The sequence below is a fragment of the Protomyctophum bolini genome (genome assembly GCF_963924005.1).
Source record: "Protomyctophum bolini genome assembly, chromosome: 22".
Taxonomy (NCBI): domain Eukaryota; kingdom Metazoa; phylum Chordata; class Actinopteri; order Myctophiformes; family Myctophidae; genus Protomyctophum; species Protomyctophum bolini.
In genome coordinates, this window is record NC_137883.1 from 13,463,390 (window position 1) to 13,607,568 (window position 144,179).

The 144,179-nt window shown below is 42.3% G+C and overlaps 3 protein-coding genes across 4 annotated transcripts; all 3 read left to right on the forward strand.

The window, feature by feature from the left end:
• Positions 1-7,415: 7,415 nt before the first annotated feature.
• LOC308310226 (ephrin-A5b-like) lies at positions 7,416-98,638 on the forward strand. Of its 2 annotated transcripts, none has more exons than XM_080756443.1 (5): positions 7,416-8,520; positions 80,607-80,902; positions 91,147-91,212; positions 91,360-91,443; positions 93,600-98,638. In XM_080756443.1, the coding sequence occupies exons 1-5, from the start codon at positions 8,393-8,395 to the stop codon at positions 93,728-93,730; spliced, it is 705 nt and encodes a 234-aa protein (XP_080612569.1). In that variant the 5' UTR covers positions 7,416-8,392; the 3' UTR covers positions 93,731-98,638. The 2 variants fall into 2 exon arrangements, with proteins under 2 accessions (XP_080612569.1, XP_080612570.1); XM_080756444.1 differs by having other exon boundaries at positions 91,363-91,443.
• A 30,418-nt stretch (positions 98,639-129,056) lies between these two features.
• LOC308309634 (NAD-dependent protein deacetylase sirtuin-2-like) lies at positions 129,057-130,049 on the forward strand (the record flags this gene model as incomplete). The annotated part of the gene is made up of 1 exon (XM_080755544.1): positions 129,057-130,049. The coding sequence occupies exon 1, from the start codon at positions 129,108-129,110 to the stop codon at positions 130,047-130,049; it is 942 nt and encodes a 313-aa protein (XP_080611670.1). The 5' UTR covers positions 129,057-129,107.
• A 2,830-nt stretch (positions 130,050-132,879) lies between these two features.
• LOC308309635 (transforming protein RhoA-like) lies at positions 132,880-133,470 on the forward strand (the record flags this gene model as incomplete). The annotated part of the gene is made up of 1 exon (XM_080755545.1): positions 132,880-133,470. One exon carries the CDS (start codon positions 132,880-132,882, stop codon positions 133,468-133,470), a length of 591 nt encoding a protein of 196 aa, XP_080611671.1.
• Positions 133,471-144,179: the final 10,709 nt, after the last annotated feature.

Below are 144,179 nucleotides of genomic sequence, written 5' to 3' on the forward strand. Positions count from 1 at the left end.
ACTAGAAAAGCGCCATATAAATCGTATGTATATCATTATTATATATAGGCCTACTTTCTCATGGACCACCTGTAATTTGCCTCCCGCTCGCCAATGTCTCTGTGTTACAAATTACAATAGTGTCCCTGTCCCTGAGCAACACACTTAATCCAGCCATCAGATGGATGAAGCTTAAAACTGAATTTCCCTCCACGGGATTAACAAAGCTCTCTCTCCCCTGATCTGTGGACCGCTGGTTGAGAAACAGTGCACTGACGTTTCCTCCAAACACTGACTTCAGATCAGTTTGAGGCTTGATTTATATTTTGTTGTACAACACTGCTCAGAGTGGTGTTGTTTTATCAATGCAATTCTAAACTCTCCAACATCCTGTTATGAACAAGTGCTCACTTCAAGTTGAAACACCACGCACGGATCAAAGGACAATGAATAAAAGAGGGCCGAGCTCCTTGCCAGACTTTTATTTCAAAGGGTTTTTCGTGGATGTGGTTAAGTGCTGAGTGTATAATTAGTCAAATGATAGAGATTAACATGAGGAGGCTTTATTTGAGGGGTCACTTCTGGATCAGCAAATTCTTGCCCACTGGTTACAGGAACCACACACATTATTTTATCTCAAAGCTGCAATCCGAGACATATTTGAATGAATACCGGTAATACAATGTGATTTTTACCAATCTGAAAATTGGGCATTTATATAGTGCTTTTATCCAAAGCGCTTTACATAGATTGTGCATTACATTCACCCATTCACACACCCATTCTTACACTGAAGGCAGAGGAACCCAACCTGCACATTGGGAGCAATTAGGGGTTCAGCGTCTGCTCAAGGACATTTCGACACTAAAGGCCTATTCATAGTCTGGATTTTCGGTGGTGAGGTGACCACCGCTCTGGTTGTGAGGTGACCACCAGAGCTGTAATAACGTGGAGCGGTGGTGAGTAAAAACAGAGAAGGGCTGGGGAGGGCGGTGGTTTGCTCTTCTCCGCAGCTCAGTGACGTCATGTTGTAGTTCGGTGGTCACCTCACCACCGAAAATATTATACTATGAATAACACTTATCTCTGGGAACCCCGGATCGAACTGGGAGCCTCACGGTTCCGGCTGCTCTACCCCTGAGCCACTGATCCTCAAAGTAGTTCTAACTGAAGCTTATAAGTGCAACATCTCCAAGCAGGGATGTGACAGTGCGAGGTAGTAACCGAAGATTATGCCTCCCGGTTTTGAGGGGTAATGGAAGGCGGGGCTTTTCAGAGTAAAGTATTCCGGCGCATTCAAGTTGTTAAGACGCCTGCATTGTCACTGACCATGTCGATGACCAACACTGCTTTAATGTATGTAAATCTCTCCAGCAATTTTCCATTCCATCTTTATTTTCCCCCCAAATCTAATCTGGACTCCCATGGCCTCTGAAATAAGCTAATTTCAGGAGGCCGAAATTGTGTTATGAGAACGGGACAGAGAGAGTTGATTGAAAGGGCAATAAGATCGGATCAATGAGCGGATGCCTATTGGAGTCGACGCCGTAAAACCCCAAGCGTCAATTCAACCCCGGGGGTGTAAAAACGAGTAGATTTTCAAACCTGTCGGGTTAAACCGTCACTCAGCATTTTGCTGTGTTTATAGCCGGTCTGCAATTTGACTCCCGGAGGCTGAATTGGCTTCGATCCCAAACGACACCCTCTGATTTAGTCTCTGGGGCAGCTGTGACTCTTCAAACCCGTCCGTCATGGCTGTGGTCCGCTGATCCGCGGCACTGCATAAAAAAAGTTTTAAATCTGGTGAGAACGCTCCCCCCCCCCCCCCACACACACACACTACCACCACCACCCCACTGAAATAACTGGCATTCCAATGTCAGCGGCCCTCGCTTTCTTTAAAATGACTTTAAGCAGGGAAGCCGCCACGGGTCACGGGCATTACTTACCTATGTGCAGGGAAACATCACCTATGAAAACATGCATGGAGCCATGTTATCTTTCTGCACATAAACATGCATGCGTTATAGTGTGCAATTTGTGCGCATGTTCACGTGTGAGCTCTGCCTTACACGCAGGCCTGTGTGTGCATATGTGCAGGTCTGTGTATTTGTGTTCACAGAGGTCATGTATACACAAGAGTTCACCCAGGTGCCACACACACAGACCTACAAGTGCCTATTCGACAGAAATAACCCGGACCTCCCACGACTAACTCCATTTAAAGCTTGTGGTGTTAGCTTGTAGATCTGTTCTTCTTGGCAAGCGATAACGCTTGTGCGATGGATTTAGATTAAGTCTGTGGTCATATTGTGCAGAATGTGCACAATATACTCATTTATCTTTCAATTACTATGCAGCACTTTGTTTTTGATCTGCCATTTGTAACATGGTGTTGGGATCATAAAAATAAATCGTGCTTTATTGCTAACCAGTAGGCTATGCTAAAATTTCATATTTTATCAGAACATAGTTTGACTATTCTCACGCTTAGACTACTGTAACTCTCTGTATAACTGCCTCACTAAAAAATATATTCATCGTCTCCAACTAGTACAGAATGCTGCTGCTAACTGGCTCCAGGAAATTTGACCATATCACCCCCGTTCTAGCGTCCCTGCACTGGCTCCCAATCTCCTTCAGAATCAATTTCAAACTCCTTCTCACCATATTCAAGGCCAGGTCCGGTCTCGCTCCACCCTACATCGCCGATCTAATCTCCCCCCATGTCCCAACCCGCTCCCTGAGATCCTCATCCAAAGACTTTCTCAACCCTCAAATTTTCCGGCAGAAGTCCAAAGGAGACCAGGCTTTCAGCTCCCTAGCGCCAAAACTCTGGAACACACTGCCCTTACACATCAAGCGCGCTGAATCAGTGTCCTCTTTTAAATTCAATAGAATTAATTGATTAGCCTTCACTGCCAATCTAACATTTTAGTATATATTTTTTCCTGCTTTTGTTTTCTATTGAAATGTCTTTGCTGTATATTTTAGTTTGTTGTTGTTGTAAAGCACTTTGTAATGCAATTTGCTATATAAATAAAGTTTTATTATTATTATTATTATAGAGTTTTTACTTCTCAATGTTCAAATCAAATTCCCCCCAACACTATGTCCCGTCACCCCACCCTAGCCGTTTTCACTTGGAAATACGCCATATACCCCTCAGAGGTCAATCCTTGACCTTTCTCCCTATACACCGAAATGCCTATCTGCAAGCTTGTAGATCAGCTATTTTACCATATTTTTCACAAGATGTTCGCGTATAGTACGACATGCCCAGAATAGGAACGCTAGTGTTCATGTGGTTAAGACAGCTTGGACTGAAGTCGATTTAAAAAATCTAAATCCTGAAACAATTCTGAAAAACCCATGTTTCTATGTCAGTGGGGCTCAACCTTTTTCATGTCAAGGACCCCCAGAATTATCTCTTTTGGGCCCCATCTCAAAATATGTACCTGTAGTTATAGGGACCCCCCCAGAAGGAAATATTTCAGTTAAAAATGTTCCCTCTGAAATATATATTCAAAGATTTGTGCCACATTTTCACGATTTTCCAAAAATAGCAGACCTACAAGCTCGTAGCTTGTAGATCTGCTATTTTTCAATAGCTACATTTATAACATAATGTTTAAAACACCAAAATGGGTTCCCGCCCAAAATGGATTAAGACAGCTTGTGGCCTTTTGCGTCTCCTTCTCACCCTTCTCATCTGAACGCTTTATTTCTCCTTCGTTTGTGTATTCTCGGCCTCCGCAGAGCTTTTATTGGCGGCCATTCTTCTTCTGACCTCAGCCATCGTGTGCTATGTGGTCCAGCCCGGCGGCATGAAGGCCAGCTGGAAGGGTTCACGCTGGAGTTTTAGACAAAGCGACGGAGAGGGGCGAGACAGAGAAATAAACAACTGCCCTCGAGGGAGAGATAAACATTTACTTTTCCACGAGGTGTTAGCGCCATAGCATGACGAGCAACGAGGGTGAGCAGCAGAGAGAGAGAGAGAGAGAGAGACCTCCGCTCTGTGTCCTCACTGTCATGACAGGTGGATGGTGACAGAGACAACTAGTAGCCTTCACCCTCCAGCTCATCAATCAGTGCTGGATAATACTCTCTTTGCAGTGATCCTTAAGACATGAGATAATTACTACATTAACAGTGCCTAATTGGCATACATTTTTAACAGCCCTTTAACTACTTAAACCATACTTGGTTGACCGGAGTACCCCAGGGGTCTACGCTTGGTCCGCCCCTTTCCCCTCTACTGAATCTCTTTGCCTGAGAATAGGGATGCTAGCGAATAAGAAGCAGCAGAACATTATTTCAGGTGTTTGTTTAAGCACAGACAATTGGAGCCAACTGTCTTAAAGTGTTCATTGAACTCTGAAAGTCTACAAATAGATCATAATAATTTGTTCTATTGCACTCATTTTGCCCCATGAACCCATCGGACTGCCATATGCCTCTTTGTTATAACTTATATCAGGCAAGTTAAGGCATTCAGAAATAGTATTATTATTATAGTGTATTTAATGAACAACTATTTCCCCCTCTGCACCAAATATCTGTCATTAATAACATAACACAACAGGATATATGTGACATATTTTAGTCATAGTTTGTTTCTATAAACTTGTTGGAAGAAGCTCAATTGTTCTGAACTCAGCCAACCTCACTGGCAGATACATTTCACTTGTTGCAAGAAAAATATGTCTTTTTTTGTTTTAAGACTCATGCCAGATTTAATTTCTACTTAAATTTGATTTGTACAGTATGGAATCTGATCACTGTCTACTAATTTTCTACCATTTAGTGCCAATTGTGAGTCTTGGAAGTGTGTAACATAAACATACTGATATACTCATGAACTGTATACTCTCCTTACCCAACAAACTACAGGAAAAAACAACATTCCATACTGTACAGTACTGCTCTTCAATGTCTGTAGAGGTGCATTGTATTGCTTCATTTATACGTGGTGGGCCGAAAATACCACATACACTGCAGCTTACAATGCATCGCAGCGATCTGCTGGTACAGTAGATCTGCTATTTTTGGCATGCAACTCCAGGGTATAACAGCATAAAGTGAGGTCTTGACTTTCTGCGGTGCATGGCAAATCAAGTCTTTGGTATTGTGCACAGTAGTTGGAGTTTAGTTTAGTTAATTTGTGCGGCAAAGATGCGGATCTCATTCTCATACTGAAACAAGGCCATGAGAAAAAGACAAAGAACAATACACACACTGCTGTGGTTCACGCTGTAGCCATTACTGACCCTAATTTATAATGACTCCATTGTCGTGGGGAACATACTGTAGACATATATCATGCATAAATTAGGTGGGACAGCCACTTTAGCCCACGCGATGACGTGATTATAGCCCATGGATTAGTCTGCCTGGTTGAGGTATCATCCAAAAGTGCAACACACACACACACACACACACACACACACACACACACGACAGACAGGCGTGTGGACACACACAGCAACACAAGAATACATGAGGCACGTTTATGAACGTATACAGATTCACGCACGCACGTGCGCGCGCACCGCACACATTATGTGCTGTCACTCACTCAAGCCCAAACTAAAATCTACGCCAGGTTCCAATGTCGCCACTTTAGCTAAACACTGTGCATCAGATCAGTTACGTCAAATGTTCCATATTAGTTCATTTAAGAGTGTAATTACAATGAATTATATAACTATTTCAGAACCATATGAACTGTAGGAACATGAATTCACTTACTGAAATGTGCCTTTATAGCATACGAGGAACCATCAAGGTCTCATCTGTGAATAGATTTAAAAGCCATACAGCATAAAAGCTTTTTCATATCCGTCTATTGAAATGCTGTCTCTACATCTTATTCATGGAGAAAAGAAATCTGAGCTGTGTGTGACTGTGTGTGTGTGTGTGTGTGAACATGCACACGTATGTGCGCGCCTATGAGCCAAACATAAGGAGGAACCTTGAACCAGGTGAGGCGGAGGTCAACAAATCTATTCAGATGGAATCTGTTCTGTGTTGAGTACACTGCACAGAAAATTACTTATATTGTTCATTTGACTGCATGTGGACCCATTTGGGTTAAATTTTTTTGTTATAGCCTAACTTTTTTTTATTTCGATTTTTATGGGCATTAATTGCAGTGGTGGAAAAAGTACTCAAATGTTTTACTTTACCAAAAGTACTCATTCAGAATGTCTCATTTCACGTTTTCAAATCTTTTGAAAATAGCAGCGACGCATTGTGAGCTTGTAGATCGGCTATTTCCAAATGGCCAAAATGTATGGCTGAAGTGGTCTGAGATATAGTGGAGTAGAAAGTAAAAGTTTTGGAAATTGGAAATACTCAAGTGAAGTACAAATACCTAAATGTACTTGGTGAATTTCCACCACTGATGATTAAATGCAAAACCAATTAGATGTCTATCCACCCACTTCGATGGCTCTTCCACAAAAGACAGACCCAAACCCTGCACCCTCACACCAACCACCACAAAAACACCAACCACCACAAAAAGGATCAAATAAATAATAAACACAATACAAACACAATAATCACAATATTATAGAGTAATATAAGAGTTAACCAAAAGGGCCTATGGAAAATACTGTAATAATCAAGAAATGGGCATTTTATATAGGCACCATTATAACAGCTATTAATAATACTCAGATAGATAGATAGATAGATGCTTGATGTTAATGTTACAACTATGTAACTCAGGAATCAACAATGTGTTTATTTGTTTACTCACCAATGACCATAAAACAGCACATAGATGTCTGATAATTCCCCCCTGCCTCCACTGCGTGGCGCTAAAACCCATGTACGTAAACTTGAGCGCGTGTCTTTGACTGCAGCACTGAAATACAGAGATGATAGCAGATGAGCAAATGGGTTAAGTTGTACTAGCCCATTAATGTGATTTCAGCTAGAATACAAAATGTACACCATTATTAGACTATGAGACAATACAATAAACTAGGTAACTGGTCACCCATCATCATGGTCATGATAAAAGCAATGTTAAAAGCAAGTTAATTTTTCTTTTAATTGGGAGCCTAGGCTACAATAAATGATCACTTGGTTGCCATGTCGGCATGGCAGCATGGGGACCTCTCTCGACCTCTGTTCTCCAGGTAAGAAGAGGAGACTTGTCCTCGGGCCCCATGTTGTGTTGTGTAATGTTGTGTCGATCCTTCAGCCGAAACCACCTTTTTATGCCAATGAAATGAATGGGTCTGTCGCGGCCGAGGAAGCAGATATTACCCCCCGGGGGTGAAGGAGTAAGGGATGTTGTTTTTGTAAGCGAAACGCCCATCATTCAAAATTCAAACCAATGAGAGACAGGCAGTGTGCGTCCATGAAACTGGCACGGTGGTGGGGGGAGGGGGGATGGGAGCGGGAGCATGGCCGAGGAGAGAGAGGGTGCTTGTGTCATGACTGAGCGCTGACTTGGTTGGTTTCTCCAGACAGATTCACTACATTTCTTGCGCTCCCCTTCCCTTGAATCCATCCCCTCCTTTGCTTGTGTTGCCTGAGCATCAGCCTCAGCCTGGGCTGTCTGTCATATAGCTGTGCTGCTGTTGAACCAACTGTAGGTCTGTTCGGCAGCAGCGCTACATACATTGTTTAGTAGTTCCTTTCCTCCACAGCTGAGGAAGAAGGATCCACAGCTGAAGATCATCATCATCCACGCCACGCAGCCAGCGAGCTACTGGAGACGGGCTTTCAGTTCGTGCTCCGCCCCGGTGAATCACAGTCAGTCAGTCAGTCAGACACTACAGCGGGACACGGAGGACGGAGATCCCGAGAGGAGCAGGCTGTGTGCGGAGAGACCTCGCCTCCCTCACCGGCTGCTGTTACTGCATGGAGTTTATTCTACTGTGTCTGATCTGCATGATTTATGGACTGTACTCTCACTTCTTGTAGGATTTGTTTTGATGTTTTTACACTCCGACCTGCAGCAGGACAACAAGGCAGTTTGTTTGCGCACGGAGTCGGGGCTGAGTGAGATTGTTGTTGTTGCCCCGGCTCGGCGGGACAGTGTTCCCCCCCCGCAGACTTTTATTTTGGATTAGTTTTATCGTCCATATTTTTGAATTTAGCCTAAGAGGCTACTCCGTTAACAGTGACCGTTAACATATGCGTGTGTTGCAATGGACACGCGGTCCGATTAGAACAACGGCGGTCAGAAATAGTTCAGCTGTTTTAAAAGGACTAAATCTCGCTTCTTTAAATTAATAATATCCATCAAGAGACAACAGTCGACTGTGAGTGCGTGGTGAAGCAACCGTCTCCCCGGAGCGACATTCAGATGTGATTTCGCAGCCACAGCCAGACGCCGATTCACGCAGAGAGGGACTTTTGGCCAACAAGTTTGAGTTTGAGAGCAATAAATATGCCGCAGGTGGAAATGCTCCTTTTGCTCGTCGCCGTGGTCATTTGGACGTGCGTGTACGGCCAAGACCCGGCCTCCAAGGTGGTGTCGGACCGCTACGCAGTCTACTGGAACCGGACCAACCCCAGGTGAGTGAGTGAGTGGGACACGGACACGACGCACACGGTACGGCTAGTACTCCCGCAGCCGTGCGCAACTTGCGCCCGCGGAGCGCGGCTTGATAATGGGCTGCCGAATGCTCCGATGTCACGCAGTCAGACCCAGAGAGGCAATGTAGCCTATACTACTACCGTAACATGATGTGAACAGACGTATCGTACTATCGTTTGTATATGGGCTACACGTTCAGATCGAGGTAGAGATTGATTTAGAGACTGGAAATGTTTCTGTGCAGACATGTTTTATTTATTTATTGGGCGACAAGCACATTTGTTTTGTAGCCTATTCTTCACAATAGTGTTTCATTGGCCAAAAGCACCTCTTGTTCAGTTGTAGCTATATCTGATATACTTTCCCTTTTATCTTGTTATTCAGAAGTCCGATTTTAGTAATCCAAGGTTATGAAAAAACATGAGCATCACCATCAACCGTTTTAATTGTGTAATTAAGTTTCTAGCGAAAGAACAGCATTGATATTGACACCTTTGATTGACTCTCATATCTCCCATGGTGTTATGATGAGACCCGCGGGTCACCAATTTGACGCCCGGTGAACTTCACCCATGACATTGTCCAGTGACAGTCCAGTCATTATAAAATGCCAATATTTTAAATAGCCTATCATAATGAATTATAGGGCTAGCCATGAGATTTGCGTTACAATATGAGCTGATGAAATTAATAGATTATTTCAAACATCCCCCACAAGGCAAGGACAACTTTATTTGTAGGCCTACAACAAATTTCAAAAAGCTTTACATGTAATTGTAAGACATTTATAAACGGACATTTGGATATATTTAAAAATGGAACAAGTATGTGTTTCAACATTGATATTGCTTCAGAACACGCACACTGTTTAATATAGGCTATATGGTGTCCAGAATATTTGTACTGAAACGCTCAGAATAATTCACATTGATCGCTGCAGCGAGCGGTTATCTCAGAAGACCAAAGATACAGCCTCTCTCTGGCCGCTGTAGTTTCAGAATAATGCTGAGTAGCTCTTGAGAGTCTGCGGTCGTCCATCCATCCGTTGTCTATTAATATTGACAAAATGCTTGTTATCACAGTTGCATTTTTATTTAAAGTTACAGCATCTTTCAGTATCAAGTGTGGTTGATCGTTATTTGTGAAGCTATAGCAGTGTAATCCTCAGAGGGGCTCCTAAAAATGACCCAAACTACAGTGAGACATGTCTTGAATATCGTGCTTTGTCAGTTGGAAAGAAACCTCATATGTGAAACGGTTTATTTTCACGGCTCCAATTCAAAAACAGCTACAAGATCTGCCATTTTTGCTACTTTGGTGTGACACTAGTGTAGTATGATCAAGTCATATCATTTTTCGACTTTTTCACAATGCCATGCCAGACTTCCCGGTCCTTCATTGCCACCCCCAGTTCAGGCATGATCAAGTAGTAGGGCGCACACACACACACACACACACACACACACACACACACACACACACACACACACACACACACACACACACACACACACACACAGTTAAAATATGGATATACAAGGTTTCTGCATGACGATATGCTGCATGTTGACATCTCCTGTTTCTACTCTACTAGTTTTCTTTTTTGAAGTTGCAATTAATTGCAACCTCAGGGAAATTAATAATATCAGTTTGAAGAATTTGACCTATAATAACTTTGCTCTCTCTGCTCTACAAATGATAACTTCTTCTTTGTCACAGATGGCACTTTTTCTTTTTATTCTGAATGTGAACAAAAGGGTTAGGTCATCTTCCGGTGGCGTGACTCAATGATTTATAATAAATGTAAATGACCTCAGCAGCACATAGTGCTATGTCCTTGTTTGCATTGAACACAGATGTGTGTCATTGTTAGTGGACTTTTAGAGTTTTTGTTATTGTTTTTTTTAAGCTGATGAATTTCACTCTGCTCCATTTCAAATAGAAATATTGTACTTTGGACTCCGCCACATTTGTAGGAAGGGACACCGGACACAAACTTACAAAACCATTAAACCACACCAATAGCTGATCTACAAGCTCACAATGTGACGTGTTGCGAGTTTGTAGATCTGCTATTCTATTATTTTCTCCCGGAACATATCTTACTACCGGTATAACATAACCTCTCTGTGAGTTGGAGTCCATTTTCCGATCTGATCTTGCACACGGCCTTGAAGGGAATGACGAAGCCTGTTTATGTGTGTGCAGGCTATGGGACCGGTAGTTGCGTCCCATAGCCCGGATGGATGTGGGTGAAAATGGCGGGTATGGATGGACCAGTTTCAGGAAATGTCGGGAAAATGTCTGACAGTTTCTGGAAGTGTACTGAGTAATTTGCGCTTTTGAATACTTTAGTATACACTTTGTCTACCACCGCCTGGTCATTGTTAGTGCTGTATTTTTGGTAGAGAGGCTAAGTATACACACGGCAAAATCACAAGTGTTGTTTTTTACCATGGACCATATAAATGGACCACTGACCATTTTTACACTGTCAGAATTGACTCCATTAATCATAGCGGCATTACAGTATACTCACGTTGGGAGCTTGTTAGATCGCCTTGTTAGATTTGTTTTGGCTTTTGTGCCTTTATTGATAGTTACAGTGAAGACAGACAGGAAAGGGAGAGAGAGAGAGAAGGGGAGAGACATGCAGCAAAGGTCATCATGAACGGGACTCGAACACGCAACACGCTGTCAGGCAAGAGCCTATATATGTGCCTGGACCACTAGGCCAGCGGGCGCCCCCAGATCGCCTATTTTGACAAAGGGTGATTATAGAGGATAGGATTGGTTGGACTCTGGTCGCCTACTGTATGTATGTAGGGGTTTAGAAGTGTTTTAACAATTGGCAGAATTTCACTGTGCAGCTTTCAGATGAGTCAGAATCAAAATAAAGGTAATATTTGGTCTGAGATGGGAAAAGTGGTCACACACACACATGCAGAGACGGAGAAAGAGCAGTATTTGTCTTTACACTGTTAACCTTGAGGTGAAGTGTGTGTGTGTGTGTGTGTGTGCGCGCGCGCTCGCGCGCGCAACAACGTTTTTCGGGAAAAGTAGAGGAAGCTGCGAGATACTGATGTACAAATGCAAATCTTGCGGTGCCATCAAAGTGAGCTGACACACTTCCTGCTTGACTAACACTTATCTGACTGTAGGAGCAATATTAACATATTTTATACCTTCACTGTGTGTGTCCCATTGGTGGAAAAGTACTCAAATGTTTTCTTAAGTAAAAATATCAATACTGCAATGTAGAAATACTGTAAAAGTCCGTAATTAAAAACTTACTTGAGTAAAAGTACAGAAGTATCTGTATTCAAATGTACTTCAAGTACCAAAAGTAAAAGTACTCATTATGCCGAATGTCCTATGTATATGGGTAGTTGATGTATGTTTTGTAATAATAAACAAAATCTAGTAGTAGCTACTAGCTAATGTTTTTAAATAAATGTGGAGTAAAAGTACAATATTTGACTCTGAGATGTAGTGGAGTAGAAGTAATAAAAACAATCACACCCGTGTGAAGTGAGGGGCGCTAATATATTAAAGTCTAACTCATGTTGATTAGGTGATGTATGTAAAACAAACGGTGCCAACACAAACATTAAACGCCTTTATCAATAGAGCCAATATGACGTAAACGACTCATTATGACGTAAATTTTCCCTTCATTGTCAATGCATTTACTAAACAAACTTTGAACTAAAGACAAACATTAAACCTGTGTAGGTAGAACAAAACAAATTGAAATACTCCAGTAAAAACAAATTGTACTTAAGTAAATGTGTTTAGTTACTTTACACCACTGCTGACTGCGAGCAATAACATATTTTATACCGTCACTGTCTCGGTGTCCTCTTTACAACCTGCTACATGACGCTTGTTTTGTTTCTGTCCCGGGCCTACTACGACACGGCTTCTCAATGTGTGTTCCCTGGACCCGCAGGGGTCCCAGAGGGGGTTCCAGTGGGGGGGGGGGGGGGGGGGGGGGGGGGGGGTAAATAATTGAAAGTTAGGAACCAAATGGACCCTTTCAAGTCTGTAACTTTCGAGAGTATATACGAATGCGACGTAATGGACCGATAAGCCCGTAACGGTTCTGTTTGTACACTCTGGGAGTTAATTGAACAGCGATGATTTAAGGATTTTACAGCATAAGAGATAGGAATGGCATTGGGGGGGGGGGGGTTCTCCTTGAAATTAAATAAAACAAGAGATTGAGAATCACTGCCCTACAATGATTCCCAGTTTCTCAAGTCTCTCATTCCTTGGTTGCCATAAACCCCCCCCCCCCCCCCATTCCACCCACCCCCCACCACCACTCTTCCAAATGCTCCTTCAACCACCCCACCCCCCACGCCCCCAACCCACGCTGGGGCAGACAATGAGAGGAACACAGGGGTGTTTCAACAGCGGGCCAAGGGCTCAGCATGGTGCATGCTCCTCTGAGACACACACACACACACACACACACACACACACACACACACACATGCCGAGGTCACACGCTCGGTGGTAACCAGGCAGGCCCCTGGGTTAAGCATCAGGGAGCTTGCACAGAGGGGACTGTAGTCAGGGTCAAAACTGGGGCAGTACCGCCTGGCCCCAAGGGCCTCGGTCGGTGATGGGCCATTGCAAGGCACCCCGCCTGGACTTTGTCCCGGGCAGAATGGGGCTCTCTCGCTAAATAAATGAGTAACTCTAAATGGCCGTCTCCTTTTCTCATTCATGACTCTAATCTAAACCCGACCCGGGCTGTATAATATAACAGAGTGCCATGCTAGGACGTTCGGAGGCCCCATGACCCGTAGCAGAACCTGGCAGTGTTCCATACCAGACCCTGGGCCCCATGCAGCACCCTGCTGCTTAATGGAACTAGACGCAGTCTCCGGTGCCACTGGGGTCTATCGGCTGCAGCTTCTTCTGCTTGATCGTTGTCTTCTTCGTCTCCTCTGTCCTCCTTTACGTTTCATGGCTTTTTCCGACGACAAGTGAGCCATGTGGTGCCGTGTTGGCATATCTCACAGGCTCATTTGCGTCCACACACGCTACAGCTTGGGTTTCAGATAAGGTTCTTGGAACATAATTCGGCCTGTGCTTAGGAGGTGGTACTAACCCTGCGTTCTGGGCATTTAATTATATATAAAGTATTTAATTACTATGTTTTTGCAATTACGTCATATGTCAGCCAAGTCTTTCATGGACTTTTAATGTCTGTTTAGAGCACGTTTTAACAAAAATGTAATGGCAGCCAAGTCTATGGACTTTTAATGTTTGTTTAGAGCAGCAGTTAAACAAACATTGGGGACGTGAGACGTCATGTTGCCTATAATATTATATACAATAACACTGCATTCATGTCTCGTAATGTATATAGTGGTAGTGAATATGCAATGAATGTGGCAGTCAGAGTGGGCGCCTCACTTCACACAAGTGTGATGTTTTCTGTGAAGATTTGTATACATTTGAAAACTTTAAATGAGACCTTCTGCATAATGAGTGCTTTCTACTTTTGGTACTTTGAGTACATTTTGATGCCAATCTTTTTTGTACTTTTACTCAAGTACATTTTTAATTCCAGACTTTCACTTGTAATGGTGTAGTTCTACATTGCATTCTACATTATTGATACTTTTATTTAAGTAAAAAATTTGAGTACTTTTTTGCAACTAGACCAGACAGATGCACTCTGTCCTGCACAGTGTGAATGCAGTGTTGGAAAGTAATCAAGTATATATTTACTTCATTAAAATAAGGAGTGAAACTGCAGTGAGTAAGACAGAGGCCTTACTGTCAAATTCTGTATTTTCAAAATAAATGTGCTGTTTTGATATTTATTAGTCATATTAATTGGCCTGAGAGAGAAACTGCCTACGGCACACAATCAAATCTCTGGAGGGCCACGGAGCTAGTTTTACAGCCTGGCTCACATTAGCATGCACAGTACATATAATGGTGTGAATTCAGTGCTGCACATTGGGTTTCAATGGTGTTGAGGAGAACCCATTAACTCCACCCTGGCCAGCGCCAGGGGGCGATAGTTCAGCGACCGCCACTGTTCACCTCCATTCTATTTGGTTGAAGAAGAGCGTCTCCCCAAAACGGCAATGGCGAAGGTGGTCGCGCTGATCGGATTAATCACTGGCTAAGAGTCTTTAGAAGCATTCATATTTTAGATGCGCGGTCACTGGGAGTTGCTATTGAGCCACTAGTCGCTTTATTTATCCAGCATGATTTGAAATGGAATACTCATGAAAAGGCCTAGAAAGGCCTCATCCACCACCTTGCTCTTTAGTAGTCAGTAGTCAGTTGGTGTGTTCTGAACTAGCTTAGCATCATAATATTGCTAAACCACTATCGGTATGCGTGTCCTTGCATGCTTTTAATCCAGCCAGCGTTTTAACGGAAAATACTGTATCTGTAAACCCCTGTCTATAGTTGTGAGAGGAATTACTCACAGACGTTACATTTTGGTGTCCGTGTCTGGTTCCTTGCAAGTCAAGTAAATTACATCAGTGGTGTGTAGTTAGCGCAGCAGCCGCGGCAAGCAACAAGGAGCTATTAGAGAATTCCCCGCTGACTGTCTATTTAGCTGCTTCATTAAAATCCACCACGGGCCCACAGCACACAACCTTCACCGCGGCTTCTAGGTGTTTATTTGTTGCTGATAGGTGGGATCAGCCGAGAATCGGGGCTGAGTTCCGTCCCTAATCTCCCGAGCTGTTTGTGTCTCCTACGCCATGGAAACCGATACCTCCTCGTCATCAGGGGAACATCAATGGGTGGGACTAACGATCTGGCAGCTGGGGGGGGGGGGGGGGGGGATAGGGATTCCAGCATTCTACGAGAGCACTGTCACCTCAGGGAGAGTGGGGGTTCCTCTAATCCTGATAATGCCTGTCTAAAGCTTTCCACAACAGATGCAACATTATTTCCCCTCACAAGACAGCCGAGAGATTAAAAATCCAACAAACGCTAACATGTCTGGGTGAAATAAAAGGGGTCCCCAGCCCGTCCCCGTTTTTGCTAAGTGACCGCTAACTTCATAACATCCCCCTGTCAGAACCTTTTGATGACAATTGCATTCTTGTTCGTTGGGAAGGGAGATGAACATCCCCTTGATGGAATGCATGGGAGAATTAGGCCAGAAATGAGCAATGGCCGAAGAGCATGGCTCTTCTCTTTGCCTCGTAACCGCCGTCGAACGGCCAGTGACAGTGACACAGTACGTCTCTCGAGTAGAATGACCTCCACTGTTTGCTCTACACACTGCTTTCCTTTTTAATCTCCAATTAAAGAACAATGCTGCATTTTTTTCCTAGTCTGTGGCGAGCTGATGTTGTGATAGTTTCCCAGTGGTATTGTGAATAGCTCCGTTCACATTTGTTCCCAGTGTTTACTCTATTCTTTCCCCCCTCTCGGCCTGTTCCTGGCTCCCTGCTGCTCGGTTCCGCTCGAGGAAAACAAAAACACTTCCTCCCCCCCCCCCCCCCCCCCCCCCCCAAAATGCAGCGATGTCCAAATATTGACTGATTCTCGGGACAACGGGCCCTCTCCCCAGCCCTCGTCCAGACTGCGTTAATCAGTGTCCCGTAGCGTATCGCCGTATCCTAGATTTTTACGCCGAACGTTCTCTGAGAAGGACGGACATGATAAGTGTATCAATGGATCAATGTTTGTTCATGGTAGCAGAGAGACTCGATCTGTCGAAAACCTACGTACTATCAGCTATAACGACAAAACATTGCTGCAGTGCAACAAACTGACATAACAATTGATGGAAAACAAACCAATTAAACCTCCATTACATGTCATACAAGAAGCCACTCATCAATTTCCGCACAGCATGCTGGTTTCAGTTACTTGCTATACTTAAAGTAATTGTGACTTATATACACCTTGAAAAGACGGAGCATTGCCATCGGTTAACCACTTCAAACCATGTATCCGTCGTTGACCACAGTCCCACAGGGCATCCTTTCTTCCGTCTACACCAAATCTCTTTTCCGAAAATACCTGATCGACGAGCTCACAACTTGTCGCAGGATTGCTTGGGTTCATGTGGTTGTATCTAATTACACAGGTAAATTCAGCTGTGAGAGTAAGATTGGCACCGGCACTCTCGGAGCTTAGATGAACACTCTGGGAGTTGCTGTCAGTGGTATAAAGTAACTAAGTACATTTACTCATGTACTTAAGTACAATTTAGAGTTTTAACTTTACTTGAGTATTTCCAATTTTCAATACTTTTACTTCTACTCCACTACATCCCAGAGGCTATTATTGTACTTTTACTCCACTACAATTATTAGAAAACTAGTTACTAGTTCCTCCATTATTACAAAACATACAATAACCACATTAGCCATATATATGTCGGCCTTTTGAACATAGACGATCTACAAGCTACATGCTTATGATAAGATTTTTATACATTTGGAAACTTCAAATGGGATATTCTGCATAATTAGTTTAGTACTTTTAGTATTGTAAGTACATTTCGATGTCAAAACCTTTGCACTTTTACCGAGTATATTTTGAAATCCGGAAAACAGAGTAATTCCACATTGCAGTATTGATACTTCGGAGTAGTTTTTCTGTGTGGTTTTCTGCACTAGGAGGGAAGGGCTGTCCTGTGGAGCAGCCGGGCAGCTCTGTTGAACTTTGACCTCCTGCATGCAGGTTTCTGTCTCCGCTCAAACTAATAAGCCTCGGCTCCTTGCTCTGCCACGGCTTGAGTGACAGGAGCCAGAGATGAGTTCCCTTTTTGAAGTCTGGCTGCTTCATTGTCTTTTGTTTCATGTTGAAATTTCTATCTGCATTTATTCTCTACACTTGATTGTCAGTCGGACCACGGATTATTCCATTCCAGTTAACAGAACGTTAACAGTTGGAGCTCTTTATTCTTCTTTATGTTTTATGTACAAAGAAGACATTCTTTAGTCTAATGGTCGCAGGGATTCGTCTAATTGGTTAGTTTGTTTAATCATCAAATCTGCAAAAGTTGAGTTTGCTTAGTTCATACGTCATGCAGAGACTATTCTTTCAGGTAGATGATGTTGAGATCTGAATTCTGAACATTGTAATGAAGATCTCAGACTGGCTACATTCTATTTCAAGTTATAGACTGGCACAATAAAAGTTACATCTACAGTTTACAAGAGATTAAAAACAACAAATCAACGATCAAAATCTTGGTTGATTAAGAAACTAACCAAACTGCTACAGTAGCTTATGAGGAAAAATACCTATTTTCACGTTGCTAAATGTTTCCACTTTCCATAAGCTCCCCATCAACTAATTGGATTTTTATTTCATCTAGTTCTCAGATCCCAGCAGCTGTGTGATCTTGGGGTATACTCTTTTATTTGATATGGCCAACAGTCGATGGATTAGGAGGGACCCCATAGACCCTAATCTCAGTCTCACTCCAGTGCACAGAGGTTCACTTTTCTACTGTTTCTTTAAGGTTTTAATCTCGCCCAGCTATTGTGTGTGTGTGTGTGTGTGTGTGTGTGTGTGTGTGTGTGTGTGCGTGCTGTTTAAATGTGAGTGGTGAAATGGCATCCCCCGTGTCTTTTAAGGCACCGGTGAGGGGTATTAGCAAAGAGCCTCTAAGGGGCTTAAGAGGTCAGCCCTCCCTTTTGTGTGGAGACACAAAACACATCCTGTGGGACCCTTCACCTCTCCTCTGTTCTTCCCCCCAGAAAGCCAGGACTGGCCTGACCATTCACATTAATCAGCTTCGCTCTCTAATGACTGCAGTAAAGCTTCTGAAAACGGGCCTCTAAAAGGTTCTAAAGGACCACTAAGCCCTCCTAAACAGAACAGACCGACCGGGGCGAGACTGCTGCTCCGCTGTACGGAACACATCTCCGGACAGTAGGAGCGCACACGCACACACACACACCCTGTGTCAAAAGTTTGTAGAGTGGATGTACTAGTGACTATAATGTGGGATCCCCTTGCACACTTACAGGCTGAGGAAAATAAATAACAAATAATGAAACGCACGCCATGTGCCGAGAAGTGCTATAAATCGAACCCCATGATAAAGGAAGTGAAAGGCCCTTAGCAGCTATGTTAGAGGAGCCTTCTTGCGCCATATACTGTATGCCTTACCTCATTCCCAAGACTGGGAAAGCATGTGTCATTTTAGATTTTAAACACTAACCATTATTTTATACTTTGGCTACTTTTGAAAATACGTGAAAATGTGTTCATCTTTGAATGTATATATATTTTTTCAACGCGGACATTACTCATATCTTTGCTTCGGGGGGGAGGGGGTTAGTTCCTGGAACAAAATATTTGGAGATTGCGGTCAGTGGCCAAATACATAATGGGGCCATTATCAGAAAACTGTTAGGATTCAGAAGACATTTTTTTGAATTCCTCAGGTTATGGGTTATATTGTAGCAATATTTTGTTAAAACTGAGTGACACTAAAGGAACGTTTGCACTGCTTTCTTCCAATGAGCAGCAGAGTGCAGAGAGTGAGAGAGAGGATGTATTGCCTCAATGGAACCGGGGGGAGCTTGGCTGTGATCATCATAGAATGGAAGTGGGTGATAAAATAAGGACTATATAACGGCAGTAATGGGCTGGCCTCGTTCGTTCTTTCACTCAGCACTGTCTGCAGCAGCAGGAGTGCATGTGTGTATTTGGTTGTTTATCCAGCGAGCAGACCCGTGCTTCATGTGTAGGACAGTTGATATTAGTCTAAATGTCAGCAGGGTGTGGCTGGGTCTGGGGGTGTTGGTAGCTCAAACAGTGTTTGTTTTAAAAGGACTGTAAGGATAGACTAAAAGACACAGCTGTTTTTCATTAGGTTCGAAGGCGGGCGGAAAAGATGAGACAATTGAGACTATTCCAAATGAAATTGGCCAGAGAAATGCACGCTTAATGTGAAACAAATGCGATTAGTTCGATAACGGAACCAAATGTCCATTTTCTGCTACTGGAACTTGACTTGAGGGTACATTATGTGTGCATATATATTATACAAGTGCACGTACACACAGGCATTTTTGGTCACTGTTTTGCCATGTCCAGCGGTTGCTAACTTGTAGGTTATGAGGAAGGAATTTAAGTTAATTGTTCTGCACTTTTACAGTCAAGGTTGTTTGTCAGTCACTGTGGCTTGCGCAATGTTTTTCTGCTTTGCAATAACAGCACTGCATATAATTGAACTAACCCATATAGCCATACAGTTAATCCAAAAGTCTGGACAAACTGTTTTTCCCCCCCTTTTTTTGTAGAATCACTGTTTCTGTTAAAAAAATGAAAACGTACGATGAAAACATGTGTGTCCTTTTTGTGATTAATCTTTTTTTTATGTATTGCAGAGTAGACCAATGTTTAGCATAGCAAAGTCACAGGCTGGCTTTCATGTCAAATCAAGACAAATGTTGTTCAATCAGCTATAAGCAAAGTAATTGTATAATTGTTAGTTTTGTAAAACTAGGTAAAGGACGTTAACGATCATTTAGATGGGAACAGAACATGGGGTGTTTAAATGCGAGTTAGTGAACATTAGATTTTCATTTATTTTCATGAACTTGGTGTGACTTTGTGGGAACTTTAGCGTACGTGGCTCACTGGCTCATGGAGACGAGAAGAGACTATTTCCTCTTGTGTTCGGACGTGGCCGGAGCTTCAGGACGCATTCAATATTAAAACGCTGTTTGCGATCTCACGTTAGAGAGCCTGGACAGCAGAGCTTCACACGCAACCCAGGGCGAAACCAGGTCAGCACCGTTGTGACTTTATTAAACACGGGTCGACGTTTTGTCCTCTCAGACTTTTTACCCCTCCTCACTCAGTGAGATTCTCTGAAGATGGACGACTTTGATAACATTAGTTTTTTTTTATCGTTCATTAATTTATTGTCCCATTTCGGGACGTTCAGGGTCGTAGACGGAACAATGACAGACTGACGAGATTTGTGGCAGAAAGTGTGTGTGTCGTCTCCTCGTCGTTACGTCCTGCAGCTTGGTGGAGCAGGGAACAGTCGGCCATTTGCGAATTCGACTCCATTTTGTTCGGCGAAACAAAAGTGGGTATCTTTCTTAGGAATTTGCCGCTCAATTTTAAATCGGAAATGAATTAACAACGTCCCGCGCTCATGATCTTTTGAAACCATTTGTAGATCTTACTTAATCATAATCTCGGCGGGGAATTCTCTCAAGCCGGAAGAGTAGAGTGTGTGATTTGGGGGGAGGAGGGGGGGGGGGGGGCGTTCTGTAGGAACAGTGGGGTTATCCAAGTGAGGCGAAAAGTGGGGGACTTTTTTCCCCACCAGCCCCAACTTCTTGCATCGTAACACAATGACCATTGTGCACGTTGTGATACATTCTATGTCACACAATGTTGCATTCATGCCTCAACCATGTTATATGAGTATATATGCCCCAGCCATCATCAATATCTGTGCCATTCCATTGACTACGAGGTCTTGTCTGAGCGTTGGCACTCGTATCACTGGCTGCAGCGTTACGGAGGGAACACTCGGGCAGACGCAGCGGAGTGGTCATGCCGATGATCCCTCTTTATGTCTTGGCTCCGCCAGGGACCCTTAGTTATTCTAGTGCATAATTGATGGAGGAGTTAGAATAGCAGAAGTAATGCGATGAGAGGGTGCAGCCAGGCGGAGCGAGGGATTGCGTGCGTGGGGCCGCAAACATTGCAGGGGACGAGGGCGAGGGCATCTGGAGTAACAGGTCCCCCGCCTCGACGCAGGATGTCACCGTCCCAGCCAATCAGAGCAGCTCCCCCGTCCTCTCCCACCAATCAGATGTTTCAGCTTGAGTAGTAGAGTACTACTATGTTCACCGTGTATCAGACAAGACTCTCTCAGTCATCCCTACTGCTTCTCTTTTAAGAGTTTCGTGTGGCTCTTGGCAGCTTTTTAAGTCTTAATTTGAGGCTGAGATTTTTTGTGACTTTGATCTTGATGGGGGAATGTAAATGGATCTCTCGGTCATTCCAATTTGACTGGTAAGAAGAGCCATTTTACATGACCTAGGGAGACATTTCTGCCTCAGAGGGCATTCCTTTCTCAGTTGTCTTTGTTGCCTTTTATCATGCAGTAGTTTTCTGTTGTTGCCTTTGGGCCATTATAAGCTCTATCCTGGGGTGTAGACCACACCTAGACAAGCCACTACAATAAAAGGCTAATGGTCAAACAGCCTTTGCATTGTCTTTTAAGTAAAGAGGCTACTGATAACATGCCCCGTGATACCCACTTCAAAGGAACCCTTCAAAGAAGGTGAAGGGATGGGTTTCCCCGTGAGCCTCACCCCAAACGGCATGGGTTTCCCTCTCAATATTCACCCAGACTAATTAACTAAGATGTTATCTATCCACACGAGCCTGACAACACAATTTGACTATCGTCACTATCGGTTGGAAACCACGTATGTTTCTAAATCAGTCAGTGGGCAGTTTACTGTTCAAGAAACTGAAAAAAGTAAATACAAATTACCTGTGTTCCGTTAGATGCAAAGTAGTTATTATTTAGTTACTTACTAATACTTTTCATTGGTTAATTATTCGTAAAACCCTCATTGTCCCTAATTTGGGCAGGTCAATATAGGCGAAGATATTTTCAAACTTTTCAAAGTAGGTCAATCTGCCATGCCACAACATGTCGTGATGTGATGCATTATGAACTTGTAGTTGTAGATTATTATTTTTTGCTACGTTTGTGCAACACTCATATTTAAATTATATATTTTATATTTATTAAAAAAATACATAAAGTTAAATATGGCCATACAAAGTTATAACATGCACTAAAGAATTACAATATGCAACAAAGTGCATAATTATATCTTTCCACACTGAGTGGAGAGAAAAAATATATATCAATGTGATCTAAAACGCGATCACATTTTCTGAGGAAATTAAAATGTAGTTTTGCTGAATTAAAACATCTTAACTTGAAAAGTTTTCAGACAGATTTATTTTTGATGATAGATTATGGTACCATTATTTGATCACATTAAAATGGTGTCAATTAATTAGAATGTGTGGCACCGTAGGCATTTTGTTAACGGAAAGTAGTCAAACTAATTGACCGTAGTTGCTGAATAAATGAATGGTCAAAAAATAAATCAAATAACCATAATGTCACATTGTACCAGTGGTAAGTTGTAACCCTGTGACCACTTCATATTACCCCTAAATGTCGAGCACCAAAGTGCATATGTTACCACTTTGGGGCAGGAGAAGAAAAAAAATGGCTTCCCTTGAATAGGCTCCTTCTAGCATATGAAAACAGTAACTTATGGTAAACATCTCCTGTGCCCGTTCTATGGCCAGCAGAGCCTGTGTTCTTCTTGGGTCTACGGCTTGCCCTAAAACAAAGCTGTCCAGGAGAGCACTTAGAGGCCATTGGACTGAGACTATGGCTATTAGGATCATAAAGTCTCTCTCATAAAGATGTTTTATTTGTTTCCCGAGTGTGCTGGCTGCTTAGGTTTCCATCGGAAGTCTTTACGGTGCTGTGGTAATATTCCTGTCTCCAGATGGAACCGACCACTGAGTTATAGTGGAATACTGTAAAAGTGGCGAAAAACCCCTAGGCAGGAGAAGTTCACTAGTTTTATTATTATTATTATTATTATTATTCTTTTCTTAGCTTTTACGTTTCAAAATGTCTCATATTGTAATCTAACAAAACTACCACAAACACAACAGAACAATTATGAATGTACAACTACAATTTGCTGGTTCAAAATGTAAAAACATTTTGTAAATTATTTGTACTATAATTAAATGGCAACTTTAGGATATATATATTTTTTGCTTTATAGTATGCCATTATTTAAATAGACATGTATTGATAACAAAATTAACATAACTTTCATTCTATTTTGCTCACAAAAAATACAGTAGGCCTATAGGCTTTCCAAAACTCTTTGCAAATGTAATTAAAATCATGTACTGTATTCATCTAAACATAACGGTGTAAACAACGTTCTTAGCATTATCTTATCTTTCAATGCTATATTTTTCGTATCGGTGTTTTTACAGTAAACGGTTTACAAAAATAGTATACTAAACGGTATATAACTATGTAGCCTACTTAAGCTTTAAAATTGACTTAAGCAAAAACTAAACTGGATTTTAATGCATTTATGTCCTTATTATAATTTTTATTCATTTTTTTGCTATAAAATGTTGGATTGGATTGTAAATATCAACTTTAATAACTTTGTTTAATAACTCAGTTTTGCGACTGGCACTTGATATTTTATTAGTCAATCTCGCCTGAAGAAGTGGGTTTCAGTGGGTGATTTACACGGAGGTGTGCGATATGGCGTGCAACCCAACGTATAAATCAGGGTGAAAAACGGACACGGACCGGCAGTTCCAGGACTGAACCATCCCTTTGATCCCAGTGTGTGTCGGTGCTGCGGCTCTAGATCTCTGTCAGGATTCTTCACTTTCGCTTATGAACATTTCTGATTTCTGAAGGGGGGGGAACGGGTATAATTGTATTTATTTATTTTTAAGTAGAAATAAAAGTCTAGTCTTGATAGTCCTAGTGAAGTCCTGTGACCCTTTCTTTGGATCACATGGTGTTCCCGTGAAGAAGTCGTGCTAGCGAGGTCTAGACACGCGATACACAGGGGGGGTTAAGAAAGAGAATGCGCCGGCTGAGACGTCACACGCGTTTACCATCCACCAAAGCCCAGCCACTCCTGTATGGCGGAGGCAGGGCCCATGCTACATTTTGCCCAGCAACCCAACAAGCGCAGTGGGAGGTGTGGCGCTATGGTGTTCTTCTGGTGTATAATAATACAACTGCTTGACACAGTTTCACTTGACTACTACTCAGCTACACACACCAGCCTCATACCCCCCTCTACCCGTCAACTTATAGTGCCAAAGGAGGAGACTTTGAACTTTGTTTGGAAATATAAACCAAAGCCCCCCCCAAAATTGTTAATTATTACAGCATAGCCTTGAGTTGGCAGAGAAGCGGGTTCCTGACAGCTGCTATATACCTTCCGTTCTGGGCCACAGATGTCTAAAACATTTTTTGGTTCTGCCATTGTCCAATGCCATTTGGATATCACGATTGTAACAAATCCCGGCAGACTGTAATGCGACGGGTAAAGAATTATGCAAATTCTGTCCTGGCACAAAGGCGCGCTGCTGGGGAGAAGAGCGCTCTGTCTGGGATGCTTACACCCAATCGCTGTCGACCCCAGAACCCGGCAGCAACCAATTGGCATTGGGCCCTTGAGCTTGAGGTTTTCATTGGCCATTTCAATGCGGATCACCAAAACTGTGCCGGATACAACCGGGGTAGAAAATAACCTAGTAAAAATCTACTCTGTATCCGCACACCCGTTTGCCTGAAGGGAGCATTCTTTAAATGCACTGTTGGATTTGTGATGCATGACAGCACCATGACAGATTTCTTCCACCATGGAACCAGTGGAAAGAAAAAAATCCACCAAACCCAACCATCGCTGCATCAGTCTCCCGTACACTGTCGAGGACGAATATGCACCATTAATAATCCTCGTTTTAATGTATCCGTTTGTAACTCACACTCGGAGAGTGTACAAAATGTAACCAACATGTTAATTTGGTTACATTTGCACCCTCTGAGAGTTGAATGAACAAGAATTTTCACACACACAACCGCAAATGACAAAAATCCTTGCACACATACTATTACACTTTAGGAGGCCTTTAGCAAACGGTCTTATGCACGGAGACAAACACCAGGGTAAATAAATGGTCACGTTAAGTAGAGTGCAAAGAAAACAAATTGGTGCTTCAAAGAAACTAGGAGGATACCAGGTACACATAGAACCTAGCATCCGTCTACACATGCATTTGCTTGAGCATACACGAGTGCATGCGCACAGACGCACGCACGCACACAAACAAACATTCAGGTTAGAACAGAGCTAATGTTCCTACCGTGGCCTCACTTTCTCCTTATCTTTTTAAGTGTTTCTCACTGGCCCTCTTTCTTTCCTCGACAATCCCCCCCCCCCTCCTCTCTCTCTCTCTCTCCCTGGTGACCAGACGTCTGTCATAGCTGCTGACTCCCACTCCTGGCCTGATATCAGATATGGGAAGGGGGGGGGATGCAACAAGACCTCTCAGACTTCTCTCTCTTCTCCCCCCCCCCCCTTTTTTTTGCACTCCCACCTTATGTGCCATTTTGAGATTCCTCGTAACGTCACTTCTTCTTCCAACCCCCTCCTCGGCCCTGACCCCGGGGTGCGGCGGGGGGCCGAGCCCCGACCCCTACGCGACCATATGGCCGCCTCCTGTAGGGCATTGTTCAACACCACGCTCCCCAAAAAAAACACAAGGAGATTATGTTCTCCGACTCGGCTGTATATCTGTCCGTCGATGGCGACCGGTGGCATGATTGTGCGGAAACCGCCTGAAAAGCTATTTGTTTTCGTTTACCCTCATCCAGACTGTTTAAAAAGATACCGTCGTGTGTGTATCTATCTGTTGGTGTTGTCGTGCGAACACGGACGTAAAGGAGACGCTGGGTTCAGATGATTGTAATTTTAGAGCCCGTCTCTTTTATGGACCAGACGGACAGAGATTCATTTAATCTGCTGTGGAAAATGAGTCTGCAGACTTTGGGGAGACAGTGAGATTGTATATGCAGAGACTTACTCTCTTTCTCACACACGCACGCACGCATGCACACACGTACACACACGCACACAAACGCACAGCCAAATGCCACATGTCATTTGTTTATCCAGTGAATCAGCTGTTTGATCATAATTTCTGGCTAATCAGCCATGAGAGCCGTTCGTTAAGTGCAGCTTTTTCCTGTCTGTGATGCAGCCTATAACCTGTCTGGCAGATACAGAGATTACAAGTCAGAGAGCTCAGAAACCCATGGAGAGGTGCTAGGTTCAATTGAGAAGCATGACCCGAGAGCAGTGATGGAAGAAGTACAAAAATGCCAAGTCAAAGTGTAGTTAAAGTACCAAAAGTAAACGTACTGTCATTATACCAAATGTATAATTCCAAAGCTCGAGCTTGTAGTTCGGCTATTTTCAAAAGGCCTAAATGTAACGACTAAGGTTTTGGAAACTAACGTTTTCATATAATTGTGGAGTAATGTATGTAGTGGAGTAGAATGCACTTAGTTACCTTTCACCACTGCGCTAGAGTAGTCTTCTTTCCTGTCCCGTTAACGCCACAGTGATAATGAACTTGAGCCGAGTGTCGTTAGCGTCACCAAAGTGGTAATTACAGCAAAGAACACCCTTGAGTGTAATATTGTGATTATGCAATCATTGTCAACAACAACACAAACAAGTTGACTCTTTATTTTATTGTAGAGGTTGTGGCCATAGCTGAGTGGGTAGATGGGCCACCTGGGAAATGGAAGGTTTGCATCCCGGCAAAGACACATAACCCCTGTAATAATAGTTGTAGAATGTTCAGGCCTGACGTCGAAATAAAACAAAAATAAATCTAAATCATGACAATTTTCTGAAAGATTTGAGGCACATTTTAACGATTTTAACAGGTTAAATATATGTGTCTACAACGCGTTGCACCGTGTGAGCTTGTGGATGTCCTGTTTTTGGCCCGGTATCCCGCTGTACACAGCCGTACAACTAATCAGCCTTTTGTTGATGACGATGATAGGGCATTTTATTACTCCTATTAACCACTTTTGATTTTCCTAATGCTAGTTCAGGGGGATCTAAATGGTGGAAAACATCTGGTCACAACGACGGGGCCTCTCTGACTTTGATGAGTCATCCCACCCCAGATATTATTTCATAATTCATCTGTAATCAAGCCACATAATCCATCAACGGGCCGGAGCACTGCAGCTAGCGGCCTGGCGGTTGGAGACTGAGCACTGCAGCTAGCGGCTTGGCGGTTGGAGACTGAGCACTGCAGCTAGCGGCCTGGCGGTTGGAGACGGAGACTTGTCCCGTAATAACTGCAAAGTCACATTGTGCTCCTTGCAGCAGTGCCTGTATCTGACATGCACTACATGCAGTCCTTGAGCAAGGCACCGATGTCACTGCTGCGCCAAAGGTCTGACTGCCTTTTTATGGAACGCATGCGCAGAGTCACAATGTACAGAAACGAATACCGTTTACACTGTATTTCTAGTAGATCTGCTATTTTATGCCTTGTGTTTAATTATTTATTCGTTAAAATGTTAAAGTTTTGCCTATAAGGACATGCGCAAAACATGGATGCCAGAAAAATCTTTAAAATATATATTTTTAGGGAATACAATTTGCAGGTGCATTGGGGAAATGAATGAGTAAAAATGTAATACATTAAAAAGATGATTCATAATCTTTTGTTGTGTGATTATCACAAACTCCACCTGGACTTGTCTCACGACACACCAGACCGGTGTGTCGGTCTGCGGTCAGCACACTGTTTGGTGATGAACACTGCCCTGAAGCAGATATGGCCAAGAAGAGGGAAAAACAACCTTGCAGTGCACAGCATGTAGTCTCAGTCCCGCCGTCGTCCCCTCCACACAAATGTTTCTCGTACTGCACCCTTTTGTTCCACTCCGGAATGGAACTGACGCGTGTGAAACCAAACGCCATACCCAGAAGCCCGAGGGTTCATTATATTCGCTGCTGTTCTCACGGGGTGAGTGAAAAATCACTCCTTTGTGCGAGGGAAAGAAAGCGTCTTCCTCTCTGTGACCTCATGGCCGTGTGGTGTAATGTCAAGAAGGCCTCCGAGGTTTGTGCGCTGGTGTAGCCACGCCCCACCACCACCACTCCTGTTGTGGAGCCGTGGAACCCGGCCAGAGGTTCCGGCGTTCCCCTGTCCCAACACCGCTTGAGACAGAGAGACAGAGAGAGAGAGAGGGGGAGGTGGGGGGGGGATAAGAGTGAGAGAATAAGAGTGCGCAGTGGACAGTCTCTGGCCTCGCTTGGAGAACCCTCCCCCTTGTAAACAAATGTTTTGGATCCCTGACAGTAGGCCACACACTGGCCTAAGCCACCTTGCTGCTTCTTGGAAGCGCCCTATTTCTCTTTGAATGGACATCTTGTGTATATTCCATATGCTCTATACAGCGCTCTGCAGTCTCAGTGTCTAAGTAGGACTATTTTCCTGTTCTATTCCATCTATTCCCTTCTTTTATTTAGATGGATAGACCTTTATCGATCCAAGGAGAGAAAATGCTGTTGTCACGGCAGTACATGAAACAAATGAACGCATAAATAGATACTTCTTGGACAGAAATGCGTGGTCAATGTTTTTCCCTCTCCTCTCTGAAGCTATGCTGCACAATCAGTGCACAGTATTATTATAGTATTGTCTTTCATCGCTCCACATGTCGTACTGTACGTACGTCTTCACGGGAGAAAATAAATAAACAAAAAAGAAGAGTTGACCGGGCTCAAACACACTTCTGCGTTCCGTCGACATCATAAATGAGATCTGTGTGAGGATGTGTTTTTTCATCTGCTGTGATCAGTCAGGGTGGTTGATATAGAGCCATATGGAATGCTTCAATTAGAGAGCTAACTGATGACATTTTAAGTGGCGAAGCCTGCTGTCCTTAAAGTGCTAATTGAAGCAGCGAGAAGGATGTGGCTATGCGGGTTACCGTATGTGTTTATGCGCATGAGTGCGCGCGCATGTGTGTGCGCGCATGTGTGTGCGCGTGTTTTGATCTGTTTTTGCCAGAAAATCCATCTTTAAATGCCTGCCCGCGAAGCCCTCGCCACCATCATCTTCCTACGCCGGCAATTCCGGACGTGGTGATCCATATCACGCCACACGTACAGTAATGGAGTTTTTAGAACAATTTTTGCTAACTGTGGGGATATCTGATCTGGTCATTTTAATCGGCTGTAATTATGACACCACCACTCGACTGAAGCAGCGAGCTCTCCCACAGGACTCTTGGCTGCGGCTCCTCCACTCCTCCTTTCTTTCTCCTGCTCATTCTCTCTTTCTCCCTCCCCTCCTTGTCCTCCATCCGTCCGTTCGTTCATCCTCCTCTCCTCTCCTCTCGCCCACCCTCCCCTGCTAAGACAGCCCTGTCTTGTTAGCCTGGAATGTGGGAAAAAAAAGCACTTTGCTCAACCAAACCTTCATGGGAAAGAAAAGTTGCCCCTCTTGTCTGCGCTAGGAAGCAACTGTGAATGGATTAAGTGGGCTGCCGGTTCCCACTGAGGAGGGGCGGAGCCTCGCCGTATACCCGTGCATTCAGCGCTCCGTCTGTATGGGTGGATGGAGGCTAATGGTTAATTTATGGTCTGTCGTACCGTGGTGTTGTTGGTGTGCCAAAAGCAGATCTAGATGGCATTGAGGGAGCTTGTTAGTTAGATCTGGTGTTTTTCTGCTATTTTTGACACTGTGGGGGAGGACAAAGAATAGAATGAACCAGGCTGTTTTGCACTTGGACCACGTCCTACAACAGAAAATGGCGTAATGTAAAAGTATAACAATTGTGGTGGAAAGCAGTCATTTTGAGGTATTCCTTTTAACTTGGCCGTAGTATTTCTAATATTCAATACCCACTACAGCGCAGTATTGTGCTTTAGCTACACTATTATTTGAAAACTTTAGTTACTAATAGTTACTTTTTACATTTTTATTATTATTTAATTTTTATTATTATTATAAAAAATTACTTCAATATACCTTTTTGTACTTTAACTAAAGTAAATTTACTTTTTCCCCACTTGTAACAGAGCACGTCTTCCACCAATGTAAATTAGCCTTCTCTAATAGGCAGGGCTTAGCGCGTCGCTGGGCTTTAGACCTCTGCTTCCTTGGCCCTAACCTACTTGGCTTTCCTGCCCCTGCTTCGCCCCATTCTAACCTACTTGGCTTTCCTGCCCCTGCTTCGCCCCATTCTTGTCGGGAGGTTTCTTAAGTATGTTCACTTTGGACGCCGATGAAAGGGGACCCGCGAACACGGGATCTTAAATCACTTAATGAAGGGAGACAGGCAGCACTTTTGTCTGCCTTGTTCTGGAGCTGTGTCCAGCCAAGGCCCTCTAACGGGCTCTGACACCACCTTGGTCGGGTGCCCTGCACACAGCTTGTCGTTGCGTGCGTGCGTGCGTGCCCTAGTACACTTCACCATTCACCAACCTATCTCTAATGTCACCATATGTATGTGACCTCTGCAGTTTCAGAAGTAGCAGTGGACAATAAGGTGTGTGTGTGTGTGTGTGTGCGCGCACTTTTATCACTACACTCACAAGGGCCAAGTGTCCCGGTAAGCTCAGTAGGTTTTCGAGAAATAGACGCTGTGAGGACCATTTTACTGTCCTTTACAAGAGAAATGGTTGTCTCATGGTTAAAAAGGAATTATGCATACAATTAAGGAACAGATGCAGGATGGGGTTAGTGGGGTTTGAGCATTTATAGGTTGGGTTTTGGGGTTGACGTGGTTGGAGTTTTGCCTTATTTTCACGTAGTAGTTGCGCACTGGTGTCATGCACCGAAAATTATGCGGATCTACAAGCTTGCGTCTAGTTGCTGTGCGTCATAGTGTGAGCTTGTAGATCAGTTATCTTTGGGTCATGACTCCAGCGAGTGTGCGGCTAAGTATAACCCATGATTTAGAGTTACGGTTAAAAATGCCGCAGCAATTATAAAATTGCTCTCCTAACGCGTGCATGTGAATACGTGTGTGTGGTGTGAGTAAGGGAGAGTAGGGACCCGCAGGATGAGCAAGCTAGCAGTAGTGGTGACAGGCTGCTCCTGTGTGTGTGTGTGTGTGTGTGTGTTTGGCCGTGGGGCTGTAGCAAACATCGGCTGGGATCAGAGCCCTCAGACAGCAGGCAGGCAGGCAGAAGCACTCTGGGGCAGAATAAATAAGCCAGCCCAGGCGGAGGCCTCCATTCTGGGTCAGCTGTTCAGGACGTGCACCATGCGGTATCACCAAGACGTAGGTCGTAGGGTTTGAATCCCACCCATGACCTGTTGTGTATGACATGTCCGTCTCTCTTTCTCTCTCCCTCCCTCCTTCCCATTCGCGCACACTCTCATTTCCTGTAACTCGCCTCTCTATATAATGTAATGGGGCCAAAATGCCTTGAATAGTAATCAAGCTGGTGCATTGTTTCTGGACAAAACATGGTTTAGATCAGTGGTTTGTCCAAAGAGCAAGTCAGAATCCTAAGTCACACTTGACTGCATCTGTATCTGTGCAAAATAGCCTCAACAAATCCTGTCATTTTGTAAATGTTATTTTTTTTTAAACTTTACTAAGTAAAAGGTTTTAAATAATATTTGTTTGCCTCTGTTTTGGGAAATGAGTGCTCGCAAATTGCTGATAAACTAAATTTAAAATGAAATCCCAACTTTCCGTATAGTGTATGTGTATACGATAATTTAGTCTATTGCAATAATAATAAAATGTGGCACACCTGAACTTGTTTCACGGCACACCAAGTATACCTCGGTAGGTACACCGTTTGAAAACGTACCTGTCAGAGAGGCTACATTTCGTCTGGTTTTGGCGCCGGGGATCGAACCGTTTCAGCTCCAAGAGGCCCGCTCCGCTCTACCTCCTGACCTACATAGTGTATTGTGGCTGTTGGGCCCGATTAGGATCAAGGGGGCATGTGAAGGTCTTGAGTGGGCCGACCGCGGCCAGAGGCCAGCGGCATAATGCACTGGAGGACCCCCGCCCTTATGTGATCGCCAGCCACTCGTAATAACACAGCCAGGAAATCCCCTCTCTCTGCCGGTTTCCTCAATCTTCACACCAGTAAAGAAGGGTTCTCTTCTCGGGCTCTCCGCTGAGCCATATTCCATCACCCCACTGGCAGCTCTCTCTAGCGCACTCTCTCCCTCTCTCCCTATCTCGCTCTCTCTCTCTCTCTCTCTGTGACCGTGTGATTATTTGACTCAGGCTCTTTTCATCATACACAGTGAAATCCTCAGTGTTCGTTTATCCATTTGTGACTCTGAACCTGTACAAATACTATAGTACAGAGTAATGTATTTGAACCAGTCTGTATAGTATGGGAATACATCCTCAGTGCTGGGTGGGCTCCCTACTACTACTACTTCATTTAGATCCTGCTGAGTCCCTTTTGGGATGTAGGGATTGTTGTACTAGAACAGACTTCAGGATTTTATTGCGTACTCCACTTTTTCGCGCTCTCTCTCTCTCTCTCTCTCTGTCTCTCTCTCTCTCTCTCTCTCTGTTTCACGTGGTCTTCACTCACCTTGTCCACCCCAGTCCCTCGTACCCCTTTATGCTGACGTTTTTGTGCCAACGGTGCATATAAGGACCTCCTAGATGCATACGTATGACACATGTGCTCAGCTGCCCCCGTCCCCGTCCCCCCTCCTCCAATCGCTCTGTCTCCCCCTCTCTCTTTATAACTCTCACTCTGTCTGTGCCCCTCTCTCTTCATTCAGCCCTCTCCCCTTTCGCACATTCTTCCCTTTCGCACACAATGTGCGAAGGGGAGAGGTACTGTACTGTATGGTCTCAAGTGTGCACACATGCACAGAGGTGTGTGTGTGTGTGTGTGTGTGTGTGTGTAATTGGCACAGTACACTTCAATTACACAATGCCATTCAGTTATTTTTGTGTCAGCTGCAGTCTGTGTCAGGGTCCAACCAACGTGTAAATGAGTTTGTGGGCGAGCTGGCCGTCCTCGTCATCAGGACACACGTGGAAGGAAGGCAGCGGGGCTTTTTAAAGACGGCCTGCAGGCACCAGGTGGATGGGGCGAAAAACTGGCACCAGATGACACGAACCATTAACATATAGGCTGTAAACAGTTGTCACTGCTCCTGTGCGCGTGTCTGTGTCTGTGTCTGTGTTTTCCTGTGTCTACCCTCTACAAAGACTGGTTCGGCATAGCACTCCCAAATTAACCTCACCCCCCTAGCCATCTTGTTCCATAAATGCCACTCTTGGCCGTTAGCGGTTTTTACAAAGCACACACAGGAACAGGAGCACAGGCTGGACCACAGTGTCCTTCACCAAAGGCTTCAGCCTTCAACCAGGCTCCATTCTCAGCCCATAGCGCCCCCATCCCCAAAGCAAGATTGGGAGAAAAAAAACATATTTGAATGCCACGCAAGCAGCTTACAAAGTAAGCATGGTTATACATTTGCATTTTTTATTATTTCATTTTCTATGATCCGGTGGGACTTACAGTGACAGCGGTAGGAGAATAAGCTTTAATCCGCCCGCCCCTACAATGTCACATGTGATGAAGATGCAAGCGTGATGCATCAGCGTCAAAGTCACCGCCACCGCCCTCAGACAGATATGGATTTGTCTGTAACCTCGGAGGGGAGTGGGCCACATGAGTGAGCAGTGTGTAGGTCTATTCTTCAACTGCTTTACATAGGGAGGGCTGGGCCATTATTTCAAACTTCTGCCTCGATACTTCTGATTAGTGAGCAATATCTTTTTTTTTATGGTGAATTTTAGCCGATCAACAAGCTGTCGTGCTAGATGGGCTATATTCACAATGTTTGCACGGCACTTGTTTTAGATTTAGTCGATTACACAAGAATTATTTTGTATCGATTCGGTGATTTTTTTTTGTTTGTTTCCTACATTTAGTTTTTTATAAACAAAAAAAAGAACAATTTCCCCCAGTAATTTCATGAAGAAATCGCGACGCATTGCGAGCATTGTAGATCTGCTATTTTCACTAGTTTGGGATCCCGGGGAGACGTCAAATTTATCTTTTGGGTCACGGGCTAAAAAAGTTTGGGAACCAGAGGCCCAGTAGACCATGAGAACCCCTGGACATGAAAGAGTTCGTCTTTACACCAAGGGAAATCCTGCTGACACCTAATCACACAACGAGAGACAATCCACCCACGGCTTTCTGCATGGGTTATCTTGAGGGAGCGTGACCTTTGTGACATTGATAGGATTTTGCACCTAAAAAGGGGGAGGGGGTGCTTTGCTCGCCCGACATGTATAGAGAGACGCGCACGCACACACTTCAAACACACACACACACACACACACACACACACACACACACACACACTTTATTTCATTAGTTGTGTGCAGTGGTGGAAAATAACTAAAAAAGTAGAAAGTACATTTAGTAATTGTACAATAGTACTGTACTTAAGTACAATTTTGAGTTATTTTTTTACTTTACTTGATAATGTCCATCTTAGAGGCAAATATTGTAATTTGTACGCCTCAATTTTTTTTTTATACCTTTCTATGCAGATTTCGATAATTTCGATATTATCATGAAACACACTTTTAAAGAATTAAATTGAATACTTTTACCTACTACTTTTGTATTTTAACTTTTACTGATAACAGAGTTTTTTTATGTTGTGTTATTGCTACTTTTACGTAAGTAATCTAAGTACTTCACGTGTGTGCGTACGCGTGCGTGCACCGTTGAAGCAGTGAGTGTGATGAAAGCTGGCTGCTTCTCTCTCTGTTCTCCTCAGCCTCGGCTTTTAATGAAGCTTTTTAGAAAAACCAAGCGAGTAACTGATGGCGGAAAACGAACTCCAAAAATAAAACACAAGGACCGCCGCTCTTTACTCCTGGCTCACCCGAACCACACAAGTTCCTTATCAACACCCAATATTTTACACACAATAAAAACCTCCTGTAAAATCTGTTTCTCTTTACCCCCAAGTATTTCGCCGGAGTGGTCAGGGCTAAGAAAGTCAAACTCGGCCTGGCAAGCACTTGAGCCTGGAACGGAACCAGTGAGACCAGTCAAGCCCCCTTTTCTCCCACACTCGTTCCCCAGTCCTCCAGTCTTTCTCTATCCCTGTGCTCTCCATTTTCTCATCCGACAGCCTTTTCTCATGTCAGGCCAAACATGTGCTTCCCCTTAACCGTTGGTCTGGCACAGCTGATAACCCAGAATTCTCCGCTGCTGGCTGGCCAGGCGGCATTCGATGGAGACAGATATTTTCCACGGACGGTAAATAAAATAAACATTCGTGTCACTATTTTCGGGGAGGTGTAAGGCCAGATGGATGAGATGCTTTAAATCAGAGCGAGGGAGAGCGCTCTGGCCCTACATGTGTGCAGAGACAGAGCACAATCTCATACATGTCCATTTTTACACTCCTCAGAGTTAAATTTACACTCATGATTTAGCTGTATACCAATCTCAGAACCCATCAGTAAAACATATGAATCACACTTGTGTGAAGTGAGGGGCACTCTTATCATCATACATCATCACATTCCGTATATTCCATGCTTATACAAGTATACACAAACTTGTGCATTCCGGGCCCATTCCCCACGCGCGCGCGCGTGCACACACACACACACACACACACACACACACACACACACCCTTAAGTATCAAGAACAATGTATCACCAGTTCCAGTTGTATACGTATATGCATATAAAATACAATACTAGGTTTGTAGTCAAGGCCTCCACCCTTGTGTAAAAGTGTTCACCAATATCTCATGCTATTATAGACGGCCAAGAAATCCCCCTCGTTCCATTTTAGAGACTGGGAGTTGGCCTTGTATCTCCTGATGGACCGCTAGTTGCTTCATCATTTGGCCGAGAGAATGAAAAAGATTTGAGGGCTAATTTATGCTTTGCAATAACTTTTCAACTGAAAACAACGTGTTGAGATGCGTTGGGTTTTCTTTAGTGTGATTAAGGATAAATTAGGGAGAGTTGATGATTCTGGGGGGGAGAGAAAAGGAGGAAGTGAGCGGACATGCAAGGGAGCGAGGAAAGGTAGCGAGGAGATGACAAAAAGATGAGATTCTGAGGAAGCAAGAAAGGGAGAAAGAGAGCGTGCGTAAGCTCAAAACCTGAACTTGAAGATAAATCCGTACTGGTGTCACAGATCTGTGTTGTGTAAGGACTAAACGGTGATTGTACAATGCTATATATCACAACATATTGCAGTACGCGACACATTATACATTTGTAGATCATCGATTCTCAGTGCACGATGCACGAATCTCGCCGCGCGTCTCTTTTTTTCCTCAAGCTAGCTCGTCGCTTTGTGTCTCGAAATAGCGTCTGGAATCGGATCGTTTGGACTGGAGAACGCTGAGTCACTTTCCGCCTTCCAAAAAGCGTCTGGAACTCTGGATGGGGCCCCGTGCGTGCAGGCGCGACCATGTGTACCAAATCATGACCTAATCTTAGATCTGTCTGCATTCTCACCCATGCTGCTCACTGTGTGTGTGTGTGTGTGTGTGTGTGTGTGTGTTCACGCGTGCGTGAGTTAGATCTGTATCTGTCTGCGATCTGATGCGTTTTCTTGATCCCAGCTCTCATTCATTACCTGTGGAGTGGATCAGTTCCCTGTGTTGTGCGTGCATGTTCACATGCATGGTTGTTTAGTTTCATACCTCCTTGCACGTTTGTGTAATTTAGTCTGTATACATTGGTAATGACATAGTGTGTGTTTATCACAATCATTAGCCGCCGGTTGAGTTCTACAGGATATAAACAATTAGCCTCTCAGCGTGAATAGCTGTGTATTTGCAATTTGCATATTTGTGCACACCTGCATGTGCCTTTGCCCCATGCTCATGCTGGCACGTGTGTTTGTGCAACCAGGAAATGTTTCCCAAATGTGTAGTACCACATTTACATTCAACATTAAACATTTAGCTGAGTGCTCGTGTGACCATGACTGCAATTAAGTATATATACAGTCGTAGGTCATCAATATTTCATCATGCAGCCAATAGTAAAGAGTAGGACACACAACGGATGTCAAAAAAATATATTAGTTTGTCAGTTTATATTTGTAAAAAAAGGAGGGTGTGTGTGTGGGTGCATCCGCAAATACATCACAAAGATGAAATATGATTTCAACCCCACAGCGGCGATATGCATAAATATATATATACAGTATATACTGTGTATACACAGCATTTCGTCTGTCGGGTGGAAATCTCCTATGTTCAATACTGTTTCCTTTTTGGATTAATATTTTAAGAAATAGAAAAAGCACTAGATCTACGATATAAAAACGCATCGCGTCACGCTTGTAGATCTGATACTTTGATGCTTTCGTGGTGTGACGCTGTAGTGTGATCAAGTAGGGCGTTAGATTACGGGGAAAAACACACAAAGTTAGAATATGGAGATAAGAGGTTTCTGCCCACGACAGACGATATGTACGCCTGGCAGCGGGCCAAATGATAAGGGCATTGAGTGAAGTTATAAAAGGCCACAAAGTAAACAACACGAGGGTGAACCCGACTCCTCCGTGCCATAAGGGGCAGCGTTGTACATCTGATCCCGGAGCCCGTGGCGTGGAGCCCGGCCTGCCTGCTGTAAATCAGCGGAGAGAAGAAGACGAGACCGAGACCAGACACGCAGGAATGCTGATCTGTGTCGCTGATAAACGGCACACACACAAACAGACCGCAGTGCAGAGGCAACGACTGGCACGCACACACGTACACGCACTCACACACCAGACCCGACCGGTGCACAGCAATGCACAGACACACGGCAGGTGTATGCAAATAGACGCAGACATGCAAAGAGACATGGACACGCACGCACGCACGCACCCACAAAGCAATAAAGCCCGGTTTATGCATTGCCGTGACAGCGGTGTTCGAAACACCCAAAACGGCCGACCAGACCTACAAGCTTCAAGTCATTTTATGTTTGGTTGCGCTCGGGTGTTGTCCTCTGAAAATAGCCAATCTACAAGATTGGCTATTTTCAGCATGCAACAAAATGTAAATTAAAATCACTGGTTACGACGCCATCAAGGCCTGCCAAAATACATTTTTGTCAAAAAACTAAATCAACTGTACATTTAACTAAAATCGTATCATATTTTGTCGACTAAAACTATACTAAAACTAAAACATTTCAGATGACTAAAATATGACTAAAACTAAGCGTTGTGAGCTTGTAGGTTGACTATTTTGGGACGTCGTACGACAGTGTAGAAATTAGGCATCACACACACACCCATACACCAACCAAGTGGCATGTTGTGCACATGCGTGCACGCTCACACACACACACACACACACACACACACACACACAGAAACGACAGCGTTCTGGCTCTAGCTTCACAATAGAGGCCCACAAACACTCCGAACAAGGGCAGATCAGACGAAGACTGACATAGTTTGTGTACACGCTAATTATCTGGCCAGCTACGCTGGCACCGCCACAATGGACTTTTCATAGGCTTGTATACATGGCACTCAACACGCAGAAACAGGCACACACACACACACACACACACACACACACACACACCGCATTACAGAGGATGAGTATCACAGTTGGGATCTCGGCCATGTTAACTATGACACCTCCTTTGATCAAGGTAGTTTTTTTTGCCCCTCCTCCCAACACACGCGCACACGCACGCACACAAAAGAGCACAGAAAGGGATAGAGTGAAAAGGAAAGAGAGAACGAAAGAAAGAAGAGGTGGCAAGTTTCTTTTTTTCCTTGCCGTTTTGTGTGAGAAGTTGACAGTTCCAGTGTGAATGGAAGATGCTGTGTTTTGTTCCGAGGCTGACAGCCGTGTCATGAACAGCCGTTTTGTTTGCCACATGACATTTAGACAATGGGAGGGGGGGCGGGGGGGCGTGGGCCAGCACCAACGGGGTTGGCCGGCTGGGCGGGCACTGGGCGGGGCCACTGGAATGAGTGACGTCTGAGACCTTTTTAGGAAGGTCTATACAAGCCAGAGGGGTCAGGAGGTCGAGACCAAGTGACCTATATATCGATGGCGGTCAGAAAGCTTGTATCTCCATATTTATTCATTTTTGTTTGCCCTATACTTCGTCATACCCCCAAGTGTCATGTACAAATGGCAAGCAAAATGGGCAATCTACAAGCTGTGAGCTATTTTAATTTGTTTACAAGGTTTCTTAGCGATATTGTAAACATAGAACATACTATGTTTTTATATTAAGCTCAATTTAATTTAATTGTAAGTCAGTGAGATAAAGTAGTCTACGCAACCAAGTCTATAAATTCACATGTACTTTAAGAATTGAACATTTTGCCCCTATCAGCTGGCAGGCTGCCAGTACTTTTCACATTCTGCTAATGTGCTTGAATTCCCCTGACGAAAGCTTTTTCGGCTAAAACACCATGCTTTTATTAACCTGTTTTTTTGTGCGCACGCCAAGCCCAGCGAAGTCCCTAATATATTGCAGTTGTAAGAGTATTTGTTCTTTCTTGGCACAGCCACGGTGTGCATGTAGTCATTTCAGGTGTAAACATGGAACACGGATCATTGTGATACTGCCATGGAGAGATTGGATAACGCAGACTTCTTGTTCCATTCAGGCTAGCACACGCAGAGCCGAGGTGATAGAATTTGCGGACGTGTTTGAGGGCAGATAAGAGATCTCTACGCCGTAATGGGAGCCGGGTTGTTTGTTTCTTGTTGTATGATTGTTTAGACATCATCGAGTCACGCATAGCTGTAATCCTGATATGTAGCAATCGGAATTACTTGGCCCTGTTTACACTGACGCAGGCAGGATGGATAACACCTGTTTACACACTGGCTCAGGCTGGCTGACACTTTCACAGGCTGTACACATAATGCATGCACTGTAAAGAAAATCCTCAGTATTAATTTATACATTTGTGAATTATTCGTAAATTCACAGAGTCGAATGAACACAGGCGGAGAGCATAGACGATAGCCTATGGCCTACATCAGTGGTGCCCAAACCAACAGAGATTAGACCTTTGCCCGGGGACCCAAACTAGTGAAAATAGCAGATCTACAAGCGCACAACACATCGCTTCATGCCGCATTTGCGAGCTTATAGATCGCCTATTTTCACTAAATTATCTTTTTAATTTGTGGAATTTCTTAGATTTGATTGTTTTTAAACTATAAAATTATATATAACATTATTTCAAAAATCTTTTGAAAATATATTTTTAAATGTAGGTTAAAGAATTATTAGATTTTTACTCGAGCCGCCCGTGACCCATAAAAATTGGTCCGCGACCCACAAATGGGTCTCGACCCACTGTTTTGGAACCACTGGCCTACATGACATACCACATAAAGAAATGTACATGCTGTATCACTGTGCACTTAAATTATAAACAAACAAAAAAAAGTACTCGTCCCGTTACCATTCTTTACAGGGATTAAATAAATCCCACGGGCATCCTTTTTGACATGACTAGTCAAAAACCGTTAAGACTGTTAGGAGATTAACTGATCAAGGGTTCTGTGTGTTCACCTGCTTTGTTGTTTCAGATAGAAGTGCTGAGTGAGTGATGGGCTTTTCTGCCGGAGTGGAGGATGATATGATAAGACTGTTGTCTGATCATGTACAGAGCCCCTATCAAGGTGCTTTGTTATGTTCATTCAACACTTTATCTTGTCTGTGGACTGCCCACGTGGTCAAAAGGAGGCTAGCCAATAAATACTCACTCATACTGAGCGTCTTGAGCTCTCTCCTTCCGTTGGCCGGCGGAGATCGTTTGGTCTACGGTGTTCACTTGATTTTCCGGCGACTGAAACTTTCTATGACGGAAAATGTTGGTCGACTACCTTTTTTCACTGACGAAAACTAAATGGAAAGTTTGAAAACTAAGCTATGATGACTAAAACTATGACTAAATATATTGACAATTTCACCAAGAAATAAAAACTAAAGATGCATGTTAGGGAGGGACTAGTGGAGAAGAGATCCAGTAGAACTACATTTTTCATTTTATGTTTGGTTGTGCTCGGGTGTTGCGCTCTGAAAATAGCAAATTGTGAGCTTGTAGATCGGCTAGTTGCAGCATGCAAAAAAGTGTAAAATCAGTCATTACGACGCCATCAAGGCCTAAGAACTAAACTAAAACATTTGTCTACAACATTTCAGATGACTAAAATATGACTAAATAAACTAAATCAAAATTCGCTTTTAAAATCAACATTGCTGGGCACCGCTGAAGTGTAAATTTCCCTTTTTAATTTTAATTGTATTACAATTTGTATTTGCAAAAGGCAGTATCATACAAAGTACCTACTGTATGTTTTCACCCTTTTTCTACATTAAATCCAATTCCAGCTTTTCCTTTTTTAAACATCCATTTCCACTTGCATATATGTTCAGTGAGACATATCTCCCTGTACCCTGGGAAACATAATATTTTGCCCAAGTGCTTTATAATTCCACACATGTAAGTGCATCACTGTACTGTATTTCCATAGGGCTGCTTTCATATCTTCATTTGAGAGTACCTCTCTTAGTATTTACTCATACTTGTATATCTATGTCCTTTCCATAACCTCTTAAAATACAACAATGTAGAAAAGTGTCTAGTACCAACATTGTATCCATTCGGGTTGGAACAGGGCTGGAAAATAATGAACGTTTTCACAACCACGTGTTGAGAAAACTGCTCACTATCCTTTAAAAGTGTATTTATTATATATTTTAGCCACATCTAGGTTGTGGCTGAACGAATGGTGAGGCTTGATTTATACTTGGTTGAGCGCCTGTGATGCGCCCTGAAAATAGCCATTCTACAAGCTCACAAAGCGCCATGTAGCGCCACTTTGTGAGCTTGCTATTTTCCATGCCTGACACCCACACGCAACCAAGTATATCCGTATATAAATCAGACAAGTCTGTCTGGCCTCATTGGTGTAAGCATGGCATGTACTGTAAGGGTCCCTAGTCTTGTTTATTTGCCTCCTAAGCTGTACTCCTGGGCGCTACTCTCCCTCTAGCAACCTGGGGACAGCCCCGAACAAAGCTCATGCTTCCTTCAATGCAAAGGAGTCCCTACTCGTCTAGTTTTAACAGGAACCATTGCTTGCTGTTGTCGTCTTGGAACAGAATTTCCTAATGCGCTTGATCTCGTATATATAAACACTTGGCTCTTCTCTTCCTCTCCGTGTGCGAGTGGCTGTTGTGCTGTAGCTGTGGACGAAACCATAGGCAGATAGGGTGAGATAACGCTGAGGTGTGCTATCTGCCTTTGATGCCTTGGTATGGCTCTTTGAGTGTGTGTGAGTGTGTGTATTCCTTTATCAGCGCACAAAGATGCAAGGGCTCTGACCTTATCATTGTTTCTGCCTCCTCATCCTCCTGGTTCCCTCCCTACACACATAACACACACTCCTGTCCTCCCCTTCTCCTCTTGAGAGTGCCAACACGCGTTTGTGAAATGCATGCTCGGTCATACACATTTATTTATACAGGCACACAGGGCATGATGTATGCGTGCCGGCACGCACATACAGACACAGGCATGCAAACAACCATGAGATTAAAATCTCCCACCCCAAAACAGGTCAATACATCAGCCAATGATGCACTTTGGAAGCACATGGATACCACAGGATATCTGGGCTGGCGGTATGTGGGGAAAATGGCCAGACGGCGGGTATCGATACAAGTTGGACATCAATATGGCTGTTGGAGTGGCACTGTCCACTCATTGACCTGTGGCCACTCAGTGAGTAGATAGATGGAGTGGCGGTGGGTTTGTGTGGTGAGGGAGTGAGGGAGTTAAGTCTGTGTTGCATGCTCGGTGTCGTCGCGCACCGAAAATAACCGATCTACAAGCTCAGAATGCTTCACACTGTGACTCGTTGTGAGCTTGTAGAGTGACTTTCTTTTTGCCGTGTGTGACACCACCATGTAACCAAGTATTATACGAGGCATTAAGTGTAGACTGTGGCCATTCTGTATAGCACAATGTTCAGAACATGACACTAACACATGCTGTATGTCGGGGATACGATTTCCGCAGGGCCCATTAAAAATGCTAAAAATGTTTGCACTAATGGAACTTTTAAGGCATTCAAGAAACTAAAAGTGCTATTTCTTTATATGCATTATTTGCTGTATGTGATGGGAGGGAATCGTGGTGTTGTCGTATCAAATACCGCAAAACACCGGCAAAAACATTCATTGAATTGTTACTTGCCCTCAGCGACTGTCTGGGAGATTTCACTGTTTTATTTCAGATTATAAAGACTAATTAAAGGGTCTCTGGGGGAATACTGGTTATCCTCTTCTATAGACTAAGTATCAGGGTCCACTGTCCAAGCATTTTACTGGTGATTATTGTCTATTATTAACATGTAAGAGCAATAGGTGTGGGAATAAAGTGCTTTACATCATAGCATAACGGGAAGTTAAGTGTGCAACGTGACAGCAGTAAGTTAAGTGTGTAACCTGATGTTGGAAAGTTAAGTGTGTCACATAATGGTGTGTAAGTTACAGTAAGTGTGTGTGACCTGAAGGCCACTTGATAAAATACCTTGAATACCTTGAACCTGAAATGTGTACAGATTTGTATGGAGAGAAGCGATGGTGGACAAAGTGGACAGATCTAGACACTTGTTTGTGTAATGGCATAAACCTAAAGTATATTTATGACCCCGAAGGTGAACAGTTTAAATCCCCACATTGGGTATAACGACCTAGTTGGAGAGAATGAAAGAGTATTATTGCTAGTGGTAAAGTGGACACATGTACAAGTAAGATAGCTTTATGAGCAGGATTCATGGGCAGAATTGAGTCTGTTTACCAGTGGTGGAAAAAGTACTCGCGTGTTTTACTTTTACTAAAAATATCAATACTCTGCAATATAGAATTACTCTGTTGCAAGTTAAAGTCCGGAATTCAAAACATACTTGAGTAAAAGTACAAAAGTATTTGCATCAAAATCGTAAAGTTTTGAAATGTCAAAAAAAAGAAAAACATTTTAAATTCTATATAGGGCTGAAGTGGTTACTGTATGTTTTGTAATATCAAAATGTAATCAAAATCTACAAAATAAATAGATTAACTCAAGATTTTTTTTATAGTGGAATAAAAAGTAGAATATTTGCCTCTGAGATGTAGTAGAAGTAGAAGTAAGGTGTTTATTGACATTTAAAAATACTTTAGTAAATTAAAAGTACCTCAAAATTATACATAAGTACAGTACTTACGTAAATGTACTTTCCACCACTGCTGACACAAGGAGGCTTATTTTTGCCAAGATCCTCTTCAGCTCCACTAGAATGCAGCTCTTGTTGTCACATGAGATGAGATGTCATGAACTGGCTGCTGCTGGTCATGAACTTCCAACCCCTGTCGTTGGTCGGTATGAGAGCGTCTCTGCCATTAGCCGGGGACCTTGAGGTCTGGTTTCCCAGAGACAGATGATGCCTAGTAGCGTATTGGATACAAGACCATTATTTTCTTCCCCCCCCCTGAAGGAGCCCTCCAGACGAACCAACCAGAGAAGAAGGCCCTAATTTATGTCCCGTTTCTTACTGTGTCTGTGCGGTCACAGTCCTCATCTGTTTCACAGCGAGAGGAAGCCATTTTCCCCATCGTGCACGTGCGACTCGTTAGCTTACATGGCTATTAGCCACAGTAAATTCCTCTGGTTTTTATTTTTTTGTGCAGTACACATACCGACACATTTCCGACACAAATATCCATAACTGGAAAATGAAATGCGTACAGCGGCACGTGACGCGAGTCACTCCCCGGCCACACCACAAGGTAGTTGGAGAGGTACTAGAGTAAGTACTTCTACTAGAGTAAGTACTTCTACACTGGTCATCTCAAAGTCCTTGGAATACCTCAAGGCTGCTGCAGTGGCGATAGGGATGTCCCCTGTTGTCATTTTAAGCTCGATGATCACCCTAAGATTTACTGTGACCTGACCCTAAGGGGGGGATCACGGGACGCACAGAATTATTCCGGGTCGATCCCCCACCCAGCGTAGGGCGACTGCCAGAGGTCAGGGTGAGGGATGCAAATTTAGGGCCGGCGCTTCCATGCAGTCGGTACATGCTCTTTCTCCATTTAGCTAATGGATCGGCTGTCATGATGATTGCACTTTCAGGGTTAGAGGAAGAGTTATGGCCCTGTTGTCTTACTGCAAGCAGTGGGCATATTTTAGTCCTGGAAAGCAGTCGGAGGCGCATCATGCAGGCTTTTGTTCAAACTTGGACGGACGTTGCTTGCTTGCATCCGGGGGCGATGGCATGGCCCTGTTGGTTGTCGGAGACGATGTCATGTCAATGGAAGGCCACACCGTGTGTGTCCATCTCCATTGAATTGTCCTTGGGCAAGACATTTAACACTAAGGCCTCATTTAGACTGCAGTCGCATCCATTCAAATCTGATTTATATCTCCAATATGCAGCAGTGATTATTTCACATCAAAACTATAAATTTGGCGATGCCTCATTTCATACAGGCTTCATACAGGATGCATGTATTTGCCATGAATAATCAAACCTTGTTTGGGAACAAAATAAATACACAACAGCTTGCTTTATCGCGGCATAATATTCACATGCACTCATTACACAAACAGTTTAATGTGAATTAATCAAACGAAATAAACGCCCCCACTAGTGTGTAAGGACTGTAAGTCCTCCGGAAATGTAATATAACAACAAGAAAAACTTTAAATATATCAGAATTGATCATAATGGCTATGGATGCGCAGCTGAATTTGCTAAATGTGCGCACGCACACACACACACACACACACACACACACACACACACACTGCCCAAGTACAAAGTTCACCAAGAACGTTGGTGATTAAAGTTTCACAGGAAACCTTTCTTAAATTCAACCAAGTGGACCCTTATGGGTCCATTTTGGACCCCTCCAAATGATTTGGCGACCCCCAGGTTGAGAACCACCGCCATAGTAGATTATATTTCTACAGACTATGCATCTAGATGTATTTCATTCACTCTACATAAGACTCCATGTTTCATCCAATGCCACTGTATCCCCACTCTTGTTAGTAGTACACTTGACAAGAAGCCTCAACCAAGACAAAGTACGGGGGGGGGGGGGGGGTTCTGCATCTACATCTATAGCTCCATATAGGCTAGCCAACATCTGTGCCACATTCCTCTCCCATTGACACATGTGTTGCATGGCTGCTGTAAAGACTCACGCGGTAGCCTCCAGCTAACCCTGAATGCTGCGGATTAGCGATGCCACGCCGGGCCCAGGCACAATGCAACGTGTTGAGAGGAACTAACAGGCCGTGTGCTTTGGTTGTATGTGTAGCAGGTGTGCCGGAAACATTACCCACCACCAGCGTACGCACATGCACGCGCATACACACATTAAACACACACACACACACACACACACACGCAGGCCTAGCTCACATACATGCACCTCCAGGCATACCACCATACAGTATGTACATAGTCAGTCACGCCATTCGGCACGGTCGGGTGGAAACTGCGTAGGTTCACAAGAACCGGTACTTCTGAGGAAATCAAATGTAATGAAAAAACAGAAATTGAGTTGGTCACAATCTCTTGTTAATGCTTTTCATTGGTTAGATCATTGTTAGATCATCTTTTTTTAAACACAGACATAAGCACTTTCAAAATCTTCCGATCTGCCCGCTTGTGAGCTTATAGATAGGTTTTTTTTTGCAGGAGACTCGCTTACTACAAAGTAGCACATTGATTTACAAAAATATATACATTGAAATATGGAGATGCAAGTTTTTCTCCTGATGGCAAGGAAGGAAATACTCAGGCATGCTTGCACGTATATGCACACACGTAAAGCACATGCGTGTGTGTGTGTGTGTGTGTGTGTGTGCGCGCGAGCGCACAGCACAGACAATGTTTTTTCAAGGTGGCAGATGGATGGTTGTAGACGGGTATGGCCGTGGGCCTGCAAACAGCACGGTTATTAAGGGGGATAGTGGAAGGGAAGGGACAGATAAAAGGGAAGAAGAGAGAGAGACAGAAGGGCTGGTAGAGAGAGTAAACTTCCCGGGGGCCATTCATCAACGTTGGAACCGGTTTACCGCAGCGGAACTCCACCCAACGAGATAGCCACCAAACTTTATATTGTCTTCAATGGGATTCTAACTTTGTCCATGCACAGCTGGGTTCCCCTCCTCTACAAGATGTGGGGTTATTGTCCCCTGAAGAAGTCACTGTGTTTCCCTCGAAAGCATTGCAACGGTAGGCCTATATTTGTAAATGTCGCCGATAGGCTCTGATGCCTGACGGCAAATCTCTGGTCCGATTCCCGGGCCGGGGCCAGACCTTTGCTGCATGTCACTCCCCGATCTCCCCGTTTCTCTACACTTAAACTATCCATAAAGGCAAGAAAAGTACTTAAAAATAAATAAAAGAATCTCTGTAGGAATAAGTACGAAACATTTAACACTTAACCCCTATATCGACCACTGTCTGGTTGACAATTGGTAGTTCCTGGAGCTCATAAGCTCTCCCCTGTTTTCAATACATGGGCTCAGTTCAGTGGTAGATAGTTTGTGTTCTGTGCGGGAGACCTTGGTTTGAATCCCGGGAAGGACATTAATTTGAATGATTGCGCCTCTAAATCCAAGTTTATCTGTAAATCCAGGTTATACTGTGTGTGTGTGTGTGTGTGTGTGTGTGTGTGTGTGTGGTGCGTGCGCACCTGTATATTGTTTGTTTAGGTAGTAAGCCTGGTGATGTGGCTGTGTGTCAATACTTGCACATGGATGTTTGTAGAGGGGATTATGAAGGGCGAGAGAGGTAGGTGAAGAGAACAGAGAGGGAGGAAATTATAAAAATTTCCAGTGGGGTTCAGAGAGTTTTCTCACATACCTAACCTTCCCCTTTTCCTTCCTTGGACTTCTTCTGTGTCATTCGATGTCATATCATGTCGTTTGGTATGCAATTTTATCCCATAATTGAGTACCCAGTGGGAATGGAACCATTAAACCGTGTGATTTTTTTTTTAAGCTGAACTGAACAGGACCACACATTGTGTGCCCTTTTTTTCTCCCCATTGTTTTTTTCCTGGTGCTGGATACTGTGTTAATTTAACACAGAGAGGGAACACATGTGAGCACACGTTCCCGGTAGCCTGGCAGGCCAGTGGGTGTGGAGCGATAAAAATACGTGCATAGATTATTGAGTAGCAGGGGTTTGAAACATGATCGCCTGTGGTTCATCTGAGGGGTGAAACTTCTAATGATGATACCATTTTATTTTATTTTAAAGCACAATTATTTTCCAGACAAATTCTCTTACACAAATCCAATTATTTCTCTTTACATTTTCTTCTCTTACCCTCTCTTCAATACTGTCACAAATGTTTCTCTTACAACAATCGGTTTCTTCTCTTTTTTGAACGCGCCCCTCTGCGGTTTACATCATCGATTTACGTTTTGTGTGCCTAACACATTAATGCTAATGCTAAGGCTGGGACACTGTGGGAGGAGGGGGGGGTGTGGGTGGGTCCCATGGGTGGGGAGAGGGCACTGTGGTGCTGCTCGCTCCTTCACCAAGGCTCTAATCCGCCCAGGGCATTCTGCTCAGGGGAAGGTGTCCGTCTGGAGAGCCGTCCTGTCGGCACCTTGCAAGGGGCTCTGCCATGCTTCCCTCTACCGCCACCATCATCATCCCTCCTCCCTCTTCTCTGCCATGCCTCCGTCCTTCACGCCAAGCTCCCTTCCTTCTCCACAACATTCCACAGATAACGCGCTAGGTAGAGAGAGGAAAGGGGGCTGGATGGATGGCATGGGGGGGGGGGGTCTAGCACAGCAGAGCCCGAGCGAGTGGAGGTGGTTGGGTCGGGTAAAGCCCTGATAAGCGTATCTCCCTCGCTCAATGTGTGCCAGACACAACCCATTTGTTTCTCATCTGTTCTGCTGGATTTGGACCTGACAGGTTGTGGTGTCGTGCAATATGGACGACCGCTGGGAGAGAGAGGGGTGCGGGGAGAGGGAGAGAGGGAGGGAGAGAGAGACATACAGAGGGAGAGAGGCAAAGAGAGACAGACAGAGAGGCAAAGAGAGACAAATGAGGATAAAGTGAAGTATGTCATCACTTTTGACCCTCACATTCCCTAACGATCTGTTGATTGTACTCTGTAAACCCTCTATAATGGTGCTGTAAGTGATACGTTTGTATTAAAGGAAGTGTTAAATAGCTCTGTATCCCCCATAGTGATCATTGTGTTTGTTCAATAACAGAGCTCTCCCCATCTCTCCAGCTCTTTGGTAAACCGCATTTTCAGGGCAGCATACCAATTTTATCCAATCAGGAGAGACGACTCATAAACCGTACAGGATGAACAAGTGTAATTGGACGAGGTGACACAAATAAAGGAGCAGACAACTGGAACTGAAACCCAAGCTGATAGCCTGATATCTTTGTAATCTTTGTGGAATTCTCTCTCTCTCTCTCTCCCGACTGGATGGAATTTGTAACCTACCGGTACGATACAAAATGTATGTTCTGCACTAAAGAGTTGGAGAGACGGTTACAGAAGAACAAACTTCTATAGCAATGATTAATAGTTTTAGCCCAATATATCACATCCAGCTACTTTAATCTAAGTTGCGGGTCACATTTGTAAACTCTTTTGAGTTACAAATGGATAAATGAACAGTAAGTGGGCCCTCACTGTGGCTCCTTTTCCACTGGGGTTGAACCGGTTTAGTTCTTTTTATCTGCCTAATTTGAACCAGTTCAGATTGTTTCCACTGAAAATTAATTGGTCCAGGCACATTGCCAGGCCTGGAATCGAACCTGGGACAGCTGGGTGGGACTCCTTCCCCTAATTACAATGGTGCTTTAAACTGGTGGAAAACGCACGCCGGTTCGTGGCTGATTCTGTGAAAGCGCCAAGGTTCTAGAAGGATCTAGAAACGGGAACCAACGGAAAAGAGGCATTAATGCTCGCATTGCATGCAGAGGCAGTAATGCTTGATGGAGTTGTCCTAATGGGCAAAAGAGGTGGCTGAATAATGCATTTTATATTAACTGTACAATATGTGAAGACATTGAGGGCGGGATAATAAGCCTAGACCAAGGCAGAGTACTTTGAATAGTCTGGGGCAAGTTGGGAGGCAAACATGTAAAGCTCGATCCTAGCAAATGGACACCACGTCGACCCTATTCTGATTCTGGTAGTGGGATAGGAGCATCTGTTGAACAACTTGAATGAGTGACATAAGTGACAAACAGTTGTTCCATTTCTCTAAAATGCATAATGGCTATCATCCATTTTATCCCGTTTATTATTGCAGTATGTCGTAAAGTTGTCAACGCGATGCGATTATTCTACAGCTGAAATCTGATTCTGTTTAATTTCCTTGCCAAATAGAAGCAGATTTCCTTTTTAAAAGGGAGTAAATTATTTCTGCAGAATTCATTTCTCTTTTGCGTGCGTATCTGCACGTCTGTTGTTCACGTATCTCGGGAACCGTCTGAGCGACCGACTGCCGCTGGTAATAAAAAATGCACAGGGCACATATGACAAAATACTGAATTATACAAAGAAATGACTGACATTTCTTCTTTTTATAGGTACGCATTGTAGATAAGCTATTTCTGCTTGTTCATCTTTGAACATCTTTTCAACATGGAAACAATTATGACAATCATTTTGATTATCTCAAATTATTGCGATTAGAGGATTATGTAATAATTGTGACAACCCTAATGCCAACCATCAGAACCAGTGTTGTAATTAATATAATTAAATAACATAATATATTTTTAACCTCGTTCTCCCGGGGTCCTACATTCCTTCAGTTCCTCCTCTTTCCTTGCGGGCACATGTGCGGCCTCCTAACTCAGTCCATAGTGTCATGGCGACCTTTGGATAAACAGTGACGTGCAGTGCTCAGAAATCCACTCGGGGGCATTTAAAAACTCATTGAGTGTAATGTCATCCCATAGTGCACAGTTCACTGTCAACACCATCCACTTAGCATGGCCACAACGTTTCCTTGTAGTGCCCACACACGCGCACACAGACACACACACACACACACACAATGACACAAACATGTGCACGACGTACACAAACAGACACGTATAAAAACGGGAGGTGTAAATGTACAAGCAGACACAGTGGATGCATACACAAGAGACACATAACATGGATGTATACATATACATAACTATTTGCACCTGTGAAAACGGCACACACACACACACACACACACACACACACACACACAGGCCCCAAGGGCACCCACTGGTCCCAGATCATAGATTGTTTTGGAAATATTCACACCTGGATCTGTTACAGTCAGTCTTTGTTCTTTTCCTTCCTATACCTCTCGTCCCTCAAGCCTTGATTTATATGCTTTGGCAACCCGGGACGTTTCTCTCTCTCTCTTTCTTCCTTTCTTTCTTTCTTTCTTTCTTCTTTTGTTTCAGTTTTATTTCAGATCCTTATATTAAAAAGAGTTACTTTTGTCGTCGTGTGACAACGCTGCGCGTACGTCACACTGTTCAGCCCAAGCATAAATCAGGGTTAAGTGTCCTCATCCCGACCATCAGACTGCCGGAGTAGTGAATCATAGCTGTCGGGTGGAAAACCTTGCACGTCCAAAAAACTTTCATTTTTTATTATTTTTTAAAAGCTTGTAGATCAGCTTGCGGCGTGAGGCATTGTGCTTGCTAGAGCTGCCACTTCCACTGCTTTTGTGCGACACCCGGAAGCAGGGCATCGATTTACGGAATTGTGATACCAGGTTTCTGCCCGACAGCAAGGATGGCATCGCGGTGCGTGAGCTTGTAGATTTGAATGTTTTTGCCATCGTTCAAAGTAAACCACTTCCATTAAGGGTCACGTTGGGTGTAAGAAGCGTCTTGGCCCGTTTGCTCGCGAGGCTCGTAATTCTATGTTATTTTCAAAACTATTCCTAGTCCTATACAACTGTATGTTGTGTTTGGTTTCGAGGTGTTTACTCGTATATTCTCCAGAGGGGTCAGCCGAGGTAGGCCAAGGCTTGGGAGTAGAGGTATATATATGTATTATGTACGCAGAATTACTATTCCTACTTCCAGGCCCCTTCCCTAAACTTCATTCAGGTGTTACCGATGATACTAATGAAGGCTCTGCTCCATTCTGGTCAAACAGAGTCAGGATGATGCTATGTTGGCTCACTGGAAACACTCTGCTACACCAGTGGGTCTCAAAGTGTCTGAGTAGTTTCAAAATGGCCCTGTAAAGGTATGTAACTCTGAGAGTGTACAAATGAAACAAATTTGCTTCCATTCGTACACTCTCAGAGTTATGGGGGTACACTAAATGGGGGTGCAACAGAGCCATAATTAGTATAATCGGTAACACCTGTGAAGGAAGTAGGAAGAGTTATTTTCCATAATGGCTGCTGTGCAGTGTGCATATACCCTATTCCATTGTTTTGCTCAAGGACACGTTGGCAAACTGTGCTTGGAATGGAACACGCTCTGTCTTCCATTATTCTCCTGGCTGCTCCATTTCATTATTCTCCTGGCTGCTCTCGTCCACTTCCAGTGAGGCTGTAGTCCAGTGAGAAGTGCAGCGCTGACGTGAGGCCGCGAGGCAGAGTGGAGGTGTGAGAGTGGGATAGTGAGTGATTGAGAGCAGGCCTGTCTGACAGTGTATGTTGGAAGTTTCACATTTTGGCGAGGTGAGATGCACGCCGATTGATTCCGTTGAAAGAACTGTGCTAGTAGGCCTAGAGTGTGTGTGTGTGTGTGTGTGTGTGTGTGTGTGTCTCTGACTCTGACTCTGACTCTGACTCTGACTGTACTGCTTCTTCTCGGCACAGAAAGAAACAAAAGGATCAATGCGATGCATATTGTCCTTGTAGATCTGCTATTTGTTCAATTGGGTTTCTGTCGTCTCAAAACCACCTTTATCCGCTGTGAGCTTGTGGATCCTTTCACATGCAACTCAGTCATACGACAAGCTATCGGATCGGAGTCCCCCAGGGGTCCATTCTATAGGCCTCCTCCTTTTCCCCCCCTACACTAATCTTTGGCGGAAAGCATTGTGAACTTGTAGATCGGCTATTTCCGACAAAAATGTTCACCCTAGATTTAAGGACGCCATGTGTTCATATGGTTCAGAGCATCACGATACCCTTATGCCTTTGTGAGCGCATCCTGTGAACTGCACCGCTGTGTTAATGAGAAGCGCTGCCAGCCTGCAGGTATGTGTGCATATGTGAAACGTGCTCTCATCTCCGGTGTTTTATCCTCCCGGTAAAAAAAAAGAGAAAAAAAGAGGAAGCCGTCTCTAGTGAAAGTAGAGATCAGCTTATTTACTCCAAACAAGGGAAAATCCTATTCATAACGACTTGACATGGGATGAGAAGACAGACCCGGAAAGGCAAAGATTATCTCTCACATATTATATATATTTCTCACTACATACTGTCTGTAACACCGTCAAAAGGGAGAGAAACATTGCTTTTTCATCGTCTGCTTGCATCTCGCTTGCGTTTTGTTGTTTATCCACATTCTTTGCTGTCTCCTCTGCCAGTGTGGAAAAGCACCGCAAAGCAGATATGAATAAAAAAAACACTTTAATTGCCGAGTACAGTAAGCGCACAGGAATTTGTCTCGGTAACCATACACTGCAACTAATGTTACAATGCAGCACTGATACACATACGGTGCAAAGGGACATTAGGCGGGAAACTGAAGCCGGTGCAGTAGTGGAGGTGGAAATCTCATTCTTTAACCCATTCTGACCTGAGATCAGATTCATACGAGGTTTCCACTGGACACACACTGGTCTGATCAACCCATTCTGACCCGAGATCAGATTCTAAAAATGTCAGTCGTTCTTCGATTTTTCAAAAATAGCAGGACCTACAAGCTCATAGCGCGCCACTCGGTGGCGCGCTATGAGCTTGTAGATCTGCTGTTTTTCAATAGCTAAAGCATAACGTGATGCTGACACCAAAATGGGTTCCCGTTCAGAATGGGTTAAGTAAAAGTATCAATGCTGCAATGTACAGAAATACTCTGTTTAAGTAAAAGGAATTCAAAATGTACTTGAGTAGTAATGGCATCAAAATGTACTTTTAAAGTACCAAAAGTGGAAAGTATTCTTTATGCAGAATGTCCCGTTTCAAGTTTTCAAATGACATATCAAAAACCTTTTAGAAAATTCCATATCTACAATGTGTTGCGGCGTGACGCAATGTGTGCTCTTTTCAAATGTATATAGGGCTGAAGTGGTTAATGTATGTTTTGTAATGATAAAGAAAATCTACACAGTCACTAGTAAATAAAGTTTTCAAATAAATGTAGGCCTAGTGGAGTAAATAGTACAATATTTGGATCTGAGATGTAGTGGACTGGAAGTAAATGTACTTAGATACTTTAGTTTACACCACTGCCAGGGGTCTATCAGTCAGTCAGTCACTCTCTCTCTCTCTCTCTCTCTCTGTCTCTCTCTCTCTCTCGTTTGATACACATATATGCTCAACATTTATGCTGTTCGTTCGAATATAAAATATGTCACAGCTGTGCAAGCTTTTACACCCTGTAGACTTTATTGCAAGACGTTTTCCGACACTGATAAGACGTTTTGATGTGATGGAGTCACGAGATATATCTGTCGAAAAGGCCAGTGTTTCTTTCTCTTTTGGAAGGGCGGGTCGGAGAACTGTGCCAGATGTCTGGACTTGTACAGTTTTTAACATGGTTATTGCATTTTTTGCACCGTCGAAAGGTCTTGACCCTTTGTGATCTCTCCTTCACTATCTCTGACTCCCTTCTTTCTACATCACCACACACGCACGCATGCTGTTATTGAGTGATATTAAACCACTGTTTTTGTGTGTGCCGCGGACACATTTGTATGCGTCCCTTAATTCTTTGGTTCCTATACATTTTCTTTTTAATTATTATTATATATAATTTTCAAAAACACAGTTTGCCATTAATTTAAATCAAATTCAATGATTTTTTTGTTGTAATTTAGATATTTTTCCCCACCAGTATTAATTTAGTAAAATCAAAGAAATTAGAAAACAAATGTTAAGAAGTAGTGAAAATAGCAGATTTGCAACGCATTGTGCGCTTGTAGATCTGCTATTTTCACTAGTTTGGGTCCCGGGCAAACGTCTAACCTCTCTTCTGGGTCTTGGCCTGAAAAGTTTGGAAACCACTAAGTGGTTCTCAGCCTTTAGTAATTTCAAGACCCTGCATTTGACATCCATTAGATTTGATATATATATTTTTGGATCTCTGGGACCCGCAAGTGTCCGTTTGGTTCCTAACTATCAATGCTGTAGCCTGGGATCCCCTGGAACATATTGGAAGACCCCTGGGGGTCCCCGAACCCGACGTTGAAAATCAGTGGCCTAAACCCATTCTCCCTCCATTTGCACGCAGTAACATCAGACACAGTCAGTGTTCATTGTTTGTGCATATACACACACACACACACACACACACACACACACACACACACTCTTGCGTTTGTTACCCCATACCTCGGCCCCATTTTAATTCCCATGATTGAGCCTCAGAGAAGGAGTAGACTATTACCTTCAGGGACCAAAGAATCCAGCAAACTTTCTCTCTCTCTCTCTGTCTCTCTCTCAAGCACACACTTTACACATGCACACACACGCATGCGTGTGTGCGCAGACTGCGCACGCCCTCGCGCATACACACGCACGCACACCCCTACTGTATGCATGTGATGAATGGCTTTAGTATTAAAGGAAAGGAATGACAGAATGAAAAGGGGTGGGGGATGTCAACGGGGGTGAAATAACCTTAATGGTTTCAGCTAATGGCTGGCAGTGTCAAGTGTAATTCATGTTTCATCGCATGGCGGATGTTTAACAGTTCAAAAGGAAGTGTTGGTTTCACTATAGTACAGCCAGCACAATATTAGTTTTCAACGCAATAAAAACAATGTATGTTCCGTCAATTGCACACTAGGTGCCACACAACTACGAGTCACACAAATGTACCGTACCTCGTAACTTCTTTTGAAGTCTTGAACAACGGGGGTGTTGCATTTTTGTATTGTTCCGAAACATTGTGGTCCGTTGAAAACGACTCTTGAAGCGCATATAAAAAAATTAAACGGGGCACTACTGAGGAAATGCATAAAGAGAAAAATAAGGTTAAGGAAACGAAAGACAAAGACTCTGGCGTGTGAAACAGGAAGGAAGACAGAAATCACTGTCCAGCAGGTGAGAAAGGCCAGAGGGGTCATTTCCATCCTGTCTGTCTGTCTTTCTTGTGTGTCTCAGTCCTGCTTCACATCTGCTGCCCACTTGAAAAGAGACATGTTGTTCTTTCCAATTATCCCCGCCCGCCCGGCGCTACCACTGGTGGACCACTGTGTGAGTGTCCATTCCTTCAGTTTAATCCTGATTTATAGTCCTCTGCTGAAAGTATAGCTGATCTACAAGCTCACAAATCCACGATTTCTGTGTGTGAGACTGGCGCTCAACAAAGTGTAACTCAGGATGTACTGTTACACTGTCAGTGGTTCCCAAACCTTTCTGGTCGAGACCCAAAAGAGAGATTATTCATGGGATTTCTTACATTTGTTTGTTTGCTTGTTTTAACATTTATAAAAAAAACAACATACATATCAATGTAGGGAGGAAAAAGTTTTGTCTGTCTGTCTGTCTGTCTGTCTGTCTGTCTGTCTGTCTGTCTGTCTGTCTGTCTGTCTGTCTGTCTGTCTGTCTGTCTGTCTGTCTGTCTGTCTCATGGTCTGTCTGTCTGTCTCATGGTCTGTCTTTCTCACCACTCACTGTTACACTTGACTGCCTGCCTGCCTGAACAAAATGTTATTCATGTCTGATTTTATCAGCATAATATAGTCTTTGATTTAACACAAGTCATAACAACAAAATACCTGAAACTATTATTTGTTAGAAGATTTTTTTGCCGTGTCACGTCATCCAAATTCCAGACATCTAAACCATAATACAGCATTGAGCTTTGTACAACGAAAACTTTGCCTGGACTTGTTTAGGCGTGTGTACAGAAATGTGCATTAATTTCCCACAATAATTAACATAATTAACTTACCCACATTTTAACCCTACTGTTCCTGTTCTGGGCATGCCATAATAGGTGGAAATGTGGCAAAAAAATAGGTGAACATTCATCAAAAATAACTGAACATTTGCAACAAAAAAATAGCCAAATGTTTTGCGAAAATAGCCAATCTACAAGTGATTTATATCGGGCTTGCTTGTCAAAATCGCGAGGATTTGAATGAACGGCATTGTGCATAATTTAGATTATTGAATGGCGACCCCTCTATTTGTAGAAATGAAAGTTTATGAAGCTGTATAGGAGCATCAATGGCTCCCATAAGGTCCACCCCTACCCCTGCGCGGATACCCAAACTAGTGAAAATAGATCTACAAGCGACTACCTCTTAAACATTTGTTTTCTAATTTATGGAATTTCTTTGATTTGTATAGAAATCCTTTGCTTTTTGGGGGGGGGAATGTTATCTGGAAATGTTTTGAAATAATATTAATAATTCAAAACAGAATGTGAGGCACCCATACATGAATGTGTCCGCGACCCACAAATGGGTCCCGAGCCAGTGTTTGGGAGACAGTGCTCCACAGGCCAGCTCTAGTGTCACCTGACACCATCTGCATGCTAACAGGCCTGAGAGTCTCCTCAAAGCAACACACACACACACACACACACACAGGAGGGCCCTGCACCGCCTAGTGACAAGTGTGGAGGGACGAGAGCCAGCAGGCACCAGGAATGCAGCACACTCGCTGTGTGTGCGTGCATATGTGTGTTGTGTGTTGTACGTTTGTGCACACGTCAGATCCTGTTCACCGTGTGTGGTTGTGTATGTACTGTACTGTGTGTGTGTGTGTGTGTGTGTTGGAGCCTGACCGATGCCACAGTTTTGGGTCTGATTTAGGAGGGTCCGTCCTAGCCCGTCGATGATGTCTTCACCAATATGTTGTACGAAAAGAAAAGTGCTAAATCAATTCTAATACATAGTTTTTCCCACATCGGCTGCATATTTGCTGATGTTGATGTTTTCAAAAAAGGTCAAATAATGGTCCATATATCAGGAATAAACCGATATATCCATTGGTCGGGGGTGTGTGTGTGTGTGTGTGTGTGTGTGTGTGAGTGTGTGCGTGTGCCGTGTGGTGTCACTCACGAACCGGCCCTTAATCGTTGAGGGATTATGAGGATTTGAATATTTACCTCTCGGGAGAAGAGGTGACCTAATCGCTCTCCGCCAGTGTGACAGCGCTGTGTGGACCACAGGCCTTGTGTTGAGACTACTGCCTGATGCCTGCGGCGAGTCTGAGCTTGTCCCATCAGCTCCACGCTGAAATAACAACTCACCCCCCCCCCGCGCACGCACACACACACACACACACACACACACACACACACATGTGCATGCGTGCACACTATCCATCACATGTGTTCTATGACCTAGTGTCACTCACACCTTCAGCTAAACACACACACACACACACACACTGCTGGCCAGTAGATCCACCTGTGTGTGTGCAGGGCGGGTCTGTCGGCCGGGTCATATACCTGAGTGATCATCGCTCAGGTTGTCGGGGAGGTGCAGAAAAGCATTGTTTTCTCCAGTGTGCAGGGCAGGCTGGAGGTTAGTCCTGGGTTTAGGCTCAGCTCGGTGTCTTAATGACGGCAGATGGGTGGGTGGGTGTGTGCAACCCGCTGACCTGGAGGTGTGAAGCAAAGACCCCCTACTCCACAACCATGGCAGGTTAGAGGTGTGGGACTGTGACTTACTTCACTCACTGTCTTCACTCAGATAGTTTGTCTTTAACGTAGGTAGGGGGGGACCATATTACTCAAACTAGTAAGACGCTTAATCACAGGACCCTTTTGTCATCGTCCGATGACAAACATTGTGAAAATAGCCGCTCTGCAAGCTCACAACTCATTGCATGTTGCCGTGTTGTTGAGCTCGTATAGATTCTCCATTTTTCTTTGCTACTTTTGACATTTTGTTTGACATTTGGATAAATATGTAGGCATGTCTACTACCACAGTGGACACTGTAGTGAAAGTGAATGTTGAATGAGGACTCAGTCGGGACTGTTGGGACTCGGGACACCCGGCCTGAAGCCGGGACAATCCTGACTAAACCGAGACATCTGGTCACCATACTTTAACAACAATATAGAGACGTAGATGTCCAGTCTGGTCTGCTTCGAATTACTTTTGTGTAACCAGTAGGTGCAGTGCTGTAGCCTCGCCTTTTGTTCGACTGTGTGCCATAATTATTCCCTGTGCGACATGCACACGTATAGGCTATACGCCCACGCGATCAATGGATGAAATGATTAGCAGACAGCATACGCTATTTTTTTCCAAAACTTTGGCACGGCAGACTATGTATATAGCATATAACGGTAGACTACACGCCACTGCGTATGTGTGTCCTACCCGGCAACAGGGTTTAAATCTCTAGTAGTAGGGAGACCACCACCTCCATCTCACCACAGATGTACTCGTTATATCGTATTAACATCATGCATAATACATTGCATGAATAAAATATCATTTTTTTTTCATTAACCACATGAATCTTAGCATCCCAATTCTTGGGGCGTTATGCTTATCTACACACTCACAACGTGTCGTGTTGCGACACCTTTTGAGCTTGTAGATAATCTTTTGCCAAAGATATCTAGTGTAGAAAGAAAAAGGAGGGGCCTACTATAGACCCCTGGGAGACTCCAGTCAACTAAGTATATAGGGATTAAGTGATTAAAATAAATCCCAGATCGTAGCTTTAAGAAGCAACCATCTTAAAATCCCAGATCGTAGCTTTAAGAAGCAACCGTCTTAACAGAAGACAGACAAGAAGATAATGCTCCCAAACTCTAACCCTTTTCCATTTTCGAGTTACTTTCTAGCTTGAAAAAACATTTTTTTTGGACCGAGTGTGAAAGGCCAAGGAGATTTGGCCGACACGAACGGCACCGTTAAGTGAAATATGGAAATATGTCCTTGGGTCTCATCGTTGCGAGTCCAACGAGGATTGCTGCGATGCTGTGATTCTTGTGCAACGCTTAGCCGATGAAAAGCCCTCTGTCGATGTAATTGGCTGTTGTTTCCAGGATAAACACTATCTGAGGAGTGTTGAGCCCGTCAAGTGTCCGGAGTGTATACGTCTGCGTTTAGTTTAGCCGGCGCTGAGTGCAACGTGTGTACTGTTTTTAAAAGCGTAACGTGTTCGGCGCCAAGCGCGTTGACTGATGCTTGTTCCAAGTGATTTTAAACTCTGCCCCCCTTTCCCAAACTGTCCCTTTCACACACACACACACACACACACACATGCACACACACACACACACACACACACACACACACACACATGCACACACACACACACACACACACACACACACACACACACACACACACGCATGAACCATGTCTTTCAGTGGTGGTCGTTGACTCTGTGGTCCTCGGAACCCCTGTATAGTTAACCCTTTTCAGCTGCGGCACTTAGAACATGTCATGCCACACCTTGTGCCTCTGAGAGGAGGAGGAGGAGGAGAGGGCTGGGGGAAGGGGGTGGATTGTTGTGGGCACATACTTAAATGATAATCAGAGTGACGGCTTAGCGCTGGCCTAAAGGTGGGCTAAAATTAGCACCAGCCGTCCAGCAGCGTTTTTTTTCTTTGTGTAATTGTGTTCGGAACATTCGAATGCTTGCCGCGTTGCATATAGAGCACTGTGTAATGGGAAAGTTGGCCTTCACGTAATTCACACGAGACGTACGCACGGTGCATGAACAGTATGTACTCGTTTCATCGGTGAGCTCAGAGCAACAGGAACAGCCGTACTGCGGCAGCCAGTGTCTCTCTCTCAGGAAGAGGGTCATGTTTTTACTTTTTTAACGACCCAAAGCCCATATAATTTGTTGCCCGGGGTGTTCCCCAGGGGTCTATTCTAGTCCCTCTACCCCCCCCCCCTCCCCATACCAAATCTCTTCGATTAAAGATTGCTGATCCTAGAAGACCTTGGGCTGTGTTGTTATGACCTTATAGATCTGGTATTGTTGCAAATGTTTGTCTGTTATGATATACCCAGGAAAGGGATATGCTAGGGTTCATGTTGTTTTTTTCAAAGGGTCACTAAACTATACATTTGTTTTAGGCCTAACATTCCATTAGAAGTCATAACACTGAGCAGCCTTCTGCATCTGAAACGTTGTTGAGAAGTATTCTCCGGTGGGGATGTCACTTGGGTGAAATCTGTGAAAACTACACCTTTTTCTCCCACCCCATAATTTTATGACCAAGGTTCCCTATGGAGACACAAATAGTCAACGTTGTGTGTCCATAGGGAACCAACCACTGCTAGTTATCCAATTATTGGCTTAGGAATGCGACAATAACGAAACGAATATCCATGAATTCAAGTCTCGATGGTGTGAGTATTGGAGGATTGGATGGAAAGTGGTCAGGTGGGTGAGCCGCGAATGCAAAGTGAGCCCTGGTCCAGAGAAGGTGGTACATTTGTTTTTATGAAATGTATAATGAAAATTATGAAATGAAAATCTAAAAACATCCCCCAAAAAGCAAAATAAATATCTAATAATAAAAAAAACCTTCAAAACTCCCCAAAGTTATTTCATGAATAAATAAATCTAAGAAAAATCTAAGAAATTACATACATTTGAAGTAAAATGTAATGTTTAAGAAGTAGTGAAAATAAAATAGTCTATCTATTATTGTGAGTTTGTAGATCTGCCGTTTTCACTAGTTCTGGACAAACGTCTTAATTTCGTTTTTTGGGTCTTGAGCTAAAACGTTTGAGAACCACTGATCTAAACCGGCAGGACCGTGTAAGTAAGCAAGCAGCCCATTCATGGGAACCAACGCTTCCCGACTGAGGTGCCATGTAGCCCATTATAGCTCCGGAGTCTATCTCCTGTTTCTGTAGCGTGAGGCAGCTTCATGTACAAGTACAGTACACCCCCTGGAGTCTATCTCCTGTTTCTGTAGCGTGAGGCAGCTCGATGTACAGTACAGTACCCTGGACATGACACCGGTACATTACGTCACAGTGACTTACCCCCGATCCATCCCTTGATGCGGAGGAGTGCCAAGCAAGGGAGGCTTTAGGGTACCATTTTGTTTTATGGTCATTGGTATGACTATATGATCATTGGTAATATGACTCGGCCGGGGATTGAACCCACAACCTCCCTAGTCTCGGGGGGCGACCCACTCTTAACCGCAAGGCCACGGATGTGGTCAACGTACAAGAACATTAAAAAGGCAAAGTAACTCAAAGTGCTATTGGAAAAGCAATGATACAATCACCCCAGCACTGGCCGCTAGCCAGTCCATTATGCCGATGACACCATGTGACTTTGGCCCATATATTTTTACAACACCCCTCTAATGGTTATGGATGGAAATGATGGCACACATGATGATGGCACAGACACATAATGACCCCCTCCCCCCCCCAGCCTCCAGAACTGGGGGGGGGGGGGGGTAATGGCCGTCACATGGCATTTACGGGGCTTTTAGGATGGGAGGGTGAGGTCAGTAATGCATGGGGGGGAGGGGGGGGGGAGTCAGTGAAAGGATGAGGCGAACGAAAGGGAGGCGAGAGACGGGGCTAGGGTGTAAGAGGAGCAAGAGGAGAAGGGGTCAAAATGCCAGGTATGGATGGCCCCATCATGGCCCCCACACTGTAGGACGCTCAGCTTTGGATGCGAGCATTACAACCTTAATGGCAGAGGAGAGAGAGAGAGAGAGAGAGAGAGAGAGATGCATAACAGCAAAAAAAATCCTCTGGTAATTCATAAAGTGTCCTGTTTGGTCCCATTCTCACCACTCTGAGTTGAAATGAACACTGAGGATTTGACTGTGCAGACGGTGTATGACTTGAGAGATGTGTGGAAGGGTTAAGATGTTCTGCTCTGGGTCCACAGGGGGTACAGTAGATGACAGTGGTGGAAAGTAACTAAGTACATTTACTTGAGTATACTGTACAATTTTGAAGGTATATGTGCTGGACTATTTCCAATACTTTGAATCCCAATACTACTAAAAAAGTTTAGTTACTAGTTACTTGGTAGATTTTTATTATTACAAAACATACAGTACATTAACCACTTCAGAAATATATACATTTGAAAACTTGAAATGGGACATTCTGCATAATGAGTATAACTTTCTGCTTTTGTAACTTTAAATACATTTTGATGACAATACTTTTGTGCATTAATTCACACAAGACCTTTTTACTTGTAACGGAGTACTTCTATATTGAAGTATTGATACTGTTTGCTTGAGTAAAAAGTTAAAACATGCGAGTAGTGTTTCCACCACTCCCCAGGGGGTAGATGAGAGCGGTAGAATGCATGGCTGTCATTCACTAGTAGAGTGGGTATATTTATCCAGCCCACTGGGCCTCTAGCCCAACTGGTTTGGCCCACAGTGACTGACATTCATTCTAGAACTGTTTATTTCATTCCATTTCCCCCCCCTTTCTCTTACTCTCTCTTTCACCTCTTCGTCCTTTTCACTCCTCTTTCCCACTACATTTTCTTTATTTTCCTGTTTTGTTCCTGCCTTGCTTTATTTTTGTACACATCACACACAGATATTCACCTCCTGCCTTATAGTACAGTACTACTACTACTACTACTACAATATCCTACACAACTATACTACACTACAGTTAGTACAGTATATACCTGTGGTTTGGTCATAGTTTCAAACTCACTTTGGGAATACCACAGCTTGTCTACTGTAGCTAAGAACTAGGGATATGTTGACTTTTTTGCCGATATTATCAACCGATATCATCAAGTCAAAAGCCTACTTTCCCTAGTGGATAGACTCTGAGCCCCCCACCAAACGTATAAAATGCACTTTTTGGCCAAAAGAAAAAGGAAAATAAATCTTATCAATGGGATTTTGTAGAGGGCGCAGTGGAGTAAAATATATTTTCTTCTGGTGAAAAAATAAAATAATCTGTCCAAAAAGTGCATTTTATACGTGTGGTGGGAGCTCAGAGTGCGTCCACTAGGGAAAGTAGGCTTTTGCCGCCCCAAAACCATCTTATTGGTGAGTAGCGAAATCGGCAAGGAATCAAAGAAGTCGAGAGTGACATAGACTTAAAGGAAACGTCCTTAAGAAGGCTATGGACCAGAGCTATCGGACATCCTAATAACAGTGTCACTGCATTGACAGACAGACAGACAGACCTTAGTGATTGGCGCACTGCAGTCAGCATGGTAGCATTGAGAGACAGACAGACTGCAGTCAGGACAGCAGGGGATAGCATTGCCACTCCAATAACAATTACATGAAGTGTTGTGTTAAATGAGGTGGCACCGCGCGCGGTTCAGCGGACGAGTCTAATCAGTGCAGTCTGCTCCTCCGCTAAAACACTGATAATGACAGGCGGATTCACCTGCCAGACTATGATGCCCAGTTTAACCACACACACACGCACGCACAGCTGCACTGGAACGGGGACGCACACATACAGACCCAGCAGATGAAAAGCATTATGATGGCACTATGCCCAAGCTTTAGAGCGCGCACACACACACACACACACACACACACACACACACACACACAAACTTGTTTGTATAGCCTGTGAACGATCAGACCGGGGAAAAAAACGAAACAAACGCCAGAAAACCAAACTGACCCGTTACGGGTCCGTTTGGTTCCGTCCTCGGAGTTAGGTTAAAACCGAGGACTTTTTTTTTGTCTCATCCCCAACAGGGAAATTGTCAGAAGAAGAAGAGATACAGATCTGTCTCACGTCTCTGTCCGTTTGGCAGCATCTCGAGACAAAGAGACGTCTGCATGGTTTTATTCATTTTATTCTCCGGACGGGGATGGAAACCGGCCTGCTGTGAGGCCATCTATCAACAGAGGCTCTGTCTCTTCCTTTATAGCCCACTCCATCATCACACAGACACAGTAAATCCTTCCACAAACGGACGTGCAGGCAGCCTGGGTGACATGTGGTTCCTATCTACGCTCTTTCACACAAACTGGCCCAGATTCAGTCGAGTCAGGGCGAGGCTACTCGCTGCAGTGGCGGAGGTGTTGTAGGGCCTGCTGCGGGGACTTAGCTGACCTGTTGCATCGATTGTGAAGGGCTTTTAGAGCGAGCAAACGATAGTAGCTGGATCAGTGGGGTGGCCACTTTTGAGGTATAAGTATAGAATATTATAGGGACACTCAAATAATTATAGGGATTAGTCTGATAATGTGTATCAGTCTGGACAATATATCGGGAAGTATTTGCATTTTGTACCACATTGTTATTTTATTTCTAAATAGATTTTTTTTTCTGCACTTTTTTTATAAAGATTATCTTATTATCTTTTCCATTGAGTTAAGTTAAGTATTTATTTAAAGACCTTTTAAGCGTCGTACAAAGCCAACTCGAGTTGTGACAAATCAACAACAAACACAATATTTTGTACCAAACAAATAATTACAAAGAAGAAAAACAACAAAAAAAGTGTTGTAACCTGCCGTTTTGCTCTTCTTTCTACCGGTAATTCTTTGTTTGGCCCAAAAAATGTGTTTGTTATGATTTGTCACAACTCGAGTTGACTGTCTTTAAATAAATACTTTTTGAAATGTCTATGGGAAAAATGCATTGGGATTTTTTTCCTGGGCCTTTCGTCATGAAAGGGGGCGGGACTGCGACGCTCTATAGCTGTTCGCCAACATACCAGAATTTGCATCTGCCTTGAAAAGACCCTCCATATTCATGTGTATTTGCACAGAGTGAGGGCTCCGCCACTTGACTTCATCTGCCTCTAATCAGCTGCTACAGCACAATGTGAGAGCAGCTGGCATCTTGGCTAAAAAGGTCCATCCATGCTGTGTGTTTGGTTGCTTTGGTCTGGTAGGTCTTGGCACTTTGTACCGGACCAGATTTGACTTTTCTGCTCCTCCGGTCTTTTGTGTGCGTGCGTGTATGTATGTGTGCGTGTGTGCGCGTGCGCATGCATGTGTGCGTGTCTGTGTGTCATGATGAGTTGCAATTTGTATGACTTTCGGCTTGACTTGGTGACTTTTGGCTTGACGTTCGGTTCGGCTTGACATGTGCACAATTTTGGGAACGCCAAGAGCGCCTTGTAAGCGGGTGGATGGGTAATTTTCCAAATGGCCACGGTCAACTAAGTATATGCTAGGGTTTAAGTGCTTAAGTGGATAAGTTGTTGATACAATTCATTGAAGTGTGCTCCATTCAGAGAGCACCTAATAGGTCTACAACACATTATGCACTTCTATCTGCCACTGAAGGTGTGAATGAAGCTGCCTTGTGGCAGTAAGTGTACTGGAAATGAAGTGTACTGCCTTACTGTGGCAGTAAGTGTGCTGAAAATGTGTGAATGTGAAGTATTCACACATTTCGCTCCCCCTCGGGACAGCGACGATACTACGCGGTATCGTTAATTATTCTAATGCGCGTACTTCTCCCACCGCCGGTGTTTGCCGACCTGAGATAGTTGTGGGTGCACCGTGTGCACTGTGGCCGAGCTGATGGAAAGGCCTTTGACAGACATTCCATGTCAAGGGGGGAGGGGGTGGATATAGGGGTGTCGGGGGCGAGGAGAGGAGAGGGGCCCCGATGGGGGGTGGGGGTGATTGGGTGAGATTGAGTGGACCAGGTGGTGGTAGAGCTTGGCAGTGGCATGCAGGGCACTCGGAGGGCACTCTATGTTTAGCCCCTAACATGATGTTACATGTGCTGTTTGCTCTACTGCTGTTTGGGGAATGGGGAAGGGGACCGAATTGTCTCTCTGCTTTCAGTGGCGCCCCTCTCTCTCACCCCCCCCACTGCCCCCCCCCCCTCTCTTCCCCCAAATCCCTCAGTCACTCACAGCCGTTTGCAATCAGAACCAGACGCACGCATGCGTGCCGTGCACACACAACCACACGCACGCTCGTGCACACACATGCTCTCAGATTCATACAGTCATGCAGACACATAGACACCAGTTCATCCATGGTACTTATGGGACATCTAAGCCATGGATGTTCTATCTGTTCCCCCTCCTTTCATCTCTTTCTCGCCCTCTTTTCTTTACCCACATCTGTTTGTTTCAAAAGGTCTTTCTCTCACCATTTCCTTTTTTTTCTTCCAATTCCCCTCTTTCTGTTCTCAATCTCTCTCTCTCTCTCTCTCTCTCTCTCTGTCCCCCCCCCCCCCCCCCCTCGAGCACAACAAAAATCCCAGGCATGACTTTTGGCATGAATTTTACCATCTCCCCACAGAGCGCCTATTAGTCAACCACGTCAATTCCAGCTCACTTTGATGTGTGCGAGACCTCACTGGTGGAGAAGAGGTGGTCTGTGTGCTGCATGGTTCGAGGGGGGGAGGGTGTGGGTGGCTGCATGTGGATATATAATGTGTACACATGTTTAATGTTCGCGCGCGCATGTGCATGTGTGCGTGTGTGTGACTAGTCTTTCTGTAGAATGAGCGTGTGTCACTTTGTACTAGAGCCAAATATGTTTTGTTAAAGGCGTTTTTTTGTTGTGGCATATTTTATTTGTCAAGCTTGGGAGAGAAGACGGAACACTCTGTATAACGATGGGCTGTAATTTCATGTATTATATGAATATACTGTAAAACACGCTATAAAAAGTGTAAAAATCTCATAAACCCACGAGGGTTGGGCACTTTGTATGCACTATGCAGCACCCGAAAATAGCAGAATCAATCACTACAATCTACAAGCTCACAACACGTCGCAGCCTATCTTCTGCCTATCTTTTATTTTACCCATTTTCAGTTGTCCTAAAATTCGGATGTCCTCACAAGTATATAGTGATAAACGAGTGTGTGTGTGTGTGTGTGCGCGTGCGTGTGTGTGTGTATATGTGCGGGGTGTTCAGCCTTGTCATATAGGCGAGTGATTGACTCCAGACTTTGCAGGCTCCTCACTCACCGCTCCCCCCCATCGGTATTGGGTTCAGAGTGTGTTGGGCCCAGGGCAGGCTGGGGGGTTACCGGGGGGTCCCGGGGGGGCAGTAAAGTGATAGGGGCAGCGCAGGGGGTTCAAGTCACCCCTGGGGAGAGGGGAGGTTAGAGGTGAGAGTCTCGGCCCGCCTTGCCCAAGAGGAGAGCTATAGGGTCACGTTCTAGTCAAAACACACTGCTGCAGGTTACTTTTGGACCCTTTTGTCGTCCAGAACTCACACCTCTACTTAGCATGCTGTGGTACATAATGGTGGGGACAGGTTCTGTTCTGTTCTGTTCTGTGGCCGTGCATGTGTAGGCAGGGTTCCATTTGTAAAAGGCAAAATACAGGATGGCAAATGTACAGTTACAGAGGTAGTTTTGAATAATACGTTTTAAAAAGAAAGTATCCGAAAAGATTTTAAGAATGTTGTAGCCTACATTCTACTAATTGTGACAAACGGGGACGCCAGTGTTAATGTGTCTAGCATGATACTTTTTTCTCCCCCTTTGAAATGTTTAATTGCGATATTAGCAAACAGAAATATAACATATCAGACTACGTAAGGAAGTGCATGTATTTAATTCAGGGATGAAATGAAACGTATCCCCACAGACCATTTAATTAGAAATGAATGAACAGAGGGGGCTGGGGGGGATAGCAGAAGCAGAAGCAACACCCCCTCCCCCCTCCCCTGCATGTACGCAGGTGTCTTAGAGTGAGTAGTGGGTAAAATAAACAAGAACAAGCAAGGTGGTCGGAGGACAGACTTGATGTTTCCCCAGCCGAAACAGACGTGTAGTATTCACGTTGCCCATCTTATCTGTGAGCTTCTCTTCCTCTTCCCTCTCGGCAGCAGCAGCTACCGAAATGCAGTGTGTGTGTGTGTGTGTGTGACCCCCCCCCCCCCCCCCCGGGGTCAGTCGTATCACCTGGCCCAGACACTGACCAAACACTGAGGGCCCTGGGCTGAATAATGGACTGTCAGTGACCCCTGACCCCGGCGCACTGAGCCCAGGTCTTCTAGGTGTCAATATCAGGCGGCCATCTCGGAGTGGCCTGTCTCACGGTTGACAGCCGGGAGAATTCAATCACCATGGAACCACTTCAGATCGATTCTGCCGTTACAGAGTTCAGTGTCTGCACGTTTTTTTGGGATGACCGACATATATTGTCTTAAAAACAATGAACTATTTGTTTTTTGTTTAGATTTTCAGCCTGGTTCATTAAGTCAAGTCAATTTAAACCGTATACAGTCCATTTCATGCAGGTGCAAACTTAACAAAATTAACCAAAGTAGCAAAAATATAACCTGCCATCTACGCGTACAGAAACAAAAACAATATGAATAATAATTCAAAACCACCGTAAAAGTGCACCTGTTGATTTACATAAGTCTTGCAGTTTGCCACCAGGAGGGTAAAGCCCTGTGTTATCTTTTTAGGATAAACACATTCACTGATTTAATTCAATCAATACCTGTACGGTACAGCATTAATTACATTAATGTATGCATGAAATAATAAATATGCATAGATACTAGAGAGATAGACCGATTCATTTATATTTAATTATAGATCTAACCAAACGACCGCAGCTCCATAGCGCCATGATACGGTCATCACTAGTCAGCATGTATAGATTAATTGACCGGTCTGTTCAGGCGACTACAGATGGATTTGGCCTGCTCTGTACACTTGCTGCTGCAGGTGTCGAGAGGGACATTTTTAGTGGGGGTATTTTGACGGCGACAGGTTAGGCCCCCCAGGAGTTATGTTGCGTGTGTGCGTGTGTGTGTGTGTGTGTGGGTGTGTGTGTGCATGCTTGTGTACGAGCCGGTATGTACACAGTAAAATCCTCTGTGTCAATTTAACTCTGAGAGAGTGTGCAAATGGAAACAATCGGACCCTTACGGGTCCATTGGTTACCATTTGCACGCTCTCAGAGTTAAGTACCCCCCCGCCCCTCCCCGTACCCCCCCGCACCCCCCCCTACCCCCCCGCCCCTCCCCGAGGTATGAGGACCACCACGTACGAAAAGCGACACCTCTTATGTCGCAACTACACGGCACACAAGCAAAAGTGTTAACTCTGTATACGTGTAAAAGATTGACTGTTTTTATAGGTCAGAGTTAAATTATCACCCCGTGTTATTTTCTTTCCTTCCCCCTGTAGTTGCATTATCATCTAAGCTGCTGCCTTTGGTGATCTGTGTTGGGGTGGGTTAGGTGGGGGGTTTATGGTCTGGCCTGTCAGCCACCCCGTGGTTTAACTCACGCTGGATGAGGATACCCTGCTGTCTGTGTGTGTCTGAGCTGACCCGGTGTGTCAGGAGACGGACGGGCTCTCTCCTTTCAAACGCTTCCCAACAACATTCTGCACTGATGATCGCTGTAAAACAAAACATCTTTTTGTTAATTATTGAAGGAAGGGTAGGGGATTTTCTTTGGTTAAACTAAGTGTTAAATAGCTCTATATTGTGATGGTACTCATTGCTATAGAGTGTTTGTTCAGTAACGGGAGTCTCCATGTCTCCCCAGCTTTTTGTTAAACAGAAAATGCATTTTCAGGTCAGGATACCAATTGTATCCAATCAGGATAGAGAACTAAACAACTGGAATTGTAGGTGATGACACAGAGAAATGAACAGACAACATTGGAACTGGAACAAAATGCTGATAAATAGCTATTTTCTCCTGATTGGCTGACATTTTGTCAGCTACAGTTGTATAAACATTTATTTTCCGTTTATTAAAGAGCTAGAGACAAACAAACACTATAGCGATAATTACTATCAGAATATAGTGATTTAACAGTTGTTTTAACCCAAAAATATCACTCATCCTACCTTTAACCACTTCATAGCACAACAGTGTCGTGTCAAACAGTTCAGTTCAGTTTATTTTTCAGCACTTTTGGACAGCAAAATGATCTACAAGATCAAAATGTGCCACGATTGAGCTTGTAGATCGGCAATTGTTTGCTACTTGTGTGTGGCACACTGGCACTGTAGTAGGGCATTAATTTAAGTTGGAATATGGAGGTCCATTGTTTCTGCCTGACAGCACAGATATACGAACCAACAAACGGATGAATGAAAGGTTTATTTGCTCAGGGTCTATTTGTCTGTCTGTCCGTCCGTCTTAGTCTCTCACCCACTCTTCTCTCTCTCTCTCTCTCTCTCTCTCTCCATCTCTCTGCTCAGTGTTTGAGGTTTCGTCCAACAAACAGCAGTGTGCTTTCAATCTGAAGCCCATTACTCACCTCCCCCTCCTTTGTTCCCCCAAACAGAAAGAGAGAAAGAGAAGAAAAGAACTGAAGAGAATTGTCTATATTTTACAGCCTTCTTTTTCTCATCTCCTCCTGCTGTCAACGCCCAGTCTGTCTGAACACTTGGCAGATACATTATGTGTTTAACTGGTGTGTATGTAGTGTGTGTGCGCGCGTGTGCATCTGTGTGCACGTCAGTGCAACTTGCACTGATGTACACGCAAACGCGCACAGATACACACACGCACTCTCTTTGTGCCTGTGTGTGTGTGTGTGTGTGTGTGTGTGTGTGTGTGTGTGCGTGCGTGTATGAGCAGATGTGTGTATATAATTAGCCAACAAGGTAATGATGGCTTTAGCGTGGCTGTATGTGGGACAGCTTCCCAGAGGCAGAGTCTAGTGAATGATGGGACAGGTGGAGGCAGCTAGGGGAGTACACAGTCCTCCCATCCCATCCCTGGAGGCAGCTAGGGGAGTACACAGTCCTCCCATCCCATCCCTGGAGGCAGCTAGGGGAGTACACAGTCCTCCCATGCCATCCCATCCCTAGGGGAGTAGACAGTCCTCCCATGCCATCCCATCCCTATGGGAGTAGACAGTCCTCCCATGCCATCCCATCCCTAGGGGAGTACACAGTCCTCCCATGCCATCCCATCCCTATGGGAGTAGACAGTCCTCCCATGCCATCCCATCCCTGGAGGCAGCTAGGGGAGTAGACAGTCCTCCCATGCCATCCCATCCCTATGGGAGTAGACAGTCCTTCCATGCCATCCCATCCCTATGGGAGTACACAGTCCTCCCATGCCATCCCATCCCTGGAGGCAGCTAGGGGAGTAGACAGTACTCCCATGCCATCCCATCCCTGGAGGCAGCTATGGGAGTACACAGTCCTCCCATGCCATCCCATCCCTGGAGGCAGCTAGGGGAGTACACAGTCCTCCCATGCCATCCCATCCCTGGAGGCAGCTAGGGGAGTACACAGTCCTCCCATGCCATCCCATCCCTGGAGGCAGCTAGGGGAGTAGACAGTCCTCCCATGCCATCCCATCCCTGGAGGCAGCTAGGGGAGTACACAGTCCTCCCATGCCATCCCATCCCTGGAGGCAGCTAGAGGAGTAGACAGTCCTCCCATGCCATCCCATCCCTGGAGGCAGTGGTGGAAATAGTACTCACATTTTGAGTAAAACTTTAGTAAAAGTATCAATACTGCAATGTAGAAATATACCGTTACGAGTTCAAAAATGCACTTGGGTACAAACATAGTGGTATCAAGATGTACTTCTCGTACCCAAAGTACTCGATATGAAGAATGTCCCGTTTTAAGTTTTCCAATGTAGAAAAAACTTAGCAGATCTACAAGCTCACAATGCTTAATTGATTATTATTACAAAACATACATTAACCACTCCATTCTACTATATTCAAATGGCCAAAATGAAGTCGTTAATGTATGTTTTGTAATAATGAAAATCTACAAAGTAACTAATAAATAAAGTTTTCAAATCCATGTAGTGGATTAAAAGTACGATATCTGGATCCAAGATGTAGTGGAGTAGAAGTATTGGGAAATTGGGAATACTCAAGTAAAGTACAAATACCTCAAAATTGTACTTGTAAAGTACAGTTCTTAAGTAGATGCACTTTTCACCACTGCACACAGATACACCCCATCCCATCTGCTCACATCACTGCCCCGGGACAAATGACCGTTACCCTTTGCCCCCGCAAAATAACCCCCCCTCCCCCTAGATCAGGGCTTTCCCAAATTCCCCCCATGCCACCATGAACCCCCAAACAGCTACAGCCTCCGGCCCCTGGTTGTGAAATGGCTTTTGACAAAAAGGAGAAAAAATGGAGAAACTGGCCAATCTAGACTTGGTTGGTATGTGTCCGTGAGCCTGTAGATCTTCTATTTTTGCTACTTTTCTTTCTTCTACTGACTATTTTAGATGTAGTAAATGTATACGGTATATTCCTGTATGTTGTGATTTTTTTATTTCTAAGTGGCCTCCCTTGCGCCCCCTGGCGGCCCCCCTATTGCAGTGGTTCTCAAACCTCCACATTGATATGCATTTGGCCACGTTCCCCCATCTGAAAAAGATTCTGTGCCAATAAGGGAACAACCTCCACAAGCGAGAAAATGTTAAAAAGTATTCAAATATCCAAAATGTTTCGTAAATATAACGACTCGCGTAGGCGTGATATAATCACAATACAAAACGACCTCAATTGTATTATTGCTAAAAATTATGTTAGGCGGAATATAGCACTCTGTGAACGTTAATTTAATTGTATTACAGTGGCACTACACAGTAATGGCCTCTGAAAATAAAATGAAAGAAGCATGGAGGCATGTACACCGTACAATCTGTGTTAATTTATTCCATTTGTAACTCAGAGAGTGTACAACTACAAATGTGTATGAGGGTGGGAAAAAAAACATACCGTCCCCACTTAAACCACTGTTTCCTTTTTGTTTGACTGTGTACAGTACACTGTACAGTGTACTGTACACAGTCAAACAAAAAGGCTGACAGTGTACAGTGTACACTGTCAGCCTTCTTTGCTCTCGTTCCCCTGTAGTTTGGAATGTAGTATTAGTTAGGTGTGTTGGTGTGTTTTAGACGGTGCAGGATGCGTCATGTGGTCGTCTGAAGTGAAAGTGTCTTCTCTGTTCTCTGCCTCATTGTGTGTTGTGCAACGTTGGGAAGCTGGCCTGCGTTTGACCTAACTGTAATCATGAGTTTGAGAAAACACTGAGTGAGGACAGCTCTCTCTCTCTCTCTCTCTCTCTCTCTCTCTCTCTCTCTCTCTCTCTCTCTCTCCCCTTTCCTTCCTAATTCCCACAGTACCTGTAGGCGACAGAGAGAAACAGAACAGATGGGGGGGGGGGTTAAGGAAGGGAAACAAGAGGACAGAGGGAATTGTAAGGGGGAGATTATGAAAAGAAAAAAGCAGTGTACTTTTGTTTCCGAGTCCCCGTCCCTGGATTCATCGATAAGCCCTCTCTATCTGGCTGTGAGTAATTTAGCCAATCAAGCATCATTAATCCCCACAGACAAATAGAATTAGGATTTGATGGTTGTCGTTTCCAATTTGTAGCCCGTTACTCGCTCATTAAAGTAGCTGACATATTGACCCCCTGAACAGTGGTGGAAAGAAAGTAACTTAGTACATGTACTCAAGTACATGTACTAAGTTACTTTGCACCTTAAGTGCAATTTCTACTACACCTCAGAAGCAAATATTGCACTTTTATTCCGCTACAAAAACTTTAGATACTATTTACTTTGTAGATTTGTATTATTATTATTATACACAAAACATACATTAACCACTTCTGCGTAATGAGTACTTTGATGCCAATACTATTGCACTTTTACAGTACATTTTGAATACTGGAGTAGTTAGTTGTTACAGAGTAGGCTATTTCTACACTGGTATTGATACTTTTACTTCAGTAACACAGTCTAATGATGAAGTATAAATCTGATTTAAGCCAGTGGTTTTTTTTGCCTCCCACTGTTGAATAATTGCACCTTCAACGAGATTCAATGCCATGACATTGTGCTGCACTCTGATGAAATGAAACACAACTGTTTTGAGGCCTTGATGAGCGTGCTGAAATCTTAATGACTCTCCTGAATCGCTTTAAAAAGTACAAAGCCATTTCGGGGAAATGATTGAAAGATCCTATCTGCAGTGAAATGGAGAAATCTCTATATACCAAAGATTTATTTGTGTGTGTGTGTGTGTGTGTGTGTGTGTGTGTGTGTGTGTGTGTGTGTGTGTGTGTGTGTGTGTGTGTGTGTGTGTGTGTGTGTGTGTGTGTGTGTGTGTGTGTGTGTGTGTGTGTGTGTGTGTGTGTGTGTGTGTGTGTGTGTGTGTGTGTGTGTGTGTGTGTGTGTGTGTGTGTGTGTGTGTGTGTGTGTGTGTGTGTGTGTGTGTGCGTGCTCTCTATACCTGTATGTTAGATCTCTGAAGAACTTGAAACAAAAGCGTGTGTCATGGATCCTCTTGTCCATATTTCACACCTCCCAATATGTATTTCATCACCTCTCCATCGCCCAGCAGAAGCCTTAGATCAGGAGTGCCCAAAAGGAGATCACAAAGGCTGTGCAGGTAGACCATATATATATATGGCATGCCCCTCCCTAAACATAATAAGTGGTCTGTCAGCTCCCTTCGCGGCTTCTATAGTATGCAATGCTTTGTCTTCAAGAGTGTTGCACGCAAGCGTCAGTAGTAGCGTTATAAAGTTGTAAAAATGGGGGGGGGGGGGGGGGGGGGGGGGGGGTTGGTAGATCTTGTTGAACTGAACATTTTAAAAGCAGCTCTCAAGTGCAAAAAGTGTGGGCACCCCTGCTGCCTTAGATCCTCTGACACTAGTGGTCTCTTAACTGTTCCAAAGAAAAGAACAAAAAAAGAGTCCTGGATGGAGAAGCAGCTTTGAACTATTTAGTTCCTAACCTTTGGAACGGCTACTTGCCATACGTAATGCGCAATATTTAAACAAACTTTGATTCGATTTTAGTTTTGTATCGAGCACTTTGCCAGGTTTTATGTGTACCACACACACACACACACACACACACACACACACACTACCTGTTTACTGCAATTCCCAACATCTGGCAGTCATTCACGCCATCATCACTTTTACAAGCCCCCCACCCTTCCCCCCCCCCCATCCCCCCTGGTTGCACAACTACCATCAGAGTGGCGTTCATTACAAACTCCTCCTCCGTTTAATCCTTGCTAATCTTGAGGGTTAGTCCCGGGGCAGGGCTCAATTTGCTGGCGGGGTGAAATCCATGCCCTTACTTTAGATATCACCCGCCTCTGGTCATTTAATTTTCATTTATCCCTGCCTTTTGGTCAGGCTGGATCCATACATGCATGTATTAATGGAAAATTTAGTTGGATATGTTTGAAATTTACGGTTTGATGTCGTCGCAATTGAACAATTTAATTCAAGCACTTTGGGCTTCAAGATTGGCTATGTTCCGCTACTTGTGCTGCGACAAAGTATGTAAGGTTTAAGTGGCTAACCACAAACCCCCGGCATCTGTATTCTAGGGGGAAAACCCTTAGCGGAAAAGCTGAGCGTCGCAAAGGCATTTTTTGAAAGCTTGCAGATCAGCTGTTTTCACCAAAGATATAAAGTTTAATGTAAGAGCTGAAAACGGAAAAGAGACTAGAATATAGAGTCCTGGGAAGGGGTTAAGAAAACGACCCTCGCCTCGCCTCCCTCCCTCCCTCTTTCTTTTTTTTTTTACAAATGGAACCGCTGATTGACGGCCAGAAGGCCGACATGCAGATAGGCACACAAGTTTAAACATGGTGTTAAAGGCTTAGCGAAAGAAAATGCCAAGAGAGAGAGAGAGAGAGAGCCGGACACACAAAGCAAAGGCCATAGCCCCGCAGCTCTGAATGCCTGCTGCTGGCGGAGGAAATGATATTGTGTCACTTATTATGGTATCTGTTGATTGGCTTCGAAATACTGAGGCACTGACAGTCTGAGGCCATGCTGCGTCCGTCCTCCTCCGCCCCGGAGCCAAAACGCTGCAGCAGCGGGGCAGAGAGAGAGAGCCTGAGAAAAGAGGAAGAAGGAAAACAAGGCCTTGGGTTTCATGTTTGACCACCACGCTATAATTAGAGAGAGAGAGAAAGACCGGGGGGGAAAAGATGAGAACTTTGGCTGACGACTACGCAGGGACACCCACACACTTTTGAACACACACTGTAATATCCACTCTGAGAGTGTACACACTAAACACACAACACACACACACACTGTAATATCCACTCTGAGAGTGTACACACTAAACACACAACACACACACACTGTAATATCCACTCTGAGAGTGTACACACTAAACACACAACACACACACTGTAATATCCTGAGAGTGTACAAATGGAACCATTTGGTTCCATTTGTACACTGTCGGAGTTAAATAAACACTGAGGTTTTCAACGTGCATCCACCCCCACCCCCCACCCCACTCACTAACACACACACACACACACACACACACACACACACACACACACACACACACACACACGTACACACGCACACTTCTCACTCCTCTGTGGCCCCAGCAACACCCAGTAGGACCACCACTAATCCTGCAGCACATTTGCAATCCGTATAACGACAACCTGATACCCCCAGCAGGCCACAAAGAAAGCATGCACGAACACACACACACACACACACACACACAGTACACGCACACACACCGGCCGCTATGCTCCTCACGCCTCCTCCTCCTCCTCAAGCTTTTGACTTGTACGTGTCAGCGACAACAGCTGTGCCACCACTTTGCCGCTGCTGTTCCGAGCTCTCTGACTGCTGGCCTGGGATCAGCTACGTTACACTAGCCAGCCTTTGGCTGTAGGCACAACATCTGATCCAGGATCAGCTACGTTACACTAGCCAGCCTGAGGCTGTAGGCACATCATCTGATCCAGGATCAGTGCTGGGATGAGTGAGTCCTCCCACACGTTCACACACATGCACGCGCATGCACATGCACGCGCGCGATCTACAAGCTCACAACCGTTGTTGTGAGCTTGTAGATCTGCTATTTTTCAGTGCACACAACTAATAATACATCAACCGTAACTCCAACAAGTGTTGTTGTTGAGGACCAGGGAAATGATGCTCTTATTTCTCAAATTATACTATATTTGTGGGGACATTTTGGCACTCACAAGTGTAGCACACACACACACACACACACACACGCACACGCACACACACAGAGATACAGAGACACATACACGGCGCTCCAGTGAGGTCACCCATATGGGATCGTCGGAGCTCTACATGCTCAGACACGGTCCGCAGCATGTAGCATGTCTCCCCCCACCCCGCCGCGTCGTGCCGACCCCCCCTCTCTCTCTCTCTCTCTCTCTCTCTCTCCCCTTCGCTGTGTCAATGAACAGGAGGCGGGAGGGGTATGGCGGGGCATTGGAGATATCCGCAGCATGTCAGTGATACCGAAGCCGCGGGGCCGTTAGAGGCTGTGGGGACGACGCATGCAGCCTCTAATATACCGCCCGTCCCCCGTATACCCAGCCCCAATCTGTCTCCGCTAAGAGCTTCACGAAATGCAACCTTATATTGTTCGCTGTTGGGCAGACACCTTGTATGTACTCCATACTTCAGCTTAGAACCCCCCCCCCCCTTCTGTCAATTAATACCCTACGTTCTCGTCGTGCAAGAGTAGCGGACAAAAGTAGCAGAAATAGCCAATGTAGTATCAATATGTCCGTGCATGGACAAATGTGTCCGTGGCAAAGACTTGGTCTTGTCCGTGGGGAAATTGTAGATATTCCTTTTTTACAAATCCCAATGACACCCAATTACTGAATGTCCAGGTTGTCTTCAGAATATATACAATTATACAAACACATAATTACAACACCATATATGGCATATTAGTAGTCCAACTAGTAGCCTACTAGTGGTCGCCAAATGTTTCATTTGCAAGGACCCCCATAACTCGTACTTTTGGAATTGGTTAAGTGAATGGTGAACCAATGAAAAGGGTTAACAAGATCTTGTGACTGAACCCCACTGGACCCATTGGAACACTACAGGCTTTTTAAAAGTAATGGTTTTGGACATACGAGGTTTCCACACAAAGCGAGGGAAATGCAACCTTATATGGAGCCTATGGGATTATGTGTTTCCAATCACTCTCCCCAGGAATGAATACCTGGCATATCTTCGCCTTGTGTTATTTTTTTCCCGCCTCCCATCATCTCCTGACCACTCAGTTTACAGTAAACACCAGGCACAGAAAAGAAAAAAGAAAAAGCAGAGGCCTGAGAACGAGCCGTATTTTCCCAGACCTTAGAGAGATTCCACAAGGGGCTCCTACATCAGCTTGTCATATTGGACTAATGAAAATCTCATTCTTCGGAGGGATCCTCTCGAAAAGCTGCTAACGGCACATGCTAACCAGGGGATTAGCCGCTGTAGCCGCTTGGGGACTTTAATTTCAGCGCCGGCATAAGTCACTGCTGCCCCAGCGCGAACATTGATATATGGCTTAGTAGTCACGACTGGGGTGTGTGTGTGTCGTAAGAGATTTCGCGAGGGGTGGGATCTGGTTGGGAGGGGGGGGGGGGGGGGGGGGTCTCGGTCTCACGAGAGGAGCGATATGATTGAGAGTGACATGATGAGACCCTCCGTAAGCAAAACCAGAGAGGAGCGGGAGCGGTACCCGTGATGTATCTTTCATTGATTTGTGGCGTGTCTGTCTTCAATGTGTCCTGTCAGTCAACGCACATCTGTTAGGTTTTTATGTAGCCCGGAGACAACGAACGGGGCCCTGGGCTGGCGCAACACCTTCTAGAAATCTAGAATGGTCCTTATGTCAGCGCAGCGGCTCTGGCATGAACTTGGGACTTACAAGAGTGAGAGTATAATGTAACATAATCGTGACCGTACGAAGATGTATCGGCGTCAAAACGTTAATGTCGTTTTGTGCCTGCGCCCTGTAAATAATAGCCTTTAATTGACACTGTTCCGGTGACTTCCTTCCACTGCATAATGTAACGTTTTAGACGAGTAGAGAAGCGGGTCAATGTCTGGTCTACGGTTTGAATCACCGACTGGGTCTGTCACTCTGTCATCAACGAAGGGCCCTTGAGCGACCCTTTGCTGCTCGGTGTACAAATGGCAGGGGACTGATTGCGTTCAAGCACGTCACAATTGTGAATATTGTCGCTGTCACATTCATTCATAGCAAAATATATCTGATGATCAAATTAGGGATGCCTGGTTGAAACTGCCATGATTTCCGGCCCGAGATGGCGATAAGTTTGACTGAATGAATGAATGAGAGGCGTGCAACTAGTACGAGGCCATCAAACGTGTCACTTTCATATCGCTCCGCCTCCCTATTTTAGATTAAGCGTCTGCGTTTTGCCGACGACGGCACACAAAACCAATGCATCCATTGACTTGTTCACTGCAAACGGGAGAGCCTACGAGTCACTTTGCCTGCTGCGCTGCCGTCCTTCGTATTTGTGCAGCCTTACTGACAAGCACGCTTCTTGTTTGTTTTCTCTCCCCCCTGTTGTTGTCGTAACAGATTTTACCGGGGCGACTACCACATCGACGTGTGCATCAACGACTACCTGGACGTCTACTGTCCGCACTACATGGAGCCGTCTGTCCCGGACGAGCGCGCCGAGCGCTACGTCCTCTACATGGTCAACTATGACGGCTACAGCTCCTGCGACCACACGGCCAAGGGCTTCAAGCGCTGGGAGTGCAACAGGCCACGCTCGCCCAACGGCCCGCTCAAGTTCTCCGAGAAGTTCCAGCTCTTCACGCCCTTCTCCCTGGGCTTCGAGTTCCGCCCCGGCAGAGAGTACTACTACATATGTGAGTAGTAGTGTGCATGTTGGCAGAGAGTACTACTACATATGTGAGTAGTAGTGTGCATGTTGGCAGAGAGTACTACTACATATGTGAGTTTAGTATTTGTTTTTGTTTGTTTGTTTGTAGTCTTTTGAATACAATTAATTTAGTTTTTAGTCAACTCTGCAATTGATTTTGTCGCCAATGTATTTTGGTGTACCTTGAATGGCGTTGTAATGACTGATTTTTACACTTGGTTTGCATGCTTAAAATTGCCGATCTACAAGCTCGCCATGCGTTGCAGAACGACGCGTTGTGAGCTTCTAGATCGGCTGTTTACAGCGCACAAGACTGAGCGCAAACCAAACATAAAATGACTTGTCTTTTAGTTCTACTGGATCTCTTCTCCACTAGTCACTCCCTAACATTTTAGTCTAGTTTTTATTTGACTAAATTGTCAATATATTTAGTCTTAGTTTTAGTCGTCATAGCAGTTTTTATTTCGTTTTCGTCCGTGAAAAGAGTAGTCGACAAGCATTTACGTCACAGTTTTAGTCTGCAAAATCAATGCACGATGTAGCAATACTTTGGCTTCTTACTTAACGGTACAGTACAGCTGTGCTGTATTCGTGGGTGAAGATAGAAAAAGTGAAAGGGGAAAAAATCCCTCTAGGGTGTTCAAAGTTTATACAGTTGTACATAGTTACACGGTGGTTACTAAGACTTCTCTGCTGTCAGGAAAGCTTTATTTTCAAAGCACATGCAGTGTGTACAGTATGTGAATACAACGGGAAAACAGCAAGACATTTAACTTATATATGGCTATGCCGTTATTAAAAAAAGAGCTAATAGAGAAGCCCATTCCATTCCTGGTATGAAAAGGAAAGAAAAAAAAGGGGATATTTTTTTGTAAATCAGAACCAGAGCTTTGAGCTAATCTTCGACCGATCAAATCTAAACTAACTAGATCAAGAACACCACACACACATTCTTCATGAATTCGTCGGTTGAATAACACCATTGTGAGAGGCCAGCATAATGCAGATTTAAAGAGCATGTTTTGAATATAGGACCGCGCATAACGCGTCAGCATAAAAAAACATCAGCAGCATGGAACCGTTGGTGTTTTCGCGTCCTCACATCACACCACACTTTGAAGATTTCAACCGTATGATTTGGGTACTACCGACTTCTGCTGCCAAAGCATTTAACCCATTTTGTGCGGGAACCCCTTTTGGTGTTAGCATTTTGCTATGCTTTAGCTATTGAAAAATAACAGATCTACAAGCTCATAGCGCGCCACTCGGTGGCGCGCTACGAGCTTGTAGGTCTGCTATTTTTGAAAAATCGTGAAAATATTTATTTCAGAAAACTGGAGGATTTAGAAGATTTTTTTTTTAATTTCGAGGGCAGGACTGAATGGGTTAACCATGCAGGGGAAAACAACAGCAATGTAATGACTGATTTATACAGTACTTATACGGGGCATGTTGCCCACCGGAAATAGCTGATGTACAAGCTCACAAGGACGTTGTGCCGAGACACGCAGAGAGCTTGTAGATCAGCTGTTTTGGCTGTGCGACACCGGCACGCAACTTAACTAAAGCACAAATCACCCTCGAGGACTTTTGTTTTGCAAGTCTCTGCAACGAGGGCTGAGGCAAAACACGAGCCGGAGGGAGAAGGAAGGCATCACACTAACTGTTGAGGTCTTTTGGCATTCTGGAGAGTGTGTTGTTGATTCTTTTTTCTTCTGCTCCTCGTGAGAAGCATCTGGTAAACAAGCCTCTGGGAAGCCGTGGTGTTTTTACAACCGAAGCCACTCTCTGCCCGGAGGGGACGAGGCTAAAGACCACACAGCGACACCGCACTCCTCCACGCTACATTTAGCTGATTAATTTCTGTTCCGTAGCGACCCGAATGAGAGCAAAATGACAAGATACTCAGTGGTGGAAAACGTATCAAGAATACTGCAATGCTGTGGAAATAGTAGAAGTAAAAGTCCTGAATTCAAAATGTACTGGAGTAAAAGTACAAAAGCATTGGCATATAAATGTACTTAAAGTACCAAAAGTAAAAGTACTCATTTCAAGTTTTCAAATGTATAAAAATCTCTTGAAAATAGAAGATTTCTCTCTCCAGCACCTCAAAGAACAGGGAAAAAAAACCATTTTCAGGTAGTTTGCCAATTCCATACAATCTGGAAGAGAGTACCCATTTATCAGCTTCCATTTTATATTGTTCCAGTTTCAATTGTCTGCTGATTTCTCTGTGCCATCACTTCCAATTTCACTTGTTTCCAGTGTATCCTGTCTATCTCTCTTGATTGGATAAAATTGGTATCTCTACCAATAAATGCATTTTCTGTGTTTTTTTTCCTAAAGAGCTGGCTAGACAGGATAGACCCCTGTTACTGAACAAACGATTGCTCTTGTCTGTAGCAATGATTGCTTTCAGAAAAGAAAATATCAGTGGCGTCAATTGGGTATGCCAAGCTATGGCAGCTGCCATACCTTGCAAAAACAGAGGAAAATAGGCAAACAAAAAGAGGCAAATAACCTCATGTAACCGCAAAGGTTTTGGCCACACGAGCACGCACATGCTTGAGCTTGCCATTGACCATATGCAGACTGTGTCCATCTTGCCAGCAAGGTGGTAACTAGGTGCAATTTCCCATTGACAGCCCATTCATCCAAACAGAAAAGTCTTATCTGATTGTATTAAACAATGTCAAACTCACCAACATTGTAGCTGTACTAAAAGCTTGAATTATCCTTTCTATCTTCAAATTGTTTTCTTCGTCATAAAAATCCACCATAGACATGTTATGAGCTACTTCCTGTCAAGAAATTCCATGCAGATGATTATTTTTGTGTCAGAGTTTTGAAGCCTCCTGCATCATGTGCATTGACGTTCTAGCTCATGACATATCTACGGTGGATTTTTATGAAACAAACACTTTGTAGATAGAGGATAATTCAAGCTTTTCGTACAGCTGCAATGTTGGTGAGTTTGACGTTGTTTATTACAATCAGATAGGACCTTTCTATTTGGATGAGTGGGTTGTCAATGGGAAATTGCATCTAGTTACCACCTTTGCTGGCAAGATGGACGCGGTCTGCATGGTCAAACAATACCTTGGGCTTTAGCTGAAATGACGCCACTGTACATACAGTACTGTACCTTTTAATTTGGAAAGTAACCCTACTATACCTTATGAAGTCATGACTTGGCTATAATGTGTGGAGCACAGAACAGAAATGCCTTAGTTCCTCCACCATAGCTACCAGGTATGATCCAGTGTGGGGAGAGAGAAGTGCTGCTGGATTGGGAAATACGAGTCAAGGGAAAATCTCGAAACGTTCCCGCTGCATTCCCTCTTAAGCCTAATTTATACTTGCACGGCTGGTGTACAGTATGCATGGCATGCCGCCGTAAATAGCAGATGTACAAGCTCACAACACGCGACGTTTGCGACGCTGTTGCGAGCTTGTAGATCGGCTATTTTACTGACCGACACCAGCACGCAACTTAAGTATAAACCCAGGCTTTACAGAGCGTAAAGAGAGCCTCGCGCCTCAAACCGCACACCATGTGATTCGGAATAACGGCGTCTGACGAATTGGTTGGTCCTTCAAAGACGCATGCTTTGGTTGGCCGTTCTGGCCGACAGGGGATCTAAGGATATTTATTTTTCCACTGAATTAGGTGAAATGGCGCAGGGCTTTGGCATCTGGGAGCTGGTAATTGACTTAAACCCTGGGTTAACTGACGGGCTCCGCTTAATGTGAAATTGAGTCGAGATGATGTTCGCGGAGGCCTTTGATGACGGATGGTCATGTATGTACTTAATGTAGTGTAGAGCATCCACAGAGAGAGAGAGGGGGGGGGGGGGGGGAGAGGGGGGGGGAGGAGGGGGAAGAGAGAGGTGGGGTGGAAAGGGAGGTAGAGATATGTGCAGACAGTCCATAATGGCCTGGAGCCGTTTTCTGTCAGTGACTCAAATTTGTGAGTCATCTGTCAGATCTTTGTTCAACCAAATACCCGGTTCTTTCTTTCTTTCTCCTTCCATCCTTTTTCTCAGGAACTCCGACATACAGTACAGAATAACAAACGTCTCGTATTAAAACCCAGAGCACTAGGTGTAGAAACAAGACACTCCACACACCACCAGCATCTTCTGAACTTTCGCCCCGGCTGTTTTTCTGAAAGATCGCATAACTCCAGCATGGGGGTGGCTGGCTGTTTTGCGGGGGACGTTCTTTGCTTGGAAGTGAAATTTGACATCATCGTTTTGTGTGTTGTTTGGTAAGGTTTCCGCGAACCCTCAACCGCTCCAAGTTTGGGGGGAAATAGATTTGGCATATTTCATCCATTATAATATTTATTACTATGTTTCATACACGGGAATTTCACGGTCAAATCCTCAGTGTCAATTGAGGTATTAAAAACTCCGGAGAGAGTATGGCGGAGTTAAATTCCCTTTGCTGCGCGTTTGAAAAGAAATATTCACGTAATTCCTGAATAACACCCGATTTACATATTTTTCCCCACCAAGATGACAGTAAAAATATGTTGATCCAAACAAGCTGGTTTGCATTACAGTAAAGCTCTCTCTCCGGCGTTATCGGCAGGCAGCATCGGGAGTCCGTGTCGTGTTGCATGTTTGGCCGTGTGTGTCTGACACAACAAAAGAGCAACACAGTGGGTTGATAGTTAATACTCGGTGTTGTACATGCAAAGCAGGGTTGCGGGCATAGTGTGAACTGACAATGACATAAACGATGTCCGCTTGTCTCACCCGACGAACACAGACACTCCTTTGTCCTGTCCTGTCTGTCCCCCCCCCCCCCCCCCCCCCCCCCGCACTGATAGTCATATTCCCCTTGGGCAGGGGGGGGGGAATCAAATGGATGACACCTGTGGTTGGCTGACAGGCCCGGCGCTTTTACAGGAAGCGTCCCATAGTGTGCTGGTTCTCAATGTCTGGTTCTGGTGCCTTCAGGGGTCCTTCAACAGGTGTCTCAGGCGGGGGACACGGAGCTTTGTCACTTTTGAACTCTCCACTTGACTTAACCATTTTTGAGGGGCGCTATCCCCTCTTATTTCCAGCTTTTACGGTCTGTGTAAACGCAAACATTGGAGACAAAAGTGTGTAAACGCAAACATTGAAGTCAGGATGCAAATTGCGATTGGCCAGAATGAGATGATGTATGATAAGAGCGCCCCTCACTTCACACGGGTGTGATTTTTAAAAGGATATTTCTATAGTTCTAGTGCTCAGTGTGAACGGCCCTTTACGGGGCAGACCCGTGAGGGTCCGATTGGACCCCCGGTGGTCCCATCGGACCCTACATTGAGAAACTGTCCTAGTGGGATATGCGGGGGAAGGGTGGGGGGGAGGGGCACAGGCGGGTCAAAGGTCATCGGAGACTTGACAAGCGGGGGCCTGAACCGGGCCAGGGGCTTTCTGGCGGTCTCAGAAGCCGTGCATGTTTTTCTAATAGAGCGGTGAGCGGGTCACAAAGAGAGAGGGGGAAGTCTGATCCTAATCTCGGGGGATAGAAATCCAATTTTGCGAGGAGACAGTTGAGAGTCTGGCTCTCCCTGTGTGAGAGAGATGACTGTCTCTCTTGTAAAGCCCCCTTCCTGCTTCAAAAGCCCAGGTCTCTCTCTCTCTCTCTTTGCCATATGGAGAGACACACACAGAGACAGAAAGAGAGAGAGAGAGAGAGAGACCTGGCTGCATCATTATTATGACTCGAATGATAAGCATAAGCCCAGTTACGCTGCAGAGCATTGTAAATCCCAGTCATTCATCACAATTATTACCTACTAGTACTGCAGTAGCCCTTATCGGAGTACTCTGAGGCCAGTCCATGACATCAGTATCACATTATGACATCCGTAAACTCCATATTTGGGCATGTACTGTAGGCAGAGCACTTACAGTATTTATGACATCTGCCATCTCCACATATGGGCATAATCCACAGACAGATACACGTAGGCTACAGTAGACAATTCCAGAGATTCCTGTGTTTGTCATTACATTACAAACACAAATTTAAAACAAAAAACGTCAAAGCGACAATTTCCATTGCTGCTTTGAAGCGTTAGGCTACTACAATTCATTGGCATTCCTCAGCCAGAGGATGTTAATAATGCTCTTAATGTGTTTTTTGTGCTTATTGTGGTCACCTGCGTCTTTGTATTCGTAGTGTGATGTCTGTGTTCTGTGTGTCTGTGCCGGATGAGGTCTGTGTTCTGTGTGTCTGAGTGTAGAGTTGGATTGTACAATGTTCTGCTTACATTATACCTCTTGTGTAATAGTGAGGAAGTTGAGGGCAAGGTGCAACAGCTGGCCAAATAAGATGTTTGAGTGAATTGCCAAGCGTCATGATTAGATATTTGTGAAATCTTTGGTCAAGAATAAGTATTATTTTTGGACAAATTACCCTGTGTGCATACAGTACAGTGTACACTGCATATCCCTGGTGTACATTGATCAGTGCTTCTCATTCCAGGGGTCTGTGGGGGTTTTCGAAAGCAGATCTAAGATGCGTTTTGAGTTTATATTAGACAATTTAGACCTGAGGCCGATTCTGAAAACGCCTTCTAAAACCAACATTTTCTGGAAACCTTCAAATTCCTATTAGAATTTTAAAATCTTCAAAGAATCTTGAAAGATTGGCTGAAACGGCAAGACTTTTGGGTGGCCAGTCCCAGGCCAAATAGTTTTTGGCTGTGGAAAAAAGGGGGTTTGTGAAGCACTGACTCACATTGATCATGCTAGCAGTGCCCCAGACGGTTGTGCTGAGCTCCTCCCGGCTGAGGTAAGAGACCAAAGTGCTTTGTTCCCAAAGATGAAGTGATCCTCACAAGGCAAACATCTGATCCGTTGGTATTTATATCAGCCTATGTCTAATTCACCGCACAGTCACACCAAAGCCTTGGGTTACATGCTATCTGAGCCAGTCTGCTGATGTGCATGCGTGAGTGCGTGCGTGAGTGTGTGTGTGTGTGTGTGTGTGTGTGTGTGTGTGTGGCAGGTGTGTACTTTGGATGTTTTTGGAATCCTGATTCCGAAAGGGACCATTCATTTGTACAACAATTCATTGAAGTTACAACACAGGTTTTGCATACAGAACTTGCTAACAATACCAGAGTATTTCTACTGCTGCTTAAATCAAAGATCAGAGTGCTTCTTTCTTGCATCCAGCACTGACGCAGCATGCTGGTAGACATGACTAATGCTCCATGGATCAAGTGTTGCAGCTGCTCGTGCACCTTTTGTACATTTGGTTCGGAGCGGTTGCGAGCCGGTTTCACACACCAGAGATGGCCGATCTACAAGCTCACAATGTGTCACAGCGTGGCGCGTCGTGACCTTAGTAGAACAGCACCATAAGTCAGTCACAAATCGATGATTACTATCAGAATACAGAGCTTTAACTTTAACAAAATTAATGTTAAACGTTTTTTTGTTGCATTTTAACCAACTTTTTAACTTTTTTGGTTTAAAGCAAAAATCACATGCAGCACCTTTTACTCAGAATTGTACTGTGTGACACTAACGGAGCCATAAAATGAGAGACGGAGAGTTCCAGCCACTGTTACTCGATACTTGCTGACACAGACAGAAGCGACGTGATTTACCCATCGTCTGCTGCCTCGGTTCCTATATCATTGCTGTTGGGTATAAACCTCTTATCTCCACGTTTTTTCAGTATTTTCCGCCCTACTTGGTCATACCACAGCGTCACACAAAAGTAGCCGATTCAAGCGACATTGTGGTTCTGCTGCTTTTGATGCTTTTTTATTTGAATCCTGAAAAGTTTTGGACATAATGAGTCCACTGTAGTCATTATTAGTCACAGTCGCCATGCGCCGCTTTTGCTTGCCGCTGTAGTGTTACGAAGTAGGGCATTAAATTGACACAAAAACGCAAAGACACAAAGTCGAAACGTGGAGATAGGAGGTATCTGCAGCGACAGCGAACCATAACTCTCATCTTCAAGTTCTTAAAGATGATTTTTATCTTGTTTCATAGCCGCCCGCGCCATCTGATAAGCGCCTTTGAAATGAGAGCCTAAGTCGTTCCTGGACGGTATGAGGGATATTCTGACCCGGGCTTTACTTTTATATCAGGAATTTATTACCGCTGTGAAAGAATCCATCCAGTGAAGTAGCCGGGAGAAGTGATATAGTGTAGTGATCCCCCTGTATACGCAGATGTGCATAGTTGTGAATGCACCAGGCGCACTCACACACGCAGGCACACATGCACTATGCAAGCAGTGTGGCTGCATACCGCATGCACGCACACACAAACACACACACACGCCAGCACATTTTGATTTGGTTTAAGCATACTGTTGTCTTTTGAATAATGTTTCATTTTGTCATATTTTAGTCATCTGAAATGTTTTGGTGGACTAAATATCATAAGGTTTTAGTGGACTAAATTGAACACTTTTTAGTAGACGATTTCGTAGACTAAAATGTATTTTGTGGGGCCTTGATGTCGTCATAATGGCTGATTTTAGACTTTGCTCCATGCTGAAAACAGCCGATCTACATAGCCGATCTCCAATGCGTCGCAGCATGACACGGTCTGAGCTTGTAGATCTGCTATTTCCAGAACACCATGAGCGCACCCAAACATAAAATGACTTGTCTTTTAGTTCTACTGGATCTCTTCTCCACTAGTCCCTCCCTAACATTTTAGTAATTTTTTATTTGTTGACGAAATTGTCAATATATTTAGTCATCACAGTTTACTTTTAATTTAGTGTTAAATGTATTTATTTTTTACTATAGCACGCCGTTTTTCATCATTTTTGAGGATTTGAAGAAAATTCAAAATTTCAAAAAACATGGGTTATAGCCCATTGTTTTTTTTATTTTTTGAAAAAAATGTTATCCTCATTTTTCATCATTTTTGAACATGGGCTATAGCCCCTACCGTACGGCATACTATAGCACGCCGTTTTTCATCATTTTTGAGGATTTGAAGAAAATTCAAAATTTAAAAAAACATGGGTTATAGCCCATCGTTTTTTGAATTTTTGAAAAAAATGTTATCCTCATTTTTCATCATTTTTGAACATGGGCTATAGCCCCTACCGTACGGCATACTATAGCACGCTGTTTTTCATCATTTTTGAGGATTTGAAGAAAATTAAAAATTTCAAAAAACATGGGTTATAGCCCATCGTTTTTTGAATTTTTGAAAAAAATGTTATCCTCATTTTTCATCATTTTGAACATGGGCTATAGCCCCTACCGTACGGCATACTATAGCACGCCGTTTTTCATCATTTTTGAGGATTTGAAGAAAATTCAAAATTTAAAAAAACATGGGTTATAGCCCATCGTTTTTTGAATTTTTGAAAAAAATGTTATCCTCATTTTTCATCATTTTTGAACATGGGCTATAGCCCCTACCGTACGGCATACTATAGCACGCCGTTTTTCATCATTTTTGAGGATTTGAAGAAAATTCAAAATTTAAAAAAACATGGGTTATAGCCCATCGTTTTTTGAATTTTTGAAAAAAATGTTATCCTCATTTTTCATCATTTTTGAAAAAAAAGGGTCGTCGTCGAAATCAACACTGACACACAGGCACATTCACTGTACATTTACACAGGTGTGTGTGTGTGTGTGTGTGTGTGTGTGTGAGTGTGACGGTGTGTGTGTGGCCAGAAGAAGCAGTTTTGAGCGACTGGTCAGGCAACGGGAAGTGACAGAGGTCAGGTTAAAGGTCATGAACAGACCCCAGAGGTCGGGGGGGGGGTGCAGGGGGGAGGTTCAGAGAAGAGCACAGCCAATAAGCAGTCAGTGACTCTCAATACATTTAATTTCAAGGACTGCCAGTTTGTTATGCATTAGGCCACGGACCCCCATTTCATCTTTTTCTCTATAGTCTAACTCTGAAAAAGGCTCTCCTCGTTTGACCCTTATACGGGTCAATTTGGTTCCATTTTTAGTTACACTGTGGTTTACAGACCTGTAAAGCTCCATTTTGTTGCTATTATTACTATCAATAATTGAGAACCTGGAGTACCATTGCTCTGTTGAACGAGACACAACATGTTGTGGAATGCAAGCCCAAATGCTAGAGGTGACCTTGGAAGAGAGCTTACTTTTATTTTGGTAAAGTTGGATATGGATCGGTTTCTCAGTATTGTGTCAAAAGCCACGTCGGAATGATATATGTTCTAATACGTGTTTGGTGTTTTTATTGTGTCTTTTTTTTGCAGCCTCTACTATTGACGACAGGGGTAGAAGGAGCTGCCTTCGTCTCAAAGTGTTCGTCAGGCCTGCCAGTAAGTGGATTTCTGGAGAATGTCGTATTCCGATCCATTACGCATTCTCTCATACATTCTATTCTGTGCTGCTTCTGGAGGCCTCCAGAGTGAATGACGTCTGACTCCGCTGATATTCACATCTCTGCTTCTTTCCTCCTTTTGTTGCAGACAATTGTGTGAAGAATTCAGTGACCGTGCAGGAAGGCGTCGATTTCGACGAGAGGATTCACAATTCCCTAGAACCTCGAGGTGTGTGTGTGTGTGTGTGTGTGTGTGTGTGTGTGTGTGTGTGTGTGTGTGTGTGTGTGTGTGTAAGTGCATGTACTCAAGTACTGTACAATTTAGATTTTTTTCTTCAGTATTTACAATGTTGAATACTTACTTACTTCTACCGCACTACATCTCAGAGGCAATATATTTTACTCCACTACAATTATGTGAAACATTTCTTACCTTTTGTCCAAAACAGCAGACAAGCTACATTTTGAACTTGAGAACAATGAGTACTTTTTGCTTTTAAGTGTATTTTGATACTTTACCCGAGTACATTTTGAATACACGACTTCTAATTCGGAGTACATCTACATTGCAATATTGATACTTTTACTTAAGTAAAACATGCGAGTACTCCTTTAGTCACTGCTGTACAGTATGTATTTACAGTACATGTATGTGCCATGTTGTGTCACTGTATGGAGACACTTATCTATGTGTGTTTGTGCGACCGCGTGTGCATGTTTGTGCGACCACATGTGCGACCGCGCGTACGTGTTTGTGTGACTGCGTGTGCGTGTTTGTGCGACTGCGGGTGCGTGTTTGTGCGACTGCGGGTGCGTGTTTGTGTGACTGCGTGTGCGTGGACAGCAGCATGTCTGAACTCACATTATTACGGCGCCAAGGGCATAACAAACAAATTGGTTGTCTCTCGGAAATCTAAACGGATTCCGATGTCCCTGATTGATTGTTCTCCCAGGAAGGAAGGGAATGGTTTCAAAGGCAGAGCGCATTTTCACACCCCACATATTTAATTCTACTTTTAACTCCTTCTAACTGTTAGGAGCAATGGGCAGCTACTGAACAGCACTCATGGGAGCAATTTAGACATTATCTGCGTCTCGCTCGAGGGAGACTTTGACTCAGTGCTGGGATCGAACCGGGGAACTTTCCGATTCCCAGGCGGCTGCTCTCCCTCCGTAAAAACATGTGATTCAGTCATTCTGACTGGCTTCAAACCAGGAACCTGAGAGAGAAGATGAATGTGAAAGCCTACAAGTGGCCACAGAAATATGTAGTTGCTAAGCTACGGTACAGTCACTCACAAAGAAAATTGATGTGACAAATCTCTTCGCCTATTATTCCGTGTTTAAGAAGCTTGAATTCTCACGGTTTCAGTTTTTTAGAAACTCGTGCTTCAACAGGTTGGGGTCAGCATAAGCATGTGATGCCTTATTTTGTGTAGCTGTGAGCCTCTACCTTTGTATTGAGTCCATAACCTTTTTAGTGAATACCATATAAATTGGTTAACATCTATTTTTAGAGTATGTTAATAGACTAACTACAACTGTGGCTGTTAGAGGTGGTCTCTCCAACCGAGCATCTACTGGTTGGCAAGCAGTATTGCATGAAACTCAAATGGAAATATTCCCTTATTCTAATCCTGGGGCAGGCCATGAATGTTATGGATTGCAGCTTTAAATGACAAATGAAGAAATGATCATGCAGTAATATATTAACTGTTTGTCTGCCACACGGTGGCACGTGCGCACGTATCCTGGTGCTGGGGGTATGAAAGGCGTTGCTTAGCAAACGGGCCAGTGTTAAATGTTGATTTTCAGCTAAACCGTTTAATGTTTGATATGAAGCTTTATCTACGAGATATCCCGTAGTTGGCATACAACTGGTGTAGACGAAAACTACGAGATATTTCACGGTTGGCATACAGTACAAAGAATTAAAGGACGACCTCACCACTTTTCAACCTATCTTCATATAATTGGTCCTCCAAATGTTCATGATAAAATAGCACTTTCTTTCTACTTGGTCTGTCTCATAGCAGAAACCCGTCTTCCAGCGACATCATCGATGAGGAATCCAAGCTAATAGAATCGGCAGGCTTTCTATTCCTGAAAAGTTACAATAATAAAACGATAATGGAAGCCATCGTTCTCACGATAATAAAAATAATTCTTGTTTAAAACAAATAATAATAATCTGACTAGCGATGATGTTACTGGAAGACCCACAGCCCTCTTATGAGACACAGACCAAGTAGAAATAAATGTGTGCTATTAGTGAGGACCAATTATATGAATATAGGTTGAAAAGTGGTGACGTCGTCCTTATATGTCCCAGTTGTTCTCAACTTTAATGCTAATCATTCTTTTTCCTCCATCTCTTCCGTCCAGACGATACGAGTCACGAGTCGGCCGAACCCTCCCGGGGAGACGTCAGCTCGTCGCCATGCCTCCACACCTCCGCCCTCCAGCTCGGCTCCACCCTGCTGTTACTGCTGGCGGCGGCCATCTTGTCTTCATAGCACTCTCTCTCTCGTTGTTCCTGTGAGATTAATCTGGGAACGGACTGTCCTGATTGGACCACAGCATCCCCCCCCCCTTAACCCCGCCCTCCCCAAAAAATCAACCCACCGCCCACTCCCCTCCCCCAAGGAGCACTTTTAAAAGAAAATAAGAAAAAGAAAGGATGAAAAAAAAAAGATTGAAAACCGGTCAGACAATCTCTCTTTCTCTCTCGGTGGAGGAGAGGAATAGGGACTTCGGTGGGAGAAGCCTTTTCTTTTTGTTTGTGATGTTAGGAAGAGAATTACCTATTAGTGCGTCTTTGTGTTTCAGTGGTCACAGTGGTCCCGGGCGACTCACCTCCACGCCCTCCGTTATTTTAAACATGGTGTACACAACATAAAGCCTGGTGGTTTGTAGATTGTCTATTTTAGGACACCTTCGTACAATAACAGAGGGGAACGTATACACACATACTGACAAACAGACACGCACGCACGCACGCACACGCACGCACACACACACACACACCCCCACACACACACGCGGTAAATGCAAACACAGACATTAAACACAATCATGGCATCGCTAAAAGTCTAATCGGAATGGATCTTGAGCATTCCAATAACAACAGTGGAAGTCTACCACGGGAGCTTGAATCTGTCCCAAGAGCAGTGGTGGAAAAAGTAAAAGTACCAATACTACGATATAGAACTACTCCGTTACGGGAGGGGTAAAATACTCATTTTTGTATGTTATTTTTATTTGACTCATAATGTAACTTGAAAATAGTAAAAGTGTACTTGAGTAAAAGTACAAAAGTATTGGCATTAAAATGTACTTTAAGTACTAAAAGTAAAAGTACTCATTATGCCATTTCAAGTTTTCAAATGTATAAACATCTTTTGAAAATAGCCGAACAACAATTTTCAAATGTATATAGGGCTGAAGTCGTTACTGTATGTTTTGTAATAATAATCAAAATCTACAACTAGTAACTAAAGTATTCAAAACATTGTAGTAGAGTAACGGTACAATATTAGCCCCGGAGATGTAGTGGAGTATAAGTAAAAGTATTGGATACTGGAAATACTCAAGTCAAAATTGTACTTAAGTAAATGTACGTAGTTTCTTTCCACCACTGCCCAGGACCGATGAGATCAGCCTATCGCGACGAGGAGAGAGAGAGAGAGAAAACAACCTAACATGACATACTGGCCATTGGAAAGGAAGAAAGGACGCTCGTTTGGTTTTGAAGAGCCTCTATTGCCGCCGTCTGGGACGGAGCGAGCCCGGCGGATAGGTAGAACTTTGAATGGATGTTTGTTTTCTCACAGAGCGTGTGCACGCACGGAGGATCCTCTCGGAGAGGAACAAGAAGGAGAAGTTTATTATTATTTTTTTTTTTACTGCGTGTGTTCAGATATAGGAGGTGAACCTAGCGATCGATTAATGTATTTTCTTTTTTCTTTTTTTTTAAACGAGTCACGTAATTCAAGTGTAGCAGCCAACACGGGGTGTATATTCGAGAGGACGTGTAGAAGTCGATAACGGTATTTTTGCCAGGCAAATGTATTTTCCTATTTATTGTGAGGTCATTTGTGCTTTTGTTTTCCTCTGTTTCTGATTTAATCTCTAACTACAGTACGGTAGAATATTGTTGTTCTAACAAAATTCCGTACACTCATATAACAAAAGGTTGATACAATCTTGCAGCATATTGTATACAATATCTGTATCCGGCGTTTGGGCTCAACGCTGAGAGAAATAGACAGATTTTACTTGTGTTTTCAACCCAGAAAAATAATTCATCTGACGTGCTATCAGGGTGTAGAAATCTTATATACGTATTTGTGTTTTGTATTCGTCATAATGAAAGGCACACAATGTATAAGTCAAGTTTGTTTAACTTCTTAGTGTTACTTTTATTTTTTTTGCTAATTGCCATAACATTACAGTTATGTACATACAGACACATTTCCTACAAAATTCAGGGATATGTCCATGCTTAAAGCAGCTTGATTTTTTTCTTTTTTATTCTTTTGATTGGCGTCTTCTTTCCTCCATGTTAAAACAGCACAGCGTTTCGGTGGTGGGCATGGGTTTCAGTGACAGTGACCCACGCTCGCTCCAGAGCAGGGTCCCCGTGGTGAGAGAGTGGGGCCGGGGGTGGTGGTGGTCCCCGTGGTGAGAGAGAGAGGAGGAGGAGGGTGGCGTGATTCAGCTGCGCTCTTTGATGTTGAGTAAAGTGGCGTCCATGCAGACTCTGTACCGGGGGCACCCTCATACAGGTTATTTCTGGGATGAAAAATCGACCACCGACAGAGATGGAAAGAGAGAGAAACGAGCAGTGGTGGGGAAAGTATTGCATTTCTTTACTTAAGTAAAAGTATCAATACTGCAATGTAGACGTTATTCTGTTACAAGTAGAAGTCCCATATTCAACATTTATTTGAGTAAAAGTACAAAAGCATCAGCATCAAAATATACTTAAAGTACCTAAATTAAAAGTAGCCTCCTCATTGTGAAGAATGTCCTGTTTAACACGTTCAAAATGTGAAAACACAAATAGCTGATCTGCAAGCTCACAATGCGCTCTGCAAGCTCACAATGCGACACATTGTGAGCTTGTAGATAACAGAGTATTGAAAATCAGAAATACTCAAAATTGTACTTAAATACAGTACTTGAATAAATGTACTTAGTTACTTAGCACCACTGGGAGGGGAGAGGGGGAGGTGTACTGTTCGGGGGGCCGTGGTTGGATTCAGCAGCGAGCGAGAGAGGTGTCCTGTTCGCCAAGGGCCAGCTGAAACTCTAGCACCACCAGGCACCAGTGGACCAGGGGAGAGAGAGAGAGAGAAGGGGTTAGGAGAGATGAAGTGGTATAGTGCTCCCGCTGAGATCAATAGCAATGTACTTTCTCTTTTTTTTAAGGCAGAAGCATAGGGTAAATATATCCTATATCCAACCACTAACCCTGGCTGGCATCACTGGTGCGTTAATGTTCACGCTTAAGACAGCTGAAAGACAAACCCCTGCTAGTTTTTTCCACCGGGAAAAAACAATGCTACTATACCTGTTAGTGGCCGGCTCAATGGCGTTCTCTCACTGCTGCCTCGCCACGACAAAACAATAGACACGGCGCCATTGTCACAGAAGGAATTCACTCCAGACACACTGCAAATATTATGGGAAATGTGAATCGGTTATTTCTCTGGGTACTGTGTATCCAACAATTAGTCTATTATGTAATATAACAGTGTTAGATAGTTTAGTTTTTTTTAACACCTTTTGAAGGGCGATTTAACTGACACATTATTAGCGTTCAAAGGAAGAAAAAGGTCATAGGCATATATATATATATGTATATATGTGCTTACTTTTTCTTCCTATGTCTTTTCTATGAAAACAGGATCAACTTTGCAGCCTATCTGTAAATCCAAGATACTGTTTGTACGGTGGAACATTTTGTACAAGCTTGTGTACATACCAAAATGCAGTTTTTGGTCGGGACATGGTCAAGTGCCCACATTAAACGGCCCGGAGGAGGAAATCAAACATTTCCCACTCAAGCCCATTTCAACAACCACAAATGATTTTACCATGATTTTACCTCTCAGAATTATTTTTGTTGTTTTTTGAGACCTTTTCTACGGTTGGCTTTGGTCTCAGCCAACCTGTTCTGTTCCAGCCGAGGCTATGCTAACGATGTCGTATGAGCTGAACTTTAGGAGATGCAATGACTCTTTTCTTATTTTTCCTTAGTTAAACTGTACGCATGGTTGCAATGTTTTTCTTTGAAACAGTAAAAGAAATAGGGGTGGGTGGGGGGAAGGTGGGGTTTTACTTCTGGAGTTCACTCTCCGTGCTAAATTTGATGTACAACGTTATGTGCTAAAAAATCAGGGCAGGGAGTTGGTTGGAGTGACTCCTTTTTTTTCCGCCTGACTTTGGTACCATGTAGCCTGAAGCTAACACCACTGTGGCCCTGCTGGTTTATCTGTGTTGACCTTGTCCTCGATGGCTGTATACCAAGTCCCCTAATGTCCATTCTCCATCATCTGTACATTCTTTAGAAATGAGGTGTCATGTTTTTTTTTAATCATTATTAATTTCCAAGTATCGAGCATGGGTCGCGTTGCTATTCAACGCAAGGTATGTTGTCGGTGAATAATTGTGTTGCTGCTAGCAAAAGGTTTTACGGAGCGTGTTTTTTGTCCCCATGCCGAAGAGATGTACAGTACTGTGTTCAGTGGTGGGAAAAAGTACTCATTAATCATTATTATTTAAGTAAAAGTATCAATGCTGCAATGTAGAATACTCAGTTTTCAAGTAAAAGTCCGGAATTCGAAATTGACTTTTGTAAAAGTACAAAAGCAATGGCATAAAAATATACTTAAAATTATTTTGTAGTAGTTTTGTAATAATCAAAATCTACAAAGTAACTATTAAACTCAAGTTTTCAAATAAATGTAGTGGAGGAAAAGTGCAATATTTCGATTCGAGATGTAGTGGAGTAGAAGTAACATGGAAATTGGAACTCGAGTGAAAATGGTACTTAAGTACAGTACTTGAGTAAATGTACTTACTTTCCACCACTACGTACAGTACTGTGTCGGGAAAAGCGCGTCCATTTTAAAGGAAGTGTAATATTGTAGTGTTGTCACTTGTCTCAACACCAGTCCTTGCTCCTCTCCCAAGTCCCACAAATACTCGCCTATACGCTGTCTGTTTTCCCTACATTTTTCTCTAGGCTATTGTAATATCTTTCCATGCTCAATTCCTCACGAGAATTTTCTACAAAAAACTAAACAAAAACTAAAGGCCATTGTTTGTAAATACACGTGTTGGATCAGCTATGACTAACTAAAGAAAAAAAATCTGAAGGAAAAAAAGATTTAATAAAAAGTTATTTGTCGTTGTAATTACTGTCTGGTTTGTATTCATTGTTTTGTAAATGAGTGACTTTCTGATATGGAAGGGAAGTCAAATGGGAAGACTTAAAACAATAGAAGGTCTGAGAGGTCATTTTGACCGTTTTTGAATTATTTTGAAGTTCCGCAATTTGCAATTTCCGCAATTTGCAATTTCCGCAATTTCCGCAATTCCGCAATTTCCGCAATTACCATTTCAACAATTTCCGCATTTCCGCAATTTCCGCAATTACCATTTCCGCAATTTCCGCAATTACCATTTCCTGCAATTCCGCAATTTCCGCAATTACAATTTCCGCAATTCCGCAATTTCCGCAATTACGATTTCCTGCAATTTCCGCAATTCCGCAATTTCCGCAATTACAATTTCCGCAATTCCGCAATTTCCGCAATTAAGATTTCCTGCAATTTCCGCAATTCCGCAATTTCCGCAATTACCATTTCCGCAATTCCGCAATTTCCGCAATTACCATTTCCTGCAATTTCCGCAATTCCGCAATTTCCGCAATTACCATTTCCGCAATTTCCGCATTTCCCGCAATTACCATTTCGTGCAATTTCCGCCATTCCACAATTTCCGCAATTACCATTTCCGCAATTTCCGCAATTCCGCAATTTCCGCAATTACCATTTCGTGCAATTTCCGCCATTCCACAATTTCCGCAATTACCATTTCCGCAATTTCCGCAATTCCGCAATTTCCGCAATTACCATTTCCTGCAATTTCCGCAATTACCAATTCCGCAATTTCCGCAATTACCATTTCCGCAATTCCGCAATTTCAGCAATTACCATTTCCGCAATTGCCGCAATTTCCGCAATTACCATTTCCGCAATTTCCTCATTTCCGCAATTTCCGCAATTACCAATTTCCGCAATTACCATTTCCTGCAATTCCGCAATTTCCGCAATTACAATTTCCGCAATTTCCGCAATTACCATTTCCGCAATTCCGCAATTCCGATTTCCTGCAATTTCCGCAATTACAATTTCCGCAATTCAAAAATTGCGGAAATTGCGGAATTTTGAATTTTGAAAAAAAAAGTTATCCGGAAATTGCGGAAATTGCGGAAAATGAAAAAAACATGGGCTATAACCCATCCTTTTTTTTCTAACACTCCGCAATTTGCTAATGTTTCCCATCCTTTCCGGTAAATACAACACATTGAGCAGGGCACTGCAGGGAGTTGAACCCCGTTCCGGTAAACCAGAAGTCCGACACCAGTGCCTTAGTTTTTGTGTTGTTCATTTACAGGTCCAGGTGTGCATATACATGTGCGCCTGTGCGTGTGTAGGTGCACGCTTCAATATAACCCATCGTTTTTTTCATTTTTTCAATATTGTCCAATTCTCCATGAGTAGCTGTCTGTCTGTCTGTCTGCCTGTCTATGAGTAGCTGTCTGCCTGCCTGCCAGCCAGCAAGTTGGTTAACAGAAAATAAATTGTTATGGCTGACCATTTCCACCATTTCCGCAATTACCATTTCCACAATTTCCGCAATTTCCGCAATTTCCGGATAACTTTTTTTTTCAAAATTTCAAAAATTGCGGAAATTGCGGAATTTTGAATTTTGAAAAAAAAAGTTATCCGGAAATTGCGGAAATTGCGGAAAATGAAAAAAACATGGGCTATAACCCATCCTTTTTTTTCTAACACTCCGCAATTTGCTAATGTTTCCCATCCTTTCCGGTAAATACAACACATTGAGCAGGGCACTGCAGGGAGTTGAACCCCGTTCCGGTAAACCAGAAGTCCGACACCAGTGCCTTAGTTTTTGTGTTGTTCATTTACAGGTCCAGGTGTGCATATACATGTGCGCCTGTGCGTGTGTAGGTGCACGCTTCAATATAACCCATCGTTTTTTTCATTTTTTCAATATTGTCCAATTCTCCATGAGTAGCTGTCTGTCTGTCTGTCTGCCTGTCTATGAGTAGCTGTCTGCCTGCCTGCCAGCCAGCAAGTTGGTTAACAGAAAATAAATTGTTATGGCTGACCATTTCCACCATTTCCGCAATTACCATTTCCACAATTTCCGCAATTTCCGCAATTTCCGGATAACTTTTTTTTTCAAAATTTCAAAAATTGCGGAAATTGCGGAATTTTGAATTTTGAAAAAAAAAAGTTATCCGGAAATTGCGGAAATTGCGGAAAATGAAAAAAACATGGGCTATAACCCATCCTTTTTTTTCTAACACTCCGCAATTTGCTAATGTTTCCCATCCTTTCCGGTAAATACAACACATTGAGCAGGGCACTGCAGGGAGTTGAACCCCGTTCCGGTAAACCAGAAGTCCGACACCAGTGCCTTAGTTTTTGTGTTGTTCATTTACACGTCCAGGTGTGCATACGCAAATCCTCAAAAATGATAAACGGCGTGCTATAGTATGCCGTACGGTAGGGGCTATAGCCCATGTTCAAAAATGATGAAAAATGAGGATAATTTTTTTTTCAAAAATTCAAAAAACATGGGCTATAACCCACCGTTTTTTTATTTTTTTCATTTTTTTCAAATCCTCAAAAATGATGAAAAACGGCGTGCTATAGTATGCCGTACGGTAGGGGCTATAGCCCATGTTAAAAAATGATGAAAAATGAGGATAACAATTTTTTCAAAAATTCAAAAAACGATGGGCTATAACCCATCGTTTTTCCAGAATTCCTCGGAAATACTACGATTTTTTTCCGCAACACTCCGCAATTCCTCCGCAATACTCCACAATTTTTCCGCAATACTCCGCAGTTTTTTTTATTTTTGAATTTTCTTCAAATCCTCAAAAATGATGAAAAACGGCGTGCTATAGTATGCCGTACGGTAGGGGCTATAGCCCATGTTCAAAAATGATGAAAAATGAGGATAACATTTTTTTCAAAAATTCAAAAAACGATGGGCTATAACCCATGTTTTTTGAAATTTTGAATTTTCTTCAAATCCTCAAAAATGATGAAAAACGGCGTGCTATAGTATGCCGTACGGTAGGGGCTATAGCCCATGTTCAAAAATGATGAAAAATGAGGATAACATTTTTTCCAAAAATTCAAAAAACGATGGGCTATAACCCATGTTTTTTGAAATTTTGAATTTTCTTCAAATCCTCAAAAATGATGAAAAACGGCGTGCTATAGTATGCCGTACGGTAGGGGCTATAGCCCATGTTCAAAAATGATGAAAAATGAGGATAACATTTTTTTCAAAAATTCAAAAAACGATGGGCTATAACCCATGTTTTTTGAAATTTTGAATTTTCTTCAAATCCTCAAAAATGATGAAAAACGGCGTGCTATAGTATGCCGTACGGTAGGGGCTATAGCCCATGTTCAAAAATGATGAAAAATGAGGATAATTTTTTTTTCAAAAATTCAAAAAACGATGGGCTATAACCCACCGTTTTTTTATTTTTTTCAAATCCTCAAAAATGATGAAAAACGGCGTGCTATAGTATGCCGTACGGTAGGGGCTATAGCCCATGTTCAAAAATGATGAAAAATGAGGATAACAATTTTTTCAAAAATTCAAAAAACGATGGGCTATAACCCATCGTTTTTCCAGAATTCCTCGGAAATACTACGATTTTTTTCCGCAACACTCCGCAATTCCTCCGCAATACTCCACAATTTTTCCGCAATACTCCGCAATACATGGGCTATAACCCATGTTTTTTTTATTTTTGAATTTTCTTCAAATCCTCAAAAATGATGAAAAACGGTGTGCTATAGTATGCCGTACGGTAGGGGCTATAGCCCATGTTCAAAAATGATGAAAAATGAGGATAACATTTTTTTCAAAAATAAAAAAAACGATGGGCTATAACCCATGTTTTTTGAAATTTTGAATTTTCTTCAAATCCTCAAAAATGATGAAAAACGGCGTGCTATAGTATGCCGTACGGTACGGGCTATAGCCCATGTTCAAAAATGATGAAAAATGAGGATAACATTTTTTTCAAAAATTCAAAAAACGATGGGCTATAACCCATGTTTTTTGAAATTTTGAATTTTCTTCAAATCCTCAAAAATGATGAAAAACGGCGTGCTATAGTATGCCGTACGGTAGGGGCTATAGCCCATGTTCAAAAACGATGAAAAATGAGGATAACATTTTTTTCAAAAATTCAAAAAACGATGGGCTATAACCCATGTTTTTTGAAATTTTGAATTTTCTTCAAATCCTCAAAAATGCTGAAAAACGGCGTGCTATAGTATGCCGTACGGTACGGGCTATAGCCCATGTTCAAAAATGATGAAAAATGAGGATAACATTTTTTTCAAAAATTCAAAAAACGATGGGCTATAACCCATGTTTTTTGAAATTTTGAATTTTCTTCAAATCCTCAAAAATGATGAAAAACGGCGTGCTATAGTATGCCGTACGGTAGGGGCTATAGCCCATGTTCAAAAATGATGAAAAATGAGGATAACATTTTTTTCAAAAATTCAAAAAACGATGGGCTATAACCCATGTTTTTTGAAATTTTGAATTTTCTTCAAATCCTCAAAAATGATGAAAAACGGCGTGCTATAGTATGCCGTACGGTAGGGGCTATAGCCCATGTTCAAAAATGATGAAAAATGAGGATAATTTTTTTTTCAAAAATTCAAAAAACGATGGGCTATAACCCATGTTTTTTGAAATTTTGAATTTTCTTCAAATCCTCAAAAATGCTGAAAAACGGCGTGCTATAGTATGCCGTACGGTAGGGGCTATAGCCCATGTTCAAAAATGATGAAAAATGAGGATAACAATTTTTTCAAAAATTCAAAAAACGATGGGCTATAACCCACCGTTTTTTTATTTTTTTCAAATCCTCAAAAATGATGAAAAACGGCGTGCTATAGTATGCCGTACGGTAGGGGCTATAGCCCATGTTCAAAAATGATGAAAAATGAGGATAACAATTTTTTCAAAAATTCAAAAAACGATGGGCTATAACCCATCGTTTTTCCAGAATTCCTCGGAAATACTACGATTTTTTTCCGCAACACTCCGCAATTCCTCCGCAATACTCCACAATTTTTCCGCAATACTCCGCAATACATGGGCTATAACCCATGTTTTTTTTATTTTTGAATTTTCTTCAAATCCTCAAAAATGATGAAAAACGGTGTGCTATAGTATGCCGTACGGTAGGGGCTATAGCCCATGTTCAAAAATGATGAAAAATGAGGATAACATTTTTTTCAAAAATAAAAAAAACGATGGGCTATAACCCATGTTTTTTGAAATTTTGAATTTTCTTCAAATCCTCAAAAATGATGAAAAACGGCGTGCTATAGTATGCCGTACGGTACGGGCTATAGCCCATGTTCAAAAATGATGAAAAATGAGGATAACATTTTTTTCAAAAATTCAAAAAACGATGGGCTATAACCCATGTTTTTTGAAATTTTGAATTTTCTTCAAATCCTCAAAAATGATGAAAAACGGCGTGCTATAGTATGCCGTACGGTAGGGGCTATAGCCCATGTTCAAAAACGATGAAAAATGAGGATAACATTTTTTTCAAAAATTCAAAAAACGATGGGCTATAACCCATGTTTTTTGAAATTTTGAATTTTCTTCAAATCCTCAAAAATGCTGAAAAACGGCGTGCTATAGTATGCCGTACGGTACGGGCTATAGCCCATGTTCAAAAATGATGAAAAATGAGGATAACATTTTTTTCAAAAATTCAAAAAACGATGGGCTATAACCCATGTTTTTTGAAATTTTGAATTTTCTTCAAATCCTCAAAAATGATGAAAAACGGCGTGCTATAGTATGCCGTACGGTAGGGGCTATAGCCCATGTTCAAAAATGATGAAAAATGAGGATAACATTTTTTTCAAAAATTCAAAAAACGATGGGCTATAACCCATGTTTTTTGAAATTTTGAATTTTCTTCAAATCCTCAAAAATGATGAAAAACGGCGTGCTATAGTATGCCGTACGGTAGGGGCTATAGCCCATGTTCAAAAATGATGAAAAATGAGGATAATTTTTTTTTCAAAAATTCAAAAAACGATGGGCTATAACCCATGTTTTTTGAAATTTTGAATTTTCTTCAAATCCTCAAAAATGCTGAAAAACGGCGTGCTATAGTATGCCGTACGGTAGGGGCTATAGCCCATGTTCAAAAATGATGAAAAATGAGGAAAACATTTTTTTCAAAAATAAAAAAACCGATGGGCTATAACCCATGTTTTTTGAAATTTTGAATTTTCTTCAAATCCTCAAAAATGATGAAAAACGGCGTGCTATAGTATGCCGTACGGTAAGGGCTATAGCCCATGTTCAAAAATGATGAAAAATGAGGATAACATTTTTTTCAAAAATTCAAAAAACGATGGGCTATAACCCATGTTTTTTGAAATTTTGAATTTTCTTCAAATCCTCAAAAATGATGAAAAACGGCGTGCTATAGTATGCCGTACGGTAGGGGCTATAGCCCATGTTCAAAAATGATGAAAAATGAGGATAACATTTTTTTCAAAAATTCAAAAAACGATGGGCTATAACCCATGTTTTTTGAAATTTTGAATTTTCTTCAAATCCTCAAAAATGATGAAAAACGGCGTGCTATAGTATGCCGTACGGTAGGGGCTATAGCCCATGTTCAAAAATGATGAAAAATGAGGATAATTTTTTTTTCAAAAATTCAAAAAACGATGGGCTATAACCCATGTTTTTTGAAATTTTGAATTTTCTTCAAATCCTCAAAAATGCTGAAAAACGGCGTGCTATAGTATGCCGTACGGTAGGGGCTATAGCCCATGTTCAAAAATGATGAAAAATGAGGAAAACATTTTTTTCAAAAATAAAAAAACCGATGGGCTATAACCCATGTTTTTTGAAATTTTGAATTTTCTTCAAATCTTTAAAAATGATGAAAAACGGCGTGCTATAGTATGCCGTACGGTAAGGGCTATAGCCCATGTTCAAAAATGATGAAAAATGAGGATAACATTTTTTTCAAAAATTCAAAAAACGATGGGCTATAACCCATGTTTTTTGAAATTTTGAATTTTCTTCAAATCCTCAAAAATGATGAAAAACGGCGTGCTATAGTATGCCGTACGGTAGGGGCTATAGCCCATGTTCAAAAATGATGAAAAATGAGGATAACATTTTTTTCAAAAATTCAAAAAACGATGGGCTATAACCCATGTTTTTTGAAATTTTGAATTTTCTTCAAATCCTCAAAAATGATGAAAAACGGCGTGCTATAGTATGCCGTACGGTAGGGGCTATAGCCCATGTTCAAAAATGATGAAAAATGAGGATAACATTTTTTTCAAAAATTCAAAAAACGATGGGCTATAACCCATGTTTTTTGAAATTTTGAATTTTCTTCAAATCCTCAAAAATGATGAAAAACGGCGTGCTATAGTATGCCGTACGGTAGGGGCTATAGCCCATGTTCAAAAATGATGAAAAATGAGGATAACATTTTTTTCAAAAATTCAAAAAACGATGGGCTATAACCCATGTTTTTTGAAATTTTGAATTTTCTTCAAATCCTCAAAAATGATGAAAAACGGCGTGCTATAGTATGCCGTACGGTAGGGGCTATAGCCCATGTTCAAAAATGATGAAAAATGAGGATAACATTTTTTTCAAAAATTCAAAAAACGATGGGCTATAACCCATGTTTTTTGAAATTTTGAATTTTCTTCAAATCTTTAAAAATGATGAAAAACGGCGTGCTATAGTATGCCGTACGGTAAGGGCTATAGCCCATGTTCAAAAATGATGAAAAATGAGGATAACATTTTTTTCAAAAATTCAAAAAACGATGGGCTATAACCCATGTTTTTTGAAATTTTGAATTTTCTTCAAATCCTCAAAAATGATGAAAAACGGCGTGCTATAGTATGCCGTACGGTAGGGGCTATAGCCCATGTTCAAAAATGATGAAAAATGAGGATAACATTTTTTTCAAAAATTCAAAAAACGATGGGCTATAACCCATGTTTTTTGAAATTTTGAATTTTCTTCAAATCCTCAAAAATGATGAAAAACGGCGTGCTATAGTATGCCGTACGGTAGGGGCTATAGCCCATGTTCAAAAATGATGAAAAATGAGGATAACATTTTTTTCAAAAATTCAAAAAACGATGGGCTATAACCCATGTTTTTTGAAATTTTGAATTTTCTTCAAATCCTCAAAAATGATGAAAAACGGCGTGCTATAGTATGCCGTACGGTAGGGGCTATAGCCCATGTTCAAAAATGATGAAAAATGAGGATAACATTTTTTTCAAAAATTCAAAAAACGATGGGCTATAACCCATGTTTTTTGAAATTTTGAATTTTCTTCAAATCCTCAAAAATGATGAAAAACGGCGTGCTATAGTATGCCGTACGGTAGGGGCTATAGCCCATGTTCAAAAATGATGAAAAATGAGGATAACATTTTTTTCAAAAATTCAAAAAACGATGGGCTATAACCCATGTTTTTTGAAATTTTGAATTTTCTTCAAATCCTCAAAAATGATGAAAAACGGCGTGCTATAGTATGCCGTACGGTAGGGGCTATAGCCCATGTTCAAAAATGATGAAAAATGAGGATAACATTTTTTTCAAAAATTCAAAAAACGATGGGCTATAACCCATGTTTTTAGAAATTTTGAATTTTCTTCAAATCCTCAAAAATGATGAAAAACGGCGTGCTATAGTATGCCGTACGGTAGGGGCTATAGCCCATGTTCAAAAATGATGAAAAATGAGGATAACATTTTTTTCAAAAATTCAAAAAACGATGGGCTATAACCCATGTTTTTTTTAATTTTGAATTTTCTTCAAATCCTCAAAAATGATGAAAAACGGCGTGCTATAGTATGCCGTACGGTAGGGGCTATAGCCCATGTTCAAAAATGATGAAAAATGAGGATAACATTTTTTTCAAAAATTCAAAAAACGATGGGCTATAACCCATGTTTTTTGAAATTTTGAATTTTCTTCAAATCCTCAAAATTGATGAAAAACGGCGTGCTATAGTATGCCGTACGGTAGGGGCTATAGCCCATGTTCAAAAATGATGAAAAATGAGGATAACATTTTTTTCAAAAATTCAAAAAACGATGGGCTATAACCCATGTTTTTTGAAATTTTGAATTTTCTTCAAATCCTCAAAAATGCTGAAAAACGGCGTGCTATAGTATGCCGTACGGTACGGGCTATAGCCCATGTTCAAAAATGATGAAAAATGAGGATAACATTTTTTTCAAAAATTCAAAAAACGATGGGCTATAACCCATGTTTTTTGAAATTTTGAATTTTCTTCAAATCCTCAAAAATGATGAAAAACGGCGTGCTATAGTATGCCGTACGGTAGGGGCTATAGCCCATGTTCAAAAATGATGAAAAATGAGGATAACATTTTTTTCAAAAATTCAAAAAACGATGGGCTATAACCCATGTTTTTTGAAATTTTGAATTTTCTTCAAATCCTCAAAAATGATGAAAAACGGCGTGCTATAGTATGCCGTACGGTAGGGGCTATAGCCCATGTTCAAAAATGATGAAAAATGAGGATAATTTTTTTTTCAAAAATTCAAAAAACGATGGGCTATAACCCATGTTTTTTGAAATTTTGAATTTTCTTCAAATCCTCAAAAATGCTGAAAAACGGCGTGCTATAGTATGCCGTACGGTAGGGGCTATAGCCCATGTTCAAAAATGATGAAAAATGAGGAAAACATTTTTTTCAAAAATAAAAAAACCGATGGGCTATAACCCATGTTTTTTGAAATTTTGAATTTTCTTCAAATCCTCAAAAATGATGAAAAACGGCGTGCTATAGTATGCCGTACGGTAAGGGCTATAGCCCATGTTCAAAAATGATGAAAAATGAGGATAACATTTTTTTCAAAAATTCAAAAAACGATGGGCTATAACCCATGTTTTTTGAAATTTTGAATTTTCTTCAAATCCTCAAAAATGATGAAAAACGGCGTGCTATAGTATGCCGTACGGTAGGGGCTATAGCCCATGTTCAAAAATGATGAAAAATGAGGATAACATTTTTTTCAAAAATTCAAAAAACGATGGGCTATAACCCATGTTTTTTGAAATTTTGAATTTTCTTCAAATCCTCAAAAATGATGAAAAACGGCGTGCTATAGTATGCCGTACGGTAGGGGCTATAGCCCATGTTCAAAAATGATGAAAAATGAGGATAATTTTTTTTTCAAAAATTCAAAAAACGATGGGCTATAACCCATGTTTTTTGAAATTTTGAATTTTCTTCAAATCCTCAAAAATGCTGAAAAACGGCGTGCTATAGTATGCCGTACGGTAGGGGCTATAGCCCATGTTCAAAAATGATGAAAAATGAGGAAAACATTTTTTTCAAAAATAAAAAAACCGATGGGCTATAACCCATGTTTTTTGAAATTTTGAATTTTCTTCAAATCCTCAAAAATGATGAAAAACGGCGTGCTATAGTATGCCGTACGGTAAGGGCTATAGCCCATGTTCAAAAATGATGAAAAATGAGGATAACATTTTTTTCAAAAATTCAAAAAACGATGGGCTATAACCCATGTTTTTTGAAATTTTGAATTTTCTTCAAATCCTCAAAAATGATGAAAAACGGCGTGCTATAGTATGCCGTACGGTAGGGGCTATAGCCCATGTTCAAAAATGATGAAAAATGAGGATAACATTTTTTTCAAAAATTCAAAAAACGATGGGCTATAACCCATGTTTTTTGAAATTTTGAATTTTCTTCAAATCCTCAAAAATGATGAAAAACGGCGTGCTATAGTATGCCGTACGGTAGGGGCTATAGCCCATGTTCAAAAATGATGAAAAATGAGGATAACATTTTTTCCAAAAATTCAAAAAACGATGGGCTATAACCCATGTTTTTTGAAATTTTGAATTTTCTTCAAATCCTCAAAAATGATGAAAAACGGCGTGCTATAGTATGCCGTACGGTAGGGGCTATAGCCCATGTTCAAAAATGATGAAAAATGAGGATAACATTTTTTTCAAAAATTCAAAAAACGATGGGCTATAACCCATGTTTTTTGAAATTTTGAATTTTCTTCAAATCCTCAAAAATGATGAAAAACGGCGTGCTATAGTATGCCGTACGGTAGGGGCTATAGCCCATGTTCAAAAATGATGAAAAATGAGGATAATTTTTTTTTCAAAAATTCAAAAAACGATGGGCTATAACCCACCGTTTTTTTATTTTTTTCAAATCCTCAAAAATGATGAAAAACGGCGTGCTATAGTATGCCGTACGGTAGGGGCTATAGCCCATGTTCAAAAATGATGAAAAATGAGGATAACAATTTTTTCAAAAATTCAAAAAACGATGGGCTATAACCCATCGTTTTTCCAGAATTCCTCGGAAATACTACGATTTTTTTCCGCAACACTCCGCAATTCCTCCGCAATACTCCACAATTTTTCCGCAATACTCCGCAATACATGGGCTATAACCCATGTTTTTTTTATTTTTGAATTTTCTTCAAATCCTCAAAAATGATGAAAAACGGTGTGCTATAGTATGCCGTACGGTAGGGGCTATAGCCCATGTTCAAAAATGATGAAAAATGAGGATAACATTTTTTTCAAAAATAAAAAAAACGATGGGCTATAACCCATGTTTTTTGAAATTTTGAATTTTCTTCAAATCCTCAAAAATGATGAAAAACGGCGTGCTATAGTATGCCGTACGGTAGGGGCTATAGCCCATGTTCAAAAATGATGAAAAATGAGGATAACATTTTTTTCAAAAATTCAAAAAACGATGGGCTATAACCCATGTTTTTTGAAATTTTGAATTTTCTTCAAATCCTCAAAAATGATGAAAAACGGCGTGCTATAGTATGCCGTACGGTAGGGGCTATAGCCCATGTTCAAAAATGATGAAAAATGAGGATAACATTTTTTTCAAAAATTCAAAAAACGATGGGCTATAACCCATGTTTTTTGAAATTTTGAATTTTCTTCAAATCCTCAAAAATGATGAAAAACGGCGTGCTATAGTATGCCGTACGGTAGGGGCTATAGCCCATGTTCAAAAATGATGAAAAATGAGGATAATTTTTTTTTCAAAAATTCAAAAAACGATGGGCTATAACCCACCGTTTTTTTATTTTTTTCAAATCCTCAAAAATGATGAAAAACGGCGTGCTATAGTATGCCGTACGGTAGGGGCTATAGCCCATGTTCAAAAATGATGAAAAATGAGGATAACAATTTTTTCAAAAATTCAAAAAACGATGGGCTATAACCCATCGTTTTTCCAGAATTCCTCGGAAATACTACGATTTTTTTCCGCAACACTCCGCAATTCCTCCGCAATACTCCACAATTTTTCCGCAATACTCCGCAATACATGGGCTATAACCCATGTTTTTTTTATTTTTGAATTTTCTTCAAATCCTCAAAAATGATGAAAAACGGCGTGCTATAGTATGCCGTACGGTAGGGGCTATAGCCCATGTTCAAAAATGATGAAAAATGAGGAAAACATTTTTTTCAAAAATAAAAAAACCGATGGGCTATAACCCATGTTTTTTGAAATTTTGAATTTTCTTCAAATCTTTAAAAATGATGAAAAACGGCGTGCTATAGTATGCCGTACGGTAAGGGCTATAGCCCATGTTCAAAAATGATGAAAAATGAGGATAACATTTTTTTCAAAAATTCAAAAAACGATGGGCTATAACCCATGTTTTTTGAAATTTTGAATTTTCTTCAAATCCTCAAAAATGATGAAAAACGGCGTGCTATAGTATGCCGTACGGTAGGGGCTATAGCCCATGTTCAAAAATGATGAAAAATGAGGATAACATTTTTTTCAAAAATTCAAAAAACGATGGGCTATAACCCATGTTTTTTGAAATTTTGAATTTTCTTCAAATCCTCAAAAATGATGAAAAACGGCGTGCTATAGTATGCCGTACGGTAGGGGCTATAGCCCATGTTCAAAAATGATGAAAAATGAGGATAATTTTTTTTTCAAAAATTCAAAAAACGATGGGCTATAACCCATGTTTTTTGAAATTTTGAATTTTCTTCAAATCCTCAAAAATGCTGAAAAACGGCGTGCTATAGTATGCCGTACGGTAGGGGCTATAGCCCATGTTCAAAAATGATGAAAAATGAGGAAAACATTTTTTTCAAAAATAAAAAAACCGATGGGCTATAACCCATGTTTTTTGAAATTTTGAATTTTCTTCAAATCTTTAAAAATGATGAAAAACGGCGTGCTATAGTATGCCGTACGGTAAGGGCTATAGCCCATGTTCAAAAATGATGAAAAATGAGGATAACATTTTTTTCAAAAATTCAAAAAACGATGGGCTATAACCCATGTTTTTTGAAATTTTGAATTTTCTTCAAATCCTCAAAAATGATGAAAAACGGCGTGCTATAGTATGCCGTACGGTAGGGGCTATAGCCCATGTTCAAAAATGATGAAAAATGAGGATAACATTTTTTTCAAAAATTCAAAAAACGATGGGCTATAACCCATGTTTTTTGAAATTTTGAATTTTCTTCAAATCCTCAAAAATGATGAAAAACGGCGTGCTATAGTATGCCGTACGGTAGGGGCTATAGCCCATGTTCAAAAATGATGAAAAATGAGGATAACATTTTTTTCAAAAATTCAAAAAACGATGGGCTATAACCCATGTTTTTTGAAATTTTGAATTTTCTTCAAATCCTCAAAAATGATGAAAAACGGCGTGCTATAGTATGCCGTACGGTAGGGGCTATAGCCCATGTTCAAAAATGATGAAAAATGAGGATAACATTTTTTTCAAAAATTCAAAAAACGATGGGCTATAACCCATGTTTTTTGAAATTTTGAATTTTCTTCAAATCCTCAAAAATGATGAAAAACGGCGTGCTATAGTATGCCGTACGGTAGGGGCTATAGCCCATGTTCAAAAATGATGAAAAATGAGGATAACATTTTTTTCAAAAATTCAAAAAACGATGGGCTATAACCCATGTTTTTTGAAATTTTGAATTTTCTTCAAATCTTTAAAAATGATGAAAAACGGCGTGCTATAGTATGCCGTACGGTAAGGGCTATAGCCCATGTTCAAAAATGATGAAAAATGAGGATAACATTTTTTTCAAAAATTCAAAAAACGATGGGCTATAACCCATGTTTTTTGAAATTTTGAATTTTCTTCAAATCCTCAAAAATGATGAAAAACGGCGTGCTATAGTATGCCGTACGGTAGGGGCTATAGCCCATGTTCAAAAATGATGAAAAATGAGGATAACATTTTTTTCAAAAATTCAAAAAACGATGGGCTATAACCCATGTTTTTTGAAATTTTGAATTTTCTTCAAATCCTCAAAAATGATGAAAAACGGCGTGCTATAGTATGCCGTACGGTAGGGGCTATAGCCCATGTTCAAAAATGATGAAAAATGAGGATAACATTTTTTTCAAAAATTCAAAAAACGATGGGCTATAACCCATGTTTTTTGAAATTTTGAATTTTCTTCAAATCCTCAAAAATGATGAAAAACGGCGTGCTATAGTATGCCGTACGGTAGGGGCTATAGCCCATGTTCAAAAATGATGAAAAATGAGGATAACATTTTTTTCAAAAATTCAAAAAACGATGGGCTATAACCCATGTTTTTTGAAATTTTGAATTTTCTTCAAATCCTCAAAAATGATGAAAAACGGCGTGCTATAGTATGCCGTACGGTAGGGGCTATAGCCCATGTTCAAAAATGATGAAAAATGAGGATAACATTTTTTTCAAAAATTCAAAAAACGATGGGCTATAACCCATGTTTTTTGAAATTTTGAATTTTCTTCAAATCCTCAAAAATGATGAAAAACGGCGTGCTATAGTATGCCGTACGGTAGGGGCTATAGCCCATGTTCAAAAATGATGAAAAATGAGGATAACATTTTTTTCAAAAATTCAAAAAACGATGGGCTATAACCCATGTTTTTAGAAATTTTGAATTTTCTTCAAATCCTCAAAAATGATGAAAAACGGCGTGCTATAGTATGCCGTACGGTAGGGGCTATAGCCCATGTTCAAAAATGATGAAAAATGAGGATAACATTTTTTTCAAAAATTCAAAAAACGATGGGCTATAACCCATGTTTTTTTTAATTTTGAATTTTCTTCAAATCCTCAAAAATGATGAAAAACGGCGTGCTATAGTATGCCGTACGGTAGGGGCTATAGCCCATGTTCAAAAATGATGAAAAATGAGGATAACATTTTTTTCAAAAATTCAAAAAACGATGGGCTATAACCCATGTTTTTTGAAATTTTGAATTTTCTTCAAATCCTCAAAATTGATGAAAAACGGCGTGCTATAGTATGCCGTACGGTAGGGGCTATAGCCCATGTTCAAAAATGATGAAAAATGAGGATAACATTTTTTTCAAAAATTCAAAAAACGATGGGCTATAACCCATGTTTTTTGAAATTTTGAATTTTCTTCAAATCCTCAAAAATGCTGAAAAACGGCGTGCTATAGTATGCCGTACGGTACGGGCTATAGCCCATGTTCAAAAATGATGAAAAATGAGGATAACATTTTTTTCAAAAATTCAAAAAACGATGGGCTATAACCCATGTTTTTTGAAATTTTGAATTTTCTTCAAATCCTCAAAAATGATGAAAAACGGCGTGCTATAGTATGCCGTACGGTAGGGGCTATAGCCCATGTTCAAAAATGATGAAAAATGAGGATAACATTTTTTTCAAAAATTCAAAAAACGATGGGCTATAACCCATGTTTTTTGAAATTTTGAATTTTCTTCAAATCCTCAAAAATGATGAAAAACGGCGTGCTATAGTATGCCGTACGGTAGGGGCTATAGCCCATGTTCAAAAATGATGAAAAATGAGGATAATTTTTTTTTCAAAAATTCAAAAAACGATGGGCTATAACCCATGTTTTTTGAAATTTTGAATTTTCTTCAAATCCTCAAAAATGCTGAAAAACGGCGTGCTATAGTATGCCGTACGGTAGGGGCTATAGCCCATGTTCAAAAATGATGAAAAATGAGGAAAACATTTTTTTCAAAAATAAAAAAACCGATGGGCTATAACCCATGTTTTTTGAAATTTTGAATTTTCTTCAAATCCTCAAAAATGATGAAAAACGGCGTGCTATAGTATGCCGTACGGTAAGGGCTATAGCCCATGTTCAAAAATGATGAAAAATGAGGATAACATTTTTTTCAAAAATTCAAAAAACGATGGGCTATAACCCATGTTTTTTGAAATTTTGAATTTTCTTCAAATCCTCAAAAATGATGAAAAACGGCGTGCTATAGTATGCCGTACGGTAGGGGCTATAGCCCATGTTCAAAAATGATGAAAAATGAGGATAACATTTTTTTCAAAAATTCAAAAAACGATGGGCTATAACCCATGTTTTTTGAAATTTTGAATTTTCTTCAAATCCTCAAAAATGATGAAAAACGGCGTGCTATAGTATGCCGTACGGTAGGGGCTATAGCCCATGTTCAAAAATGATGAAAAATGAGGATAATTTTTTTTTCAAAAATTCAAAAAACGATGGGCTATAACCCATGTTTTTTGAAATTTTGAATTTTCTTCAAATCCTCAAAAATGCTGAAAAACGGCGTGCTATAGTATGCCGTACGGTAGGGGCTATAGCCCATGTTCAAAAATGATGAAAAATGAGGAAAACATTTTTTTCAAAAATAAAAAAACCGATGGGCTATAACCCATGTTTTTTGAAATTTTGAATTTTCTTCAAATCCTCAAAAATGATGAAAAACGGCGTGCTATAGTATGCCGTACGGTAAGGGCTATAGCCCATGTTCAAAAATGATGAAAAATGAGGATAACATTTTTTTCAAAAATTCAAAAAACGATGGGCTATAACCCATGTTTTTTGAAATTTTGAATTTTCTTCAAATCCTCAAAAATGATGAAAAACGGCGTGCTATAGTATGCCGTACGGTAGGGGCTATAGCCCATGTTCAAAAATGATGAAAAATGAGGATAACATTTTTTTCAAAAATTCAAAAAACGATGGGCTATAACCCATGTTTTTTGAAATTTTGAATTTTCTTCAAATCCTCAAAAATGATGAAAAACGGCGTGCTATAGTATGCCGTACGGTAGGGGCTATAGCCCATGTTCAAAAATGATGAAAAATGAGGATAACATTTTTTCCAAAAATTCAAAAAACGATGGGCTATAACCCATGTTTTTTGAAATTTTGAATTTTCTTCAAATCCTCAAAAATGATGAAAAACGGCGTGCTATAGTATGCCGTACGGTAGGGGCTATAGCCCATGTTCAAAAATGATGAAAAATGAGGATAACATTTTTTTCAAAAATTCAAAAAACGATGGGCTATAACCCATGTTTTTTGAAATTTTGAATTTTCTTCAAATCCTCAAAAATGATGAAAAACGGCGTGCTATAGTATGCCGTACGGTAGGGGCTATAGCCCATGTTCAAAAATGATGAAAAATGAGGATAATTTTTTTTTCAAAAATTCAAAAAACGATGGGCTATAACCCACCGTTTTTTTATTTTTTTCAAATCCTCAAAAATGATGAAAAACGGCGTGCTATAGTATGCCGTACGGTAGGGGCTATAGCCCATGTTCAAAAATGATGAAAAATGAGGATAACAATTTTTTCAAAAATTCAAAAAACGATGGGCTATAACCCATCGTTTTTCCAGAATTCCTCGGAAATACTACGATTTTTTTCCGCAACACTCCGCAATTCCTCCGCAATACTCCACAATTTTTCCGCAATACTCCGCAATACATGGGCTATAACCCATGTTTTTTTTATTTTTGAATTTTCTTCAAATCCTCAAAAATGATGAAAAACGGTGTGCTATAGTATGCCGTACGGTAGGGGCTATAGCCCATGTTCAAAAATGATGAAAAATGAGGATAACATTTTTTTCAAAAATAAAAAAAACGATGGGCTATAACCCATGTTTTTTGAAATTTTGAATTTTCTTCAAATCCTCAAAAATGATGAAAAACGGCGTGCTATAGTATGCCGTACGGTAGGGGCTATAGCCCATGTTCAAAAATGATGAAAAATGAGGATAACATTTTTTTCAAAAATTCAAAAAACGATGGGCTATAACCCATGTTTTTTGAAATTTTGAATTTTCTTCAAATCCTCAAAAATGATGAAAAACGGCGTGCTATAGTATGCCGTACGGTAGGGGCTATAGCCCATGTTCAAAAATGATGAAAAATGAGGATAACATTTTTTTCAAAAATTCAAAAAACGATGGGCTATAACCCATGTTTTTTGAAATTTTGAATTTTCTTCAAATCCTCAAAAATGATGAAAAACGGCGTGCTATAGTATGCCGTACGGTAGGGGCTATAGCCCATGTTCAAAAATGATGAAAAATGAGGATAATTTTTTTTTCAAAAATTCAAAAAACGATGGGCTATAACCCACCGTTTTTTTATTTTTTTCAAATCCTCAAAAATGATGAAAAACGGCGTGCTATAGTATGCCGTACGGTAGGGGCTATAGCCCATGTTCAAAAATGATGAAAAATGAGGATAACAATTTTTTCAAAAATTCAAAAAACGATGGGCTATAACCCATCGTTTTTCCAGAATTCCTCGGAAATACTACGATTTTTTTCCGCAACACTCCGCAATTCCTCCGCAATACTCCACAATTTTTCCGCAATACTCCGCAATACATGGGCTATAACCCATGTTTTTTTTATTTTTGAATTTTCTTCAAATCCTCAAAAATGATGAAAAACGGTGTGCTATAGTATGCCGTACGGTAGGGGCTATAGCCCATGTTCAAAAATGATGAAAAATGAGGATAACATTTTTTTCAAAAATAAAAAAAACGATGGGCTATAACCCATGTTTTTTGAAATTTTGAATTTTCTTCAAATCCTCAAAAATGATGAAAAACGGCGTGCTATAGTATGCCGTACGGTACGGGCTATAGCCCATGTTCAAAAATGATGAAAAATGAGGATAACATTTTTTTCAAAAATTCAAAAAACGATGGGCTATAACCCATGTTTTTTGAAATTTTGAATTTTCTTCAAATCCTCAAAAATGATGAAAAACGGCGTGCTATAGTATGCCGTACGGTAGGGGCTATAGCCCATGTTCAAAAATGATGAAAAATGAGGATAACATTTTTTTCAAAAATTCAAAAAACGATGGGCTATAACCCATGTTTTTTGAAATTTTGAATTTTCTTCAAATCCTCAAAAATGCTGAAAAACGGCGTGCTATAGTATGCCGTACGGTACGGGCTATAGCCCATGTTCAAAAATGATGAAAAATGAGGATAACATTTTTTTCAAAAATTCAAAAAACGATGGGCTATAACCCATGTTTTTTGAAATTTTGAATTTTCTTCAAATCCTCAAAAATGATGAAAAACGGCGTGCTATAGTATGCCGTACGGTAGGGGCTATAGCCCATGTTCAAAAATGATGAAAAATGAGGATAACATTTTTTTCAAAAATTCAAAAAACGATGGGCTATAACCCATGTTTTTTGAAATTTTGAATTTTCTTCAAATCCTCAAAAATGATGAAAAACGGCGTGCTATAGTATGCCGTACGGTAGGGGCTATAGCCCATGTTCAAAAATGATGAAAAATGAGGATAATTTTTTTTTCAAAAATTCAAAAAACGATGGGCTATAACCCATGTTTTTTGAAATTTTGAATTTTCTTCAAATCCTCAAAAATGCTGAAAAACGGCGTGCTATAGTATGCCGTACGGTAGGGGCTATAGCCCATGTTCAAAAATGATGAAAAATGAGGAAAACATTTTTTTCAAAAATAAAAAAACCGATGGGCTATAACCCATGTTTTTTGAAATTTTGAATTTTCTTCAAATCCTCAAAAATGATGAAAAACGGCGTGCTATAGTATGCCGTACGGTAAGGGCTATAGCCCATGTTCAAAAATGATGAAAAATGAGGATAACATTTTTTTCAAAAATTCAAAAAACGATGGGCTATAACCCATGTTTTTTGAAATTTTGAATTTTCTTCAAATCCTCAAAAATGATGAAAAACGGCGTGCTATAGTATGCCGTACGGTAGGGGCTATAGCCCATGTTCAAAAATGATGAAAAATGAGGATAACATTTTTTTCAAAAATTCAAAAAACGATGGGCTATAACCCATGTTTTTTGAAATTTTGAATTTTCTTCAAATCCTCAAAAATGATGAAAAACGGCGTGCTATAGTATGCCGTACGGTAGGGGCTATAGCCCATGTTCAAAAATGATGAAAAATGAGGATAACATTTTTTTCAAAAATTCAAAAAACGATGGGCTATAACCCATGTTTTTTGAAATTTTGAATTTTCTTCAAATCCTCAAAAATGATGAAAAACGGCGTGCTATAGTATGCCGTACGGTAGGGGCTATAGCCCATGTTCAAAAATGATGAAAAATGAGGATAACATTTTTTTCAAAAATTCAAAAAACGATGGGCTATAACCCATGTTTTTTGAAATTTTGAATTTTCTTCAAATCCTCAAAAATGATGAAAAACGGCGTGCTATAGTATGCCGTACGGTAGGGGCTATAGCCCATGTTCAAAAATGATGAAAAATGAGGATAACATTTTTTTCAAAAATTCAAAAAACGATGGGCTATAACCCATGTTTTTTGAAATTTTGAATTTTCTTCAAATCCTCAAAAATGATGAAAAACGGCGTGCTATAGTATGCCGTACGGTAGGGGCTATAGCCCATGTTCAAAAATGATGAAAAATGAGGATAACATTTTTTTCAAAAATTCAAAAAACGATGGGCTATAACCCATGTTTTTTGAAATTTTGAATTTTCTTCAAATCCTCAAAAATGATGAAAAACGGCGTGCTATAGTATGCCGTACGGTAGGGGCTATAGCCCATGTTCAAAAATGATGAAAAATGAGGATAACAATTTTTTCAAAAATTCAAAAAACGATGGGCTATAACCCATCGTTTTTCCAGAATTCCTCGGAAATACTACGATTTTTTTCCGCAACACTCCGCAATTCCTCCGCAATACTCCACAATTTTTCCGCAATACTCCGCAATACATGGGCTATAACCCATGTTTTTTTTATTTTTGAATTTTCTTCAAATCCTCAAAAATGATGAAAAACGGTGTGCTATAGTATGCCGTACGGTAGGGGCTATAGCCCATGTTCAAAAATGATGAAAAATGAGGATAACATTTTTTTCAAAAATAAAAAAAACGATGGGCTATAACCCATGTTTTTTGAAATTTTGAATTTTCTTCAAATCCTCAAAAATGATGAAAAACGGCGTGCTATAGTATGCCGTACGGTAGGGGCTATAGCCCATGTTCAAAAATGATGAAAAATGAGGATAACATTTTTTTCAAAAATTCAAAAAACGATGGGCTATAACCCATGTTTTTTGAAATTTTGAATTTTCTTCAAATCCTCAAAAATGATGAAAAACGGCGTGCTATAGTATGCCGTACGGTAGGGGCTATAGCCCATGTTCAAAAATGATGAAAAATGAGGATAACATTTTTTTCAAAAATTCAAAAAACGATGGGCTATAACCCATGTTTTTTGAAATTTTGAATTTTCTTCAAATCCTCAAAAATGATGAAAAACGGCGTGCTATAGTATGCCGTACGGTAGGGGCTATAGCCCATGTTCAAAAATGATGAAAAATGAGGATAATTTTTTTTTCAAAAATTCAAAAAACGATGGGCTATAACCCACCGTTTTTTTATTTTTTTCAAATCCTCAAAAATGATGAAAAACGGCGTGCTATAGTATGCCGTACGGTAGGGGCTATAGCCCATGTTCAAAAATGATGAAAAATGAGGATAACAATTTTTTCAAAAATTCAAAAAACGATGGGCTATAACCCATCGTTTTTCCAGAATTCCTCGGAAATACTACGATTTTTTTCCGCAACACTCCGCAATTCCTCCGCAATACTCCACAATTTTTCCGCAATACTCCGCAATACATGGGCTATAACCCATGTTTTTTTTATTTTTGAATTTTCTTCAAATCCTCAAAAATGATGAAAAACGGTGTGCTATAGTATGCCGTACGGTAGGGGCTATAGCCCATGTTCAAAAATGATGAAAAATGAGGATAACATTTTTTTCAAAAATAAAAAAAACGATGGGCTATAACCCATGTTTTTTGAAATTTTGAATTTTCTTCAAATCCTCAAAAATGATGAAAAACGGCGTGCTATAGTATGCCGTACGGTACGGGCTATAGCCCATGTTCAAAAATGATGAAAAATGAGGATAACATTTTTTTCAAAAATTCAAAAAACGATGGGCTATAACCCATGTTTTTTGAAATTTTGAATTTTCTTCAAATCCTCAAAAATGATGAAAAACGGCGTGCTATAGTATGCCGTACGGTAGGGGCTATAGCCCATGTTCAAAAATGATGAAAAATGAGGATAACATTTTTTTCAAAAATTCAAAAAACGATGGGCTATAACCCATGTTTTTTGAAATTTTGAATTTTCTTCAAATCCTCAAAAATGATGAAAAACGGCGTGCTATAGTATGCCGTACGGTACGGGCTATAGCCCATGTTCAAAAATGATGAAAAATGAGGATAACATTTTTTTCAAAAATTCAAAAAACGATGGGCTATAACCCATGTTTTTTGAAATTTTGAATTTTCTTCAAATCCTCAAAAATGATGAAAAACGGCGTGCTATAGTATGCCGTACGGTAGGGGCTATAGCCCATGTTCAAAAATGATGAAAAATGAGGATAACATTTTTTTCAAAAATTCAAAAAACGATGGGCTATAACCCATGTTTTTTGAAATTTTGAATTTTCTTCAAATCCTCAAAAATGATGAAAAACGGCGTGCTATAGTATGCCGTACGGTAGGGGCTATAGCCCATGTTCAAAAATGATGAAAAATGAGGATAATTTTTTTTTCAAAAATTCAAAAAACGATGGGCTATAACCCATGTTTTTTGAAATTTTGAATTTTCTTCAAATCCTCAAAAATGCTGAAAAACCGCGTGCTATAGTATGCCGTACGGTAGGGGCTATAGCCCATGTTCAAAAATGATGAAAAATGAGGAAAACATTTTTTTCAAAAATAAAAAAACCGATGGGCTATAACCCATGTTTTTTGAAATTTTGAATTTTCTTCAAATCCTCAAAAATGATGAAAAACGGCGTGCTATAGTATGCCGTACGGTAAGGGCTATAGCCCATGTTCAAAAATGATGAAAAATGAGGATAACATTTTTTTCAAAAATTCAAAAAACGATGGGCTATAACCCATGTTTTTTGAAATTTTGAATTTTCTTCAAATCCTCAAAAATGATGAAAAACGGCGTGCTATAGTATGCCGTACGGTAGGGGCTATAGCCCATGTTCAAAAATGATGAAAAATGAGGATAACATTTTTTTCAAAAATTCAAAAAACGATGGGCTATAACCCATGTTTTTTGAAATTTTGAATTTTCTTCAAATCCTCAAAAATGATGAAAAACGGCGTGCTATAGTATGCCGTACGGTAGGGGCTATAGCCCATGTTCAAAAATGATGAAAAATGAGGATAACATTTTTTTCAAAAATTCAAAAAACGATGGGCTATAACCCATGTTTTTTGAAATTTTGAATTTTCTTCAAATCCTCAAAAATGATGAAAAACGGCGTGCTATAGTATGCCGTACGGTAGGGGCTATAGCCCATGTTCAAAAATGATGAAAAATGAGGATAACATTTTTTTCAAAAATTCAAAAAACGATGGGCTATAACCCATGTTTTTTGAAATTTTGAATTTTCTTCAAATCCTCAAAAATGATGAAAAACGGCGTGCTATAGTATGCCGTACGGTAGGGGCTATAGCCCATGTTCAAAAATGATGAAAAATGAGGATAACATTTTTTTCAAAAATTCAAAAAACGATGGGCTATAACCCATGTTTTTTGAAATTTTGAATTTTCTTCAAATCCTCAAAAATGATGAAAAACGGCGTGCTATAGTATGCCGTACGGTAGGGGCTATAGCCCATGTTCAAAAATGATGAAAAATGAGGATAACATTTTTTTCAAAAATTCAAAAAACGATGGGCTATAACCCATGTTTTTTTTAATTTTGAATTTTCTTCAAATCCTCAAAAATGATGAAAAACGGCGTGCTATAGTATGCCGTACGGTAGGGGCTATAGCCCATGTTCAAAAATGATGAAAAATGAGGATAACATTTTTTTCAAAAATTCAAAAAACGATGGGCTATAACCCATGTTTTTTGAAATTTTGAATTTTCTTCAAATCCTCAAAATTGATGAAAAACGGCGTGCTATAGTATGCCGTACGGTAGGGGCTATAGCCCATGTTCAAAAATGATGAAAAATGAGGATAACATTTTTTTCAAAAATTCAAAAAACGATGGGCTATAACCCATGTTTTTTGAAATTTTGAAATTTCTTCAAATCCTCAAAAATGATGAAAAACGGCGTGCTATAGTATGCCGTACGGTAGGGGCTATAGCCCATGTTCAAAAATGATGAAAAATGAGGATAACATTTTTTTCAAAAATTCAAAAAACGATGGGCTATAACCCATGTTTTTTTTAATTTTGAATTTTCTTCAAATCCTCAAAAATGATGAAAAACAGCGTGCTATAGTATGCCGTACGGTAGGGGCTATAGCCCATGTTTAAAATAATAATAATTGTAGTGGAGTAAAAGTACAATATTTTCCTCTGAGATGTAGTACTTCTTCTACTTAAGTACAGTACTTAAGTAAATGTACTTAGTTCCTTTCCACGGTCCACCACTGAACAATTTACACCACATCTAACGGATTTAGCCTTGCTACCAATGTGACACCTAATTCATAATCCCACGTTCTTACTGATTAATATTCCTGTCATTTTAGTTTTACGAACATCCTACTTGCTCATATAAAAACTCTCTCCTCTGCTAGACAGAAAGTTTATTCCTGCCCTCTTCAATTTTAGCTGAGGGCTCGAACAGATGGAATTGGGCGACGGACCACGGAAAATGAATCGTCGCGGGAATGAGATGTAATATCAGAAGCCAAACAATTGCGCCGTCTCTTTTTGAAGATGTAACCTTTGTCCCCGTGGCTGTGGAGCTGTGAACCTTAATGACAAACCCATTTAAAAAAGCGGTTGTGGAAAATCATGCTGGTTTCCTCTTTGCGTGAGCGTACGCATGCGCATGTGTGTGTGTGTGTGTGTGTGTGTGTGTGTGTGAGCGTACGCATGCGCATGTGTGTGTGTGTGTGTGTGTGTGTGTGTGTGTGTGTGTGTGTGTGTGTACGTGCACGCGTGTGTGGACAGGGAGGGGACATACTGTATTACTGGCCTCCCCGTATTCCCATAATAGAGACCACACAATGGCGCACTGGCCAATTCTCTGCCCTGCTGTTAAAATGAAATCCTATTGAGTTTTATGTAGGCCATCTGTAAGTCTACTCAAAACTCTAAAAATAAGATGGAGATGGAATAGAACATATTCAACCCTCTTCCCTTGCTGTGAGCTGAATAGTATCTATGAGAAGGGGGAGGTGAGCCAGAGAAAACACAGAATACAGTGCTATGATTGACTGGAGGCCAGTTAAACGGACTGAATCTATTATTCAGACACATGTACTGTAGGGCTACAGCAAGTCCATAACCAGAAGGTGGGGATCGATAGTGGCAAAATGGCCTTTGTAATGTATAACGGGCCATTATGCCGCAATCCAAGAGAATGTCATCCCTGCTGAAATGACGAGTAATATTTTGCTGTGTGTTTTATTCATTTTTTAATCCTACTGTGATGATTACAGTATCTTTCTTATTCTTTGTGGTCTCAGTATTTCAACATGTTGCCATTCTCTCTGGAGTTGAACGGGGCTCAACTGCAACTGATTGACAGTTTGATAAAATGACAAGGCAAATAGTACTATGGTTCGCTGTTGGCAGTGGTGGAAAAATACTCACAAAAGTACGCCTTGTTGTACGGTGGGTGGTGGGACTTGAGTCTACTTAGAGGCAGCTGTGTTGTAGTGGTGTTGTGCAGGATATGGAGGCCCTCGGAGGCCGGCCTCTTTGATGTGGGACCTGAGACGACGGCATGGCTGTATGCCACTGAGCTGGACATCTGATGATGACAGACAAAAGATTAAGTCTCAATTCAAGTTTTCAAATTTCAAAAACCTTTTAAAATAGCCGATCTACAAGCTAAGCAAAGCAAAGTAAAGTTCTTTGTTTACCCAGGGAAGTGGACTAAGCTCGAGATGCTTGTTTACAGCCACACCCTGCTCATAGAACATTTCATGGTAGGGGTTCAATGCCTTGCTCAAGGGCACTTCAGCGGTGGTAATTTTAACGTGCCAGTCCAGGGATTCTAGACCTTCCAGTATCAAGACCGCTCCGCCAACGCTACGTGCTGTGATGCGCCACGAGCTTGTAGATCGGCTATGTTTGCTACTTTTGCGTGACACTCTCATACGACAAAACATGCAGCACTAATTTATGAAGAAAAAAAAAACCTTATCTCCAAACTTTTGTGCGAATGTTTATTTGTCCAAATATCTGTGCGAACTACGCATGGAACCTTTTTTCTCTCTCCAAAAATGTGATTGTCTGAAAATGTCTAAGAAAACACATTAACATGAATGCAACGTATTATTAGCAATGATGAAGTGTAAACAAACAAAGAAAAAAATTATTTACACTGATGACAGTGATGTCGACAGATCTTGATGTAACAAACAGCTCAATTATGGTGAACTAGCTTTGAAAGCCTCTTATCAAGTTACACATAGAATTTAGGGGTCCTTGGCAAGAAAAAGTTTGAGAACTGCCGTGATAAGCGACTGTGCGACATGAGTCGCTGTGTAGCTTTGTATCTTTCCTATAGTTGCCAACAATACACAGCATAAATTGTCTGTAACTATGAGACTTCAGTCTCACAGAATTAAATGGACGCAGTTTCAGTGTGCAGAGTATTTTATCCTCCTGGCAGTGTTGCCAGATTGTAGAATTAAGCAACCAGCAGGTCTACGAAAACAAGGCCAAAATAAGCCAGGTCAAATGAGTCATCTGAAAATAGCCTACAAGCTCACAACGCACAAGTGAGCTTGTAGATCTGCTATAGTCCCCTCCCCTCAAAATAGAAATTGTGGATAAAAAAGGAGAAAATGTGTAATATCATTTGGTGGTCCTTGGCCACTAGTTTAAACGACATTAGGAAACAAACCCGAATCAGCAATAACACTTTAGAAACAATCCCAAAAAAACGCAACCCGCAACTACCGATATTTACAAGCAACTTTGCAGCAACAACAAGCCCAAAGTCGCTTATAATAAGCGGACGTGGCAACATTGCCTCCTGGGCAGGGCCGTGAGCCGTGGGGTTACAGTAACTGTAACAAAACACAATAACAACATGATTTACGCATGTGGAAGCACCAGGGACAGAGCCGTCCTCTCCGGGCGCTATGTGATGGCAGGTGTTCTTCCCAGCCCGGGCCCCCGGGGGGCCTCCGAGGCCCACCTGCCATGTACACGCTTACGCAACAGAATGCGCACTCCCAGGAGTCCACTCACAGACAGGACACAACACACACATACACACGCACGCACACAGAAGCATGAATGTACGCATACACGTAAAATGAGTACAAAGTTAAATGGAGCGGTCAGAAGTTAAGGAAGTAATGTAATGCACTGTTTCCCAATCTATGGGTCGGAACACATTTGTGAGTTGCGGACACAATTTTATGGGTTGTGAGTAAATATCCCATTAGTTTAGGGTCCCGAGGAGACATAAAACTTATTGTTTGGGTCTGGAGCTAAAAGGTGTGGGAAGTTAACCACTGACTAATGCAGTACTTTTATAAACTGGGAGATGCTATGAATTAGATAGTGTTTGTGTGTGCGCAAATTGTGCATGTGCAAGCACATGTGTTTGTGTTTGTTCGTGTGTCTGCGTGCGAGCGAGCGTGCGTGCGTTTGTGTGTAGTACATACTTTTGGTGTGCAGTGCGCTACATATCAAAAATGAAAGAGAAAAAAACAAAGAAGACAAATACTGTTGATTGTGAATAATGGCGGCGGTTCCCACCAGACGGGATGACGCAGGCGGAATGCACTTTAACACACTGAATAATGTGTCCGTCAGTCTGACATGACCAACCATACCATGTAATTACAATACACACCAGACTGACTGCTGGGGCTGCTTATTGTCAGGAAGTATGACCTCTGCTCAGCGCGCACACGCATGCGAGCGCACACACACAGGATGACAGGCTATTGCATGCACATGCAGGTGATAATGCCCGTGGCGCATGCATGCAGGCACATGCAGGTGAGCACTCGCATACACATACTGTACATGCAATACCCACACCCTCATGCATGTGCAGTGTGCACATACGCACGCACGCACGCAGACACACGCACAGACACGCACACTCACACACACACACACACACACACACACAAAAGCTGACAGACAAGCGCCCGCAGTGTATGCATGCATGCATGCACATGCAGGCGATCACTCACATACGCATAAATGCAAGTATGCACGCACGCATGTGCACACACACACACAAAGGCTGACAGACAAGTACCCGCAGTGTATGCATGCATGCACATGCAGGCGATCACTGACGTGCACGCGCACACACACGCGCACACGCACGCACACACACACACACACGCTGTGTTTGCTCTCCACTCCAAAATTACTCTTTGTGTGCTGGAGTTCCAGTGAACTCCCGTACGTTTGACATTCCATCCCGTTGTACGCCTGCTCTTTGTTAATTAGGCCCAATGTTTTTATTGCACGACTAATTAGCGTGTATATCGTTACATCGTAGTGACACCTGGCTTGTAGAGTCTATTCAGTAAGGCCAGGGAGACAGGCAGCAGTTCCCATTCTGCAGTGGTGGAAAGTAACTAAGTACATTTACTCAAATAGTATAATTTTGAGTCATTTGTACTTTTTTTATCCCACGATTTTGCAACCCATTTTTTAACCCAGTGTCAATTATCGAATGTAATCCTGGGTGCTACACTTCCTCTGCCAACCTGGGGGGGAAGCGGACTGACTTCATGCCCCTTCTATGCATGAGGAGTCCAAGCCGCTTCTTTTCACCTGACAGGGGGGAGTTTCCCCGGCCAGACGTAGCGCATGGAAGGAAAATGTTATTCCGACCAGTTCCTTTCACCTCCATCAGGCTCCCCGGCTGGCCAGGGGGAGGTAGTTTAGAGACCAGGATTATGTTTTTTTCCAATACTTTTACTTCTACTCCACAACATCTCAGACTCAAATATTACTTTAGTTACTTAGATTTTTTTTATTATTACAAAATACTAACCACTTTTTCAGCAATTTGAAAATAGCAGATCCACAAGCTCACAATTTAGATTGGCTACCGGTATTTTAAAAATATTTTTACATTTTGATTCTGCACAATGTATTGTGTACTTTACTTTTGGTACTTTAAGTACATTTTCATGCCGATACTTTTGTACTTTTACTCAAGTGATTTTTTTTTTTTACTTGTAACAGAGTACATCTACATTGTAGTATTGATACTTTTACTTAAATAAAGAATGTGAGTACTTTTTACACCACTGCCAGTCTGTGAAGGACACTGCTGGAAGAAGTACTCGATAGTACCGCAATATAAAAATAAATGCTACTTGAGTAAAAGTAGGACAAACAGTAGGGTGGGAGAGCACACCGATAGTGGGGAGGTGCTGCTGACCACAGGAGATAAACTATTACAAAATAAGTGGTTAATGTATGTTTTATAATGTAATTATGTATATCTGCAAAGTAACTACCGGTAGTTTACAAATAATTGCAGTAGAGTAAAAGTACATAATATTTAGTAAAAGTATTGAAATTTGGAAATAATCCAGTAAAGTGAAAAACACGACAAATTGTACTAGTTACTTTACACCGTTACTTGGAACAACATTTTGTTTTCCAGACGGTAACCTCGGGGGCCGCAGGCGTTTTGTTTACAAAAAACAAAAACAAAAACAAAACAAAACAAAACAAAATAAATATACTGTAAAGTGGGAGTTGAACCTTGTATGCTGCTCACCAATAACGCGTGTCATTCCACATCGTGACGTCTGTGTTCTCCGCTGTGTTCTAGCGGGGAGGGGAGGAGGAGGAGGGGGCAGGGGCACAGAGCGGTGAACCAATAGGATCCACCGGCTGTTTTGGCCAGCCCCTCTAGACCAGAGAGCACACAGCCGGCCCAGACGGCCTCTCCACCCACTCAGCTATACGGCCACCACCATGTCCACAGTGTATTCTGTGTAATGATGTCATCACGCTACAACATCACATCCTTTAAAATGAGTTAATAATCAAGTCAAATAAAGAAAATATATATATATATGTCTAAAGCACCAAAGACTTCTATAACAGAGGAGGGTCTTGCCCCTGAACTAGAGGAGTCTGACGATAGCAGTGAAGAAGCGGCTTCTGGAGAACCATAAATGGACTTCCTACGCAACCTGTTTTCCAGGATGAGCTCAACAGAGAAGGTTCTGGACGAACTCACTCTGACGGGGGTCGCTCGGTACATACGGAGTGGCAAATGCAAAAACATCATCTGCATGGTGGGAGCGGGAATATCCACGTCGGCCGGCATACCCGACTTCCGGTCGCCGGCGTCCGGCCTCTACGCCAATCTGCAGAACTACAACCTGCCCTACCCGGAAGCCGTCTTCAACATAGATTACTTCAAGAAACACCCTGAACCGTTCTTTGCGCTGGCCAAGCAGTTGTACCCGGAGCAGCTCAGGCCAACCATGTGTCATTACTTCATGAAGCTGCTGATGGACAAGGGGCTCCTGCGACGCTGCTACTCCCAGAACATCGACACCCTTGAACGCGTGGCAGGGCTGGAGGATCAAGACCTGGTCGAGGCCCACGGAACGTTCCACACCTCCCACTGTGTCCACTTCTTTTGCCAGAGGGCGTACAACCTCGACTGGATGAAACAGAAGATCTTCGCCGACGCCATCCCCAGGTGTGACAAGTGTATGAGTCTGGTCAAGCCGGATATAGTCTTCTTTGGAGAAAGCCTCCCTGTCCGGTTCTTCACATCGACGAAGATAGACTTTCCCCAGTGTGACCTTCTCATTATCATGGGTACGTCCCTGCAGGTCCAACCGTTTGCCAGTCTTGTCGGCAAGGTTTCTAAAAAGTGCCCCAGGCTGCTTATTAACAGGGAGAAGGTGGGAGAGGCGAAGCCCCTGTTTGGGTTTTTAGGTTCCCGAGGAGGGATGGACTTTGACTCGGACAAGGCTTACAGAGACGTAGCCTACATCCGTACGTGTGACGCTGGTTGTTTGGCCCTGGCTGATCTGCTGGGATGGAAGGCGGAGCTAAAAGAGCTGGTGAAGAGGGAACATGCCAGGATCGATCGCCTTTGAGAGCAAAGAAGTCTGGTTCAGAAAAGGTCACTCCACTGACTGACAAGGGAGACTAACCAATATCATTGTAATGTTATCCAGCCTTAAAAATGTATTGTTTTTAATCTAGAACTTGTATGTCCTTTTTTGCTTTTGTTTTTTCCCCTGTTAAAGTACGTTCATTCCTTACCCTATGTAAAGTGACTTTGGCTACTTAGAAAAGCGATATATATATTATTATTATTATTATTGGTGTGACAGTTCAGAGAGAGATGTGCCACTATATCTGTCCGTCTGTGTGCAATCTTTATGCCCATACAGTATAGATCTCTATTTGTCCCAGTTATATGGAGATACCATCTGTCTCGGTCTATGCCCATATGGAGTTCTGTGTCAGCCATGCCCAAATATGGATTCTGGGGTTGTTAAAGTAACCTAAATATTCAGCACAATAATTGAATGGAATGGAGATGACCTCTTGGGTGGGGTGGAATTGTCAATGATCCCGTGGTGACACCAGTACGACACATCTTCAGTTGTGTGACCCGACCTCATTGGATGTTTCGGCCAATTATCACAAGACACCCTCTGCTGAGGTTGGCCCACCACAGGCTGATCAGACCTGGGTGTGTGTCGCATGGTGGCACCACGTGGTCATCTGGAAGCCCATGTTTATGTTTCAGCCACAGCCAGTGACTGTGTCCTCTCCATACCAAAGATGTAGGTTGGTTGGAGAGGGCAGGAAGTCATAAGTGGCTCTAATGATGAAACTTAGCCTTCTAGACTCCATGCTCCACAGCTCATTCCATGTGCTTTTCCGCCACTCCACGCCATCCCACTTCATCCAGCGGCCTTGCTGGGCCTGGGAGACTGCTTTGGCACACCTGGCTGCTTCCTCCTGGTGGCGCACCTCCACCACCATGTGCCGCCGTTCGGTTGGAGTAGCCTTTTGCCATGTGGGTGTGTTGTCCAAACCAAGGCCCCCTCTGCCGTGTTGGACATGCCCCACTATATCCCGGTGTCTGAGGGCGGTCTTTGTCACCACAACTGCTGCAAATGGCTTCCATTTCCTCCCTGTTGCTAGGGTTGGAGCAGTCATTTCCAGCCTTGATTTCTATCCAGCCGATTGGCATGGGATAGAGTGACCTCATAGATGGATATTGGCCACATGAGACGGGGAAGCAAACCAAATTGAAGGCACCGCAGCTTCAGCTTCCCAGGGAGAGCAGTGTTGTTGATCTGCTTGAGGCCACTGATGGTATCCTGCTTGAGTTGTTCCACCTGCTTCGAGTCTTTGAGTTCTGCGCTATACCAGCGGCCAAGGCTTTTGATAGGCTTCTCCAGAACTGTTGGTATTGGCTCGTTGTTAACATGGAACCTCTCATTGGCAAGCTGGCCTTTGACAATGGAGATACTTTGGGATTTACTGGGTTTAATCTCCATTCGTGCCCATTTGATGTTTCCCTGGAGTTTATCCAGCAGGCGTTTGGTGCATGCGTCTGTTGTTATCGTTGTCATGTCATCCATGTATCATCCATGTACGCCCTGATTGGAGGAAGACGCAGCCCACTCTTCAGCCGTTCCCCTCCAACCACCAATTGGGATGCTCGAATGATGAGCTCCATTGCCATGGTAAACGCCAGTGGAGAGATGGTGCAGCCCGCCATTATGCCTACTTCGAGGTGCTGCCAGGCAGTTGTACTGGCTTGTGCTGTAACGCAGAACTGGAGGTCCTGGAAGTAGGCTTTGACCAGCCTTGTGATGCCCTCTGGGACTTGAAAGAAGTTGAATGCTGTCCACAAAATCTCATGAGGCACTGACCCGAAGGCATTGGCAAGATCTAAGAAAACCACATGCAGATCTTTTTTCTCCTTCTTGGCCATCTGTATCTGGTGCCAGATGACAGTGTGTTCCAGGCATCTTGAGAATCCACTAATCCCTGCCTTCTGCACTGAGGTGTGCAAAGTTGTTCTTCTGTAGGAATACTGAGAGCCTCTGGGCCACGACACTGAAGAAGAGCTTTCCTTCCACATTCAGCAGACGGAACTGGTCGATGGTTGAGGAATTCTTCTCTTTGGGAATCAGGATCCCTCCTGCCCGTCGCCATGCCTTTCTGTGTCAGCCATGCCCAAATATGGAGTACAGGCCAGTTTATGATTGCAGTGCTATGGCATCATATTGATAATATCAGGAAACTCCATATATGGGGATTTATATTTTTTGTCAATCCACATAATCTAGAAATTCTAGATCTAGTACGACAGAGATACATTGGACACAGACAGACCCAAAGGCACAGATCTTACCGTTATGCCCATATATGGTCATGCACATACAGTATATGTCTACCAGCTGTCCACCATCAAATTCCTTCACACGTGCCAATCTGACCTATAGGCCCTGGGCATAATGGGCATGGGCATAAAACGCCAATGACTGACAGATACGGAGATCTCCATATATAGACAGACAAGGCCCCCAAAACTCACGGGTCGGATCAATGGAGTCCGCTTTTGCAACCAGAGGTTGGGTGCCCAACCTCTGGTTGGTGATGAACACCACTGTGTCCATATTTGCTAGTTGCCATGGTTACCCGATAATGTTGATGAAGACCACTGTGTCCATATTTGTTGATTTATGATTGCTATGGTTACCTCGTACTGTTGATCAGAGCGCTGGAATTTCTGATGTCATGGATGCCCATATTTGGGCAACACTGACATGAAACTCCGTCACAGTGACATCATAGCTATATGAGTGTCAGCAGTGGAGCTGAAAACCGGACCAGGCAAGAGGGTTGTGGCAGTATATGGAGAAAATTGAGAACCCATTAGAGCAGAGATTGGTGACTATGGCAGACGTTAAGATTGTAATAGTGGGAGACAATACCTGTGGGAAGACCTGCCTATACAAGGATCACTTCCCAGAGCCAGATGCCTATGAACCTACAGTCCTTGAGGTCATACCTCGTAACATTGAAGTGGATGGCAAAGCGATTCAGCTAACACTTAGGGACACGTCCGGCCAAGAAGACTTCGACAGACTGCGTCCTTGTTCTTATTGGGAGGCCGATGCCGTTCTTATGTGCTTCTCCATTGATAACCCTGACAGTCTGGAGAACGTCTGGGAGAAGTGGGTCCCAGAAGCCAGATTATACTCTCCCGGTGCTCCCGTTGTCTTGGTGGGAAACAAAATGGACCTGCGCAACGACGAGCACACCCGAAGGAAGCTGGCCAAAACCAAGCAAGAACCTGTGAAACCAGAGGAGGGCCGTGAGATGGCAGACAGGATCGGTGCCTTTGCGTACATGGAGTGCTCTGCAAAAACAAAGGATGGCGTGAGGGATGCTTTTGAGACGGTCACCAAGGCCGCACTACAGAAGGAAACCAAGGCCGCACTACAGAAAGAAAAAAAGAAGAGAAGCAAATGTCTCCTAATGTAAATGGCACACGAGGAGTGGACTACTTGATGTATGGGGCCAAAGGAGAAAATAAATCACACTTGCGTGAAGTGAATTTAATTTGGCCACATGGTGGTTCACGTCGTTAATGCTTGTTTCCTTTGAAAACGAAATGGCTAATGTTTGTTTAACAAACAAAATTAAAAATAAACATTAAAGTGCTCTAATCAAACATTAAAAAGTCCATAGACTTGGCTGCCATATGATGTAATTTTCAAAAGACGCTCAAAAAGGAACAATTATATAGGTCAAAATCCCCCTCCAAGGCACACACACAAACTATTTTATACTACAGTACAGGTGTTTTTTTTTGTCTAATAAATAAACACAAAGCAGTTTTGAGTGTTTGTGTAAACACAAACAGTAAAAGACTAATGGTTGGCCAGAATGAGATGATGTATGATGACATTTGTTGTGCGATAACAGATGAAATTACATGTTTGTGCATTAGTGCTGCTGGGGTTGTGAAATAACAAGAAGTCATGTGTGTTTTGTTTTAGCTTGTATACAGTATGTTGTTTTGTGATATAATGCACTGATTGGTTGGCACTTTTAATTTCGTTGTACACGTTGCAATGACAAATAAAGATCTATCTATCTATGATGATATAAGAGCATCCCTCATTTCACACGGGTGTGATTTTTTTATACAGCTTTAATGTTAATGCTTGTTTAAGAAAACGCCATAGACAATGAAGAGAAATGTTGTTTCGTTGCTTAAACAAGCATTAGCCTATGTTGTAATTGATGTTCACATAGGTGTGATTTTTGTGTAACTAAATAACTAAGAATCTGAAGAAGAAAGTCCTTGGATAGTGGTGCTTATTTCATTTACATACGCTCTGCTCCCAGCCTTGTCTCGTTTGTCTGACGACCATGCCTCTTCTCGTTTCTAGCTCCCGGTGCATCTCAGACAGTCTGTTTGTCTTATGTTTGACTGTCGGCGTCCCTGTGCGGCCTCTTTTGTTTCCGCTTCCCCTTCACTTATTGACGCGTTTAACGCTAACGTTAATTAATATAAGCTTGACATGCAACATTTTGTCGCTCGTAACCTCGTATCTCCATGAAACTTTTGATGTTTTCTCCCAGTATATTAATGACTAAAACTACATCAAAATGTGCTATCAAACTCAACACTCATGCTGTAACTATGACAGTATAACATCAGACCCACACATATTGATACCAGACTCAAGCAAATCATAAAATGGGGTACAAGTTTGTACAACTAACTTAAAACACTGGTCGTTATGGTCACTTACTGTGAGTCGGTCAAGTGTCAGGAGTCGGTCAATATGCCCATATATTGGCATACACTGTCACTGATGACATCAGGGATCCCCATATATGGGCAAAAGTTTTACACTGCGATACAACCTCTACATATGGGCATGCCCATATGGGCATATACTGATGACATCAGATCTCCATATTTGGAGATCTCTGATGACATCAGGGATCTCCATATATGAGCATACAAAGTCAAGGATCCCATGCCACACCATAATCACAAAAGATGTCACCATCACAAAAGACTCAATCATTGCGAACGCAGTGATTGCGAATGCAGTGAGCACTTACTATGAGACCTAGCAGATCATGTCTGTCTGTGTGTCTGTCTGTCCCGCTATCCAAAAAAGGAGTGTGTTGCATCAGCAATCACTCAGCTCCATATATGGGCACAAAAGGGGCCAGGTCCACTCAGCTCCATATATGGGCACAAAAGGGGCCAGGTCCACATATACAGTAACAGTGGGACAGACACACAGACAGACAGACAGACAGACAGACATGATCTGTAGGGTCTCAGCTGCGTTCGCTTCCCGCGTTTGCGCGTCTTACTGGTATAAAGATCCATATATGGAGTTCCGGGTTGACCATTATGTCCGAATATGGAGTGCAAGTCGCTACTCCATATTCTCGCTCACTCTAACCAAGTGAGCCATGGTTAAGTAAGTAAGGTTAAGTCTAAAAACAGACAGACAGACAGACAGACAGACACGCGGCTAGTCATTGGAGTGGTTAGGCACTGCTCAAAAAGCCTTTTCATTACGTTGCCTGCAGTCTAATGTTGCTGTACATGATTCAGATATCTGCAATGACCCAAGTTTGTGTGTGTGCGCTCCAGCTAATCTAGCCAAGAAAGAATCTTTCCTGTGGCAGACTGCAGCCACATAATGCAGGGAAGAGTTTTGGCTAAACAGGCTGGAGTTAGTATCATTCTGTGAAAGTTGTTTACCACTGGCACAAACAACATAATACTTTGTGCCCCCGACATATTCAGATTCTAGTATCTAGTGGACTATTCCACTCCACTAGGAAAATGTTGTACTTTTACTACACTACAATTATTTGAAAACATCAGCTACTATAGTTACTTTTCATTATTATTACAAATTAACATACATTACCGACATTTTGGCCATTTGAAAATCTACAAGCTCTACAAGCTCACAATGCGGCGCATTCAAAATATTTGTATACATTTAATTTGAAAACTTGTGAAATGGGACATATGCCTGATGACTAAATTAAAACTAAATCAAAATGTGCTATGAAACATTTTGATATCAATACTTTTCTACTTTTACCCAAGTAGAGTTTTAATTCCTGACTTTTACTTATAAAAGAGCAATTTCTACATTGCAGTATTGATACTTTTACTTAAATACAAAACGTGAGTACTTTTTCCACCACTGTATTCTAGTCTCTCATTTCCAATAACGGTGTTAACGTCCAAAAGTATGTGAGATTTCTCAGATGAGTTTAGGCAGTCGGCACCATGGCACGATGTTCCAGTCTGCTTTTTCCATATAACCTGTCAGAACCAATTGGACAATCTAAACTCACAGAGCACTGAGAGTGAAAGTGAATATTTGTCTTGGCTTCCAATGTGTCAGGGAGAAAATTAGCCATGTGTTAAAATAACAGCACAAAGTTCTGCAGTAATGTAAATGCCCTTTTCGAGAGTGTAGTGTGCGTGTGTGTGTGCATGTGCATGTGCGTGTGCGTGTGTGCGTGTGTGCGTGTGCGTGTGTGCGTGTGCGTGTGTCTGTGTGTCTGTGTGTCAGCTGTCTGCTGGCAGATATAGGTAGTGTAGCTGGGGTGAAAATTCAGGCGCGTTTTCGTTGTAATATCTCACCACAGCTATCAACGTCACCACGCACACGTGCGGGCACACACACACAACGCATGTGCATACACATGTGCATGTGCATGTGCACGACTGCATGTGCATGTGCATGTGCATGTGCATGTGCATGTGCATGTGCATGTGCATGTGCATGTGCATGTGCATGTGCATGTGCATGTGCATGTGCATGTGCATGTGCATGTGCATGTGCACACACAAAGGCTCAGCCTCTCGTCTACCAACCACAACCCTGGCTTGGGGGGGAAATGATTTTGGTTTTCCATAAGAATGATGAGTAAGGCAGAGTGAGTTGCTACATTTAGTTTTCCACAATATTTTCTTCTCTCTCCCTCAACAACCCCCCTGCGCTAAAGTTCCTGTGCTTTCCTTCACATTCACATTCCACGGCGAGGAATATAAAAAAAAGACTCCATCCAGGCCGTGAATAAAGCCACAAAGAAGTCCACATGATATATTTGTATCTACGCAGGAAATAGAGGATTAATAAATAACCGAATATAATAATTCAATGAGCCGGGTTGCAGTGTGCGGGGCCAGTTGGGTTTCCTCCCGTTGACATGTGCTGTAAATGAGCCTACTAATATCTTTCCCTGTGTTTGCACCCATGTTGCTTTTGCTGTAGTCAATGGACCGCGGCCGCAGGGTCGAGAGGCAACGGTTCACAGGCAAAAAGAAATATCCGGGAAAACGCAAATACAGGCAATGTTTCATATCCAGTGAAAAAGACTATTCGTCGCCGTCTACTCTGCACTCCACCCTTCAATTCAATGGTTCCACTGCGCCCCTGCATGTGAGCGTATTAGTCAATGGTTCCACTGCGCCCCTGCATGTGAGCGCATTAATCAATGGTTCCACTGCGCCCCTGCATGTGAGTGTATTAGTCAATGGTTCCACTGCGCCCCTGCATGTGAGTGTATTAGTCAATGGTTCCACTGCGCCCCTGCATGTGAGTGTATTAGTCAATGGTTCCACTGCGCCCCTGCATGTGAGTGTATTAGTCAATGGTTCCACTGCGCCCCTGCATGTGAGTGTATTAGTCAATGGTTCCACTGTGCCCTTGCATGTGAGGGTATTAGTCAATGGTTCCACTGCGCCCTTGCATATGAGCGTATTAGTCAATGGAGCGTGTGGTCATTGAGAGGCAAGATGGCGGGAAAGACACATGGTTGTGTCGAGGACGTGACAGAGAGCTCAGGGGGACTGTGGGGACAAACCACAGTCATTACGCAGTGAAATCGGTGGATTAAGTGATTAGTGAGAGTAGCTCATATTCCAACAGCAATCTTTCCAATGATTGTTTGTTCAGTAACAGGGTCTCTCCAGTTCTTTCGTACAGTGGTTTCCAAACTTTGACCCAAAAGAGAAATTAAACATTTACCCGGGACCCGAAGTAATGAAAATAGCAGATCTACAACCTCACAGCGCATCGCTTCGTGCCGCATTGTGAGCTTGTAGATCGGCTATATTCACTACTTCTTAAATATCTATATTCTAATTTATTTCTTTTCTAATTTATGGAATTTCTTTTCTTTTATTTCTTCATGAAATTACTGAAAAGAATAATTTTAATTTGTTTTTAATTCATGAAAGTATTTTGGGAATGTTTTTTAATATGTTTTGAAATAATAGAAAATGTAGGAAACCAAAAATAAAGAGAGCCTTGAAAATGTACGACCCACACATGGGCCCCGACCCAGTGTTTGGGAAAAATGCTTTAGCAAACAAAAAATAAATTTTCAGGTCCAAATTGATCCAATCAGCAGAGAGAAGTCGTACAGGATTTACATGGATTTACTGTGTGCACATGCAGGGAACTAACTCTATGGTCTCTTTGTAGTATGTGCAGCGCTGCATCATGGACGCTGGCCTCCAGACAGTACAGATGTCTTTGTACACAGAACATGTCAGTGAGGTGGGGAGGATGTCCGCCGCCCACCACTGCCACCAGAAGTCACCATCAGATTCTGTGTCAGTGACGTCTCGGGTTCCCTTTATTCGGACCCGCTGAACAGAGGCGGCGTATTAAAGCTTGTCTCTCCCAACACACATATCAAAAGATGCTGCTGGCACTTTGTCAAGACAAGGATGTAATGTGTAATGAGATCTCGGCTGTTCCGAGTCGGCCCCTGTGAGAGTTCCCCCTGCCAAATGTCTGAGGCCGGCCCGTGGGTCAAACCTTCTTTGTGATTTATGTTCTTCTTTATCAGATATAATGAGCGGTTCTCACAATTAGCCCGAGCCCACGCTATCAGAAGCCGAGCTCGATGTCAGAGGCGACCCGACGCACACGCAGCTGCCTTATTTAACGACGGCGGAGGCGAACGCAGGGTTCCTGTTTAATGGGCGGATATCGCAGCTACGGCCACAGCCGTGGCTCGTTACGGCATCTCATGAGAATGGCTCTCACCTCGTCACCACAAAGCGCCAGCTCTGCTTTTCGTGCCTGCGTCCCCTTTCGGCCTTTGAGGTTTAGTGGGGTAGGTAAATCACCTCTTCCGAGAACCAGCTTAGTGTCTGTAGGTGTCAATGGCCTAGTCGTGAAACAAGAGATTCAAACAAACGACGATGCATCACGCACATTCAACATCAATAATCTTTGTTATACTGTTAGTCAAATGTTAATGTTCAAGATAGCTACAGTAATAAAGAAAACATGATCAAAGACTGAACAACGGGGAGTTGTTTATGGCTCAAATGTTACCCCCATCTTGGTTTGACTATGCTAGCCCTGTAATGAATTTAGGCAATGCCATTGGTTACGGTTGTAAATATTGTGACTTCACAGTACCAGTAGCCTCCTACAGTGTGTGCTTAAATCTTGTGTTCAGCCAAGACAAAGAGCCTTGATAACAAAAAGAGTGAATCACGTGGATCTTGGGATCCACATGGGAATGGTGTGACTCCAATGTTGATCTCAGACTTCATGTGACCAGCTTGTGGCATCACTCGTCATCAGCAGTCTATGACATTACTGCAGTCAGTGCAGTGGTTCTTCAAACTTCATACTTGGGCCCCAAAATCATTTTGGGGTCTCCAGATCATTAGTTTCATCATGAGCAGAATTGTGTTCTCACTCAACAGTATACGTGTGTACTGTGTAAAGGGTATCTGCATTCTGCACATTTGCAAAGTGACAATGTAAGGACTTTTAAGACATCTTTAATCCAAAATTGGCAAAATATTACGTAACAATGAGGCAAACATTGTGACAACAGCCGAACTACAAGCTCACAACGACTCGTAGTGTGATGCGTTGTGAGCTTGTAGTTTGGCTATTTTCACAATATGTGGAACCGAGTCAATCAAAATGCAATGCCTACTGCTTGTCAGGGTGGGGCTCCCCGGTTCAAATATGATTATTGCAGGGGGTCGACGCAGCCTGAAAAGTTTGGTAACTTCCTTACAATTCACAATTTAGGCATAAGCAAAGTAAACGCATACAGCAAATGCAGAGAGCCAGTGTACTGTCGTGCATCAGGAAACTAGGATCACGACGAGTAAACCAAGAAGCATCAGACTAAACAATTACCATCCAAATTACTATAGGATACCACAGGTAAACAACTGACCTAGCATCTGTCTAAATAATCTGAAATTTAAAGAGATAACCAGCCAATTAGTGTTGTGGTAGTCAAGTCAGCCAATTAGATATATTGTGTCTAAGAGGCCTACAAGAAAAATGCACACAAGCCATACAGAAATAGACAGCATGCATTAGTAATAGATCCAACAACATTGTCATACTAGTGTAGACTCAACTATAAGGAGAAATAGGTTGGATTGTAGAATAATATCATGCGCAAGTCAGACAGCACAGGACTCTCACTCCATGAATTCATATTACAGTAGGCAGATACAAGTAGCATACACAATAACTATTCACCAGTAAGACGCGCAAACGCGGGAAGCGAACGCAGCTGAGACCCTGCAGATCATGTCTGTCTGTGTGTCTTTCCCGCTGTTACTGTATATGTGGACCTGGCCCCTTTTGTGCCCATATATGGGGCTGAGTGGACCAGGCCCTTTTTGTGCCCATATATGGAGCCCAGTGATTGCTGATGCAACACACTCCATATTTGGATAGCGGGACAGACAGACAGACACACAGACACACAGACACACATGATCTGCTAGGTCTCATAGTAAGTGCTCACTGCAATCGCAACAAGGATGCAGGCCACAGCTACACAATACATAATACAATAACTATCCACAAGGATGCAGGCCACAGCTACAAATAATACAATAACTATCTACAAGGATGCAGGCCACAGCTACAAATAATACAATAACTATCTACAAGGATGCAGACCACAGCTACAAATAAGGCCCCTGGGGAGAGAAGGCTGCTCAGATATGATACACATTTGTGCAGTGTGTGTCTAATGGGCCTTTCCACAGACGAACACAATCGTCGCTGTATCTCTTTTGCATTAGAATATGGTCCAGAAATATGCAGTTTTGTAGAACAAATTCATGTTCCAAATGTCCTATGAGCACATTAGCAAACGCAGGACCAATACTTGAGCCCAGAGGCGCCATAACACAGACGGCAGAAATGTTAACTAACAAAATCAAAATCACAACAAAATACATAGCTATATTTGCATCCAAAGAGCATTGTTTTTGTCTGTGCAACGCACACGCGTGTGTGCGCGCGCGCGCGCACACACACACACACACACACACACACACACACACACAAGATCTACAAGCTCACAATGCGTTGCATGTACATTTTAAATGTCTGACTTTAATTTGTAACCAAGTATTTCTATAGGCCTATTGCAGTATTGATACTATTAATGAGACGTAGCCTGCGGTGTTAGTTCAGTCAGTCACACTCGAGGGAGATCATGGCGTGCTCAAAGGCGCATTCTATACCCAAGGGGTTAACATGCTGAATTTCTATGTGGGTGTATAAGTGTGTGCAAGTCCCACACGTCATTCGTGATGTGGCAGTCAGCTGACCAATTGGGCGGGCTACTTAAGCTCACTAGTCTGCATGCTCTTCCTGCCTTCCTTCTGCTATGGTTCCCGGTTGTTATGTGATGTTTGCTCCCACCACCACCCCAGCACCACCAGTGGGCTCTGTTATTTATGTTCCCCATGGGGGGTTTTATTGTAAATCTATCTCCCTGTTCTTAATGTTTAATGATGGTGTTTGATTGTGCCGAGAAGGGAGAAAATGCAGCAGAGCCGAATGCCAAGTCAAATATCATATGCACACTTGTATTCTCATTCTACAATAAATATTGGTTTAATCTCTCCGTGAGTTCTGACTGAACTCAAGTAAAGAAAAGTGAGCATTTTTTCCACCACTGGCCTAAAGCCCATTGTGCACATTATCTATTGTCATAATTATTGTCAAACCCCAGAAGGAAAGAGATAGGCCTACTTCTGGGGCATGCAGTATGCACTGGGTGAACACGTTTAATTTAAATGACTGGCCAGGGATTTTTCTATGCCTCATCCAATTCTTATATGGATCAATGCTCTATATCCACAATTCTGCATCCCATGACTACAAATCCCATAGAAGCATTCCATTGCTGTCCATCTGGGCTATGGGACAGCAACCGTGCGTACAGATCCTGATAAAAAAAAGGAAAACTTCCTCACTCCTTGCATACAACTTCCCCACACTAAGTTTTGTTCATTTTGCAGGAGAACGTAACCTCCATATTCATATAATGAATTGCCTTTTTGAAACGTCCATGTAATTTTACATACAGTACACAGCAGAATAAAATGTTACTATGCTATATATCAAGGCCAAAGTCACACTGTACTGGGACACTTTCAAGTTGGTTTACAGTTCTCTAATGAGCAAATATGGGACTGGGCAAAGTGTGTACCTTGAAGGAATTGCCACTCACCTCCCAGTGATTGTTATTTTCTTCTTTTTGGCTCTACAGTGTCAAAGACACTGCAATATGAGTCACTGGGGGTGAGGGGGAACATATGCATATCACTCAGCTTGCTATATGCATCTACACATGACTATATAATTATATATAGGGGGAGGAGTAGGACCTTCACCAGATTTTATTCTAGGTACTGTACATTTAGGAGACCACTGTGTTGCGTGCAAGTTTTGATTGTAATATAGTTAGTGAGCAAGTCAGAGGTGATCTTATAGGAGCTGAACCATTTAAGAGTTTTGTAAACCATAATTACTTAGCAGTTTGTAAGGAAGGCATGTAAGGAATGATCTAAGTACAGACGTAATTTGTTCCAGTGAATACAATGGCTGCAGCATTTCTAGCTCAGGTATATAGACAAATATAGACAAATACAGTGAGTAAATATTATTTAGATAGCATGGGTTTGATGTCATTGATTGATTAGGGTTCATAGCCTACCATTTAACCTGATTCTTTGAAAGGAAATGCAGTTAAGAACAGGGCCAGACCAGAATTTTCAAGACTGTTAAGTAAGGAATCAAACATGTGAAAGTCCAACTTCACCAAAATTCCGAGTTTGCATCAATTATGAGACTAAATTATGGACTTTCTTTCTGTGCTTTTTCCATTACAGTTAAATCCCACTCTACAATTAAATAAAAGTTCCCACAAGGACTGTCTCTAATTTTCCTCCCGCTCCCATCCTAATAAATATCACTTAATATGTCCAAGATAGACATAAGCAACGTTAAATTAGATGGATGTGTAATTCCTCCCCTAGCTTCATGTGGAGACACACAGTGTCCTCCTGTGACTCATAGCCTTCTCATATATCATATTTCCTCTGATTCCAGACTTACATAAAGCAAGGCTCTAAACCACTCTTACGGAAGACGTAGAACTATCAATTATAGGACAGTCAGACATGACCAATGTTTGGTCATGACATCACTCACTGGGCCGACCGTGTAATGATCTCCCCCTCCAGCGTTTAATAATGATTTAATGGACAGAGGTCAACTTAGATAAACAGTGCAGCCTCATTCTCCACAAGGATAGCTACTAATTACACCATGCAGGAGTCTGTTTCAATAGGAACAGAATGGTAAATAACCGGGTGCATACAGTATGACCCCCATATGGATGCAGCCCTTGGGGTCTATCACCCCTGAATGACACATAGGTGATGACACATGGACAAGCTCTTAACCACTTAGTGCATATAGCGGATTCTAATGAAAATCAACAGATATCAACCAGTAGGCTAGGTTACTTATCAAGATGATACAATGGAGCTGCGATTAGGAAACAGGGAGACGTCCGACATTGTCTGACTATTACGAACCCTAAATCTGACTCGAACCCTAACCTCAGTCTTAACGCAAGTCCCCTAACCTCCTATCAGTATTAACCGGCCATGCAAGTCCCCAAGCCTCATCAGTCTTAACCGGCCACGCAAGTCCCCTAACCTCATATCAGTCTTAACCAGCCACGTAAGTCAGTTTAGCTTCGGCAGCAGTGATTTCACTTCCATGTTTCCTAATCGCAGCCGGTAGGCTCCAGTAGAGCCTACTGGAGGCTCCATTGCATGGTCTTGATAAGTAACCTACTGGTTGATATCTGTGCAGAAC

Bases quoted from the DNA above. Each gene is read 5' to 3' on its own strand.
- LOC308310226 (XM_080756443.1), top strand. From the start codon at position 8,393: ATGCCGCAGGTGGAAATGCTCCTTTTGCTCGTCGCCGTGGTCATTTGG. The intron at 8,521-80,606 runs GTGAGTGAGTGA...TTGTCGTAACAG, and splicing joins TGGAACCGGACCAACCCCAG to ATTTTACCGGGGCGACTACC. The intron at 91,213-91,359 runs GTAAGTGGATTT...CTCCTTTTGTTG, and splicing joins AGTGTTCGTCAGGCCTGCCA to CAGACAATTGTGTGAAGAAT.